The 127,198-nt window shown below is 44.3% G+C and overlaps 9 protein-coding genes and 1 pseudogene across 15 annotated transcripts; 4 read left to right on the top strand and 6 right to left on the bottom strand.

Moving 5' to 3' along the window:
• Nucleotides 1-2,389: 2,389 nt before the first annotated feature.
• Nucleotides 2,390-17,443, bottom strand: LOC104483995 (meprin A subunit alpha). 3 transcript variants are annotated; one of them, XM_010125941.2, is made up of 14 exons: nucleotides 17,360-17,443; nucleotides 17,250-17,274; nucleotides 17,103-17,150; nucleotides 16,205-16,245; nucleotides 16,016-16,094; nucleotides 15,597-15,714; nucleotides 13,952-14,131; nucleotides 10,776-10,993; nucleotides 9,645-9,794; nucleotides 6,445-6,660; nucleotides 5,088-5,546; nucleotides 3,760-3,933; nucleotides 3,012-3,219; nucleotides 2,390-2,655 (listed from the first exon to the last, which is right to left on the bottom strand). In XM_010125941.2, the coding sequence occupies exons 1-14, from the start codon at nucleotides 17,426-17,428 to the stop codon at nucleotides 2,508-2,510; spliced, it is 2,133 nt and encodes a 710-aa protein (XP_010124243.2). In that variant the 5' UTR covers nucleotides 17,429-17,443; the 3' UTR covers nucleotides 2,390-2,507. The 3 variants fall into 3 exon arrangements, with proteins under 3 accessions (XP_010124243.2, XP_086601213.1, XP_086601212.1); XM_086745087.1 differs by having other exon boundaries at nucleotides 17,103-17,153; nucleotides 17,360-17,428; XM_086745086.1 differs by having other exon boundaries at nucleotides 10,776-10,997; nucleotides 13,956-14,131; nucleotides 17,103-17,153; nucleotides 17,360-17,428.
• Nucleotides 17,444-20,153: 2,710 nt separating this feature from the next.
• Nucleotides 20,154-34,151, bottom strand: LOC104483996 (meprin A subunit alpha-like; annotated as a pseudogene).
• On the top strand, nucleotides 28,907-29,884 carry LOC147601177 (taste receptor type 2 member 9-like). The gene has a single exon (XM_086743324.1). The coding sequence runs from the start codon at nucleotides 28,907-28,909 to the stop codon at nucleotides 29,882-29,884; it is 978 nt and encodes a 325-aa protein (XP_086599450.1).
• Nucleotides 34,152-39,832: 5,681 nt separating the features above from the next.
• On the top strand, nucleotides 39,833-40,810 carry LOC147601176 (taste receptor type 2 member 9-like). Its single transcript, XM_086743323.1, has one exon. The coding sequence runs from the start codon at nucleotides 39,833-39,835 to the stop codon at nucleotides 40,808-40,810; it is 978 nt and encodes a 325-aa protein (XP_086599449.1).
• A 5,059-nt stretch (nucleotides 40,811-45,869) lies between these two features.
• ANKRD66 (ankyrin repeat domain 66) lies at nucleotides 45,870-55,655 on the bottom strand. Of its 2 annotated transcripts, XM_086745211.1 has the most exons (4): nucleotides 55,543-55,655; nucleotides 55,024-55,269; nucleotides 53,204-53,432; nucleotides 45,870-46,224 (listed from the first exon to the last, which is right to left on the bottom strand). In XM_086745211.1, exons 2-4 carry the CDS (start codon nucleotides 55,160-55,162, stop codon nucleotides 46,044-46,046), a joined length of 549 nt encoding a protein of 182 aa, XP_086601337.1. In that variant the 5' UTR covers nucleotides 55,163-55,269; nucleotides 55,543-55,655; the 3' UTR covers nucleotides 45,870-46,043. The 2 variants fall into 2 exon arrangements, with proteins under 2 accessions (XP_086601337.1, XP_086601336.1); XM_086745210.1 differs by lacking the exon at nucleotides 55,543-55,655 and having other exon boundaries at nucleotides 55,024-55,444.
• Nucleotides 55,656-62,967: 7,312 nt separating this feature from the next.
• IMP3 (IMP U3 small nucleolar ribonucleoprotein 3) lies at nucleotides 62,968-63,976 on the bottom strand. Its single transcript, XM_010124800.2, has one exon. It carries the CDS (start codon nucleotides 63,927-63,929, stop codon nucleotides 63,372-63,374), a length of 558 nt encoding a protein of 185 aa, XP_010123102.2. The 5' UTR covers nucleotides 63,930-63,976; the 3' UTR covers nucleotides 62,968-63,371.
• Nucleotides 63,977-64,091: 115 nt separating this feature from the next.
• PLA2G7 (phospholipase A2 group VII) lies at nucleotides 64,092-74,183 on the top strand. Its single transcript, XM_086745989.1, has 11 exons — nucleotides 64,092-64,266; nucleotides 64,897-65,021; nucleotides 67,261-67,411; nucleotides 68,053-68,146; nucleotides 68,455-68,523; nucleotides 68,985-69,132; nucleotides 70,581-70,694; nucleotides 70,969-71,060; nucleotides 71,500-71,673; nucleotides 72,311-72,459; nucleotides 72,836-74,183. Exons 1-11 carry the CDS (start codon nucleotides 64,206-64,208, stop codon nucleotides 72,937-72,939), a joined length of 1,281 nt encoding a protein of 426 aa, XP_086602115.1. The 5' UTR covers nucleotides 64,092-64,205; the 3' UTR covers nucleotides 72,940-74,183.
• A 111-nt stretch (nucleotides 74,184-74,294) lies between these two features.
• TDRD6 (tudor domain containing 6) lies at nucleotides 74,295-85,940 on the bottom strand. The gene is made up of 5 exons (XM_086745425.1): nucleotides 79,331-85,940; nucleotides 78,763-78,881; nucleotides 77,813-77,902; nucleotides 76,974-77,031; nucleotides 74,295-75,373 (listed from the first exon to the last, which is right to left on the bottom strand). Exons 1-5 carry the CDS (start codon nucleotides 85,938-85,940, stop codon nucleotides 75,312-75,314), a joined length of 6,939 nt encoding a protein of 2,312 aa, XP_086601551.1. The 3' UTR covers nucleotides 74,295-75,311.
• Nucleotides 85,941-87,397: 1,457 nt separating this feature from the next.
• On the bottom strand, nucleotides 87,398-98,143 carry SLC25A27 (solute carrier family 25 member 27). Its single transcript, XM_010129281.2, has 9 exons — nucleotides 97,941-98,143; nucleotides 95,817-96,008; nucleotides 94,976-95,060; nucleotides 93,314-93,436; nucleotides 92,487-92,599; nucleotides 90,886-90,970; nucleotides 90,175-90,267; nucleotides 89,728-89,830; nucleotides 87,398-88,361 (listed from the first exon to the last, which is right to left on the bottom strand). The coding sequence occupies exons 1-9, from the start codon at nucleotides 98,041-98,043 to the stop codon at nucleotides 88,290-88,292; spliced, it is 969 nt and encodes a 322-aa protein (XP_010127583.1). The 5' UTR covers nucleotides 98,044-98,143; the 3' UTR covers nucleotides 87,398-88,289.
• A 4,661-nt stretch (nucleotides 98,144-102,804) lies between these two features.
• CYP39A1 (cytochrome P450 family 39 subfamily A member 1) lies at nucleotides 102,805-126,849 on the top strand. Of its 4 annotated transcripts, XM_086745986.1 has the most exons (12): nucleotides 102,805-103,029; nucleotides 108,363-108,498; nucleotides 109,799-109,973; nucleotides 111,587-111,736; nucleotides 112,573-112,666; nucleotides 114,134-114,232; nucleotides 116,137-116,227; nucleotides 117,255-117,388; nucleotides 118,279-118,374; nucleotides 120,127-120,215; nucleotides 124,146-124,233; nucleotides 125,349-126,849. In XM_086745986.1, exons 1-12 carry the CDS (start codon nucleotides 102,853-102,855, stop codon nucleotides 125,418-125,420), a joined length of 1,401 nt encoding a protein of 466 aa, XP_086602112.1. In that variant the 5' UTR covers nucleotides 102,805-102,852; the 3' UTR covers nucleotides 125,421-126,849. The 4 variants fall into 4 exon arrangements, with proteins under 4 accessions (XP_086602112.1, XP_086602114.1, XP_086602111.1 ...); XM_086745988.1 differs by lacking the exon at nucleotides 120,127-120,215; XM_086745985.1 differs by lacking the exon at nucleotides 125,349-126,849 and having other exon boundaries at nucleotides 124,146-124,377.
• The last annotated feature ends 349 nt before the right edge of the window (nucleotides 126,850-127,198 follow it).

Genomic DNA, 127,198 nt, shown 5'->3' with positions numbered 1-127,198 from the left:
TGGCATTAAGGGCCAACTTTGATTGGATCTTCTAAGGCAAGGTCTTTGCCAATGTTGCAAAAGCCATGACAGTTCATGAAAGAGAAGAAGCTAAGAAATTAACTGGGCTGGTGTTAAAGATTTGGGGTCAAGGCTTCAGTTGTATTTATACATGGATCACGACAGATGGGGAGAGAAGAAAAGGTGTGAGTACTGAGTGGAGGAAGAGCGGCAAACACAAGGCAGCAACCACCCTCTACTCCTCCTACCCACTCTCAGCAGCAAGGACTAGGTCTTTGGCACAGGCAAGGTGGGCAGTGGGCTCACCAACAGCTTGCACCTGTCACAGGACTTGTTTCCTGATCATTGCTGTCACTCAGGTACCTCCTTCTGCTTAACTAAATTAAAGCATATTGCAAGAAAAACCTACCAGGCTCACCTAATCTCTGGAAAGGGTGGGATCTCACCTTTTATAGCATTGGATGGAGAATAGTCACTGCCTTGGCACCTTCCTCTGATTTATTCCAGCTCAGGAAAAGTAGTAAAGGAAGGGATTGTCACATACAGGTCTCTGAAGCACAGACCTGCCTTCTCTCACGCTCACTGTTTAGAGTTTTTGGATTGTGATAGTTGCAAGGTTTGTCCAGCTGTATGTTGCCTTGTAGCACCTGTGACCTCAGCCAGATTCCTTAATCCTATGAGCAGAAGAAATGAGGTTCATTTCTTACAGGCTTGTGCCCTGTACCCACCAACTCTCTTCCTTTTCTGATCATCTGAGTTTCCATGGTCTTCCTCACACACCCAGTCCTCACATATCTCTGCTCCAAACCCCTCCAAGATTAGGGCCTCCCTAAACCTCACCCCCATACCCGCAGTGCTTTCTGCCAATGTAACCTCCCTCACCCATACTCTTGCCAGCAGCTGGTCAGAAACTGGACATGCTGTGAGGAGGGCAGAGCCACAGAGGTGATGAAGGTCTGGTCGGGGCTCACCAAGGGCTGGGATGCTCATATTCTGCCCATCTCTCCCTCAGTGCCAGCTCTAACAAGCTCTACCAACTGTCAATACTTGTGAACTCATGACAAGAACTCCTCTGAGGCTTTTGGACCTCAACAGCTAGCAGGGTTCAATGCCATTGAGAAGACATGGGGCTGACAGGCAGACTCACACAAGAACTATGCCATTTCTTGAGTACTTTCCTGTTAGAAAACCAGAGTAAAGCATACAATAAAATCTACACAAAATCCTCTCTGCTAATTTACATTCTTTCCAAGTTCTTTTCAGCTTTTTCCTTGGGATAAGGAGTGCCAACTCTCCCATAACCTCATCTGAGGTCACTCCTCCCTTTCCCCCCCCTCTTTGCAGGATAACGAACAGTGCACATCTCAGCACATTAGGTTTTTTTTATTGAGCAGGAAGGAGGCTTTTCCCTGGACCCATGCCAATGCATCAGTGGTGCCGCTGAGCCCTGGGGCCAGGCTGCATGTCCGCTGTCTTGTTAACAATGAAGAAAATATGTGTCCATAAGAACAATCTGGTCCCAGTCCCAGCCTTGGGAATTTAATGGTAACTGCTATAGATCCAATCCTATGATAACTGACCACAGAATCATAGAATGGTCTGGGTTGGAGGGAACCTTTAAAGGCCATCAAGTCCACCCCCTCTGCAAGAAGCAGGGACATCTCCAACCAGATCAGATTGCTCAGAGCCCCATGCAATCTGGCCTTGAATGTTTCCAGGGATGGGACATCCACCACCTCTCTGGGAAACCTGTTCCAGTGTTCCACTACCGTCATTGGAAAAAAAATTCTTGATGATCTTCTCCAATTTCATCCACTGCCTGCTGAAATCAAGGGAGCTTTATAGATGTTTTAAAAGAACTTTGGATTTTGCCCAGAGAATAGATTTACACTTGAATATTTGAAAATCTTATGTAGTGAGGTCTCCTAGAAAGACAACTGGCTTTAATATGAAATTATTTCCCTGCTAGAGAATCTACAGTGGTAGTTTACCATGAATTCTATGTAATAGCTACTCAGCTTTTGTACACCAGCACAGCTCTACAGAAAATTAGTGCTGAAGTACTCATTTACATACCTATGGTTATGTAGCCTTTAGATTTCTTGAGTAATTTCTATAGGAACATTTCTAGAACCTTAATATATGTGCTTCTATGTTATTTTTTCCAGTGTTTTGAGAGGTTGTACCTGTTATTTAATCTAAGTTTGAACTGTGGTTGAGAGTAAATGCATGGACTCCCAGCACTACTGCTTGCTATTGGATGAAGAAACAAAAGGTTAAAAGAATACACAAGAGAGGTGGGGTATGAACTTTTCATTAGACAGCACTATGTTCTTTAACTGCCAAGTCCTAGAGAGTAAGCAGATTGCTGCCAAGATGTTGACAGAGCGTTTTTTGCATATGCTGACTGGTCTTCCCCAAATTGTGTTCATCACTTTTCACTGAAAACTGATGTTTTACGAACTATGGAAAAATTACCAGGCTGAGATTTATCATCCTGCAGCTCTTCATCTTTTAGCCATCATGGAAACAAGGACGATGGTTAAGACAACGGTTCCAGCAACTCCACCAATTGTCATTCCTAGGATGTCCCCATGGACCTGCCTTGACTGACATCTCTCACCTGTAAAGAAGAAGGCTTGTCCTGATGGGCACCTGGGAAAATAAATTACAGATTCACATGGAGTTTTGTCCTGCCCTACAGGCCCACCTCAAGGTCCTCACACTCACTACCCTGGACGGGCAGTTCCCATTAGAGGGGTTCACATAACAGCACCCCCACCTTGTTTGGAGGCTATTTACATCCCCTAGAAGCACCACAGAGTGGGGTTCCTTTGCCTCCGCCTATGGCTGCTAGTAGAAACCAGTCACTGCAGTGAAGTGTTTTGTTTCTACCGCTTCTTGAAGACCTAGTAGCTCAGACCTCTGAGGTCTGTAGCTCTGAATATTTATTAGCTGCATCATTTGGTTCAGAAGAAAGTCAAGACAAGCAAGAAAGAGGTCCGTGATACCTGCAGCTTGCTCTCCCTTTCACATTCACACAGACTCCGTCATTCTGGCAAGGGTTTGGGTCACACGGGTCTTGCAGATAATGCAGCCGACCTTGAGCAGGCTCCATCTCCTGGGCTGCTCTCTTCTGCCTTTCAAGAATGAGGCCTTCCATGAAGGCAGATTGTTCAGGTTCCACGGGGACTTCAGTGTTATTGAGGTGAATTAGATCTTTTAAAAAGAGAAAGACATCAGATAACAGTGTAGTATTCTTCCTAACAGGAGCTCACAGGGTGCTTTATGGACTGCTTGTCCAGTTGCCCTTTTCTGAGCTCTTGCCATACCACAGCAAGTTCTGCATATTTAAAGCACAAGACAGAAAATAATTCTGAAATCACAGTAACTAGTTAGGAAATTCAGTGGTATTCTGTACTTTGAAAAGTTATGCCAAGTGTTGCTGTTCTGTTTGAAAATGAACACAACGAGGAAGTTCAATGCTTAGAAATTGACGTAGCTACTGGTAGGGTGATTAAAGGTGTCTCAGAAGTTAACCTTCAGTAATCATTGCCATTTAGATTCCTCTGAACTCACAATCACTTTAATCAACATCATCCATCTGAAACTAAGACACAGAAATGCTTTTAACTTTGATGTCCATTAGAAGAGAAGATGACTCAGACGTAGGTGGCAATAGTTACTTGAATGTATGAAAAGAGATGAAAAGGATCACCCATTTGTTTTTGTAAGGAGGATCAGGAAGTGGGTCTTTACCATTAAATTCTGCAAAAATAATCAGGTCATCATTTTTCAGGAAGCTTCTCCGTCTCATCTGGCTGTGGGATATGAAGTTAGTCCACCCCCAGGATATACTTCTATAGCAATTGCATGAGGCATCATAATTTCCAGCAATTGAAGGTTTCTCCCATATTAAGGTTCCATTAGCATCTGCAAAGAGAGTATCAGTGCTGAATAAGAACCACAAAGTTCTGCAACTGGAAGTATGACATAAATTTTCTGTACATTACAGTGTTAAATGGGATTTATGCTGTAAAATCAAGTTCAGAGTTGAAATGCCCAAACAAATCACAGGGGACTGAAAAATTATGGGTGCCAGAAGATCCTTAGATAAGGGCTGCATGAGGACTCTTAGTGTATGTGAGGGCAATTCCACAACTCCCCTTTCATTGAGGGCTGACCAAACACAAGTTACCTCCTCGTTCTCACCAGCTAAGAGCTCCCTCCTGCGTAAGAACACTCCCTCATAGGTTTTTAAGTACTTATGGTTTAGAGTCTAGCAGATTTTGTTCATTTCTATGGCTCTGTTAAACATACTCAAACCTAAGCTTTAAAACCTCCTACTGAAAATGTGAGTACTAAACTTCCACTGGAAAAAGTGAAGAGAGATGGAGATTCATCTCTAGCATTTCATTCTGTACCGAACTCAGTATTGTCCCGTTGTTCTTATTTCTTTGAATTAACATGGGAAGTCCTAGAGGTGGATGTGGAAGTATGGTGCTACATGCTGTATAAACTTGGAATTAAAAGGTAGCCCCTGTGTGAAAGAGCTCATAACCTGCAGTCTATTCCCAGCCAAGCAAGACAGGCTTCAAATGCTGAAGTCTGATCTCACAGGTGTTTTCAGGTTATTTTTTTTCCTAAATAGAGCTATAATGTGAACCCTGCGCTTTCAGACCATGTATATTCAAGATAACCAAGCCTCCAAAATGCACTTTTAACTTAAATTATTGTTGATTTAGCAATGGAATACAGCATCCTGCTGGCACTGCACCATCCTGTGGTGATATGTTACCTGTCATAATGGGCAAGCCACAGGTAGAATGGGAATTGCCAGCTCTTAGGAGAACTCTGCATTTAGAGTCCAACTCAGATATCCCAGGGACTGCTCAAAACACCAACATTCTATGTGTCACTTTTCGCACTAAATGGTCTTTTGCAGACAGGAATTCTGAGTCATACATAGGAAAGTGTCTCAAATTGAGAAATGCAGCTGAAGTCGACCAACTTTGAGTCCTACACTCAATCCTCTGACTCATATTCCTTCACTTTCATTTTCACTTCTCCAGGCAGAAATCGCTTACCTGTGTTAACATGGTCTTTGCTTGTGGTGAAGCTTCTGCTTGAGGACATCCTTTTCAGGACATCAGGGTCCTGGTCCAGCACTGTGAGCGTGGCTTGGCGGTTTAGAGCTGGCCACTCCAGAACACCATCATTCTCTCCACTGCACAAGTGAAAGGCAATGCGAGTGTAGCCACTGATTCTGGAGTGAGGATACACACTTATGCCAAAACCATAACCCTCTGGGCTATAAAACCGGGGGCTCTGAATAACATTGCTTGATGCGTTTTCGAGGATTTGGCTGAAGTTCCGAATGACCCACACAGCTGAAGGACAGGGGGTCTCTGTCAGCGTGACATCATCAATAGCAATCCCACCAGATGAAGAGCTGGAGTTGCCCTTTAGTCCTTGGAAGAGGTAACGGAACTTCTTTTGAGCGTTGAGGGTTACGTGGGCAATTTTCCAGTTATAGTCATTATCCGCTTTGGTAAAAGAAAATGAAAACACTGCCATCAGCATGATTAGTGATATTATGAAGCAGCTTATTCCTAGACATCCATTCCAGCTTCATTTTTAGACAACTGGACCTCTCATAGAATCCTGAAGGCTGGAGATCTTAAGTTGATATTGTGATTATAATGTACTCACATTGCCTGATCAACTAAATGCTCTGGACTCATTGTATTAGGGAGTCCTCACACATGAGTGAATGGCAGTCTCCACTATAAAGGGCGACAGGCTAAAGGCCAGGACATTACAACTGGATGGAAGTCAGTGACTCAAAATGTTAGAATTAACTGTTGCTGCCACTTTTCCAGGGATTTATCCTTCCCTGTAAACAGCTGCAGCTTGACACAGCCAGGTTATCATAGGTCTTGGGTTTTGACAACATAAACACACGGTGCCACAGTGGGTGAATTTGTCCTATTTAGTGAAATCATACAAAGTGGGAGCTCAGTTCACATTTCCAAAATGACATATGTTTTTGTATTTGCAGCCATACAAAAATCAGGCTGGGGTTCTTATTGGCTGCACATGAGCACAGGTATTTACCTTTGAACAGCTCACTCTTAGATCATATAGCAGCCAGTGGAGGGCTACTCAACTGACCTCCAGCAGAGTTTGGGGTCCCTGTCAGTCACTGAGGGTAACATAACATTATTAGAAGCATCGCGACGTCATCTGTGGAGCACCTAAATTACATTACTACCACTCACAGCTTCACTGCTAAATGCCCTCACATATCACCAAAATTCTAAGACATATTGCAAGACATTCTGGTAGCTTCAGGAAAATCTTTTTATTTCTGAGTCAACCCACTCTGTAAGACAACTTTTCCTCCCCCAATATTCTGTATATTCCTTATATTTCCAGAATTACCTTGAAAGGTTTCAATTTTCCTCATCTTGCGAACATTTCCAGTGCCATCATCCTCTTTAAGCCAGATGATCAGCTTGTCAGAAAGGCTTCCCGTGATCCTGTAGAAGAACTGGAGGCACTGCTGAGTTCTCTTCGGATAAAGAATTCGAGACTCTAGGACTGCCACCTCCTCTGCCTTGCCAGAGCTGGTGTCAAAGTACATGAAGTAGCCAGCATCTGTGAAGAAAGTGTGGAGTGTCATTGTCTCTTTCCAGATTTTCTGCTAGCTTCATGGAAAACTCCACTCTTCTAGTAGGCTTAAGTGTAGTACTTAACATGAGTAGTAGACGAAATGGTATGTGATAACCAGCCAAGACAGACCAGGATAAGAGCAGGACCAGTAGTTCAGCATATGGTGGTGGATGCCCCATCCCTGGAAACATTCAAGGCCAGGTTGGATGAAGCTCTGAACAACCTGATCTGGTTGGGGATGTCCCTGCTCCTTGCAGGGGGGTTGGACTGGATGACCTTTGAAGGTCACTTCCAACCCAAACCATTCTATGATTCTCTATATATGGAACTTATTTCTCGCAGCAGTGAATTTTGCATTAGTTGGTCTACTTGGAAGTTGGATGCCTCAGGGATGTCAGAGAAATGAGACAGAAGATTCAGTGTTGACTGCAAGCTACTAGTAAACATATTTTTTACTTGATTTACAGTGAAGAAAATCTAAAGGTGCAATCTTAGAGATCACATGCTGTATTACCTTGTAAAGAGTAAGATAATTTCTTATCAGTGATGAAGACAATAAAAAAGAGTTGGACACAGAACTAGCACTCTCCTGACCTTGAACATAAAGAAGCTGGTTTTTTACAACTTGCCCAAAAACTTTTCAAAACTCAGCTTCTCAGTTTGGAGAAATTATTTAAGAATTCCTGCCCCTCTAGTTTAATTTCTCACTAACATTTTTTGAAGTCTTCTTTACTTTATATTTGAAATGTTGATTTTTATCCTTATATTTACAAGGGATTCACCATTTGCACATGTATCTTATCTTGATATTACATGGACTTGTCACATCTTATCTGCATTGCAATGCTCTTTTGTTATTCCTTGTAGTCTATGATTAAATTAACAAGTGAAATTCTTTTAGCTATTGTGTGAAAACTTCCCCTGTTGGGGGCTGGTTCTTCAGCTCTTGTCCAAGCTAACATCTAGGGCATCATCAGTTAAATCTGCAGCTGCATAAACAGAGTACATCCTCCCGCATGGTTAGTGGAGCTCTTCGAGCTGTTCTGAATACCATGTTCGCTCTGTGTCAGGGGAATATTCTCCATTACCTCCCACACTGTAGCAATGCTTTGAACCCATAGAACTTTTGCCATAGATACCTAACTGCTTCATGCACATGTATGACGTTTCACCATAAGTTAAATTAATGTTACATTTCAGTATGTTAAATACACGTATGATCACTGGTGCTCCAAGTGAGAAACAGGGCTGTGAGCCTTAGTCAGATGCCTAACTTTGTTGTTGAACTTATTATGGTATGAAACCCTTCAAATTATCTAGATTCTACCTCCTTTTTGATAAGAAAGTTAAATAAATGCAACATTAAGCATCTGTTACAATTAGAATATGGCCTTAGCAGACTTCAGCATAGGGATACAGGGATCAAATCCAGAGTCAGGCTGCCAGCTCCTCTCTAAGCGTTAGGCTGTACTTTCCCTCCTTCAGTTTAGCCAGTAATGAGTCAAAAACCCAAGAAATCAAAACTGTTTGGGCAAAATATGATCCATCTGTGTCAAAAAATCTAAAATTTTTCCCCACTTCAGATGACTGAAGAATCAGTTCTCAAAAAATGTCTGAATTTGAATGAACCAAGGGTCATTGAAGGCATCCAAAAGGGGAGGGGCTCCCTACTCATGCAATTCATTTTGACACTGGAGACCAAAGGCACCTACCCCTCTCTATTTACTCTTCCGATAACATCAATAAGTACCAAGTCACTCGATGCTAAAGCGTAAGTACAAGTTAAGGGTTTACTTTAGACAGATTGGATTTTACCTGATAACATCAAACAACTTAGCTGAATTACTTTTCAGTTACAATTATACTATATGGGACAAAAAAAAAAAGGAGAGGGATTAATTCTAAAAGTCAGATGAGGGTTAGGAGCATGGACTTCTAGAAGCTGTAAGATGGTTTTCTTGAGTTATATTGCATTCCTGGACGTGATCAACAAGTACCAGCATTATAAGAGGTTGAGGACCTGTTTTTCTTTCCAGTAGGTGGGTCATGTAAGGGGAATGGTCTACTCCTGAGTGCAGCAAGTCAAATTTTTCCTTTATCAAAAAGTAACAAAGCACAATTGAATGTGCTTTAGGGCAGAATTCTTTAACTCCGTACTTAGGCAAAAATTACCACAAAAGTAACTTTCTTTTTTAAAGTCTCTAATAATTTTCCCTGTCTAAATAATGATAAATCAGGCCCTTGCTTTTCAGAATTGTTTGTTGTGATTTAAACTTATTATCATTTGTAAGCTACCACCCTGCAACTGACTGAGGCTGACTCCACCCTTTCTGATATTGTCTTCCTTTGAAAAATGGCAAAATTACCATGTGAAAAAGAAAATTATCCCTAAATTCCTATCACAAAATACTTTGCAACTTTCTTCTACCTCCAGAACCAGCACACCTCAAGGTTAGCTTATCATTCACTTTGCAAACACAACATTTATGAGTGGCTACTAGTGCTGTTTCATTCTTATCATGGGGTAACATAACTCTTACTGAGACTTTGGAAGTTGCAGTAAATCCTTTTCCAGGTTATATGTAAAAGGTCTCTAGGTAAGATTGTTCTTTGTCCCCTTTTATCGTGCTGATGTGGAGAACATTCCACTATGTTGAAAAAGCTTAGTGAGAGCACAAGTGCAACCATAAACTTACACTCACAGGGTCAAGACACGTGAAAAGAAAAAGGGGTTTTTGCTTAACAAGAAACATTGCAATTTGGATGTTTACTGGGTAGTTTCCTAAATATGGCCATTTAATCCTATGTTTTCAGAGTAGACAATGCTGGGTTTTCTCAAGCGTTGGCTACCATGGGTTCAAAGAAGTTGTTAAAGACACTGTGTTAAAGTACACAGACCAGCACAGACATGCACCATTACCCCAGCAAACCCCTTTTCCATAGGAAAGTGCTCTGTTACTTCGTTTTACCTCTACAGCGCCCAGAAAGTGTGTGGTCTTCCTGCCCTGTAGCACTGCTCTGTTGACGGACCCAGTCTAGATCATCTCTGGCGCCCTGAATCATGCCGCAGATATTTTCTAACTCAAAAGAACACTGGTCCAGAAAAGTGTGAGTTGAAGCTGAAAAAAAAAATGCTCACATGGTTACCTCCAAAGTAGTATCTCATTAAAATTTCTGTTCTAACTTGGGAGGAGGTTGTTTACACTAGTACAAACATCATGTAGGGAACACAACCCACAGCAGATGTGAACCCAAAGACTCAAAAGAGGAAATATATTATTCCTGGAGGGATTTCCTACATAAAGATAACAATATTTTACCACTTTGCAGAAGGTTAACAAACTCCCATGGGTCAGCTGAAACACAGTGACTGGTGGTGGCTGTCTTCATGCCTGCTTGTAAGTCTTGGAGAGACAAGCCACTTCGTGAACAGTGGTGGTGGTGTGTTTAACCATTCCTCAACTGGAGGTTATTGTTCTTGTCAGACAGCTCACTTGTCTGCTTGATGAGGACAAGCATTGTTCTTCCACTTCAAGCAAAGTCCACCCAGCTACCTTAGGCCAGTTCAGCTGAGCTTGCCTACAAGTTGATGCTTCTGTTGACAGATCCATGGGGACAATAACTTCTCACTAACAATCACATGTGGTTGATCTTCAACCAGCTTAGCAACCAACTAGAGAGTGTCGGACTCTAGACTTAGCCAATCTTAGGTGCAAAATAACATAATTAAGACCAAATGACAGTAAAAGAGGACAAAGTACAGTTGCATTCACCTCACAAAAGCACAATGAAGCTGCCCACACACCAGCAGAACACAACTGCATGTCTGAACCCCGAGGAGCAACATGGAAGAGAACATGTGGATGGATTGACTTTCATTGACCAATCGAACTTTTACAAAAGTAACGGTAGTTAGCAGAGCCAAAGAGAGGGATGAGGAGGGAATAAACGGTTTGGGTTTCTACACCATAGGTCCTCTCTCATACCTCCTCAAGAGGACCTGAAAAGAGTTTTTGTGGTTCTAGAGACATAAGGGAGGTAAACCAGCCAGGCTCAAGTATAAAAAAGAAACAGTTTGCCATGGTTAAATTATGACTTACTGCAGTTATACATGCGATTCAGTCTTTCCAAGTCAATGGCACTGAGGTCTAGACGTTGTCCAATTATGTCATCAAATTCTGGTATGTTCGCTGTGATAGTAGGGATGCTTTCATTCTTGTTAAATGAAAATGGTTCATAGTGCATCAATGATTCGTAGTCATAGGGTGTGTTCAGATCAGTGATAAAGCTGTCATCATATTTCAGAAAATTGTGTTCTCTATCTGGCAAAAGAACAGAAAAGGGTTTTTTTAAGAGAATCTGTAAAGGAAATGGCTTTAGCATGGCCCCTTGCGTACAGTTTTCTGAGGCCGAATTAATATATTTGAAAGCAATTAATCTACAATAAATATTCAAATTTAGCAAGATTTGTTTATGAAGTAATTTGAACAACAAAGCAGTGTCTTTAGATTGTAGTTCTGCTCCCTCACTTCAGTAAGTTGAAGATCAAATATCAATGAGCTATAAAGAGTGGAATATATAGGAGGTCAGATTAGATGGTCTAATAGTAAGTATTATGAAGGATTAAGCTTAAGGAATAATGTACTCCATTCCAGAGTCTGTGAATATTGACGTAAATGTTTCCCAGGATATTGTATCATATACACACAAGGAGAGGCCCTGGAGCCCTCCACTTATTAAGGGGACAGATATGACACTAGAATCATAGAATCATAGAACGGTTATGGTTGGAAGGGACCTTCAAAGGTCATCTAGTCCAACCCCTCCTGAAAGGAGCAGGGACATCTCCAACCTGATCAGGTTGCTCAGAGCCTCATCCAACCTGACCTTCAACATATCCAGGGATGCAGCATCCACCACGTCTCTGGGCAACCTGTTCCAGAGTTCTACCACCCTCATTGTAAAAAAAGTACAAGACAGTACTAGAGTGCCTCCAGGTTCTGTTCATCTTTGAAGAAAATAATACATTAGGAAGCAGAAAAAAAAATATTATTTTACCCTACATTGACAATATTGCTATGATATTTCTATTGAAATGTCTTTAGGAAACATGTTTCTGATGGTTTGTTATAGAAAGTTCTTCATTCTGAAGGTGTCTGCTAGGGCAGAGAGAGGGAGCCATTTCACGTACTTTGGTATTGAAGTAAAGAGAGAGCACCAGTGTTTCCATATACTAATATTTTCAGAATATTTGGCACTTGCTCTCCAAGAAGAAATAGCATATGACTACACTTGGTGGATAATTACAGCTTCTCTCTGTAAAGGCTGCCCTTCCTTTCTGCAAGTTCATTCTGGGCACAAAGGTCTTCAGTTCAAGGCTTGAGATTGTATAAGAGCTCGGGATTTTTTTTCTTACAGATACTTGAATTGCACCTTTTATCAAAAAGGGGAAGAATCTTGCTAATTAAGTGCTATCACTTTTTATAGCTGGGGATGAAATCTTGGCAGGACACAGGCATGTATAATGATGTTGGTTTTTAAGATCATTACCAGGCAAAAGGTAACTTCTGTGTGATTTTAAAAGAAACAAACCATACAGCAGGGAGTTTATTTCAATAGGCTGTCTTGTGTCTTTTCTCTGAAATCTAATAGGGTTATGAGCTTTTCTGTCAACAGCAACATAAACAGGGGATCTCTTCTCTCATCAGCCATCTATCTGCAGTGCAGTTTATGGCAAAAACTGCTACCATGCTATTGAATTTGGGATTGCAGATCACTGATGTGGGAACCGTTGTGCATGCATGCACACACACACAGAGCACAATCATATCAACCTTAGAGGAGCAGACATCTTTCAAACAGCTTCAGCAGATGTTTTCTACTTAATAAATTTGTCTAACTGGAAAATGACATTTTATAGCATGGATAGAAACCTACAGAATATAGGAATTACTGTAATGATATCAGACCAGCCCCAGGACTCCATTCAGATTAGTGCTACATTAAAGTCCATAATCTGTATCGTTTTTCTGGAGTCTAGATGCTATCATCGTCATCCTCTTTATTACCATGATTCAAGATGAGACCAAGTTAGCAATAAAGTGAATTGTTTTTAGTGCTGTTCATAACAAAAAAAAATGATGGCCTGCAAAACCAATATCCACACCCTATCTACCACTTAGCCACCCCAAAAGAGACTACACTTACAGGGCAGAGGCAAGTAGGAATGCACATGGCCATTCAACTTGGAGCAGTTAAAAATATCAGATACTGCACTTAGATGTCAGCAGAAACCGCTTGTACCAGCAGTTCTTATCTACCCAAAAGAGAACACTGTGCTCCCTGAATCTTGTTCCTTTCTGCTGACTATTTTGCATGTATTTTTGTTATTTCCAACTTATGTGGAAAAGTGGTGAGCATGTAACCCTGGAAAGTGACCAGCTGGTCCACATAGAGCAGGGCAGCTTTGCTGCATTGGCACCATCACTGGCATCACAAAGTTCATCACTTGTTCACCTCTGGGAACAAGAGTTTGTCCTTGGTGTCTTTGCTAGCACTCCTTTCAGAACTTGTTACAGACTCCCATTCACTCTTTTTCAAATAAGCGGTCATTAAGTAGTCCAGAACCAGACCTCACAGGTGGTCTGGTGGGAGGAACTGCCCAGGGCCCAAGGGGGCTGTGGAGAGTTTGCTGAAACTCATGAAGCCACTGAATCTGATTATATTAAAGCTGAATGCAAGAACCTGCAGAGACAGGAGAGAGCAGGAGACAGCGCTATTTAGTTTCTCATCTTATCTAATCACTTTGAGGCTTCTCCACATACAAAGTAAATCTTTCCAGTTTCAAGGAAGCCTGAATCTCCGAGTATAAAAACCTTTCAGACTTTGAGAGGGACTTTGATTAAAGAAGAGCCACCTCAAAGCTCACCATCCCAGTAAGTTTACAATTTGCATTACACTGCAAGAGAAAACAGATTTATAGAGAGGGAAAACATTTTGTTCAAAATCAGAGAGCAGACTAGTCCTGGAACCAAGGGGAAATAAATTCCTCTGCATTCCTGTGACAGCCTCTCCCTTCTGGCTTTAGGCACTCTCTGTTTTTTGACCAGAGAAGTTGCATCAAAATCCTGCTTCACCTACAGATTGATTTACAGTGGTCTCAGGTGTGGCCCTAGTGTTTCTAAAATCCTATCTTTAAGAAGGTCTTAAAATCTAGGAGGGAAAATAAGATACTGACGAATCTGCACTTCACAAAGTTTGACTTGAAGGTCAAAACCCACCTGCAATAATTTGATCCCACCAGATTGTCACATAGTCATCCCGGTCCATCCTCGACTGCTCATGGTAAAATCCTAAAGCGTGCAGGACCTCGTGTTCCACAATTGCTCTGTAGTCACACCCTGTCCCGATAGAGAGGTTCTGTCCTGTCTGCAGGTCCCCCACCATAGACCAACACCTGAGAAAGAGAGAGCTCTTACTGCCTGTTAAGCAGAGTTTTCTTCTCTGTATTTAAGTTCTCAGTCTGCTCACTGGATTAAAAGTAATACCAAAAAATGGTTTAAATATTAAAGAGGTAAAATAAAACATTATTTAGATGCTGACCAGATGCCTTGATACTTTACAGATACTCTACTCTACAACCTTGATTTCTGAGATACACAGAACTTTAGTCCTATATCAGCTGCTATTTTGCCAAGAAAAGTGCCAAGGAACATGATACATTCATAGAAATAGTAATCTTGTCAAGACAAACTGAGCTTTTTTGCAATCACTTTAGCCAGAGAAAGAATCCTGGAGGATGTAGAATAGCAGCATTCGGTCCTTTTTAACAGCAACTGTGTAATGTATTGGCTGTAGGTGTGAAATTGTATTTTTCTGTGAGGGCCCAGCCCTTCATTCATGACTCAGCAGAAGATGATCGTGATGGAGGAAAGGAGCTCCTCAGCCAATTCATTGAACTTTTTGGGGTAGCCCGAGGGTGATGTGAGAGGCAACTGCTAGAGCATCTTCTTGGACTGCAGCTTCATTTGCACATCACAAAGCTGCATCTTTGTTGAAGGAGCTCTGAACACCCTAATGTGGGTACTGAAAACAAAGAGCTTGAGCCTATGGTCTCTTGAAGAGCTGTTATCAGGAGTTCCCAGTACCAACTTCAGCAATAATTTGTCAAAAATCATAACGCTTGCAGTCTTGTAAGAGAAATGTCATAGGACGTATTACCCAAGGAATAGCAAAGGGCAGAAATACCAGTGCCGATAGGCCTTTATGAAGTTCTGGGAGAACAAGAAATATTCACAGCTGATATAGAGAGAAGATTTTTGTACTTTTCTAGATGTTTTTCAAAACATCTTTAGGTGTAGGAAATAAAATCAATCTTTCTGGTTCCTGAAAAACTTGAATCTCTGACTAGAAAACATTTTCGAATTTTGAGAGGACTTTTCATTAAAGAAGAGCCACCTCAAAACCATAACTATATTACAATAAAACGGCTTCCCATATATATATATATTTTTAATCTTTCTTCCAAAGGTTTCAAAATCTAAATTCTGGCTGTTCACATCCTTGGTAAGTTAAGAGGATGTACATGGGGGTCATTACAGCCACCACTGAAATGGGAAAAAACCTCAGGGAGGAAACTGGAAGCAGCTGATGAAAATCCAGTGATGCTGGCATTCACTTCATCCAAGAGAAACTATTCAAACATCAGATGCCTATTCCATGATCATTACCCAAATATCCTCCGCAGTCAGCAGAGGAAGGCAGCTGTTTCCAAGCTCTGTATCTTAGAAGGTAAGATGGCCTCTTTTTCCCTGCTGACAACAGACTTCTTAGACTAAACTTTTAGACTCTAAAGTCTGATGGAAAGATTTCCCAGTTCACTCTACACAGCAAAACTAAACAGAAATTGATATAACCTTTACCCGCTTTCTTTTGTAAAGTATATGTAGGTTCTCTCTCCTTCATATGGCTTGAAATCAATGCAAGACTTAAGACGGAACATTTCAAATGCCTGGAGAATGACTCCTTTGGCATTCAGATCTGGAAAACATACATCAGGAAAGCACCTTTAACACACTGGAGAGGTAAGGTACGCACACAGATATACACATGGGACCAAAAGAAAAATGATTGAAGAGAAAAATTATTTAATTTGATTAAATTGTGGTTTGTTATGATAGCTGTAGAAGAAAAAAAAAGGTTTTGCTGTAAAGGAGCAACCTACATTTTAGTAAATTTTAAAGTGAGAGAATCAGTTCTGAAAAAGGCAATTTTTAAAATCACAGTAACTCCAGTGCAAATAAGGGGTACAGCTAAAGTCTGAATACAGTATCTGCATTACCTAGGTTATCACCCAGAATATATGGAACGGGGAACTTCCATCTGTAGGTCTCATTTCTTAGGGCATTTCGCTGATTTTGCTGAAAAGGGAATTAACAGCTGGTGATGCATCTGTTGTGGGGAAATGGGCTGATTTGTACCAAAATTCCAATTAGGGAAAGTGATAGGTACAGAGTTTTGAATTACTTACAGGGAGTAAGATATCACCTTGGAAGAGATCCAGTCCTGCAGCTGAAAAGTAATTTTATGAAAGATAATGTAAAAAAAAAATCAAATATCAAATGTACTTCACCTCATAAACTGTATTGAGCCTGCTTATACAAGGTTAACATCCTTAGACATTTACAGAAAAATAAAGAAAGGCCAACCTCTTCACACGGAAATATAGGGACAGGCTTAAATGTAACAGTAGCTTCTACTCAACATTTACTACTCAGCAATGTCTGCATTTTGGTGGCAGAAATCTGCTGGCCACCATTATCCATGTCTAGCTTGATAATCTCTTGCTTGCTGCCAGGCAGTGGCAACAGTCACACAATGAGATAATGCTCTGGAGAACACAGTAATGTTGAGTAATGCACCAGGAGGAATATTATATGGTGCACCATCAAAGGCAAATCTGGAAATTTGCACTACAGGAAATTGAAAAAACAAAGGAAGACAGTACACTGTCTTGTGTCTTTTCCATTTTACTTCCTTACCACCTATACAGAAGCTCAAGAAGACATCTAAGTTATTGTCCACTTAGTAAAACTTCATAAAAATCATATCTAGATGGAGAGGAAATGCTGGTGGGACTCCAGAGCCTTTCCAATTGATACAGTGTGTTACTGCCTTAACACTGGTGGTCTGTCCAAATTTCAGAAGTGAAAGACATCTGCATCCTCTGTTTACACAGGGTTACAGTCCTAGGACAGATTCAGGTGTCATAGCCAGAGGAAGGTAATTCAGAGCTCCCCTAACTACATTTCTGTTGTTACCATGAACTACCTGAGCATCAATCACTCATATCTTTTTTACAATACTGAAAATTCAGTGTATTGCTCACAATTTTTTCAGACCTTATGAGAAGTTAGACATGAACTCACCTAAGTTTATGTCTGGAATGTCTTTGATTATCTCACCAACATCAGCATCTGCTTCCACAAGACAGATAAAACATTGTGTTCAGATGTGGTGGTGCACAGCAAGAAAAAGAAAATGCTTCAAAACTCAAGACTTCACAGAGGACTTACCAGCTTCACTGGAGATGTGCCTGACCTGAAAGAGAATAAAATACAACCAATATAAGGTATGAGATGTCTCTGAACTGAGAGGAGCCTGTAGAAATCAGGTTTCTACTTACAGAGACTGGAGTACCATAAACATAACATAACAGAAGCGCTAGGCAGAGTGGGAAGATCCTGGAGCCCATTTTTGCAGTGGAAAAAGAAGCTGGTCCCTCTCATCTCCTGCAATATATAGGACATGCTCCTAAGCTTTCCACAGAACACCAGCCAACCAGCTTTGAACTTTCCATCTTCATAACACTATCATAACAGCGAGATTTACCTTCTAAATGGCCCATGATAGAATTGCTGTTATCAACTACCTAAGTCCACTTCAGAGCAATGTTACGGAGAGGAACGTGATAACTTCACATCTTCCATGCAGCTGGTGAAAGGCCCACCCAGGCTCCGTGTGAGAAGATCGCAATCTGGCCCGAAGTTGCTGACTCCTGCCACTGTGCTTGTTATCTGTCAGCATTACGGTCCCAGCTGCACGGGAGGAAAGCCACGTGCTTAAGCACAATTATTCTGGGTTTATAGCACTCCAGTGACATTAGAATTTGGCCTGGTGCTGTTTTCCATTAATAATTAACATCATATTGCAAAGATTAGAGATAAAAGAGATATGATTATGAATTCCCTGACAGTGTTTTCCCAAGCTGATCTCGCCCCAGTACACAACATGCCACCCCTTCCCTCCAGAGACAGTCACATATATCAGTAGGTCTTTTGCCTTCCAGCTCGATGCTCCTTTCTTTTCTGATGGGTTTCAGAGGACAAACTTTCGTCCTGCACTTTGGTATCTTCTTTCTAGAGGACTTGGGTCAGGGAGAGCACACAGGCTAACTCAGCCAAGGCTCCCGAAAGCTGTAGATCTCCCACAGGCCGTGCATCATACCTGTTGCAGATATTCCACCTGCCCTGGAACATCTCACTGCCTTAAGCTTAGGCAATTGAATCCTGTTCCCTCATTTCACATCTGCAATTACAAGTGATGAAGGTAAGGATGTCCACCTCTATCATCATCAGTTTGGTAGGAAAAGGCTTGTGACACCTTCCCACTGTACAATCACAGAGGGCTTGAGTAGGAAGAGAAGAAAAAGTGCTCTGGAGCTGCTTCATAACCAGCAGTGTCTGCAGGAGACACTGAACTCCAGTGTGAGAAGCCTCAAATGACAGTAGTTTTTGAGTAGGAAATGTATCTGTGTTGGGCGATCACTCTGTCCTAGAAAGCAGTCAATCCTCCAACCTAAGCAACATATTTTCCTCCAAATAGATCAAAGTAGGAAGCTATTTGTAGAAGATCATATTACAGAGCAATAAATACAGAGATCTTTTCTCTTTTTTTTTTTTTGAGAAGAGCCTCAGAGGACTGATTCTTCACCTAGCATACATGGGTCTTCTTCAGCACTTTCTTTCATGAACTGTTATTTTGAAGGAGACTGATATGTGAGCAGAACAGGACACGCTACCAGTAAAAGAGAAATGTGTCTCAAGATACAGCACGCAGCCTCTCTCTCACTGTCCCCACCCTCCGAGAGAATAGGGGGACATGATACAAGGAAAAACCCTCAAGATCTGAGGTAAGGACAAGGAGATATCATTCAAGTTACTGTTATGGGCAAAACAGACTCGACTTGGGGAAAGCTACTTATTTATTACTAAAAACAGCAGGATAATGAGACAGAGAACAAGATAACCTCCCCCCACCTCTCCCTCTTCCCAAGCTTAACATTAGCTCTACTACCTTCTCCCCGCCATGAGTGGCACAGGGGGAAAGACAGAAGGGGGGTTAGGGTCAGTTCATCACACGTTGTTTTACGCCGCTACTTCGTCGCTGGGGGAAGAACTCCTCACTTTCCTCCCCTGCTCCATCGTGGGGTCCCTCCCATGGGCCACAGTCCTTCGTGAAACTGCTCCAGCGTGGGTCATCTCTTCCACGGGGTGCAGTCCCTCCAGAACGGCTGTCCCGGCGGGCCCTCCACGGGCCACAGCCTCCTTCAGGCATCCGCCTGCCCCAGTGTGTACCTGGAGACTGAATGCAGTCTCCCAACAAGTCTTTCAACTTCTTTACTACACTTTCACTTAGCAACTGCAAAAGTTTTCAGGACCACTGGCACCCATATGACCCAGTGGGACTGAAATGCCCCCATGAATTACTCCCAAAGTGCTGTCAGGGAAAGCAGAAAGAGGCTTCAGTTGCCTTTTTATTTATTGCTAATGGGGACTTGGAAGCATTTCCAAAGAGAAGCTAGGCCATTCTGTGTGCCAGAAATGTAGACTACTTTTTGCATTTTTATTAGGCAGCACACGTTCCTGGTTTTGAAAAGGGACGAAAAGCATTCACAAGAAGCAGCTTTCACACCTTGCAAAAGTTCTTGCTATTTCAAAAGTTTCTCCATTCTCTGTTGAAATGAAAACAATGAAATTTGTATTTTTTTTTGTTTTTCCATGAAGTGCAAGGGAGAAATCCTCCTGCCAGGAGAGTTCACAGCCTGGTGTTCACAGCCCTCAGTCTTGCAGAGCGAGGCTGGATTATCACAGCATACTCTCACCTGCCCTCCCCTACCTGAGAGAAGTGCACTGACCCCTGTACTAGGGTCAGGTCTGGTTTAATGATTATTTACTCATACAAAGTGTTTTCACTTTCCAGGCACTGACATTTTCCAAAGGAAACTCACTTCAGAAAGGTGATAGGTTTCACCTCACCCACCACTCATTCATTAGTCATCAGTGCTGGCTTCCTTTGGAGCCAGTGGAGATCAGCACATCAGAAGAGCAGTTCATCACAACTGTCACAGAATGGCATCAGCTGCTCCCCATGCTCTCAAATGACCCATCAGGGAGTCTAGAAAGTTCATTTTTGGACTCCTAACATGAGGTAAGATGAACACAGTCATCTGACACATGGCTGTCACAGAGGATGGTCATGCACTGGTCCCCCTGCTCAGAGGGATACCTGCCTGCCAGGCCACCATCTGCACAAGGTAGCTCTTTTCCTCCTTCTTCCCCTTCCCTGCAGAGCAGAGCAGCTGCACACAGTTCTGACAAAAATTGCAACATCAAGAAAGAAGCTTTGGATCAAAAACTACTTCTGCCAGTTTTTCAAGGTCTGAAAATAACCCCTTCATTTTCAAACCACAATTTTCTTAAGTTGGAAGTGTTCTGAAAATCTGATTTTCAGGGCCCAGAGAATTAAGCTCATCCACAGGGTTTCATATTGGGTATTAAAAAATCCAGGCACTTCAAATCACTAGTCATTTATAAACCTTGTTCCTGAAATAGATGACTCTCCAGATGTTTTTTAATTACCCTCATATTTTGTGCTTTCCTAACAAACAGAAGAGTATGTACCTGCTATGTTCCAGGGGGGATTCTGTTAATATAGTACTCTACCTTCAAAATCAGCAAAGACAAAAAGACTCATTTTTAAGGAATTTTTTCCAGTGGGTCAGGAATGTATTCCAGTCAACATCTAGGCTCATGTAGTAGTTGCAGAAAGAAGAAACACTTCCAGTGATAGACGGTTTGTCCCACTGCAGGGTGTCATTTCTTCCTGTTGTGCAAAAATACAGAAGTAATTAAAGCTGATCTCCAGTCAGCCCAGTAGAGTTACGTGCAGAGAAAATCTTGCCCAGTCTCTTGACTTTCAAAACTTTTCTCCAACTTGAGCAAACTTCTGTATTTTGATATTTCTCCCTGGTCCACTCTGACTTACCATGTACTAGCTGGTTTCTGTCTGCAATAAAGCTAAGGCTCAGGGACATAGAATTATAGAATGGTTTGGGATGGAAGGGACCTTCAAAGGCCATCCAGTCCAACCCCCTTGCAAGGAGCAGGGACATCTCCAACCAGATCGGGTTGCTCAGAGCCTCATCCAACCTGACCTTGAACGTTTCCAGGGACGGGACATCCATCACCTCTCTGGGAAACCTGTGCCAGTGTTCCACCACCCTCAGGGTAAAAAATTTCTTTCTAATATCTAATCTAAATCTACCTCCCTCTATTTTAAAACCATCACCCCTCGTCCTATCACAAGAGGCCCTACTGAACAGTCTCTCCCCATCTTTCCTATAGGCCACCTTGAGGTACTGGAAGATCACTATAAGGTCTCCCCAGAGCCTCCTCTTCTCCAGGCTGAACAGCCCCAACTCACTCAGCCTGTGGATTACATCAGGGTCTTGATTCAAAACAGACAAACCCACTTGTCTGCGTCCGACCAACCATTCGAGAAGGCCATCATTCGGATTGCTGCAGAGATGGAAAGTAATCCCCATGTAATTCATGTAGGGTGATGAATTTCTTCCGTGAGGATTCAGTCATAAAGCAAAGGCATAGGCTTCTGAGCTGTAAAATACAGGGCTTATGATATAATTGCCTTTCGAAGTACTGTTAAAAAGGGATGTGAAGTTTCTGATGTGCCAGACATTGGTGGGGCAGTTTGTCTCAGTCAGGCTAGTGTCATCGATGGCAATTCCCCCCATAGACTTTGCTAGGTCTCCTCTGATGCCCAGAAATCCATATCAGAATTTGATTTGGGCACTGAAGGGAATGCTTGCCAATTTCCAGTGATGTTCTCCATCCACTGAAGGGGGAAATATGTATAAGTGAGTCCAGGACACAATCCCAAATCAAGCTTCTTCCTCAAGTGTCCTTTAACCTGCTTGTTTTGACGGTGATTGTCTGATGCCCTGCACCCTAGCTAATCTGGGAATAGTCTTAAGGAAACCGCCTCTGAGTCAAATTCTGTTCTCATGGGCACTAACTTTGGAGTTACTCAACTGAAGATTAGATTTACACTGGAAACTTGAGCAAAGTTTCATATGATAAATTATGCCAGTGTTCCCTCACATCAAAGTTTGCCAGCACTTCAGATAGGAAAACACATTTTCACTTACCTGTAATAGTGTGCAGCTTCTCCATCCATCTAACATTTCCAGCTCCATTATCTTTCTTAAACCAGATAAGCAGCTTATCCTGTGGACTTCCATTTAACCTGTAGAAAAACTGAAGGCATTTTTCTTTCCTCCTTGGATCAAGGATGTGAGATTCCAGAAGAGATGGCTGACCAGCATGTCCAGCTTTTGTATCTAAGTGCATGAAATATCCTCTATCTGGGAAACAAAAACCAGTAATGTAATAAAAGTTTTTGATCCATTCAGTAATGAAATGCCAGTGCTAAATAAGCTTTAGTGTAGTTTCCACTTGCCTGAGTTATAAAGTTATTTTCAAAGTAGCAAAAAAAATATTTCAATAGAAAAGTATTCTCCCTACATTGCAAAACTATATTAAAATGAAAATGCACTGAAATATGGCTTGCAAACTAGTGTTTCATTATTAGATAAGGCACACATTTGGTTCCATTTTTTTAAAAATAAAGTATGAACAGTACATGTGCCAGCCCTGTCAACATGTGCAAATGCAAGTGGATGCACTTGGGCAGGGATTTTTCTGAAGACAAACTAGGAAAGTATGGGAAGCGCCCTGTTAGGTCAAGGACTTCAGTCTGCTGCTTTGCCTAGAAACCGTGCCCTGTAAGTCTTTTATCAATAGATCAGACTGCCCTATAAAAGTAGCTTAAGACTTTTTGCCTTACTTCTGCTACAAGTGAAGAATTTATTGTCTTCCAGACACAATTACGTTGTACCAACTCACGCCCTCTCATGCTAATGTGTTTAAAATAACTATTTCCTTTCTTTCATAGTTAGCCTGCAATTCTGTCTGTGAGCTGGAGTGATACCTCCTCTGAGTCTCTGATCTTCTTGGTTACAAAGGCTGACTGCCTCCACCCTCATCCCCCATATTAGCCCTGCTCTGCGTGTTCCAATTTTAAACCAGCTTCTTGAAGAGGACTGAGCAAGTGCATCAACTTCATCCAACAGCCTCAATGCATCCCCTCTCTATAGGAATTGTCTCTCCTGACAGCAAGGACATTTTCAAGCTGCATCACATTGAAGGTTTCCAAATACCCTGCAGCTGCATCTAAAGTTTTCCAGTTTTCTGTCTGTCTAGGAGCCAACTGATGTCAATAGCAGAGACCGCGTAGAGAACTGTGACTGTGAATTGCCGCCTGATGCCGCTCTGAGCTCCACTGCTGTTTCCAGCTGCACGCCTGTGCTTGGATGTGTTCCCACAAGCATTGCTGGCCTTCTGCAGTAAGTTCCCCTACAAATACCCAACAAAGCTGCTTATTATCCAATAACTGCTGACTCATTTGCTCTCAGGAAACTTATAAAGGCTGTCTGCTTATGTTTTAAACATTTTTCTTCCCCCTCCTTGAAGTGGAGCAGTTAATTGTCTGTCATCAGCCACGAGAGGCAGGAAGCCACTGTCAGCTCCCCAGCCACATGCTCTGTCACACATCCATCCAGAGCCTTCATGGCGTCAGCAAACCACACACCCTGCAAACCACAAGCAGACAGCCCGTCAAACAAGACCCAAACAGGGTTGTTCCTCTCAAAATAAGAAATTGCCAATGATGGGATGTAAACAACCCTCCTGTTCATTTTGCTCCCTGCTTGGAGGGTGTCCCAGGTGCTAGTTTTTTGCATCGTGCCTCCCATCAGGTGCACATCTGCCCTCTCGAGTCCCTGTGAGTGATGAGAGCAGGAGCATTCCCTCGCCCTGCCTGCTACATGCCAGCTCTCCTCCTCACTGCCTGCAAATTTGGTAAAACCACAGGATCTCCAAATTGTAACCAAATGCAGAACTAGGCAGCAAACATGATCTGTTACTGCCAAAGCCATCTCTTGCTCTCTTCTCCCTGGGAACAAGTTCCACAAAAATGCCTTTCTTTTCTACTCAATATTTTTTCCTCTCCTGTACCATGAGACACTTTTGTGACTAACCACCACTGTGTTTTGGGAAGAAGATGTGCCTAACTGTGACCACTTGTACAAAGACCAGCTGCATTTCTTTGGACTTTCAAAAGAAACTTTTCTGCCAGAGGATTTTTGGACGGTCTATGTGATAATTCACTGCAGCGTTTAATTTTCTCAACACTACCCCTAAAAACAACAGACCCTACTCAATTCCTGTGCCCTGGCAGCAATTGAAATGCTGCAGAGCTCAATATAATCAAACAAATGTTATTTGTTCAAGATAAGTTTAAATCAGTGCAGCTGGAGCCAAAGCCTGGATCAAAAGGACCCCATGCAACACTCTCCTTGGAAGAGAGGAAATCGCTGTGGGTTTCATTCTCAGGTAATCCTGCAGCCTCCCTGTGTGGTGCAGCTCAAACAAACTTTGAATTACCAGCAGCTACATCCTGCTGATACGGCTCTGCATCACACAGCAACCCCTCCCTCGAATAAGTCTCCTGAGGGTGGTTTCCTCCTGCTCCATGACACATTGTTGAAGCTTCCTATTTTGATGATCCTGGATTGGTTTCAATGTTAGAATTTGTCTACAAACAAGATTTGTATATTGTGATATTTGCTTATGACTGTCCTTCTATGGAGATGCCTCAAGTGAACTCCTGTACAAAGGGAAAGTGTCTTTCAGCTTTAAACAAAAACTAGAAAATTGCTCTAAGTCCTGTAACACACATATAAAAAGAGGAGAGTCTCATCTGACTAAATTCTACAGAGTTTCACTAAAGTCAGCTGTGGCAATCTGGTGGAGCTCCCTTCATTTTAATGGAGCTACCCCCAACTGACAGCAGCTAAGTCTCAAACTGTAATTTCTTTATGAGATATTACAATGTAGGGAGAAGATTTAAAGAAGGGTTAAACATTTCAAATTAAAATTATTAGCCTTTCCATTTGAAAATTCAAGAGTCGTGTTTAGCATCAGGTACACAGTGATTAACATTAATAGTAGGATACTTCTAATGACTTATTTATCTCTGTATATCTGCATTCTCACATCTCGTAAAAGCATGGTAAAGTCTAACAACCATCTAAAACTATATGTGTTGCCTACACAGTTGCCCACCAAAGTACGGTCTTCATCTCCTGGTTTGCCCAACATGTGGTCGCAATTAGCACCATCTTGTTCAGTTTGCACCATCCCACAGATGTTGATGTTTTCAAAGGAGCACTGGTCTAAGAACATATGGCTCGAAGCTTCCAGGAATAGAGTGACATATTTTACCATGCCCATTAATATCAAATAAGGCTCTCACTGCTGGCCCCATTCCAGAGTGTTTACATACACCCATCATTTTCTCTAAGTCTGCTTCAGATAGGCTCTGTGGCCCGTTTTTCTCTTCGAGGTGTAAATCAGAAGTAGTTCTGCTGAAGCTAGTGGAAATATTCAGGTGTATGTTAACACAGCATGTCAGTACTGGACAGCATCTTGAGTATTTATCTTCATAGCTCTGCCAGTGGAGCTGGAAAGCACGATTATCCCCATTCACACTCCTGATCCCACCTGTCTCATCAAACATCACATAGGCAGAAAAAAGAACTTGAAATACTCTGATTTTGGAGACTTCAATTTCAGACTACTGTTACTTGAGGATTTTAGCAGCAGCAGCGGTATGATGATCATCATCCATGAAGGAAATGGTAACTATTACAAGTAATATTACAGGAAAGTCCACATGAATGAAAGATGTCAGACCCTTGATACACTTCAGTGGTACTCTACAAAGAAATGGGAGATCTGGCCACTGTGGAGCTTGCTGCTGCATAAGAACTACAGCTTCTCTTAGCATTGTGAGATGATCCCGAGGGTGAAGTGCTCCTCCTCCTCTCATGTGACTGGATCTATGTTCTCATGAAGCTTGGGTAAGGATTTCCAAAAACATGTGTGAGAAGCAGGACTTACTGCAGTTGCACATGCAATTCAGCCTCAGTAAGTCAATCCTACTGAAATCCAATCTTTGCTGAATGCTCTCATTAAATTCAGGAATTTCTGTGGTAATGGGAGGAACATTGCTATTGACATTGAAAGAATATGGTCCATAGTGCAGGACTGACTCACAATCATATGGGGTATTGAGGTCATCAAGGAAATTGTCATCATGTTTTCCAAAGGCATACGCAAAACCTAGACAAAAAAATACACCAGCGATTAGGCAAGACCAGAAATAAAATTTAGCACAAAACACCTTTTCAAAACTCTATACCTGTGTCTAAATAATGGTCCAGTTGTCAATCTGTAGGCAGCCATTCTTACCAGAGACATTTTAGCACTGTAAAAAAAGGGACATGCATCTAGAGAACATTCACAGTAAAACCTGCATCATACCTTCAATAATTTAATCCACCATATCTGAATATAGTCGTCATGATCTGTCCTGGATTGCTCATGGTAAAATCCCAGGGCATGCAGGAGCTCATGTTCCACTATGGCTTCATAGTCACATTTCTCTCCTATAGACACCGTCTGGCCACTCTGAAGGTCCTCCATGTAAGACCAGCACCCGTAAGGCAAAGACTCAGATAGATAATGTAGGATATTCATCTGGGATTCTCCATATGATCCAAGGAGAGGAAGATAAGGATTGTGGAGAGGGAAGAGGTTCAGTCCACCTTTTCAACCACCTGAGCCTGAACCAAACTCAGATCAAAGCAACTAAATCTGTGTGCTGTCTGTCTCGGATCCCATTACAGCCGTGTCTCCATCCAGTTGCCTAAACATAGGAGTCTGGTGCCATTTGAGATGCACAAGGGTATCCAAAATATTCACGTGGGCTAGTAAACATTTTGGAGGCTCCTTCCCCTTCCAGGGTAGTGCTGGAGGAGTTGTATTTGAACTGGCAACAAACACCTGTGTTTTAAGCAGCTGATCCATATCTTCCATGCTTTAAAAAAAAAAAAAGAGCATTTGAGACTCTAATTTTACATCCTTATTTTCTTAAGGTTCCAAATGCCCCATGCAGAGCTGAGTCCAAACCCCAGCCACTGTATGGCCCATTCTCATTTAGTGCCATCATGTAGGCACAACCCCAGCACAGAGAGTTCATCTTCAAGACCTTTTGTTAAGATATTACTCTCGGGAAAACTAATACGGATTTCAGGAGTCACGGGGGAACAAAATGAACTCCATTCTCCAGCATCTTGGTTGAATTTTGCAGCTCCTGGGCTCTGGAATTAAAGAGGACAGTGGCTCCCCTCACTGCGCTTTGCTGAGCACATCCCTCCGCACAAGCATTGTAGATGGTGAAGGGAAAAAAGAGCCCAGATGGTGAAACCTGGCAGCAATGAAACATGGAACAATCACTAAATCACAACATTGCTCACTGCAGAAAAGCACCTACGTTGTTTGTGTGTCGTGGTTTTGTTAGTGAGAGGGGGCCTAAAGTGGTAGCTTCTGTAGGAAACTGCTAGAAGTCGCTCCCCTTTGTTCAGTGGACTTGGCCAGGCCTAGGGCGGACCTGCTGCTGGCCAAGGCCGAGCCAATTGGTAGCAGAATGTCCCGTGATAACGCCTCTGCGATAACGTATTTAAGAAGTGGAAAACAGAAAAAAAAGAGAGAGAAGAGAAGATGTGAAGAAGCTGAGCGGGGGCAGAGGTGCAGAGGGGGAGGCGCAGGCCTCATGGGCCTTGCAGGCCTCACCCTCTGGCCTCTCGCCAGGCAGCCGACTGGGCCCGACTCGGTCCAGCCCGGCTGCAAGAAGTGGAGAGGAGATGACAAGTGAATAAGATGTAAAAAAAGATCCTGAGAGACATCTACCAGCCTGTTGTGAGGAAAGGCTGCAGACGCCAAGGTCACTGAAGAAGGAGGGGGAGGAGTAATGCGGCTCCTGGCCAAGATTCCCCTGCAGCCTGTGGTGACGACCGTGGTGGAGCAGGTTGTCCCCCTGCAGCCCATGGAGGTCCACAGAGGGGCAGAGATCCACCTGGAGCCCGTGAAGGACCCCGTACCGGGGGAGGTGGAGGCCTGAAGGAGGCTGTGGCCCGTGGAGGGCCTGCTGGGACAGCCATTCTGGAGGGACTGCACCCGTGGAAGAGATGACCCACGCTGGAGCAGTTCCACGAAGGACTGTGGCCCGTGGGAGGGACCCCACGATGGAGCACGGGAGGAATGTGAGGAGTTCTTCCCCTGACCATGAAGCAGCGGCGTGAAACAACGTATGATGAACTGACTGCAACCCCCATTCCCTCTTCCCCCCTGCGCCGCTTGGGAGGGCAAGGTAGTAGAGATAATGTTAAGCTTGGAAAGAGGGAGGGGTGGATGGAGGTTATCTTGTTCTCTGTCTCATTATCCTGCTATTTGTAGTAATAAATGAATAGTTTTCCCCAAGTCGAGTCTGTTTTGCCTGTGACGGTAACTTTAAGGATTTCTCCCTGTCCTTATCTCAAACCTCGAGCCGTTTTTCTTATATTTTCTCTCCCTGTTCTCTCGGAAGGTGGGGGGAGTGAGAGAGAGAGACTGCGTAGTCTGGTCCTGATCGGGGCTGAACTACGACATTGTGTCACCCAACACAGCTCTTCTGAACTGAAATTCAAATGCTGAAGACTGACACTGATACCAGGGAAGGGAAGAGCCAGCACATTTACATTCCTGCACCTGCCCTGCTCTGAATAGGAGCAGCACCAAAATCCCCACCACCACCAGCTCTATAAAGCTTCTCTTTCCATACGTGACACTCGGGGAACAGCAGCTGCCAACCTGCGCTAAGCATTGCTGCACCAACCTGCTTTCCAGCACAGCACCACTACTTGTTTTGGAGGATGGAAGCCTGTTACTCTCCAGATATATTTAATTTGACTTCGTATGATACCATGGCTGCCACCATCATCACACTTGAGGCATTTGCTGGCATGTGGATAAACGCTTTCATTGTTTCTGTACTTTGTATTGCTTGGGTGAAAAAGAGAAGCTTTAACTCCAATGAGAAGATCTTGCTGTTTCTGGGATGCTGCAGGTTTTGGTATTTGTGTGTCACATGGGTATATTCCTTTTTGTTAATAATTTATCCCCGGTGCTTTCGTATTCACCTCATACCCCAACTACTTGAAGTTCTTCAAAGCTTTTTAAATTCTTCCAACTTGTGGGTTTCTGCCTTTCTTTATGTTTTTTATTGTATAAAAATTGCAAATTTCAGGCACATCATCTTCACCTACCTGAAAGTAAAAATTGACAGGATGGTACCATGGCTGTTGTGGGGTTCACTGCTTTTATCCCTGGTCATCAGCATCCTTGTCTACAATATCATTGATGGAACGCACTACAACAACTCCAAACCCACCACCACAGGAAATTTCTGGAAACCGAGTATCAAAATGGATGGACATTTTTTCCCTGTTTTTTTTGTCACTGGTTTCGGATTCACCACTGCATTCACAGCGGTAATCCTGTCTGCCCTTCTCCTCCTCTTTTCTCTCTGGAGACACAAACGCAAGATGCAGACAAACTCTGTGAAGAACCTCAGCGTGGATGCTCACATCAAAGCCATGAAATATATTCTGTCCTTTTTCTTCCTTTACAGCGTTAACTTTATATGTTTGGTCTTGACACTGATCTATGCCACGAAGAAGCCAAATCGTGCGACATTTCTAATTTTAGTATTTCTTTATGCTTTTCCAATTGTTCATTCTCTTATTCTGATTTTCAGCAATCCCAAACTGGAAAAGGCACTGATAAGGACCCTGTGCTGTGTGAAGTGCAAGGTTTGCATGAAAAATGTAATAAAACCTGGAACTCATTAAAAATGTTGATATTTTATTATTAAAAAACCAATTAATTTAACCTCGAATGCAATTCTCCAGCCAGTGTAGATGATACAGATGTTCTATCTTCACCACCTGAGTTAACAAAACTTCTTAAATTCTTTGAACTAAATTATTATGAGTTAAATAAATTATTATTGTAATTTGATTTAGATACTTCTTTGAGTTAAATCATTGTCAATAACAAAGGAATTTAGACATGGTACATGGGCTAGCTGCCAAAGGGGAATAACAATACCGTAAACCTTCTAGAAATGCTTCAATGTTTGCTGGTTGCAACTACTTAACTGACCAACATGTTTCTAGCTATTTTGCTTTACATTTATTTCTGCTGTGGTTGTGTACTTTGTATTTTTATGACTTGTATCCCTATCTTGTATTGGCTTATAACTTATGCATGGATATGTTGGTTGCTATTATTCACCAGAGGTGGTTACTGACTTATAAACAGCAATGCAGAAACGGCCTTGGGGTGGACAGGTGGGGTGGAGAGCCCGCTTTCTACACCAGCCTTACGTGTCCTCTCTCTGCCACATTTCCCCTGCTCTGTGCAACTGCTCTCCTGGTCTGCTTTTACTTTTTTTTCACAAGATCTGCTTTTACCAAGGGACTCCGGCTCGGTAAATCACCCAGGAAGGTGGTTTCTGTGCAAAGTGTGGTGTGGAATACAGTCACGCTTTCAATGGGCAGATGTACGGGGTGATTGTGATAGGTGTTGGGCAGCTGAGGTGTCCAGGAGCATCTCTGTGAGGCAAGGTCACTATATGCTGTGCTGGGGAAAACCAGTTCCAGCTGGCTCCAGTGGACCCACCACAGGACACAAGTCAGCCCATAAACTGAAATCAAATCTCTGCCCAATCATCTCATTAAATTCAGGGATTTTTTTGGTAATGGAAGGAACGTGGCTACTGATGTTGAAAGAATATGGTCCATAGTGCAGTACTGACTCATCATTTCAGACTGACTCAGTCATTTCAGACCTGCCTCGTACCTTCAGTAATTGCATTCCACCATATCTGAACATAGTCTTTGGGATCCTGGATTGCTCATGGTAAAATCACAGGGCATGCAGGATTCCACTATGTCTTTATAGTCACACCTCTCTCCTATCGACACTGTCTGGCCACTCTGAAGGTCCCCCACATAAGACCAGCACCTGTAAGGCAAAGACTCAGATATTGCATCCCTTTTGCATAATACCTTCTACAATTTGCATCTACATATTAACTCAACCACAATCAATGTAAGTGTAAAAAAAATAATATTTTTTGAATGCTATTGCTCTACAACTCTGGGTAGCCCCAGCTCAACCAATATAGGAAGGGGAGTAGCAGAAAGGGAGCAGTGCAGGAAAGTACAGCAGGTGCCTTATAACCTCATACACTGCATTGGCTGCTGTTTATGTGTACGTTTACCAAAATACCTAAATAAGTGGCCCAGTTTTCAAAGGTACCGAGCAGCCTTCAGCTAGCTCAGGTTGCATTGGCTTCCTTGGTTTGGTTCCTAAATGCTGATTTAAATCCTACCTTTTTGTGTCCATTCAGAAATAATTAATCACTGTGTGTTTAAAAAAAAAAAATCTGCCCAAAAATGCTGTGCATCAGTCTCCTTGCACCCGAGGGTAGATCTACACCAGATTCCCAGACACAGACACTAGCTGGTGTCACCAGCTTCCTGATGGTCCTTCCCAGCAAGTGAGGAAATCCCCCGACCTAACTTTTGACACTCACGGTGTTGGCATCTGCCACTGAGTTAGCTTCCCTGGCACCTTTACAGTCCCCAGACGGTAACAGATATTTGGGATGTGAGTCACCAGACCCATTTTAGACTTCTATTTTAGGTGAGATGGTTCGTGGCCTGGAAGAGTCACCTCATCCCCACTGAACATAAAGCCAAGTCCCTGCAACCTGCACAGTGATAGAGGTTGTTGGCTTCAATGTTTGGTCGGGTAAACCCAACCCTGCATCTGAAAGCAAGGAGGAAGCGACATACCAATGCCAACAGACCAGTAACACACCCTGCCCCTAACAAACATCAGGAAGTTATTTGCTTGTTTTCCCTGAAAGAGTGCCAAGAAAGGGATTCACTTCAGTAGCTAGGATGCAAATGGAAATAAAATAGTCTTTTCGTGTCTTAAGGGAACATCAAATGCAGATAATGCCTTTGCTTACTCTGTTTGCATTGGGTTTGTCTCCAGTGCAATACGAATAAGCTCTGGGACAGAAACACGGCTCAGGTATTTATATCCTTTGTACAAGCAAGCATGAAAATTAATGTCTCCTCTGTTGGAAAAACTACCATATCAAACAAGGTGGTACAAACCAGACTTTTAACACAAAATTTCACTCAAATTCCAGGTAAGTCTGTTCCCCGTTGTAGGGCTTGAAATCAACACACGACTTTAGCCTGAACGTGTCAAACACCTTTGGCATTCAGATCTGAAACACACAGCAGAGGACAACACTGGCAGTTGTTCTGCCTTTATAATACTATAAATATCTATAATTCTAGATATAAAGTATGAACAAAAGTACATTAAAAATATGAACACGTACAAAAAAATATCTACTGGATAAAAGAGCAAGAGGATGGTAGCAGAATTCCCTGACTGGAGTAATTTTGGCAGAGGCCATAGGGAGACATAGTACCTTTTATTAGATAAACTGATAGTACTGAAACAAACAAGCAGGTTTTGGCCATCCAGGGCATTGCTCAGCTTTTGCTGGGTAATTGTATTGTGTGGTATTGTATAATTTAAGGTATTGGAAACTTGGAGCTCAGGGATAGTAAACACAGGAGAGATCCATAGGTTTTTAACACTGATTTACTATTATTTTTATTCCTAAATTGTTCAAAATTTAAATTAGTGCCTACAATTAGATGAAAACAAGAAGGGAGAATGCTCTGAACTTTTTTACTTACGAAATAACTGTGTTTCCTTTCTGCCTGTACTGAGCTGGGACTCTTAAGAAGAGATAAGGCATGAAGGGTGCAGCAGATCAACACGCGTGTTCTTGAGATTAGGATTTCCTGACTTCGCTGCCCAGTGATCTCAGCCAGACACACCGACACTAGTTAAACTGGTTGCACATCAGCATCTGGCTGGTCACTGGGGCTGTGACATCAAAGACACCATGTGCTGGGGCAGAGCCACGTCGCTCTGTCTGCCCAGCAGTAAGGAGGACATTAGTGCAGCGTAACTCAACAGCAAAGGAAATAAAAGCAGCTCAGAGAGCTGGACAAAACCAGAGTATATTTAAAGCAAGTAATACCATACTTCCACAATAAAAAGTCTTATAACCCAGACAGTCAGCTAGGATATAGGGGATGGGAAATTTCCATCTGCAGGAGCTGTTTCTCAGAGCCTTCCTCTCCAGCTGTTAATGAGATCAACGCGCTTGCGTTAACATTTTAAGCCCAATCTACATGCTTGCTGATGATATTGGTTTAGATTAGCAGCACATCCTGATAAGATAATATCACCTTCAAAAAGCTTCCTTCCTGTTTCTGAAAGGAGATAAACAACCATTTAGGTCAGAGTAACACATCAAGAACTACAATATGTGTTTTTTTCAAAGACTACAAAATCTGTCAGGCTGCCTCATCAACAAACCCATCTCGCTTTAAACAGGAACTGCCCAGAAATGAGCAAACAAATAACCATCACCACACTCTAACATGCAAGTCCTCCATCTGCAGCAAGGGAGGATTTGGGGTTGAATTAAGATTTCCATAACAATTCCACAACAGATGCCCAGAGGAGATTTTATTATCTTTCCCAGGCTTGTATCCTGAAACAACTGTGGAATTCTGAACACTGAAGTTGATATACAGGTAGAATGGATTTGTCCTGAAGTTAGGCATCTAATAGTTTAACTAGTCAGCTAACCTAGACTAATCATCTGGGATTCTCCATATGATCCAAGGAGAGGAAGATAAGGATTGTGGAGAGGGAAGAGGTTCAGTCCACCTTTTCAACCACCTGAGCCTAAACCAAACTCAGATCAAAGCAACTAAATCTGTGTGCTGTCTGTCTCGGATCCCATTACAGCCGTGTCTCCATCCAGTTGCCTAAACATAGGTGTCTGGTGCCATTTGAGATGCACAAGGGTATCCAAAATATTCACGTGGGCTAGTAAACTCAACGGTTTGGAGGCTCCTTCCCCTTCCAGGGTAGTGCTGGAGGAGTTGTATTTGAACTGGCAACAAACACCTGTGTTTTAAGCAGCTGATCCACATCTTCCATGCTTTAAAAAAAAAAAAAAAAAAAAGCATTTGAGACTCTAATTTTACATCCTTATTTTCTTAAGGTTCCAAATGCCCCATGCAGAGCTGCGTCCAAACCCCAGCCACTGTATGGTCCTGCTAGTGTAAAAAACCACAAAAACTAGCACCATGTTTTCTGTTCTGTCAGCAAAACCAGAAGAAATCTACACCAGAGCATAAAGTAGATAACATAAAATGCCAGGAAACAAAAATTCTCTCAAGGCAATGCTCTGAAACCTTGGGGCAGGGATGAAGATACTTAAGCTTCATATCTTGGTCAGTGGTCATGTCAAATCAACCAAATCACTTAAGACAACTGCACGTCAACAAAGCAGAAGTTGAATAAGAATCACTGCCAAGGTTTGTCCGGGAGACGTGTTGCAGAAGAGCACAGTGGGGACGGATGCAGGTTCAGTCCAGGGGTTGCTGAGCCTTCCCCAGGAGCAATTGAGTGTGGTTCCAAGTTCAAGATTAAGATCCTGGGCTTCCCATAAAATTATCCTTGTGGAAAATTCCTGGCCTTTCCATCTTCCTTTTCCAACAACAACCTTTTATGGACCTCTCTGTCCTCTGTCCCATGCCCTGCTCCTGCCCTGCTCTTGTCCTTCCATCTTCTCTGACTGGTACCAGACTCCAAAGTGGAAGTCTTCTCCCTTGTCTCCAGATGTGCTGGGGTTCACCCCACACATTTTTAACTACCCTGCAATACTCATTGTATCCACGATACATTTGGGATTTTTTTTCTCACATAGGAGGGAGCTTTAAGTCCTCTCTGTTGTCATCTGCCAGACTTGCGGTCCCCAAAGGCTAGCTCAGATGTCTGTAATAATTCAACACTTTGCTTACTTACTCTCCGGACTTACCTGAGTTTATTTCTGGAATGTCCTTTCTAAACTGCCGTCCATCAACACCATCAAATATCAAAAGAAATAATACACCTAAGTTAGTGACTAAGTGACATGAGTTTATATAATTCCCCACTTGGTGACCGATGGTCTTCCGCTAACATAAAAATATTGCATCATTTCCTCCGTCTTCAACAGCATTTTGGATCTGAAACATAGAAAGTACAGTTTCAAAATCACAGACAAATGAAATAAAATATCACCCTGATCCCAAGCCAGAAAGTGGAGGAGCAGATGGGAATACCGTAAAGGCATAGGACCAGGTAAGCAGTGCTGTCAAACAACATAACCTCCAGGAATCCATTTCAGAAGATCACCTGGTGCCACCTGCCAGTGGAGATAAAGAGTCCTGCAGGCAAATAGCCTTCAGAAGTGCCGATAAGCAAAAGCCATCAAAAAAGTTGAACTTTAAAACTAAGAAGAGATTTTAATCTTATTAGATAAAGCAATAAGCCAATCTGATAAGCAATCCGCCTCCCTATTTTATAACTATTCTTAGCATATTAACCTGTCCTGATTTTATTTACTGAGGAGGGGGCTATGGTGGCAGCTTCTGTAAGAAACTGCTAGAAGTTGCTCCCCTTTGTTCAGTGGACTCAGCTGGGCCTATGGTGGACCTGCTGCTGGCCAAGGCCGAGCCGATTGGTAGCAGAATGTTCCCTGATAACACCTCTGTGATAACGTATTTAAGAAGCGGAAAATTTAAAAAAACAAAAAAACAAAAACAAAAAAAAAAAACAAGAGAAGATGTGAAGCAACTGAGTGAGGGCAGAGAGGGGGAGGCGCGAGCCTTGTGGGCCTTGCAGGCCTCACCCTCTGGCCTCCCACTGGGCAGCCGACTGGGCCCAACTTGGCCCGGCCTGGCTGCAAGAAGTGGAGAGGAGATGAGATGTGGAGAGAACCTGAGAGGCATTTGCCAGCCTGTTGTGAAGAATTTCTTGTGAGAGGAACAGCTGCAGACACCAAAGAGGGGGAGCAGTAATGCAGCTCCTGGCCAAGATTCCCCTGCAGCCCCTGGTGACAACCATGGTGGAGCAGGCTGTCCCCCTGCAGCCCATGGAGGTCCACGGAGGAGCAGAGATCCCCCTGCAGCCCACAGAGGACCCCACACCGGGGCAGGCGGATGCCTGAAGGCGGCTGTGGCCCGTGGAGGGCCCGCTGGGACAGCTGTTCTGGAGGGACTGCACCCCATGAAAGAGATGACCCACGCCGGAGCAGTTTCACAAAAGACTGCAGCTGGTGAGAGGGACCCCACAACAGATCAGGGGAGGAATGTGAGGAGTTCTTCCCCCGACGATGAAGCAGCGGAGTAAAGCAACGTGTGATGAACCGACCGTAACCCCCATTCCCTCTTCCCCCTGTGCTGCTCAGGGGGGGGAAGGTGGTAGAGGTAATGTTAAGCACAGGAAGAGGGAGGGGTGGGGGGACGTTATCTTGTTCTCTTTCTCCTGCTTCGGTTTTAATACTAAACAAACAGTTTTCCCCAAGTCCAGTCTGTTTTGCCCGTAACAGATCTCTCCGTGTCCTTATCTCAAACCTGGAGCCTTTTTTTTCTTATATTATCTCCCTCTATTCTCTCAGAGGGTAGGATGAGTGACAGAGAGACTGCATAGTCTGGTCCTGATCAGGGATAAACTATGACATAACCCGTGTAGTAATCAGGAGATATTGAACTATTTAGTATTTCTGGGACTTCTTCAGAGAAAATCTCACTTTTTTTTTTCTGCTTTATGAACCATCCTGGCCCCATCCTGTTATAAGACCAACAAAGCTGATGAGTATGGAAACAACACCCTCTTCAAAAGAAGAGGCTTATGGTCTGCAACCTAAATAAATCACTTCAAAAGAAGATTGGTTTGTTTTTTTTTTATTCCTGGAAACATCTTGGTAGACTCAAACAAATTATTGTTTTCATCTAATTCCACGGGTAAAGCATCATCTTTTAAAAATAGAGTTATTTTTGTAATCAATAGAAGGCCAGCCATCAACTTCCAGCAAAATGTGTTGGATTGAGTTTTCTCAGGAGACCTCAAAGACTTTGTCTCTCAGAGTAGGCATACAGCAAGGGGTCATGGCTTGGTCCCGCTCACGTGCCTATGAAGCCATGTGTTCCCAGTGTTTTGTATGGGAATCCCACGCAGGGCTTTCCCTGTGGACACAAGTCAGGTGGGCCAGGGTGAAGCAGGGCAGGAGAAAGGCTCCTTTGTGAGACAGGAAGAGCAGAGCTGAGTTTTGCCTCTAACTGTTCAGAGCTTTTCTCCTCCTGGCAACCACATAAAGGGGTTTTGTACACTCCTGCATCTCTCTTGCTCCCACACACTTCCTGCACCTCCTCCTCCTCCCATCTTCACAGCTCTGCTGATACCTTTGCCTCACTTGCTGAGCATCACGCTGCAACCCTATCTTTTGGGAGAAGGACTGTCCTGAGCTGGCTGCGGAGGGGGGAAACAGGAGATATTCAACAGCGAGCTCCCTGGCCGTGCTTTGCAGGCTGCCGGCAGTCTTTTCTCCCAGCCTGCGAGTCCCCAGGTGTCAGGCACTGTAAGAAGCAGGAGGGTTGTTATGGGACAGGGAAAAGACAGTTGCACCAGACTGCAGTGGGTGATGGGATCTTGATAGGTTGCACGCTGAGTACTGCTACCTGCATGGGTCATCCACCTGGACGATTCCATTAGTCCAGTGGGGTCAGAGAGTGAGGTACCAGAAAGTGCAAAGCAGGCATTAATCCTTGTGCCTCATCAGCATCCTTCCCCCAGAGGCATGATCACCAATGTCCATGCTGTAAAACTAAGGCCACGAGAGACGAAACAAACTGAATTCACCAAAAGCACCCATCAGCTGGCACTTCCCAGACCAGGAGCAGCAGAATGAGGGCTTACAGGAGAGAAATTGCCACATCAGCCTCTGAAACACAACTTGCAGGGGGAGAAAATCTACTAATGGCCAGCTGGCACAAGCCATCCTTGACTCCTAGACTCAGGGGCATAGACCAAAAAAAAGGAACGGATCTGTCTCCTTGTCACTCAATCTGTAAGACTTCCACCCTCTTTAGACATGAAGGTGGTGGCAAATAAGATACAGAGAAGTGGGCTGTTCACTAAACACTGCTTCTTACTGATATTCCACTGCAAGACAGCAGCACTGTACCCAGCGCCCATAAGGTTGCTCTTCACACACAAGGTTGCTCTTCACACACACACAAGAAGAGTCTGATCATCATCACAGTTTGATGACTTCATTCCTGACTTTTTTGCAGGCCTAAAGGACCTGGAGATCATCTGACTTGACATTACTTCTTGCATTTTTAGCCTCAGAGAAGTGGGTTGTTTTCCTTAAGCACTTCTCCTTTGAGCTCCCACACAACATCCATCCATAGTGACTATCTCTACCATCATCTCAGTCAAGCATGTCTGATTTTAAATGATCCCTAATATTTTTTAATGACTGCATCCAAACCTATCTATGGCACTGATGTTTTCTAGGCAATATGAAAAATCAAGAGTGATGAAGATCTCGCTAGAAGTTTTATTAAAAGCCGCTGGACTATCTGAATGGATTTCATGGAAACACGTGGTTGGTACCATGTTTGGTTGTTGAGATGAACTCCAGGCCTTCTGTAAAAACATTTTAATGTGTTAATGCTGTAGCAAGGTCCTTAGGAAAAAAAAATGCAAATAGGAGCATGTGATAATAATATTTAAAGAGTAGTGCTTGCATTTATATCCCCCAGAAAACAAGTGCATCATTCTGAAGAGAGAAAATTCTGGTGGTTTCTTTCTTGCAGTTATATACCTTTTTGTAGTTATTTAATTTTTTCCTAATTACATCGCAGAACCAGCCAAGATCTAGTTGGTAACTGTGATCCCATTGTGCAAGGTCCAAGGTGCAAGGTCCTGTACAAACACAAAATCTTTAGGCAGTCCATGCCCTACAGAGCTTAACACACCTTGCCTGTTAAAAAACCCCACAGTTTTGCAGACTTAAATTCTTTTGGAAGCTTGAGGGTATTTCAGTGTGTCAGGAACCCAGCATGGTCTCATCCCTAAAATTCTTCACATTGCTAGCAGATGAGTTTTGAAACCTGGCACAGATATTTATGCTTATTCTTGTCCTTTTCCTCTATATGCTTAATCTTAAACTCGTAAAAGAAAGTCCTGCTTTTCCTTCAACACCCTCCACCTACAATGTGGCTCTTCACTTACAATTAAGATATTACTATTGGGAAAACTAATATGGATTTCAGGGGTCACAGAGGAAAAAAAAAAATGAACTCCATTCTCCAGCATCTTGGTTGAATTTTGCAGCTCCTGGGCTCTGGAAATAAAGAGGACAGTGGCTCCCCTCACTGCACTTTGCTGAGCACATCCCTCCGCACAAGCATTGTAGATGGCAAAGGAAAAAAAGAGCCCAGATGGTGAATCCTGGCAGCAATGAAACATGGCACAATCACTAAATCACAACATTGCTCACTGCAGAAAAGCACCTACGTTGTTTGTGTCACCCAACACAGCTCTTCTGAACTGAAATTCAAATGCTGAAGACTGACACTGATACCAGGGAAGGGAAGAGCCAGCACATTTACATTCCTGCACCTGCCCTGCTCTGAATAGGAGCAGCACCAAAATCCCCACCACCACCAGCTCTATAAAGCTTCTCTTTCCATACGTGACACTCGGGCAACAGCAGCTGCCAACCTGCGCTAAGCATTGCTGCACCAACCTGCTCTCCAGCACAGCACCACTACTTGTTTTGGAGGATGGAAGCCTGTTACTCTCCAGACATATTTAATTTGACTTCGTATGATACCATGACTGCCACCATCATCACACTTGAGGCATTTGCTGGCATGTGGATAAACGCTTTCATTGTTTCTGTACTTTGTATGGCTTGGGTGAAAAAGAGAAGCTTTAACTCTAATGAGAAGATCTTGCTGTTTCTGGGATGCTGCAGGTTTTGGTATTTGTGTGTCACATGGGTATATTCCTTTTTGTTAATAATTTATCCCCGGTGCTTTCGTGTTCACCCCGCATTCAAACTATGTGCAGTTCTTCAAAGCTTTTTAAATTCTTCCAACTTGTGGGTTTCTGCCTTTCTTTATGTTTTTTATTGTATAAAAATTGCAAATTTCAGGCACATCATCTTCACCTACCTGAAAGTAAAAATTGACAGGATGGTACCATGGCTGTTGTGGGGTTCACTGCTTTTATCCCTGGTCATCAACATCCTTGTCTACAATATCACTGATGGAACGCACTACAACAACTCCAAACCCACCACCACAGGAAATTTCTGGAAACGGAGAGTCAAAATGGATGGACATTTTTTCCCTGTTTTTTTTGTCACTGGTTTCGGATTCACCACTGCATTCACAGCGGTAATCCTGTCTGCCTTTCTCCTCCTCTTTTCTCTCTGGAGACACAAACGCAAGATGCAGACAAACTCTGTGAAGAACCTCAGTGTGGATGCTCACATCAAAGCCATGAAATATATTCTGTCCTTTTTCTTCCTTTACAGCGTTAACTTTATATGTTTGGTCTTGACACTGATCTATGCCACGAAGAAGCCAAATCGTGCGACATTTCTAATTTTAGTATTTATTTACGCTTTTCCAATTGTTCATTCTCTTATTCTGATTTTCAGCAATCCCAAACTGGAAAAGGCACTGATAAGGACCCTGTGCTGTGTGAAGTGCAAGGTTTGCATGAAAAATGTAATAAAACCTGGAACTCATTAAAAATGTTGATATTTTATTATTAAAAAACCAACTAATTTAACCCCGAATGCAATTCTCCAGCCAGTGTAGATGATACAGATGTTCTATCTTCACCATTTAAGTTAACAAAACTTCTTAAATTCTTTGAACTAAATTGCAAACGTTAAAGGCCAGGCTGGATGAGGCTCTGAGCAACCTGACCTAGTCAGGGATGTCCCTGCTCCTTGCAGGGGGGTTGAACTGGATGACCTTTGAAGGTCCCTTCCAACTCTAAACATTCTATGATTCTATGATTATGAGTTAAATACATTATTATTGTAATTTGATTTAGATACTTCTTTGAGTTAAATCATTGTCAATAACAACGGAATTTAGACATGGTACATGGGCTAGCTGCCAAAGGGGAATAACAATACCGTAAACCTTCTAGAAATGCTTCAATGTTTGCTGGTTGCAACTACTTAACTGACCAACATGTTTCTAGCTATTTTGCTTTACATTTATTTCTGCTGTGGTTGTGTACTTTGTATTTTTATGACTTGTATCCCTATCTTGTATTGGCTTATAACTTATGCATGGATATGTTGGTTGCTATTATTCACCAGAGGTGGTTACTGACTTATAAACAGCAATGCAGAAATGGCCTTGGGGTGGACAGGAGGGGTGGAGCCCCCAGTCTCCACACCAGCCTTACGTGTCCTCTCTCTGCCACATTTCCCCTGCTCTGTGCAACTGCTCTCCTGGTCTGCTTTTACCATCACGCTTTCATCGCAGTGACCCATGGGCAGATGTACGGGGTGTTTGTGATAGGTGTTGGGCAGCTGATGGGGTCCAGGAGCATCTCTGTGAGGCAAGGTCACTAAACACTGTGCCAGGGAAAACCAGTTCCAGCTGGCTCCAGTGGACCCACCGCAGGACACATCTCAGTCCCTCAGCGATACTGGTGGCTCCTCTGGGAAAATATGTTTAAGAAAGGGCAAAAAGACCACCCAGCAGTGAGGAGTGAGGGAAATTGTGCAAAACAGTCCTGCAACAAACAGAGTCAGAGAAGGAAGGTGGGGAGGTTCTGGAGGTGCTGGTGTAAAGATACCCCTGCAGCCTGGGATGAAGACCGTGGTGACACAGGTTGTCCCACTGCAGCCCATGGAGAACCATGGTGGGGCAGAGATCCATCTGCAGCTCGTGGAAGACCCCATGCCAGAGCAGGTAGACATGACCTGAAGGACTCTAGCCTATGGAGACCCCACAGTGGAGAAAGCTTAATCTGAAGGGTTGTCTCACGTGGGAGGGATCCCACACTGGAGCATGGGAAGGAGTGGCAGAAACAATGCATTATGGACTCACCATAAGCTCCACTCCACATCCCCCTGCACCGCTCAGGGGACGGATGTAGAGGAGCTGAGAATGAAGGAGTGAAGTTGAGCCTGGGAAGAAGGTGGGAGGGTGGAGGTAAGGTATCTTAGTTTTGTCTTGGTTTCTCACTGTCCTACTCTTTTTTCCGTTGGCAATAAATTAAATTTTTCCCAAGTCGAGTCTGTTTTGCCTGTGACAGTAACTGGTGAGTGATCGCCCTGTCTTTATCTCAACCCACGAACTTTTCCAACTTATTTTCCACCCCATCCTGTTGAGGAGCAAGAGTGAAGGAGTGGCTGGGTCGGGGTCTGGCAGTTGGCCAAGGCCAAGTCCCCACAGCAGATTATCTAAACATGGCATAGTTTCAGCATGAACAGAGCAGAACCTTCATTGATCATTTATTTCACCAGCTCAGGTCTAAAGGGTCTTACCTCATGTCAAGTGCCAAGTATGCATTTTTCATGCATCTTGGTGGGTTTTGTTTCAGCTTTTGTTTTAAAATACTCACCCAGAAGGAGTACAGTTGCCAAGTGTGGAGTCCAAACCTCAGAGGCTTCCTGAAGCTCTGCAGAATTCAGATATATCCAAAATGCTCTCCAGGGAATCATCTCAAGTGTAGCATCAGCCCTACTGGACACAGATTGACTGTATAAGAAGCTGTTGAGCCTTCTCTCTGCTGCATTTTTGAGAACAATCTTTAATGTATTTCTACTAGTAAAATGCTTTCCAGACCTTCTTTTCCCCTGATAAAGGAGATGCGGTCATCTTGCAGGACAATAGTGCGAAGCACTCACTAAAATCTATGTATTCTCTAGTAGAAATCAAACCAGAGGAAGAGTTTCTGCTCAGAGAACATGAGTCACCCCGGGATGCTAATTTGAAAAGCTGAAGTGAAAGCGAAAAATCTTAATTCGTAACCTTTTTGTTTTAAGCATTGCCTTTTCCATGAGCAGAAGAGCACTCTCTTCCCTCTTCCTCTCTATCCTCACAAAAAAAAAGAAAGGGGAAGAGGTTAATAAGAAAGTATAAGAAAGTATTTTTGAACCATCAGCTTTCACTCTTTTCTGGCTGTTCCTGCAGTAGTAAAGCAAAAAAAAAAATTACATTTATATTCCACTAAAAAGAAAGTGTTTGAGTCATCTGATCAAAATTAGACACTCAGAGCACATTGCCTTTAGCTGTTTGCCTTTACCTGCAATTCAGATCAGATGCCAATCTCCACTGAGTCTCACTTCTACAGTAGGAGACACTCTTCACCACCTACATTTCCCACGGGAGACAGATCTCAAACATCTCATCTGGACAGCGTCCACAGCTGAAAGGGCTTTGAAGGACAGGCACCACCACACCTCCTTTCTTTCCCTGTTGTTGCTCAATGCTGTTGATCCTTTAGCCTAACAGTCCCAATAGCTTTCACAAAATGACCATGGAAAACCCTCCTTACTCCCTACATCCTATGCAACATCATCCCTCAAAAGCTCATATACCACAATGTTACATGACATAAAATGCTTAATCAATATAATTTTAGAATAATATGATTTTTGAAAATTAAATATCGATATGAGGTGATTATTGCTAACTATAAAACCGTAGTCACATAGGCTAAATTTTATATGATATCTCTTTATCCTTAGAGTGAACAGGGAGTTTTTAGAATTGCTAAGAAAAAAACCAATATTTCGTTTGTTAGAAGTTAGCCCAGCATATCTGGGGTAATTAAGAAAGGTGGTAGAACAAAGGCAGGCTTTGAAAACCAGATGCGAAAACAGGCCCTGAGCCAACACTTTGGAGCCAGAAAATAAGGAGCAACGTGACCTGTTCTCAAGACTATATATGGAGATTTTAAGGAGGGGTTCAACCAGTGAATTCGAGGAAGGGGGTGCTCCGCCAACCCCCCAAGACCACCAGAAGACCCTCGACTCAAAAGACTGAGCATGCGCAAGTGGGTGGGGAATATTGTAATGATTTTTAGGAAAACTGATGATTATGTATTAGTATTCCAGGAATAATTAATGATTATGTATGAAATTACTACATATATTCTGTCCAGATTTTCAGACCAGCATGCATGGTACGTGGAAGGATCCCCCGTGCATCCGGCGCCGCAATAGAGAATGCCTGTTTCTTAATACTACATTGCTGTTAAGGAGTTTGATTCCCAATTTCAGTGACAACAATACTCATCAGGCAAAACCAACATCTTGAAGATGTTCTCACAAAAGAGAATGCAGCCCCAGCACACCATGCTGAAGATACCTTCTTCCATCTCCATAAAACCCTCATGAACATGATGCCCAACACAGCATCACCCCCCCATGCATCAGCCCCATCCAGCTGGCACTGGAGGAGACAGGTTATAAAACACGATGGCCACAGTGCAAAGCCCATGTGCTAAAGCTGCTCACTAGAGAGATGCAATGGTGTGCCCAGCCCTGGGAAAAATGTTCCTCAACTACAGGACACTCCACCAGCTGGCCTCAGGGCTAGAAACAGGCCTGTTAATTTATGAGTGTGGTAACAGACACTCTGTTCCACGAATGTCTCCACTTCCGCTGTCCCTAATCCAACAGCCAGGCCAGCTGTAAATGGAGCTGATATTTCATATGGCCTGGAAAGTGCAAATTACAAAAGATAAAGCTGGGAGCTTGACTTGTTTGCCCAAACACAAGCATCTCAACTCATCTGAGAAGTCCTAGGGTATCTGAGACATCTGCATGGGATTGGGAGCTACAGGATATTCTGGAGACCTGCAGGGTCAGCCTGGGTAGTCAAGAGCATCTCAAATGGCATTAGACACCTCTGCAGAGACAGCTGAATGAGCCCCTGGAAATCTAGAAGAGGGAGATGGATCTCAGAGTTGTCACTTGTGATTGCGATGCCTGAGTGTTCTGACTTTGTGAAGGACACCTGTAACCACGGCACCTAAGAAGCACCACGTTTGGGTAGAGGAGGGGAAGCAGAGGGGAAGGGAGGCAGACACATAAGGTGAGAGGAAGAAGACACATAAAAGACGTCAGACATCAATATGAATGGCTGCCCACTGCTGTCGTGGTCTGGAAGAGAGCTTTGGGTCAAACTCAAAACATTTTTAATGGTTGAGAAGCGAAAGAATTAAAAATACTTTTGCCATGGAAAGTGTTGATGAGCAGAGAGATAGCTCAGGACTGGTTCCACAACATTCCTACATGCACAGACTTAAAAATGGCTGGGGACACTGCTAAAAATAAGGCAGTGCTCTAACTGTCCTGGCAGTCACAGATGTCTGAAAGCAGCAATGAGGGAGAACGTTTTCCCGTTTGCTGGACCAGAAATGGTAGATGCAGGCCATGTGTCCAGGAAAAGGTCAGATGCAGACCCATGTGTCCAGGAAAAGGTCAACATCAACATGTCCCCTTCAGCCAGGAGAATTAACTACAGCTCACTCCCAAAGAAAAGAGAGAGGCACCACCAGAGGCTACAAGCCTCTACAGAGCCTCCTGGTTGACTCAGGACCAGAAGCAAATGAGCAAAAGCCACAGACATCACCTGAGTGAGCAGAACCACAGATGTTTTCATGAATCAATTAGGAGCAAAACCATTTCCCCCACAGGCAATATGGCTAAGTGCTGTCATTTCTGTAAATTTATACATTTCAGTGAATTAGAGTATTAGTACACTTAAACATCTTCTGTAGTTTTCTGATGTTTGAGATCTGATATGTGCAGACACACAGACAGACAGAAGCACTTCTACCTGCTCTTTATTAATGACACTATTTACAGTATATCACACGGATGCATCCTTGTGGCCATCTGCTTCTCCTGTTCATCCATATTTCACCCTGCAAATGCACCTGAGGCCTGCCAGTGTCTTTGCTCTGCATTGCAAGTTGTCAGCAGCACCAGGTAGGCAGGGCACACTACTGCTTCCCCCTTTTCTTTTGATTTTTCTTTTGAGCAAAGGATGCATAGTTCTCCTGAGAACATGGTGGGTTTCTCTTAAGCTCTTCTTTCTTGAGCTCCCAGTCTTCATCTCTCTGGTCTAAGGGGATTCCTTTCATTGCGGCTGTCCTGCGATAGTTTCTGCTCTCCACCTCTGCTCTGAGGAAGAAAGCAAGAGTGCATCTTCAGATACTGAGCACACCACAGGCACACCATCATTCATGAGCAGCCTATCTACAGGAACGGGGATCATTTGCCAGCAATACATGAGAAAACACCGAGGCTCCAAATCCAACAGCATTCATCACTCCGAGTGACCAGGTACTCACTGAGAGTTGGACTGAAGCAGGAAACCTTTGGTAAGGATCTACAGTGAGATCAGATTTTTACCGTTGGAATCATCATTTTAACCATGGGAAGCTCTCAAAGATTGATCTTGTGAATTCGTGTGCTTTTGAATAGACTTAAGCATATTTAATGCAATTGTACGTGGCACATTAATTCACTGCAACTGCAGCATTTCCATTTTCTTTTATTTTTTGTACTATTCATTCATAAGTATTAGAAATTCTTAACGCCAAAACATCAGATCTGAAGACAACTGGAATTTGGGAGTTACAGTTATTCTTTATAAATGACCTTTTAATCTCAGAAATTATCTAATCCTAATCCAATTCAGCCCTGAAGTTTTGCTAAACTTTGCATTCAAATCCAGAACTTAACTCAACAATTCATTCCCACTTCTGTTTTTTTAAATAATAATTTGAATTAAGCAAAGACTGTGCTGTGGAGATTCAATGGTTACTTGGGAAGACGAATGCCACAACTTCCAACATCTCCCCTTCTTTCTTCCTCCCCTGGCTCCATATGCTGAACCATATGCCATATGGTATGTAATGTCGCTTTGGTCAGTTGGGGTCAGCTGTCCCAGCTGTGTCGCCTCCCAGCTTCTTATGCACCCCCAGCCTACTCACTGGTGGGGTGGGGTGGGGTGAGAGGTGGAAAAGGCCTTGACTGTTTTAAGCGATGCTCAGCAGTGACTAAAACATCTGTGTGTTATCAGCATTGTTTTCAGCACAAATCCAAAACACAGCCCCATACCAGCTACTGTGAAGAAAATTAACTCTACCCCAGCCAAAACCAGCACACACGGGAAAACTTTTAGTTATGTAGATACCATTTCCCTCAGCCCAATATCTCCATGTGCAAATCTTTCACAACTCTCCTCTGATTGTTGGGATTTTTAGCTGTGTTTTTCAAGTTATCTCCATGATCTCAAGTGTGTGAAACCTGTGGATGTCAGACACTGAACCATCATCTATCCAGACCTTGGGATTTCCAAGTCAGCACTGAGTTTACTCTTGGCATCTGTGATTTACCAATTCATATTCATATATTTGCTACCAAACGTAGTCCCAGATCTTCACTGAAGGACACTGTACAAGCTAACCTGAAAAGAAACATGCCTGACTGTAGTTTTCCTTATAGTCTTGAAATATTAATGTTTTTTCAACACACTTCCTATTACAAACAACCAAAGCAAATTAAAAAACACCTCCATTAAGACCAAAATGCTCCTTTGAGCAGAATTTACTTCATAATCTCAGTTATGGTTTTGTTAATCACAGCTCTTAATTATTTTTCCTATTAGGTGTTGTTAACTTTCTCTTTACAATCTTTACACATGCCTAGCACTGACACAGTCAATTATTTTGGAAAAAAAAATGACCCCAAACTAAAAAACAGACAGCTACTTTCTGCATTGTGTAGGCACTGAGGAATTTTAAAAGAATAAGCATGTCTATCTTTCATGTCCAAGTCACACGACATAGAATCATGGCATGGTTTGCATTGGAAGGGACCTTTGGAGATGATCTAGTCCAAGCCCTAAGTTTCAAGTCACTGAAAATTTCTTTCAGGTCTCTTTCAAAAAGTAGCAAAAGCAAAAACTTGGGCCTTCTTTTCTTTCTCATGTCAGTGGTATGTAGGAGAAAGTACTGGAAAAACAGGAGCCACTCTGGTGGGTTGACCTTGGCCGTCTCCCAGATGCCCATCCAGCCACTCTCTCATTGCCCTTCCTCAACAGGACAGGAGAAGAAAGACAGAAAAGCTTTTGGGTCAAAATAAAGACACGGAGATCAGTTACCAATTACTGTCATAGGCAAAACAGACTTGGGGAAAATCAGTTTAATTTATTGCCAATTGGCAATAGAGTAGGATGATGAGAAACAAAGACAAAACTAAACCTACCAGGCTCAACTTCACTCCTTCATTCCCAAGACTTCTACCTCGTCCCCCCAAGAGGCACAGGGCGATGGAGATGGGCGTTGTGGTCAGTCCATAACACTTCATCTCTGCCACTCCCTCCTCATGCTCTTCCTCTGCTCCAGTGTGGATCCTTCCCATGGTCTGCAGTCCTTCAGAGTAAACCAGTTTCAGCATAGGCTCTCTGTGGACTGCAGCTCCCTCAGGGCATGTTCACCTCCTGCAGCGTGCAGTCCTCCATGGGCTGCAGTGTGGATATCTGCTCCACCATTGTCCTCCATGGGCTGTAGCGTGGGCATTTTTGGCCTTTCTTAAATATACTTTCCCAGAGGAGCCACCAGTATTGCTGATGGGCTGAGCTGTGCTCTGTGATGTGTCTGGAATGGTGTAGCCCCAATCTCTTTTCACAGAGACTCCTCCGTGCACTCTCCCACTGCCAGCACCCAGGCACAGACATCCCAGTTGTACAGAATCATAGAATAGTTTGGGTTGGAAGGGACCTTCAAAGGCCATCCAGTCCAATGCCCCTGCAAGGAGCAGGGACATCTCCAACCAGATCAAGGTGCTCAGAGCCCCGTCCAACCTGGCCTTGAATGTTTCCAGGGATGGGGCATCCACAGCTTCTCTGGGCAACCTGTGGTGTTCCACCACCCTCATTGTAAAAAACCTTTTTCTTAATGTCTAAGTCGAATCTGCTTCTTTCTATTTTAAAACCATTATCCCTCATCCTATCACAACAGACCCTGCTGAAGAGTTTCTCCCCATCTTTCCTATCAGCCCCCTTTAGGCACTGGAAGGCCACTATAAGGTCTCCCCGGAGCCTTCTCTTCTCCAGGCTGAACAGCCCCAGCTCTCTCAGCCTGGCCTCATAGGAGAGGTGCTCCAGCCCTCTGATCATCTTCATGTCCTCCTCTGGACTCACTCCAACAGGTCCATGTCCTTCTTATGTTGTACATCTCATCTAGGAGAAGATGAAGCCTTTTGTCCTGCTGCAGAGGTTTGATTTTGTAGGCGCTCAGTACAACAAAGATTGAGAAAAATCCCTTTTTTCTGTAACACAGCAGCACTGTGACATCAGGGCAATGCTGTCTTTGTTGGGAACACACACAAACATACGTATGTGGGGGTGTGTAGACATATATGTGTGTATATACATACCTGTGTGTATATATATGTATGCCCTCTGCTTAGAGAGCAGGAGCCTTGGGTGCAGTTTCAACGCTCGGCACTTTGCAGAGAGGCTGGCAGCAGCATGAGCCCCGGTCTCTGTGTTGCCTCGGTGCCACTGCCGGCAGCTCTCACAGCATCCAGGGTAAATCTCTTCTCATGCAAAAAAAAAAATCTGATGCAAATTATGTTTGTTAATCAGAGGCAGCTGTATTTTGAAGGCTGTTTCCTGCTCTTTGTATATCCATGCAAACCTCAGTGAGTGGTGCGGCTACTCTGTAGCAGAATATTCCTAACATTTACATGTTAATAACATTTACATGTCGATACATGTAATATTTCCATGTTGATGCAAACAATCCCCAGCAGAGAGCGGTGGCTCAGCCCAGGCAGGCAGGGGTGTGTTCACACAGCCAGCAGCACCTGCGGCCAGACACACAGCATGCAAGGATCACGGTGGTGCCAGAGGGGGCTGAACAGGGATTTAGGAAGGATTTGGATGCTTGTAGACCTATTTAGATATGCGTGTCAGCCCTGCTTTTGGCACAGGCTGTTATTTTTTAAATTGCCTTTTCTCTCTTTTTTGCATGACAGGCAAATATCCAAAACTGACGGCGATGCTCTGTAACAAAATATCCCTCATATTTACATAGCAATACCACCAACACCACGAGCACAGGGCAGATCTATTCCACTTCATTTTCCACCTGCCGCACACGTCGGTACTGCCCAGCTCACACCAGAGCCACGGAGCACTGCCTGACCACAGACATCACCTCTGGGACCTTCTGCACACCTGGAGGAGCAGAAGGTAACCGTGACTATACTACAAATGTCAGCAATTCCTCCTAGTTACCTCCAAGTTTGCTGGCGTGAGGAGGTGAAGCTGTTGCCTGAGGGTGAAGGCATCCACTCTGTAAATTATACTGGTCGGGTTTAAGAAAGGGGCTCCTGAGCCCCAGTGATAAACTCTTGGCTGCCCACAGGCTCTATTATGGCTGTGAAGTGATCATACAGGCTTCATGTGTCTTATAAAACATCCTAGGCAGGGGCGTTCAGAGCATCTTCCCAGTTATTAAGTTCTCCCAGCCACATTCCTGGCTGGGCTGTGCAGCCATAGGGCAAGCCAGGGCAGCACATGGCTCTGAAAAACAAGTTTTCCACCTTAAATTAGTCATTCACCTTAGAAAACCCTCCTTCAGCTGCATGAGTCACCCTAGGCTGCTGCCTAGGTGGCTCAGACCAGGATGTCAATCATCCTGTCAATCATTCTCCCAGCCGCCTCCACCAGCGCAGGTGCCTCTGCCCGCGGCGGGCATCGCTCATCAGCATCATCCAGGCAATTTCCCTGCCCACGCTGTCACCTCACCACCACAGCCTGGTGCGTGGCAAATGCTACAGACTTGGTAGGCCTCGATAAGCAGGATTTAATGCTGAGATCAGTGCAAAAATGACAGCACTGAATAGGTAAGCAATTGCTATAAATGATTAATCGAGAGGAACAAGCTTGCAGACCTTTCACTCTCTAGGACAGACAATATTTAGCTGTTCTGATACAGAAACTAAGCATGCCAAGAACTGAGAACAGTACAAAGAGACACTCTCCTCTGGAAGAAAATGTCCCATTCTCAAAGAACCAGCAAACCTGAGCTTATCCCAGCTGGGTCTAGGTAGTAAAAAAACTGATTAGCAAAGCTTAGGTATCAGCTGCTGGTTGTTTCAATTTCTTTAAACTGCAGGGCTAATGGTGATAGTGCACCCTCATAGTGCACCCTCAGCCAGTTCACCAACGACTCCAAGCTGTGTGTGCAGTCAGCACGCTGGAGGGGAGGGATGCCATCCAGAGGGACCCTGACAGGCTGGAGAGGTGGGCCCGTGCCAACCTCATGAAGTTCAAACAGGCCAAGTGCAAGGTCCTGCACCTGGGTCATGGCAATCCCAGGCACAAATACAGGCTGGGCAGGGAATGGATCAGGAGCAGCCCTGAGGAGAAGGACTTGGGAGTGCTGGTGGACGAGAAGCTCAACATGAGCCAGCAATGTGCCCTTGCAGCCCAGAAAGCCGACTGTATCCTGGGCTGCATCAAGAGGAGCGTGGCCAGCAGGTCGAGGGAGGGGATTCTGCCCCTCTACTCTGCTCTTATAAGACCCCACCTGGAGTACTGCATCCAGTTCTGGAGCCCCCAACATAAGAAGGATGTGGACCAGTTGGAGTGAGTCCAGAGGAGGCCACAAAGATGATCAGAGGGCTGGAGCACCTCTCCTATGAGGACAGGCTGAGAGAGTTGGGACTGTTCAGCCTGGAGAGGAGAAGGCTCCAGGGAGACCTTATAGTGGCCTTCCAGTGCCTAAAGGGGGCTGATAGGAAAGACGGGGAGAAACTCTTTAGCAGGGCCTGTTGCGATAGGACGAGGGGTAATGGTTTTAACATAGAGGGAGGTAGATTCAGATTAGACATCAAGAAATTTTTTTTTACAATGAGGGTGGTGGAACACCACAGGTTTCCCAGAGAGGTGGTGGATGCCCCATCCCTGGAAACATTCAAAGCCAGGTTGGATGGGGCTCTCAGCAACCTGATCTCTGCTTCTTGCAGGGGGGCTGGACCAGATGCCCTTTAAACGTCCGTTCCAATCCAAACTATTATATGATTTTATGATTCTATGCTAAGAGCTTGTCCTTCTCTGTGGAAGGAAGGTGGTGAATAGTGAGGGTTTGCAGCATGTCAGCTCCAAAACCAGCAAGGCTTTAGATGTGATGTGTCCTGGATGTCGCATGGGCAAGTGAAATGTAAAGGTCCAGAAGCAACCATAATAGCCAGAGCAGAGAAACAGGAACATATGGCTCCCCTAGAAAGTTTTTTGAGCTGTGTACAGGGGGATTTTGCACACTTTGGGTGTCTCTTCCTACACTGATGCTCTGTCAATATTAAGAGTGGGCATGGAGCATTTCAGCAGGAACCTGCAAGCTGTAGAAGCACAGCAAAAGGACAACAGTACCTACAGAGAGGTTTACATCAGTTAATGAAAGGTGGCATTTGGTAGGCACTGGCCATCTCAGATATTTGCACAGTCACTATGCCTGATTTTGAACTTGGCAGCTCTTGTGCTGAACTCCTCAATGAAAGCAAGCTGGAGACTTTGAGTTGGATATGTGTCTATACAAAAAAATCCACCATTTATATGGTGCCGAAGCAGTCTTGAGAATGCGGCAGCGGTAAAAAAGACGCCAGTTAAGGACTATGGCAGGACCGTAAAATCTGTTCTCTACTACAGGAAAAGCCGAATGATATACATGCACTAACACCACCTCCTAAAGCGCTGTTCTAAAACAACTCAACCTGTGTATTCAGTATTCACCACCCTGAGGTGTTAATACTTGTTAGTTCTTGCTTTCATTTCCATTGCTTAATAATCACTCTGTAATACCCTTATAAATCAATGATGTCATGAAGTGGTAACAATTTTGAAAACATACCAAGGCAAACTGTAGAAGGCAGTGGAACAAATAAATGTCTTCCCAATGGCTTCCTCGTGACAAGGACCCGTATACGCTTATCCACTACTCATGCTTGATGGCTTCAGTAGGCTTTAGTTGGACAGATAAGTGACATACTCATATTTGTTCTGGTCCTCTACATAGCAGTCAATTTATTTTTCATTGCTGAAGCCCCACCAGCTGGTGCACTGGGACCAGCCATCGCTACTCACGTTTCCAAGAACCTGGAGCAGTCTTGGTGACCGTAGATCTCCGCAAGCCTCTTGGGAGTGTCGCCGAAGAGGTCGACCGCATCCATGGCAGCGTGCAGGGAATGAAGGGTGCGAAGCACCCCCAGTCTCCCTGACTCGGCAGCAAAGTGAGCTGGAGTCCAGCCCACATCGCTCCGCAGGCAATGCCGGGCGCCGTGATCCACAAGGAGCTTGACCAGCTCCGATTGCCCTTGCGTCGGGTAGCAAAATAGGGAGAGAAGATGCACCTCCGTTAGTCTTTATACCTTCAGGATGCAGAAGACAGTTGAACACATTTGATCGCAATTCCCTCAGTCATGTAATGATGGATTTTACCCACAACCTGGCCATTTGATTTATCAAATAAATGATACTCATTAGAAAATGATGATTTTTTTTTTCAAACTAGACTGCTTCCAGAAGCATTTTACAACAAGAACAATAATAAAAACAAAAACTTTCTACTAATTTCTGAACAGTATATCTCAATTAGTAATTGACCAGATGGCTATTGAACATTTCATTGTTCCATTTTGGTTTTTAGTTCAATGCAAAATAAAATTTAAATATTAAAAAACTGGAAAACCTGTGAACCGCTTTAGTAAAACAAAGGTTTGTCTGATAGGAGATAGAGAAATTACTTGTTTTCATTCACCTTCACATTTTTCTAACTTGTGGAATTGCTTAAAGAAGCAAAAAATGTTATTTCTACCCCACTTCACACTGTCTTCACTGAGCCAGATAATTTCCAATGGCACCTAGGCCAGCCTCTCATCACCATTTCACAATAACCTATTGCTATGGAAATGTGGTTTTCTCACCAGCGGTGGTTTTCAGTAGATATTATTTTGTGCTTATCAGAGAGAGTCATAGCATTTATAAAGCCTCATTCTCTGATTTCATGCTTTGACAATTAACATTTTTAATCACATTAACTTTTTATAGATAATGTTGATCTATATCTATATATGCATGAAACAGCTTTTCTTAAAGAACTCAGTTCCCTTTTCTGCTGCCCAAAAGAGTAATCAGGGCAAAAGTGAGGCATAGTGTCAAGTGTAAACCAGCAAATCACACACATGATTTCCGAGCAAAGACAGAAATCTGACAGAAATCCCCCGTGACATGAGAGATCCCAATGTGTAACAAACACCCTGGCACGGAGGAGCGCAGGTCCTGTTTCCCATTTTACGTTGTGGGCAATTATACTTTATATATTTTTGCATTCATCTTTTTTCTGGGCTGCAAAGGGGTATTTGACTTTAACAGACATTTCTGATGGTGAAGGACAAAATGGGAGCTGCAAACAACTCTGGTCCTGTGTTGTTCATTTGACCAGGTGGGATAAAGGGAGGGCAATGTAAAACAACAGTGTAATTATTTTGTTCTATTGAGTTTGATAGATACCTGGTATAAATACAGTGGGTTTGACTTTCTGCTCATTCATGCAGTTTTACATTAGAAATAACTCCTCTGCACTGCACAAAGTCACCTCTGAGAATCTAAGTAATGCAAGGGACAAGCAGGTATGCTATATGTACATATCACGTAAATTGTAAATTTTCACTTGCAGCAGAAAAAAAAAAGCTAAAATATTACTTTGATGGTAATTCCATAAATAATTTTGATGGAAAAGTTCCCATTGAAATCGGTATTTTTCTCTTTCCTGCTCACTAAAAACGTTCAGACACAAGCTGTGACTATCACCAGCATCAAGTGCCATCGTAGCAAGACGTAATTACAACCAGCATCACCTTTCATGATGCCAGTTTGCAGAGGTAACAGAGCAGGGGTGTCCCTACCTTTTGCAGCAGCCCAGTGCAGCGGGGTCCTGTCGTGCCAGTCGACATCCTTGTGATTTGGGTCGCAGCGCCCTGCTCTCAAAATCTCCTCCACCAGGTCGTAGTCCCCCAAAGCCGCGGCTTCGTGGAGCTCTGTCATGCTGCACGCTTCAGAAGGGTGCCTGGTAAAAGGGCAACGGTCGTTTAGTGGGTGTTCACTGTTGGGTCAGGTCCTCTCAAGAGCAATTTTAACAAATCAAGCAGCATCTGCACTAAAAACAAGACATGCACTGTAAGAAACCAGGATTTTTTTTTTTTTTTAAAAAAGGAAAAAGTAATGATAGAAAGGAAAAAAATAATTTATCTTCAAACCAGTGTTCACAGAGTGATGGTGATGTTTAATTTACAGTCATGAAAATCTGGAGCAAAGCACAGCCCTTTATAGAAAGGACAAAACCACATTGCATTTCTCCAGGATGTTGCTAACGAACAGCCAGCTCAGGCCAAACATTTGCCACAGATCTGTTGGTACTCACGCACCATGGAAACTGGCTCCTCCCTTGCCAATGCTGCAGATCCATTATTAGTAGTATTTTATTGCAATGAAATAAATGTCTGTGCAAGTATCTTCTGGTCTTCTTTGGTGCAAATAATCAAGCTATGCCACGTTGCTTAAAAATCTCATCTCATCCAACAGACCCCCATCAAGAAATGCAAGATCTTCAGCCCCTGCAAAGCTGTGGATTTCAACAATTATACCGGTGCTAGGGGATATTTCCAGCTGCTTTGCTGGCAGGGAATTTAAACAGCTTGCAAGGATCACTATGGTACCCCTGAGGATGGAAACCCTGCAATATTTTCTCCAGTCTGGCCAAACCAATGAGGAGAAAACTTTTATATTCCCATATCAACAGTTGATCTTGAGCTAATTAGTCCAGTTTCCTTCAAAAACTGGAAGTTTTAGGATTTGCTCCAGTTTTAGCATTGCATTTACTTAATGAAGGAATATTCACAGATTGAAAAGTGTGCAATTTCCATGTTCAGCATCTTGGAAAGGACCAACACCGGAGCTTAAAGAGGCCGATGCAAGGAAGATTTGCAACCCTAGGAGCTACGTCCTGGGAGCCAGAGGTGGATGGGGCCATTTCCCTGCTCCCAGATCCCATATGTAATCCAACCGCATCCAAAATCCAGGCTGGTAGGACACCACCGTCTTCGCTCTGCTTTCTTCTAAGAAAAATATGAGATACAAAGGTCAGAGGGAATCACAGCCTGCTTCAGCAGGTCCCCTGGCCTAGGAGGTTGGACTGTACAGATCAGATCCAAGAGAAAGACCCATGCATGACTTCTACTGAGTTTGACTCCTACACATCTGGGAAAAACTGAACATATTAAAAAATATAATAAATTTTGGAGATCTTCAGTGGGCCACAAAAGTATCATTGGCTTTGGTGTGTCCCTCCAGAATAGCTGCCCCAGCAGGCCCTCCACGGGCCACAGCCTCCTTCAGGCATCCACCTGTCCCAGCATGGGGTCCTCCACGGGCTGCAGGTGGATTTCTGCTCCTCCGTGGACCTCCATGGGCTGCAGGGGAACAACCTGCTCCACCATGGGCCGGGGCAAGTCAGGCCCAGTCAGCTGCCCAGTGGGAGGCCAGAGGGTGATGGCCGCAAGGCCCACAAGGCTCGCGCCTCCCCCTCTCTGCCCCTGCTTCAGCTTCTTCACATCTTCTCTTCTTTTTTTTTTTTCTGTTTTCCCCTTCTTAAATACATTATCGCAGAGGCGTTATCACAGAACATTCTGTTACCAATTGGCTCGGCCTTGGCCAGCAGCACGTCCGCCCTAGGCCCGGCCGAGTCCACTGAACAAAGGGGAAACTACTTCTGTAGTTTCTGCCACTATAGCCCCCCCCCCCCCAAAATAAAACCAGGGCAAGCACAAAATCTATCCCGAAAATGTTACACTTTAATGCACTCAGTTGTCACTGAAATGAGCACTGGACAAAAATACAGAAAAAAAAATCTTGGACCTTTCCACACAACTTTCTTATTCTTTTCCAAGGAAATGCCAAAAAAAAACCTCAGAGTTTAAAAATGTAACTTAAATTTCAAGAACCTTTGTGCTCCGCTAGCTTCAGATCCTACGCACACGCATACACACAAAGGGGGAGGAAGCGAAACCCGTGATCCCACCCCAGGAGCTCCCCAGCTCTCCACAGACAGTCCACAGCACAGCTTCGTAAGAAATTTGGGCCAAGCCAAATTTTACTTCCCTCCAGCCCCTGGTGCCTCCCTTTGCTAGTCTGGAAGCTCGTGTGGCTGTTTCATCAGCTGGATCAACCTGTTGCTCTCTCAGAAAACCAATCTTTTACTAGCAGTGCTGGTTTTAGGGTTAATTCCCCAATTTCAGCGCATTTGAGGGGGCAAACGCTGGGGCTGTGCAAAGGAGGGGGTGGGTGTGGATCCGTGCTGTAAGTAGGGACCTGCGCTTGATCCACCTTAACCCTCTCCTAAGGCTGCACCCAAAAGTGGGACCAGCTTCCTCAGGGGGGTGTTATTCCCTTCTCACAAGGCCAGTGGAAAATATTTGGATTTTTATGGAAGGACCTTGAGCCAAAGGTCTCCCCTCCTCGCCCAGCCATCAGCACGGCAGCTCTTCCTCGGGGTGTTGCAACCCAGGCGGGGGGGAAATTTTCTGGCAGGGATCCCGGTGCGTGATCCAGCCTTACGCCATCAGGCTCAGCAGCGCCGCGAGGAAAGCCAGAAATTCACAGCCACACGCAAACAACCCCGTATCTAAACCTGTCCCTGCCCTGCAAAGGCACAGCCTGGCACCTAAGCAGCCGCGGAGTCCTCTGGGACTTGCAGCATTTTTTTGGGGATGGCTCCATGCCGGAAACTTTTTTTCCAGGCCCCGGGGAAGATCTGTCCTGGAAAGATCGTCTCATCTGAAAACTAAGGCAAAGTTTGGTCCCTCCCCCTCGGGGAGAGCCCGGCAGTCGCTCTGCCCTCAAGAGAGACGTCCTCCTGCGGGAACAGTCGCCTCTCGCCTGGCTCCGGAGGGTCGTGGGCGGCCAAAGAGTCCATCTTGCTCCTCTGGCCAGCGGGACAGCAGTGGAGGGCGGCTGGGACGCTGCACACCAGGTACGTGGATCGCCGGGGGCTGCTAAAAGGGGGTAGAAAGGTCTGGGGAGGTGCGACGGTGGCTCGAGGAGGATTTGAAGGAGTTGGGTTGCTTCAACGTAGACCCTCGGCGGTGCACCTGCTCCTCGGCTTTGGCCCAAAGCCTGTCCCCATCAGGGTCTTGATCCCTGCTCGAAGGCTTGTGCCCCTCATTTGCCCAAAAATCCCTGCATGTCCCTGCAGAGGGGTGGGATTCACTCCGGGTCAGCTGCAAGGGGAGGATACGATGGACTCATCCCTTCCCTGCTGCGTGTACAGCCAGCGCTTGGGGAAAAGGTGAATCAAGTTTTCCGTGGGGAAAAGTAACCCCCCCTCCCAAATCCTGACACAAATGTGCACAGCGTGCGGACAGGAGGCAGCTGTCCCAGGCTGCAGCAGAGGGAACTCAGACTAGATGGAAGGGGAAAAAAAAATTCACAGTGAGGGTGATTAATCCCTGCTTCAGGCATCTAGCATGGAGACACGCAAAGCTGAGGCAGCCCCATGTGTGCCCTGCTTTGAGCAGGGGTTTGGACCAGGTGACCTCCAGTGGTCCTTCCTGGCCTAAATTCTTCTGAGAGGCTGAGAGGAAAACAGAGCATGTTTTGGCTGCTCTGCCCACACAGCATTCACTCCCCCAAACCCAGGTGGGTGCCTGCATGGGACCCCATGTCCCAGCTGCTGTCAGAACCAGTGGTGAGAGAGTTGGCGGGTTTAGGATGTGGTTCTCCCCCAGTGTGTTTTAAGTCTGATGAGCTCAGATAGAGGCAACAAGGTGGTGGCTGTAACAGATGAACTCGCTGGGAGAGCCTGCCTGTACTTTACCCCGTGACAAAACCATCTGAGCCTCTCCAGGAGCAGCAGGTGATGGCTCTTCGAGGTAGGAACCAAGGGCAGCAGTGCCATCCACACTTGCACGTATCAGCCCCGCTGATACGGTTTACAGCAGGCGAGAAGCTGTCGTGACATGCTGGGGACACGCGGAGACCTCTAACGGGCAGCTCCAGGAGGAAACCGCAGATGCTCAAGTCTCCATCTCTGGCTGTCGTTAGTGGTTGGCCTCCCCTTTTTCTCTGCCTGCTGCAAGTGAAACACTTTTATCTCTTTGGAATTAGCTAATATTAGTGGTGGTGGGACCTTTCTACAGTGGAGTCGTGCTTGCAGGGAAGTGAGAGGAGGTGCTTGCTGGAGGAGGTACACTTGGATTTAGCCCTTGGATCCAGAAGCTCTGTGGTTTATGGGAAGACCAAACCCAAGTGCCTCCTTCTGCTGACTCCAAAGCTGCTGCCTGCTGCTTCCCCGCGTCCCGACCACACACCAGAGAGGTTTTCCACTCTGGTTCTGCTTCAGGCCCAAAGCAGCAATAAAAGGGTGAGAAGAATTGCTTCACTGCCTAAAACTGAGCATTTAAGAGCAGGGACCAGAACTGGGCCTCTCAGGTAAACGGTGGCATAACACTTAGGGGCGCTTTTTCCCCCAGACCCAGTGAATGTTGAAATGATTTGGTATCGGGGGTAGGGACTAAGGTGATCCCATACCCCAGTGATGAGAAACGGCTCTTTGGTTCAATCTCTAGTGCCAAATCAGGCAGGGGATGTACTTAAAACAGAGTACTCGGAGCTCAAGAAGGGGACAGTGACACCTCCCTCTGCTGGGGAACGTCTCACTGGGGAGAGCTACTGAGATGAGCGCGTGGAAGTGCCCTGAGATGTGGCTGGGAAGCCCTGGCCCAGGAGGCAGGAGCATCACCCAAAAGGCTGGGAATCACCCAGCTCCACCATCGCTTCTCTCAAGTCTCTGCACCCTATCTTGGCAAGGGAATGTACGTCCTTCCCCAGCCCTATGTGCCGTCTGTGCTCGCCGTGATGTGCTATCACCGAATTACCGAGGTCAGCATCACCTCTGCACTAAGCCACGCCAAGATGTCGGATGGAAGCAGCCTTTAAAATATGTAGCATTCTTGTTTACTGGAAAAAAAAAAAAGACACATTTGCATTTCAGCGACAGCCTCAGCCACTTACACCCTGCAACACAAAAGGCGTCAGTGTGAAGGACTTTCCTTCAGCTCCTCCGCATTCCCAAGGCTGAGCTCCCCCACTCTGGCAGCTTTCAAATAAAGAACAAGCCAAGGTCAGGGGAAAAAGAAGAGAGGGAAAATAAAAAAAAAAAAACAGAAAAAAAAAAAATCAAGGGAAAAAAAACCCCTAAAACCATAGGCCCTGGTAAAATCTCCTGACTACGGCCCACTTTCAAGAGAGAGCTCCTGCATGGGAAATGCTCGCTGCTTGCTCTGAAGGCTCTTGCACTGCCCAGACCCCTACGCAGCCCCTTCTGCTCTTGCCGGAGACACTGGCACCCCGCCAGCCCCCAGCCGCGGGGATGGACGCTCCTGGAAGTGGCAGAGATCAATCAGGTTTTTGTCAGGCGTGGGGACAGCTCTCCCCAACACCAGCACCACCATCCCCTGTTCTCCTCCACCAGTGACTTTCCACAAGCTTCACGGAGATGCTGAACAGCCTGAGGAACAGCAAACCCGCTTCAGGTGCTGGGAAGAAGGACAGTGACACCCACAACCCCATTCTGCTGCTCTCATCAGTGTAAACTCTCCTGCTGCAAATCCCTGGAGTGCTGGAGCGGAGAGTTTGCAGGATCTGGCCTAAAAAAGCACAATGCCGTTCACGTTCTTGGGCCAGCTTGCACTGACCCATGGCGGCCAGCGCTGATTTATACCCATGTTAGATCCAGCTTTGAGATTTAAAAAAAAGCCTCCATGTTTATCCAAGTGCCAGGGAAAGCTGTCGGAGCTGCTTCCTGCACCCCTGCAATCCCTGGCTCCAGAGCTGCTGCGGGAACCGCCCGGCCGCAGCTACAGCACGTCAGCTCCGGTAAACAAACTCAAACTCACAAACTAAAGGCAAAAACATCATTAAACACAAGGAAGCCAGCATTCGTCGGATTACATTCATGAGTAAGAACATGAGCATGCTGCTGTCCGATGTAACTTCCATTTTCAGATCGAGAAAACGCTCCGTTTATCACACCTGAAGCGGGCCCAGCTCTCTTCCGAGGAGTGCGTGCACTCTGGCTATTAAAAACTTAGGAGCAGGGCATGCACCTCAGGTCTCAGCTACCGTAAAACCAGCAGGGCCACAGACTTCCAGACGTAGGACACACGCAGACATGTAAAAGACACAACCTGATGCATTTCTTTAAAAGCACGAAAGATCAGATTTCCAATAGGGCAGGAGGGAAGCAGGGGTGAAGGAGGTCAGGTAGCTACCACTGCTGTCACGTAATTTAACAGCCTGCAGGTTTTGGGGCTGCTTCTCTTCTGCTACAGAAGATGCTGAAGGTGCGCAGACGAATGATGAAAAGTTGGTTTAAGAAAAAAGAGCAGGCTGGTGATGTAAACTATGGAGGCTAACAGGCTGGAGGTTCAAGGTTTCCTCTTCTGCTGCTCCTTTGAGGGCTGGACAAATGGTGCAGAGCAGTATTTTAGTATCTGAGTAGTAAAATGCCCTACACAGGGCGTGTCGCTGTGCTGTTAGTAAGAGTAAGGCAGAGCAAATACAGCATTTTTACCTGGACCTGAATTTCCCAAGAAATAATGACGTTGTTACAGATGAAAGCTGGAAAGGTGTTTAAAAAAAAGTCATGCTTCAGGCATGAAACGTCTTTTCAATTTGTATTTCTTATCATAAGCAATGTGCATGCCCAAAAAGGTTTTTAAGCTGTTACATATGATGATTTACTGAAATAAACTCAAGTATAAATAAACAGGAATAGTTTATAGGATAAGCAAAGGGGTTTCCCCACCTCTTTGGTGTCCTTTTCTTAATATCTATTATTGCTTTTAAAGTTAATGCTCTGCTTAATACATCTGGCTTACGAGACTAGTAGGAATTTTAACATTTAGTTTGCATTTAAAAAAAAAAAAGCCATAATATTTGATGATAGTTTCTGGTCCTGATTCAATAACACCAAAACACCTTTCCCATTCAGAAAAGCCACACTAAAGTGTCCAGACCAAGAGCAGCGGCCACAGCTGAACTCCAGCCCTTTGGACTTGGGATAAGCAGTCTCAGCTCCCGAAGCTCTGCGCCTAAACCTACTGCCAAACCCTTCCGTAGTCCCAGATAAAGGAAAGAAAGTATTTCTAGCAAACTCAGTAATAGCCTTGTAGCTATAAAAAAAAATTAAAGTTACATTTAAAAGTTAGATTAAAAAAAAAAAATCTGCAAGATGACAAACATGGCTTACTGGAATATTTAAAAATCAGAAGAAACCCTCAGAGAAGCTACATCCTAAAATAGCACACACATTTCTTCAGCAACTTAAAACAACAGTTTAATTTTTGCCTTTCTGCTTTTTATTTCAAAAAGGAATAAAGTTCCCAACAGCCCCAGAAGGCCCGAGCCTGCCCTCAGGTATTGGTTTTTGTTTGGCTTACATAGTAAACAAAAAAGTTTCCCCCAGATTTGCAGTTACGGTCGGAACGGCTTTCGCTCCAACGTCTCCCCAGTTTGATCCTGCTCTGTAAATTATGCCCGACAGTCAGCTGGAGCCCCACACAGCAAAGATATTGAACTGAAAGTGTCAAACTTGCCTTTACAACTTCACATTAAAATAAAGTTGCCTTTTTTTTTTTTTAATTCCATTTTTGGCTAAAACTTTGACAGTTCCAGAAATGCAGTACTTGGCATCCTTGTTTAGTTCCAACCCCAAACAATCTCCACACTTCCCCCATATACATGTTCCTCAGAATTACAAGAAAACTCTTCCAGTAGCAGCTCCTCTGGTTTTTTGGAGCAACCGCTCAGAAAAGCAGCAGCAAAGCTGCCAAACTCAGTCCTAAAACAGCCGTTTGTCCAGGCTTAAAACCCCTTCCAGCAGCTCTTGGTAGCAGCCAGGCACCCGAACCTGACCGCGTCCTCTCCTGCGATCAGGCGGAGATCTTTCCATGTGCTTTCTCTTTGCAGGACGTAAGTATGATGGAGCTGGGCTAGTGGATGTTTTCTTGGAGCGATGGATGTGGAAGTTCCTTGGTAGGGACGAACAGAGCTGTCAGCCATGAAGGGGAGTTAGGAGCAGAGTCGTATGTCACTAGAAGCGAGTACGTTTCCCCGTTTCGGGTGTGTCTGGGGGCCAGTGTGGTTTTACTGGCGGATGTTCCAAGGGGCAGCAGAGTCTGGGCAGGCAGCACATCCCTCAGGCGGCCAGGTCAAAGTCGTCACGCTCCTGGTTGTAGTCCAGCACCTTCTGCCGCAGGCGAGAGGCGTCCACCCAGGTGATGAAATCCTCGACGGCTCGAGGGACGAGGAGAGCCGGGTCGGTCACCACCTCGGGCCCCACGCGAATGTGGCCCTGCTCCACGAAGGTGACGGCGTGGCGCAGGTTCTGGGCCATCCGCAGCTTCACCAGCAGGCAGGGCAGGCGGCGGCGGCAGAACGCGGAGGCCGAGAGGCTCTCGCAGGCGGCCAGCGATCGCTGGCAGCTCACCAGCCCCAGGCCGTAGAGCTTCTCCAGCAGCGCGGAGGCGCAGCGGGCGCGGAAGGCGGCGCTGTCCGGCCCCAGGTCGCGGAGGCGGCGGGCCAAGGCGCGGACGGTGCGGGCCAGCGCCTTGTACTGCACGTAATCCTCCCGCCGGCCCAGCCGGTACCGCCGCAGGGCCTTCACCTCGGCCAGGTTCCCCCCCGCCGCCTCCCAGCTCACCAGGTCCAGCCGCCGCAGCAGCTTCTGCTCGTGGTACTTCAGCTTCCGAACCATCTTGGCGGAATTCACCCAGCACCCGCAAACCACCGCCCTTTCCGGGGAGGAACGGCCGCGCTCCGCCCCGCCGCTTCCCGCCTCGCCTCCCCCCCCATCCCGGGCCCCGGAGGCTGCCGGGCCTTGCGGGGCGGGAGCGGTGCTAGCATGGCCCCGGGTGTCTTCCACGCCGTGCCGGGGCCGCTGCCGGGAGAGGAAGAGGTGGCCGATAAAACCCAGCCCGGCTGCCGGAGCGAGGGGCGGGGGATGCGGCCCAGGCCCGCCGCCTAGTCCGGGATGCGGCCGCTTCGCCCCTGCTCATCCCCGAGGCCAGCCCGGCTCGGAGGGGTCAGCCCAGGTATGGGCCCGGGGACGGTCAGAGCTTTCCAAAAAACCTCCCCTGCACGGGTAGCCCTTCCTTTTATTTCCAGGCTTACGCCATTCCTCTTGGAAAAACGGCCACAGCTTTAGTTTTTGCGGTGACACCTTTCTCCCCCAGATGCGTAGGCTGGTTTTGTTTACTGAGGAGCTGCAAAAAACTTCCCTCTCTGCCCTTCGAACGAGGAGGAGCAGCTCTGGGTCGAGGGCTGGCAGGGAGGGAACTGCCTTCACCTCCGAAACTCGCCGCTCTTGGCCTTGCGCTTCCCTCTTCGTGCCTGAGAAGCAGGACAGCTGGCTGCTCTGCTTGGCGGGATCTCGGCCTCCTGAGTGCCATGGCCAAACGTTTCCTTCATGCCTTTCTGTTTCGTGCATGGTGTTGTCTGATCCTTGGGATTCAGAACACTGCTCCAAGGAAATTCCTGAACAGAGCAGGTCACATTGATGACTCAGGATTTCAAACTTCTTCACTCAGCTTCAGATTCCTGTATCAGCTCAACCTTGAATTTCCTACTCCTGGACTTTCAATGTGCTGAATTTTTTTTCAGGGTAGGTGCACTGACCACACAGGCCATGGCAGTCTCTTGATTTGCTTTGTGTTTCTCCTCAGGTTTGACGGTGAAGGCACCGATGGAAATGGGGAGCAACAGCACTGAGAAGTTTTACAGGATCCCCGAAGGAAAGGGACCACACTCGGTTGGATGTACAGACCTGATGACAGAAAATGCAGTTGAGGTAAAGCTTTCCGTTCTTCCTCCTTTGGATTTGAGCCACAATGTTAGTGAAACAACTAGCTGTAGTTTTACAGCTGAATCGAAAAGAAGGTCTGCTTGCAGGGATGTTTCGTAGCTGACACCAACAGCTGAGCTTTCTATCCTCTCCATCCCAACGTGGGATGTGTGCTGGGCATTTACCAGATGGATGTAACCTGCAAACCTTCCCCATGGCTATTTTCTTCCTTCTAATATCCTTGCCTTCCTGACTCCCTTGTGCAAGATACTGCAGAGTAACTGTGATCTCCTGGGACCCATGGGGTTCTTCCCATCCACCCCACCAGTCTCTTCTGCTTTGGGCTCCTGGCGGGGAGCCTTCACGTGCCATCTCTGTGACTGTAGCTGTTCTTATCGCAAAGATCCCAACAGAATTTGGCAGGGTCGGGGGATGAGGGTTTGTGATGTTTCAGCTGCAGGGTAGGGTATGAGATGCCTTCTTGAAATGTTACCTGTCTGAAAAAGAACAGGATGTCGATTCTGCAAGTGGTTAGTACAGAGAGAAGCCACGATAAGAAGATGGGGACAGTAAATAGCCAGCTAATGAGCTTGCTTATGGATTTCCATTTCAAATCCTCTTACTTTTTAATTTTCCTATGAGAATACACCTGCATTTACACTGTGGCTTTACTCCTCAGACTAGCCAGGTATAGTGGAACTTGTGATCAGTTTGTAGTGGTTATTCATATGTTTTCTTTTACTCTACTAAGCTTACTCTGTATTAGCACAAAGAAGCAATTAGTTTCTCGTTGCCATCAGCCTGTGTGTTTTTCTTAGATAAGCAATCCATATAACTACAGTTCCTTCAGGCAGAGATAATGAACCTTTTTCTGCTTCTAGGAAGCAGTTAGTCACCTGGGGAAATTCACTGGGATTGTTCTGGGACCAAATTAATATAATTACCAGTATGGATGAAGATTTGATAATTTCTTCCTTAATGGCCTTTGTGTCAAAGGTTGATTTAAGTTTGATGAGTAAATAGAAACAAAATTAATTAAACACATTTTTTGTACATGTTAGGTATGAAACTCATAAATTAGTGTTCAAGAAACCAGACTTTATTCCAAAGCTCATGTTCTTTTTGGCCCTAGACTTAACTTGTTAAAACAAAAGTACAGTTGGAGCAAGACAGTGGATTTGAATAGCGTGTTGCAAATGCCCTTGCAAACCAGGAAGTAAGAATGCAAAGTGTACACAGTTCTTCTGCAAGGAGGTCTGCTTAAAGGTGTGCCATTGGTAACATTGCTGCTGTCTGTGTAGGAAAAGTACTGGCAATTATAAATTAATTATAAAATTAAAAAATACTGGAGGGTCCACATGAATGTGGAAAGCTTAGGTGGTTTCCTGGAAGACCTGGAGTACAGACAGTAAAAGAAGATGCAGCCTGGTGGTAAGAAACAGGCAGATAAACCAAAACTGTGTTTAGAAAGATGGACCACTGCAGACTTCTAAACCTCTTGATGAAGAGGAAGAATAATACATTGCGCTGCTTTGCTGTGCAGCTGCCCAAGAGCTTTACTGACAGCCTTGTGCTCAGGTCAGCCAGCCACACTATTGCCACGTTGAGAGCATGCCTCTGACTCTACCTGCATCTCCGTTGCTGGACCACACTTCCAGAAACTAGTCTCAGGGTAAAATTTGTTTTGCTAACCCAGCGGAAAAATAAACTTCTAGGAGGGTCCTTTTTTCCTCCCAGTTTAGCAAGCTGAGTTGAGTCAGTAACAGATCCACGAGAGTCACTGGTGCAGAGAAAGCAGTGACAGCTCAGGTGAAGGGGACACCATTACCCCTGTTAAACTGATCAAGCTGCGTCATCGTAGCGCTCCCCGAAGGGAGGCACAGTGAGGAAGACAGAAGAAAAAATCCATCAAGATGCAGAAATGGAGCAAATAGGTAGTGAGTGTTTGTAATGATTAACTTAATTAAATGGAGCATTTTGAATCAGCCGTAGGCTAACCTAAAAAAGGTGACATATTTCTCTACTTGGATGCCAACAGTCATGCTACTTTAAATTCATTGCAAGGACAAAAAGACAGCAGTATGGGATTGGCATCTAAACCTGTGTAGGAAAATACTTTTCTTGTGAGATTCTCTTGAGCTGTCATTCTTGCATCTGAAGCCCTTGACAGAAATGATCTTCCTTTTTCTCTGCCATATACAAATAAATATCAATCTTCCTTTTTTCTTTTTTCCCCTAACACCAGGGAAGCTTCTTGCGCTTGTATTATCCATCATGCGATGCCACAGATAACGAAGAGGCACCCTGGATTCCAGATAAAGAGTACTATCAGGGACTCTCTGACTTCCTTAATATGTACCGAGTTGTAGGAGAAAGGCTTTTCCAGTACTATGTTGGTAAGACTGGTTTTGGTTTTATTCCTTGAGTAGTGCAAGGGCATGAGCCCTGTACATAGGTCGGTGCCTCGCTGCTCTGGGAGCAGTGTGTTATTGCTGCAGGACTGAAAAATAGTTTCTTCTGAGGAAGTGTGTGTGTTTGGGAAGGGTTTGTGTAGCGATGTTCGATGCTGAGTGTGAGCCAGGCAGACCCACAGTCCCTGGCTCCTCTGAATACGAGTGTCTGGGCGATTTGCTGTTGGAAGAGCCTGGGTAAGCTGCGCCTATGTGTTGGGATTTAAATCCCACAGGGGAATTTCCAAATATACAAAGGTGAGATAGGTACTAAGCTGTGAATACCAACAAGACTTGGATGCCTGACTGTTCTTGAAAATCTGTTCTGGTAGGGTTTAAGAGATACATAGGCCTTTTGCTAGGCTGTGGTTGGGAGGAGGGAGAAGCAAAGCATCTTCTGCCAAGTAGGAAGTATTTTCAGAATCGACCCTTATTTCTTTTCTGTATTTTAAGGATGATATTTGGTACCTTATCTTCAGATGACTGCTCTGAAATCAGTGGTCTCCAGACTCTTGGGATCTCTCCCACAGGAACAAACGCTTTGTTTCATTTCAGTAATAATGACATACGCTTTGATTTTTATCTAGGTTCAGTGACCTGTCCTGCAAAGTCAAACGCTGCTTTTAAGCTGGGAGAAAAATATCCACTCCTCATTTTTTCCCATGGACTTGGAGCTTTTCGGTAATTCTGCAGTTTGTTGACAAACTGTTTTTGTTGTCTATGGAGACAGAAGTCTCCAAGGATGGTTCTGAACAGATTTTCAGTAGGAGGGTGAGATCCCCGTGGAGCTGAAACAGATTTGAAGAGCAGGCTGCTGTGTGTCAGTATGCCTCCACTAAAATCAACGGCTCTACTGGCTAGCAAATTCAAACAGAATAAATACTGAATGGGGGCTAGCACATACCTGGTGTGGTCAGTGTTTAAAGAGCAGTGTCATTTGAAATAATTATGTATGCACAAGTCTCACTAGAGTGTGATTTTGATTGCAGGACGATCTACTCTGCTATTTGCATTGAGATGGCTTCCCAGGGCTTTATAGTGGCTGCTGTGGAGCACAGGTGTGTATACTGCATGTTTTTGAGTTCTGATGGAAAGGAACATTCTCACATTGAATAGAATGTTATTTATTGTAAGGAAGAACTTAAGATTTTTTTAAAAAAGAAAAACAAACATATTCTTCAGCCCTGCCCACATCCCCTGTTTATCTAGCTCAACTCTTATCTAAGCAAAGGGAATTTGCTTAGAATAGCCCTTGAATGAAAAGTTCACAGTAGATATCATTCTTCAAGCATACTGTTTTTCTCTCTCTCGTTTTTAGAACCTGGAGAATATAAAGGAGGTGGGAACTTTGGTGGGGTTACTGCATTATTTAGAATATCTGTCTACACTCAGTTGTGATTGCAGCAGCACTGGTTGGTAGCTAGGTCTCTTGAGATAAGTGAAATCTAAAACTTCCACTGACTTAATCTCAAACCAAACAGAATACCTCTCCAGAAATAACCTTTTGTTGATATTACAGAGATGAGTCTGCTTCAGCAACGTATTACTGTAAAAAAAAGTCAGTTTCTGAACCACAGGAAGAGTCTACATCAAACATGGAGAAGGAGTGGATCTACTACAGGAAACTAAAAACTGGAGAGGAGGAGCGTTGTTTGCGCCATAAGCAGGTACTCGTCCTAGGTCTGTGCTCTAGGAAGGGAGGCAGGAGTGGTGTGTTCAGGACTGACGAGCAGGCTCTTTGCCTTTGGCCATGTCTGCAGTCTTCTGCCGTGACTCAGGGGATATATAAAAATGCATCAAGTCCTATGTTCCTGGAGATGGGAAACCAACAACAGCTTTCTTCAGAGCATAAACTACTTCCTTAATAAAGCTTTATGATGAAGTTGCACTGTTGAGCTTAGTCAGCTGTTTCTCCTCTAGTTCCACTCAACTTTCTGTTTCTTCTCTGTGTCTTCACACTTTTGCTGCCCAGCCCAGTCTTTAAGTGACACAGAGTTGAATTCAAATGTTTGTGTGGCCTTAGGTTTGCTTTAGCTTTTTCCTGTTGGATAGCAAGGTGAATCATGGCTGCTCTAAGGGGGATGTTTGCTTCATCATCTTCAGCAGGCTTTAACGTGGTTTATAGCAATGTAAACAATGCAGACTTTCTGATTTTAAGCAGCATCCGTGCTGAATGTGATATGGCCATACTCACGAGCATAGAATTGACCTTTAAAATGTGGGAGTGTTTTGTTCCAGCTAGTGCAGAGTCAGACAGGGAGGTGTTTCCCTTCATCTCCGTGGGCCATACAGACAGCAGTACAAGTGTCATTTCCTGTGTGAGCAAACATCCTAGTTATGAGCCTAAATACATAATGTCTGAGAGTGGAAATAACCTCCAGAAGCAAATTTCACTAGAAGAGAAGTCAGGAGATGGAGACTTATTTGAAATTCAGTGATGCATAGACATCTTGCTGGCTGCCTACGTACCGTGGTTTCCAAGGATGCTACTGTTCTTTAGTTCTTTTTGAAGCTTTTCTTTTACTAAAATACCAAAATCAAACCCACTTCTTATACCAAACAATTAAACTTTTATTTGCAACAGCTTTACCAGAGTTTTCAATAGTGTGTATGTATATAAAACAGGAAGGGTTTCTTGGCTGTTTCTTTCAGGGTTTATCCAGTGCAAAGACAGTTTCAAAGCTATCATGCAGATGGGGCAAGGGATGTAATGACATTGCTCATCAAAGGGAGCATGAGGAGCCGCAAGTCAGCCTTTCTTGTAGCTTCGTAACTTAAGCCTTTGCACATCCCAACAACTCCTTCTCCGAGTAGTGACAAGATGAAGGAGCTGAAGGTCTTTGGCACATGTTATAGAGATAAATTCCTCTGCGTGCAGAGGATCTACGCAAGAGCTTCAACTCTTTGGACCTTCAAAGATTAGTTCTGTTGTTGGTCAGACCTTGTCATTGTTCTGTTTTACAGTTCCATCCTGCAGTTCAGCATAGTCATTGCTGTATCAGACGTTTAGGGGAAAAAAAAATCAGACTCAGTCTTGTGTCCAAAGGGCTGGTAAGCCTAGCAGTTGTGTGATAATTCCTTGCAGTACTCTGCCCCAATTTCTCTTTCTCCCCAGGTGCAGCAAAGAGCGCAGGAGTGTATCAAAGCTCTCAATCTCATTCTTAAAATCAATTCAGGAGAGGAAGTAATGAATGTACTAAATTCAAACTTTGACTGGAATAGCCTAAAGGTGAGTGAAAGGCAGTGACTGCATTTTGTTAAAAGCCTAATAACGCTTCTGGTTTCCCAGTTCCATTTCTAAACTGCTTCCTGTAAACTATTCTGAAGATCACACCGTACATCTATGAACATATTCTCAGGTCATCCCAAGCTGGATAGATAGTAATTGAGCTGAAAAGATGCTCTTCCGACTTCAGTAGGATATATTCCCTAAATAATTATTCCATTTAAAAAAAAAAGTTTGTGAAAGAAAGTCTCTTACAGCCCCTAATTTTTTTTTACAGGATTCTGTTGATACTAGCAGAATAGCTGTCATGGGACACTCTTTTGGTGGTGCTACAGTTATTGAGAGTCTGAGCAAAGAAATAAGATTCAGGTAAGTACACAAAACAAGGCAAGAGACATTTGGCACTTGAGAGTTCTGGAGCAGGAGACCCTACCTGAGATCCCCCAACTACTAATTAGCTCTTCAAGAAAAGTTTTGTTTGGCATGTCTTGTTTTCTCAAGTCATGCTTCTTTCAAGTGTGGGGCTGTGGTGGAACATAACAGCTGTGCCGTATTATATCATGATACTGTAGGACCCTGCAGAAGCTCCTGTGTCCAGCTGCACCTGGCAGTGGGGACTAACAAATACAATAATGGATTAGATATCTTCCCCTAGAGTAGAAATCATTTGGAAACAAAATAATTAATTAACCTGTTTACCTGTTCAGTATCGTAGAGAGTATCTCATCTCTCCTGCAAATCAAAGCACGCTGAGAACTTCTATACAAAGCTTTCTGCTTCTGTGACAATATGCACATGTGTTTAACAGGTGTGGCATTGCCCTGGATGCATGGATGCTTCCAATAGGTGATGATATTTACCAAAACAGTGTCCAGCAGCCTCTGCTTTTTATCAACTCTGAAAAATTCCAGTGGGCTGATAATATCTTGAAGATGAAGAAGCTTGGCTCCAATGACACAAACAAGAAAATGATCACTATCAAGTAAGTGTCCAGGATCCATCATTTCTGTGGTTGAAAATGAATCTTTACTGTCTTGTTGGAGCTGTTCAGCTCCATGTAACTGCAGACAGACAGACAGTCACTACTTCCTGATGGCCCAGGTTTTCACTGCATGTTTACATTAAACAGCAGTAGGTCCCCTGCAGTGGAGACGGAGACCCCAAGTTTAAGATACTCCAAGGTGTATGTTCCTTTCCTGGGGCACAGGTTTTGCTCTGGGTCCCATGCATCATCTGAGTTTGAACACCTTAAATAGCCTTCTGGGTGCAGTTACGCACTCACCTAGTGAAAGCACTGCGTACAGGGGAGTGGATGGCTCTAATCCACCTTAGAGCAGAGAGACAACTTCATCTTGAAGTTTGGCCAAGCCTACTCTTTATTGCTGTTGCAATTATAGTGACTTACATTAAGCACGTACAAAACTTCCTGCCTTCTGTGTTTAGAACAGAATATACTGCTCACCTTGCATGCTCATGAGGTTAACCTGGTTTATCTTCTTCTCCCTAAGAAGACAGCATAAGATGTGTGGCTGTCTTTGAAGAAGTCTGTGCAACCCATGGCATCTTTTAATCAGACGACTGCATTCTTACCAGCCTGTTGATCGTTATTGTATTTACAGGGGGTCAGTACATCAGAGCTTTCCTGACTTTACCTTTGTGAGCGGAGGAATCATTGGAAGATTTTTCAAATTAAAAGGAGAAATAGATCCCAATGAAGCTATAGATATAAGCAATCATGCTTCATTAGCCTTCCTGCAGAAACATTTGAGTAAGTATCTGTTTACATCAAAGTATGAAGTTAAAGTAATACTTAATTCCCACAAAAGTTTTTTATATAGCACTTCTGTTTAGAACAAGATCAAAAGTAAATGCATCAGAGAAGTTTTAAGTAGAAAAAAACAGACTCTTTTTCTAGAGGTTTGTTAATTAATTTTGTAATCTCAGCAATTCAGAGGAGGAACATCGCAGTTTTGTTCCAATGCATAAAAACCTGGAGTGTCATTTTTCCCTCCTTAAAACATCATGCCTCCCCTACTTTGCCAGGTTGATTCACCTGTCCTTTAATTTAATTTTTCATTGTAGCATCACAAAAAGCTGACTACTTAATTCATTACCACTTGGGTTTTCTTTCCCCCATTCTATAGGTCTTAAGAAGGATTTTGATAAGTGGGATTCTCTTGTGGATGGCATAGGACCCAATGTTATTCCTGGTACCAATATTGACTTATCTCCAGCCAAACCTGAGTAAGGAATTCACAGAAGGGCTGAAAATACTACGGATATCAGGACACTAATGTTGGCCAGACATTGCTCGGACATGTGACCGTGTTGGCCACCTACACAGCTCTTGGAGTATGGAACAAAAGAAAAAAAAAATATAAGGCATTAGGTAACATTACCATTAAAATATAGAGAGGCTTTTGTTCAAATGAGTCAGCAGGATGCTCTGAAACATTGCAACAGGGTAACTTCTGCTTTATAGGCAGCTGGGGCAAAAAAATCACTTGATGGTAATTTAAACACTTGTTCTGGTTTTGACGTAGAATCAAGTTTGCAGAGAGAGAGATTAAGCTCTGAGGAATACAACTGAAGTTCTGCTTACCAAGCTTTAGGTCAGTTTGCATCCAGCAAGCCTTTTTTGCAGTGTAAGAAAAACAAGTATCTTCAATTTGTTATTAAATTACTTAGTATTTCATCTGAGTTCTGACAACAAGTTGAGAGTTAGAGCAGGTTTTTGCTCCTTCTCAGTCAGAGAGGTGCCAGTCTTCAAAACAGTCTTATTTTAATAAGACTCACAGGAAAAGCTACAGGAAATAGTTTAAGCTACCAACAGCGAAAGGTGTTTGTTCAGATACAGGACTTCTCGTATGAATTTAATCCACTTACATTCAAGATCTCTGTTTACTGCCATACTCAGAGCATGTTTCCATTCCAAAAGCTGCTGAAATGGTCACTCTTGTTGTAGCAACTGTAATTCCCCTTAGGCAAATCTCCAACCAGTGCCTCTCTTGTTAGTCTCTGTATTATCACAATCCCTTAGTCATACTGTTGTAGGTGATATTACAGAAGAGATGTGTCACTTCTACCACTCCTAAAAAAAAAAAGTTGATCATTTTTATGTGTCTCACAGTTGTAATGCTCTCCAGGCCCTCGCCTTTGTCCAGGTACTAGCATTGCTGTCTGTGTCTGTCAGTAGAAGCAGTTGACTATGTGCTTGGCTATAGGCAGCTCTGATCTTTAGAGCACAACTCTTGAAGCCACCACGTGGAAGGGTGACTTCTGCATGAACAAGCCTTGCACAAGGGGCATTACTCCTAACTGTAGCCTTTTTGTTTCAAAATTGGGTTACAAACAAAACAACTGAAGCAAGTGGAACAAGCAAAGCAGTTAACAGTGTAATTAAATATTTATATAATCTGAGATCTTAACATGAGATTGCAATATTGTCTAAGACTTGTTTTTCAGAATGTAATTAAATTCTCTCCAGCCTACCATCATGTATTGTCTCTATTAAGGGAAGAAATGTGCAAGTGTTTCTCCTACTGAGTGAGCACTGACATTTGAGATCAGCCAGACTGTTACACTGTCAGAGATCTTGGGTGCCTAAAACAGTATGGAAACACAAAAAAATCCATAGCCTTGGAAGAGGAGGACGAACCTGTGCCATAACGAGTATGGAACAGGACTGCAAAATAGAAACCCCTTTTCAACACACGAGGTGGAGAATAAAAGGTGAGATAAGCTGCAGTTAGTTTAAGGAGAAGTCCTTACCCCACTGTAGACACAGAGCAGCAAAACTACTCTACTAGGTCTGCTTCATATTTATAGAAAAAGTTTCATCTTTCGTGAGTGCAATTAAGGCCATGTCATAAGTACAAGTTGTTTTGTACATGACTGAGTGATGTTTCAAAGCGCTCACCATAGCTCACACTGCTCTAGAGAGCTGTTTAGAGTCAAAACAGAACCAGTAATTGCAGAACATGCATAGCTACATCTAACTGCAGTAGTACAGTTGAAGATACTCGCTGTGCACACAGCATTTGGGAAGGAACACAAGTCATTAACAAAACACTGATCAGTATATGCCAGTCAAAGCTTTATTCCAGCTTCTTCCATTGCTTTATAACAGCACTGAATGCAAGACTAACCCAAAACAACTATGTTCCCCTACAAAGAAAAAATTCCTCCCCTCCACCCCCCAAAAAAAAATACCCTCAACTTCTTAGAGAAAAACAAAACCAAAAAAAACCGACTTAACAATGCAACTTTTCAAAAAGCAATCAGAAAGCAGTAGCCTACACAGCAACTCACAAGAAACCTTTGTTGAAGAACCACCCACCAACAGCTAGATACAAGTGTACACACACATTCAGTAAGGAATGCCCGTGATGAGGCAAATTCTTATTCAAGTAAAGAAAGCGCGGCTCTAAGAACCCAAGCTGACAATAACAGTCTACCATCAAGCGCTACTCCTTGAGAGGGAAGCATGGTCACGACAGGAATTTGCTGAGTTAGGCAGAAGAAAAACACTCCGTGCTTTGCTTGTATTCTTGTTGGCATGCAAACACATTTTCATGGCAATATTTGTGTACACAGGTACTTGCTCAGCTTCATGTGGTTTCAGGAATGCTGGAGGACATGACGATCCTCAGCTAAATCTGAACTGCAGCCAGTTTGCTTTTCTACAGGGAATAAAAAGCAGATTAGACCCACTGAGATGTTTCTATAAGCACATATAAATGCATTAATATCTCAAGTTATAGCTCTACAAGGCTTCAGATTAAATCTCAATATATTCTACCACATTAAAAGACGAGGGTTATGCAAAGTTATCATATAAGGATAAGGATAAAACAGTTGTAACAGTGGAACTGCCCAAGAAGATGAAGCAAGGAGTGCTCCCAGATTTCAGTTACGAGTTCAAGCCACTCCATCCCTCAGTGGGCTTCGCATAACCCACTACAGGAGTTTTTGCATCCTTTGGATCAGGTACCTTCTACTCAAACTGCCTTTCCAGGCAGTGGCCGACATGTGCAGCAAGATCCAGTTCTATGCCACATAGTTGCAGGACCTTAGCTCACGTTTTCTATGCTGTTGCTGAGAGGGTGCATACACTAATACCATGTAAAGTATTCAAGAACACAGCAAACTTGGACAATAACAATTAGCAACCAAAGAGGAGGGGAAAAAAAAAAAAACAACACACTAAAATGAAGTGGTAAAAACTATAATAGTATTATAAAAACCAGAAACAGCAAAATCAAGAATTTTGATCTTCAATCAAAAATTGTTTGAGTGATGCAATTGAGGGAGGATTTGTAGGTTCACCAGTTTACCATTTTAATCAAGTTCTTTTAACTACTGTTTTGCCCAAGAGATAACTACATCTCTGTTGCAGGCTTCACTATTTTTTACCCATAAACCAATTAGCTTTCAGTGCAACTGTACTGAAATACAATCAGCATTTGTGTTTTCAGTGATTGAATTGTTATCTCTACTTAAGCTTAGTTCAGTCTCTATCAGGTAACCACTGGTCAAACATAGGAACAAGTTGCCCAGAGAGGTTCTGGATAGGTTCTAGACCTGACAGGAAGGTCCTAAACCACCTGATCTAGTTGACCCTGCTTTGAGCACGTCCAAAGCTCCCTTTCAACCAGAGCTGCTCTACAATTCTGTAGATTATATAATCAGAAAGAACCTGTACTATTTCTATGCTATTTTCTTTGGTACACAGGTGTTTTCCAGTAACACTTCAAAATTTTTAACTGAAAATAAAGATGTACACGCACTATTCACAAACCATCCTTACAACAACCAAGATGGTATTGGTATGGGTTTAGATTCATAGGCCAAGATCTGTTAAGGGACTGGGGCATTCAAATCCCAAACTACAATGCTTAGTAGGCTCTGCCTGGCAGTCACTCACTTTGCCTCAGAAACGTGAAAAAGAGTAGCATGCTGGTGGCCAATGCTCAAAACCCAACCGAAATCTGTAACTTACGTTACTCCAGCTTATCCAAGAGGCTCAATCCACTAGGTTGAATAATTAAATACTAAATTGATTTCTAATCAAGACAGAGTAACACCTTTCATGGCATGTATTCACCATTAAACTGACAGTAGGTAAGCTAATGCTACTAAGAAAATTACAACAGTATTGCAGCAAATACATAAGCTCACGTGTTTCAGCTTTATTTTCTAAAATAAAGCATTTTCTAGAAAATTAGAAAGCATCCAGACACCGAGCACACAACCTCTATGGAAGGTTTTAGGTAGTCTTACCTTCAAGTAAGGACTCCTCTGGTAAGGACTGCAAGTTTTCTGTTGCAGGGGTTATTGCCTAAACAAAAGAGGATTCTCTTAGGAAGCCTGCACTATTGCCAAGACAGTTTTCCATTGAGGTGCTTCCTTTAATACTGGACTAACTTTTTACATCAGCACTGCTGGACTCTTATTTACCACTGGTTTCCCCCCTTTTATAACTCACTACAGAAGTCTTCTGCCCACTTTTTGCTTTTCTGCCTGTGAAGAATGAATTGGAAATCCATTCTGTCATTGGCAGCATGGCTGACAACCTGAGTTTTGGGTTCCAGACAGGAGTTTTTCATTTGTTGGTACTTCATGAATAACACTGGTGAAAACTTTACTATCATTTCCTAATTACTTCATACTAGAAGTATTTTTCATGATTTACCAGTTAGTTACATGCTCTGCTAGCATGATCTGTCAAAAGCCACACATCATCAGCGTTGTTTAACCAGTTCTTGAGTAATAGTAGTCTTCCAGTAACATTTCTTCCTTCAAGCTGTTTTTTTTAATCTATTCCCAGACTGAATTCATAGTCCTCAGGCCAAATGGCTGACAGTTTATATAAATAGTTTACATAAATTTACCAGTTATACAATATATTTATACAAATTTCTATAGTCTCCAGAGAGATCTATTAGAGAAGGAAGGACAATATGATGTCAAAGAAAAATACTGTGCTTCCAGCAGCTGGCATGAATGCTGCTTTGCCTTTTTATTCTCATGGTAACACGGGAAGAATCACAACTAAACTCAGAGCACCCTTTCTAAGAAAATCAGTAGTGCCTTCCCCAGTCCACACCACACCACCATACCTCAGATGACCTGCAAGCCCAGTCAGGAATACCGTTCCAGACATTCTCAGGATCCACAATCTCCTCACTGCCACTGGAGAGGTTCAAGACCTGTACAGATAGAGCCAATTTACATCTAGCACCGCAGTGGATCCTGAGAATACACTCAGCAAATAAGATACAGTAGTACACAGCTGATGTTAGCTTTAGATACCTAAGGAATCTACTAGCAAAAGAGCTGGCTTCCATGATCTCAGGCATTCAATTTTCAAAAATGTTACTTTTATGAAATAATCTTTTTGATTTGCAACCTTAAATTACAACTTTAAGGTCCTTTTATATAGATATAATGTCTGGGCATATGTGTAGATACAGACACACTCCTCCTGAACTGGAGGAAGACTTTTGATTTATCTCATAGTTTAAACAGCAGCAGAACAAGGCAGCCCATTAGATTATAAACTACTGTTACAGTAAACCCCTGCCAACCACTAATTCAATATATATTTCACTGAAGTAGGAATAGTTGTGTATTCTTTATTAATTACAGTATCATTTAGGTTTCATCACAAGTTTCTACTGTTCTAACAAATTCCTCAAGACTATTTCTCAGTAAAATAATGCAAATTTCATGAGCATTTAATGGTAACACAGCTCCAGAGCAGAACAATAACTTGCAGGCCAGGCACACACTTATATGTATGTAGTTCTGTCTCAAATTGGAGCCAGATCCTTCAGTCCCCTCAGCCAGCATAGGGGAATAAGATATGAAGGGCCTATCAAGTGTTGACATACAGCATGCACTCTGTTGAGACACTTGCTTGTATGTAGTCTATAAATCCAGAATCAGCCTTTGCAATACTAAGTTTTAAATTCTTTAATAGACTTCTATAAAATATTCAAAGTTTGGAGGAAGACCAAAGAAGGACCAGATCTTAAGAATGCAGAAAAGGTATTCAAACCATACTTACTCTGGTACCTTTTTCAGATACCTCCAAAATGCGAGCCTCGCACCATTTGGGAGAGGTCCACACCACACATTTGGAACCAACAGCAAAGCCCTTCAGATTACAAGTATACTCATTGTGTTCTACAAAAATTATGACATATCAATGAAGGAGGAAGAAAACAAAACAAAACAAAACCACAACACAAAAACAATTCCTCCAAAAAATAAAAATGCCTCACAGCCTGCCTCCCCTACTCCCCACCCCTGTTCAAAGTACTTAAGTATTTGAAAGTTAAAAATTTGTTATCGTGAACTGCCTTCAAAATGCATTTCATGTTCAAAAATAGATTTCCAATCATAAAAGAAATCATTAACTTCTCCAAGTAAGATTAGCTACTGTTAGACTGTCACATTATCCATGAGATACTACACTTAGTCTGATGTCCATAACCCATCAAAGCACACTGACATTAACACTAATATATAACTTATTAGGGAATAAAAGTTAGGTTTCAAACATAAGAATAGCTTTCTTGTTTGAATGCGCAAAACATTTTGATGCTTTAACTCCTTAAAATCAGATACTTTACCTGCACTGCAGTCAGCAAAGTTCTCATTTTGCTTTTTATCTACTTCTTCATCCCCAGGCTTACAGCTGAAAGACTGCACACATGTATTTCCACATTCTTTAAATGAGTCAGTGAAGTCTTGTTTCATCCATTCTTTCACATAACAGTCATCCTTCTTCTGCCACTCCTTACGTTTCTCAACTTTGCAGTCACGTGATTTTACACTGCAAACAGGCCTCTGATTCTTTACGTCTTCTGTAAGAAATGAAAATTGACTTCTGTTATTTCCAGAACTTTGCAGTGCAGCATGTTCCAACCATAAAAAGTCCTCCTCCCCATCTTCCTGAGATGGCTGCACATCAGGCAGCACCAGTTCCAGAAGCTGCTTAATTTCAGTACCTAGCATTGACAGTATGTCATGGGTCTTCAGGTCCAGTTGTTCTGCAGGTTTACCATCAGATGAAGACTGCTTTAGGGGAGGAGGCTCTAATTCCATCCAGTCTTCTTGTACAGCTTCTGCTTTAGGAACACCAGGCAAACTCCATTCCAGTTTCTTTGCCTTCTCTCCCAAAGAAAGCCAAACGTCAGATGCAATCCACTCTGTCTTCTGTCCGTTGGTAACTGAAGGCACCAAGTTCTCTCTGTCATTAAGTGATGGTAAGATTCCAAGAAATTTCAGAGCTGCCAGCTCCCCCATCTCCTTACTCTCAACTGGCAGCTCAAACAATTCCTGCTCTAACACTTTCTCTCTTGCTTCACTGCCTGAAGCTGTCTGCGTTTCAAGTGACTCTGTTTCCAGAGCTTCCTTTGTTCCTTCACCAGAGGAGGACTGCACTGAACATGCCTCTAGCTCCAGTATGAACTCTTTTAGATCATCAAACGAAGAGTGCATTTGTAATTGATCCAGTTCCAGTAACAGCCGTGTTTCATCACTCAGAGACGACTGTACCTGGAGCACTGGCAACCTTTGCAGTCCTTCTTGTTTGTTTCCTACAGAAAGACTATCTGCCAAAGCACCGCCTGTCAGTTCTGCATTCAGTCCAGCATCCTCTTGAAATGGTACTTCAGGTAACTCTTGTTCTGCAGCTTTCATTTCACTCCCCAAAATATGAAGACTGCAGCTTCTCATTGATTCATTCTTATCAGTCTCTCCTTCAGAGAGAGGTATCCGTTTATCAGAGTTACTGTGATGCTCAGCTGTTTCATACCCATCGTCAGTCTTCCCAGACATATTCTCAACAGCTCCCACCGATACATTTGTGTCTACAGTATTTAAACACCCCAAAGTTACACCTAGGAAAGGTTCAGAAGAAAGCAAAGCACTTTCACTTTCTTCCTGAGCTAATCCACAAACAGCAGGAGTTTCTCTCTGGAGACCAGTGTCGTCGTGACCAGTGTCGTCGTCTGAACATCTGTTTTCCTTCAAGGAGTTCTCAAGGTTTGAGAAAGTGGTGTCACCAGTTCCTTTATTAGCTTTCCAAAAAGGCTTCATCTCATCATTAATACTCTTACCAGAAGCTTCCAACTTGACAAGAGACAGAGGGACTTGAGAAGCTTTATCCTTCCGAGTTTCAACTACGTTAGCTTCTAATAAGAGGTCTTTGGTCATATCATAAAACTTATCTTTTGCTTCACTAAGCCATGAGCCCTCTGAGGAACTGAAACCTGACAGACAGCAAGGAAATGCTTGATTAGGTACTTGGAGCAATTCATGTGGAATTTGTCTGACCATCTCCAAGCTAACAGCTTCCTCACTTCCATAATCCACATGTCTAACAACTACGTTGTCACCTTTTATGCTGCTGACTTCAGCTCTGTAGAACTTTCCATCTTGACTATATTTTGCTAGACAAATGCTGCCACTTTTAAAACAAGATCTGCAGTCGTTCAAAGAGCTCAGGCCAAGGTTTTCAGCTTCCTCTATTTTTTCCTCTATGTAGTTCATGTCTTTCATAGCCGCACTGTGACTCCAAAAATATTCTGGACCATTTACCACTGTGATATAGATTTTTACAGTCTGACCTGCCTCTGGAAACTTCCAGATAAATGATTTACAGTCATTTACACTGGAAATTTCATTTTGTGCCTGAGGAGGCAAAGGCTCACATGCAGTTACCATGTCACTGTTGTCTCCCTGAAGTATTTCCGTTGAACAAGATCTTTCGCTACTTGCAAGATCTTCATCACCTAAATCCACTGTTATTACACCTTGATGGTCACTGAGAATAACTTCCCATTTATCCTCAACCTTGTCTACAAATTCACACGTTAGCAGAACTTCACTTGTTCTCTTGATGAAGTAAAGCACTGCTTTCTCTGCCCAGACTGTATTTTTTCTGCACTTAAGTCCACTTAGGAAGCAGTGAATGCTTATTGCTGGAATAGATAACAAGTCTTCAGGGAGTCCATGTGCTTGATCAACATTAATTACTGAAGTATTACCATAATCAATATACTGTACACTTATCAAATTGTCAGAAGTCTTCTCTTTCACTACAGCTCGATACCACAGGCTGTCTTCTGAATAAACAGCGCTGATTAAGTCTCCTGCTTGGAAAAGTTGTCCACAGGGGTTCTTTGCTTGTGTCCTATTGTTTAAGCTTTCCGAAATACTATTAAGCTGAGCCTCGTCACTTTCTAGTTGAACATAAAAATCCAATGGATCATTGACATGAGACACATACGCTAAGACTTTAAGAGCTGGCACTATCTTCTGTTGCAGTAGGTCAGATACACTTTTAAGCGTTACACAGCCACCTCCAGCATCAGATTTAATATCTGACTGTGTATCCATCTGGATGGAGAGCAGAGAGTCCTCCCCCGCTTTATTTAACAAAAATGCATCCTTCTTACTGCTAAACTTTTCATCAGACTCCAGTAATCCAGCTGTCAGATCTCCCTTTGTGGCAGGCTGGAAAACATTGTCTTCTTCTTTGAAGTGCCTTTTGCTACTCCTCCCTCCTCCCTGAGCTTCAGATCTGCATTTTTTTCTTCCAAAATGCCTACCTGCCTTTAAAGGGGACCCTGCAGTCTCATCCACATCTGTATCTCTAGAGGACAAAGTTGCATTTTCTACATGCCTACATAGTCCTGTACTGTTTATTAAGCTAAACTCCTCCTTCAGTTTTGCATTAATTTGCGTATTACCATCAAACAACTCGATCAACAGTTTACCATCAGATTCCCTTGCTACTACTATTGCTTTTAACTGCCTTTCTAGGACAGCTTGCTTAAACCATGTTGTAGCTTCTTTGGGAACATTAGATATATCAGATAAGGAACACTTTATGGCCTGCATTGGCAAAAGCAAGATATCACGAGCATCACTGGGTAAAGGAAGCAGATCGTCTTTCTCTACTGTCTCTGTGTTCCCAAAATCCACAAAGAAGACTTCCATATTAGGTTTTGTTTTGATAATTACTCCCCTGTACCAGTGATTATCAGTATACTTTGCTAGACACAAGCTTTCAGACTTTTGCAAGGTTTCTAAGCTGGTCACCCTTTCGCTTAGGCGACCGATGTTATCGCTAAGCTGTGCTAAGACACCTGCACATCTTTCAAGTTGGCAGTAAAATGTCTGTGGATCCTCAACGTGGGTAATATAAACATCTTCCTCACTCCCAATTTTGATATTGTGCATAGAATAATAGTAAGAATGAAGCTGAACTGAGGATACCAGAGAGTTTTGAGGTGATAAAGGCCTGGCCACACCTCTCTCAGTCAGAAACTGGCATGCACTCTGAAAAGGTGTCATTAAATCCACAATATTAAATAGCTCCTTATTGTTTACTGAAGCCAAGGCAAATATTGTACACTTCAGTTCAAAATGAGATGACAAAGTGTCAATAAACTCCTGAAAAGCCTGAATCGCTTTGTGATCCCAAGCAAAAGGATCCTGACCATTTGGCTGGATTAAGTTGTAAAGGCTGCACCGGAAAGCCTGAGCTTCCAGCCTAAGAAAGCGTTCGTTAGTTGAGCGGAGGTTTGTTAGAGAGACCATATCTCTGTTGCCATAATCAACATATATGACTTCTACTTCTCCTGCAGAAGGAACTTTACTAACAATTAAAGCCCTGTACCATTTTTCATCCTCTGAGTACTGGGCTAAACATACTGAATTTGGCCAAGTGTATGGGCAGGGTGAATTTTTACAATACTCCTGAATTTCCGCCATTAGTACCTTAAGGTCATGGCAATTTTTACTTAGCTGACACCAAAAGTAACTAGGATTTTCAACATATGACACAACTACATTAACTGTACTTCCTACTTTTAACTGGCCTCCATAAGAGCTTGGCTTCATTTCCACGTAATTCTGTCTCCAAGAGACGGGCGAGTTTTTCTTGCCCTCATACTTCTGAGCAGGAAGAGATTCACTACTTTTAGAAGTGTGAATGGCTGCAACAGGGCTCTCTCTGACCATCACAGCTGCATAAGGATTAAGTGCTCTCTCACATCTCTTTAGATCAGATTCTTCTCCGAGTCTCTCCTCTGCATTTATTTGCTTCTCCTCCCCAGCACACGCTGGGGAAGAGGCCCGGCTCACAGCCGCCTTAGATGATTTCTGGAGAGCCTCAGGTATTGCACACGTCTGGTATTCAGCATATCCTGCCTGGGCCATGAGTTTACTTACACTTTTCTCTCCTAACTGGGACTGGTCAAAAATTTCAACCATATATTTGTCACCCTGTGCACTCAGAAAATGAACCTTTAGTCCCTTGTTCATTACAATCTCTCTGAAAGCAGACACAGATGCTTCACTCCAACTCCCTCTCAGAGGGGAGACACCTGCCAAACAACACTTCAGAGCTAAAGGAGGTAGTTCCCCAAAGCGAGGGAGCAGCTCCTTTACCACACACCGATCTACAGTTTCCTTATTGCCTCTGTCCACCAGGTGTATTTCTACTCCACTGTCCAGTACCCTGGTGATCACCGCCCGGTAAAAGACACCCTCTTTCCCACTGGCACAACAAAGGGATCCAGGCTGTAGGTCCCACCCAGCACCATCCAGCTTTGTGTCATGGGAGTAAAAATGCCACATGCTTTGCCTCAGCTGCCTGAAGAGCTGGCGGTGCTCATGGAGCTGCAGCCAGAACTCAGATGGGTCTCGGAGGTGGGAGACCTGCGCATCGTGGAACGCGCCCAACTTCAGACGCACACTAGTTACAGGAGCGGAGACCAAATCTCTGTGCATTAAAGCAACAGGAGGTGCTCCTGCTGGCAATTCCAGTTCTTCAGCTGTGGATTCTTCTACTTCCAGCTGCTCCCAAGCCTCAGTTTGGCTGACCTGCATATGGCTGCTCACCAGGCAGCAAGCCTGCACCCCAAAAAGATGGTTCAAGTTGACACCATTTTCCCCATATAGGCTCACAGAATAGAGATGCTCAAAGGAGTTAAAGGCTTTGATGTGAGCTCTCACTGTTTTACCTAGCACCAGTGCTTTCAGCTTATCGATCTGAGACGGGGACCAGCCACGGCCCCCATCTGAGATACCCTGAAGAGCACACAAGTAAGTCACCACAGGCATGCGAAAACACTCAACAGGCAAATGGCACAAGTTAGCTCTGGTCACAGTCTCCTTCCTGCCATAGTCCACAAAGATCACCACAGCCACTTGCTGGTCCTGCTCCCCAGCAATAAGCTCCAGCAGGAGTGCACGGTACCACTGGCCATCTATGCCACGGGCAGCACAGGGTGAGCCCACTTTGGGTAATAAATCCTGCTCCCACTGGTCGTAAGTGTGGCGCATGGTATCAGAAAGGCAATGGATCTCCTGGGACAGGCTCTGCAACTGGCAGTAGATGTGGTGCGGGTCAGAGACATGGGTCACTAGGACAGGCTCTGTCACACCCAACTGAAGCTGCGGGTAGAAGTAATCCAAGGCAGGTGACACAGGCTGATAGGAGAGCAAAACACTAAGAAGCTGTGGCACTGCAGAAGTTACAGGGGAACATGCTGGAGGCTGTAGCTTCACCTGGTTCCTTAAGTGTCCGTAAGTCACGCAGCAACTGAGCACCTGGTAAAACCAACTGGGAGCAACTTGCCTGGCCAGGCCCAAGTGACACATCTGGGCCACAAGCTGGGGCAGCTCAAGCACTATGAGCTGCGGCGTTATCACCTCCTGCACCAGGCCAGACACTTCCTTGCCATGCAGGTAGCTGAGGAACTCCATAGCCTCCACTGTCCAGGTGGAGACTGGTGCATCCCCACAGGCTGCCGCCCTGGGGCCTCCAGACGGCATGATACCAGCCACAACACAGCCCAGGACCTCCGGGGACAGATGGAAAAGCTCCTTGCTGCCTCGTGCCAGGTAACGAGCAGACGTGACCATGGTGCAACCCTCATCAAGCAGGAACACACGGTAATCCTGGCCACGGCGACTCACCACGCAGCAGCGGTACCAAAGCCCAACCACCTCCACTAGGCCCAGGTCTCCGGTGCTCAGCTCAGCCCCACCGGGACCGGGGGCAGCAGCCAGTCGTGGCCCCATGGCTGCCTGGATCTCATGGTGGAGGCGGACATAGTCAGCACTGCGCTCACCCAGCAGCCCCCACAGCCGCACGACAGGCACCTCGGGGCGCAGGCCCACCGTGCAGACCCGCAGGGCCACGGTAACGCCGGGGCTGAGCATCCTGGGCCGAGCGCTCTCCCCTTCCCCTCTGCCTTCGCCCGCATGAGACCAAATGGCCGCCGCCTCCCCGCCTTCATAGGGCACGCGCCGCCCACGTGACCCGCGGCGAAGCGGTGCCCGGCTGCCCGGGTGGTCGAGTCCATTTTGAACCCCGCCGGGGGGGGAAGGGGGAAGAGGAGGGGCGGAGGGGAGCAGAGCAGCGAATACATCGGGCCGCTCCTGCTAAAGTGGGACTGTTCGGTAGGCGTCATAAAGAAGAGGGTTATCGCCGGGGCACGCTGGAGCCGCGGGGCTCAGCGCAGAGCCCGCGGGAGCTGCCGTCGCCCGGGGTGGAGCGCTCCACGCCGGCTGTGCGGTAGCGGAGTGAGGCGGGAGCCCGCTCAGCCTCGCGCTGCTCGGTGTCGTCCGCTCAGCCCTGCGGTCGCGGGATTTCTCCCCGATTTCGGCCCCCCCTTCCCTTTTTGTCCCAAGCAGATTTTTGGGATCTTTCCTTGCAGCCTTTAGGACAGTGGTCGGAAGTGGAGGTGTGAGGAGGAGGAAGGCCCAGGACTCCAGCCAGCCTTAGGGCACGGGGGAGCCCGGCCAGGGAGCCCAGTGCCATCCGCGGGCTGGTTCTTGGCCTCTGAAACTGAAGCTGGTGAGTAAATAAATACCGCCAAGGGCTTCACAGGGTAGAAACTTCTGCTTGAAAAATCTGGAATTACAAAGCACTAAGAAGTAATGCAGAAAGTGGCAAGTTTTCCTATTCAAATTGTTTATTTAATTTTTAATACAAAAAACTAGGGGTCAGCACTGTTGTGAATCTCTTTAGGGTTTCACATTCAAAGAAAAGAGCTTTATTAAAACAGTCTTTCACTACAGGACTTTTAAAATTACATTTCTTAACTCAATAGATCAGGTACTTCTGCGTATCCAGCATCAGGTTTATTTGAGTAACAGGGTTGCAGGCAGGAGCATGCAGGATGTAACTGAAGGAGCAGCTTTGACTGCTGGTTTGTAATCGCTGGTGATGGTGTGCAAGAAGGAAAGAACTCAGATTAGTTTCTCAGGCTGACAACTACAAAAATAACAGTTATTTTTGAACAAAAACTTCTGACTCGCTAATAATGGCGAGATCATTTTTTTCCACACTCAAACAGCCACAATAGATCTACAATACAATCAAAAAGTTCAACTGCAAGCTAAGAAGATGCCCAAACTGTATTTAATCAGAAACTGGTGCATTGAAGATTGCAAAGTTGCAAAGACTAGTTCAGAAGAAATCCTGAGTATTTACTCAGAGAACTCCTGTGCAGTCATTTCCTTACTAGGTATTGCTAAATCAAAGACAGCTTTGTTCTGTTTACATTATGATTGCTTTTATACTGCATTTTTACCTCCTGATTGCCAAAGATAAGCCGTGTGACAAACAGCAGTAGTCCCCTTTCCTATGAAAGCTGGAAAGCTTTAGGTTTAAAAAAAAAAAATTGCTCATATTCAAACATCTCGTGGTTTTGAAGAGAACATGGTATTTTCACTTAGATTCAAAATGGGCAGAGTGTGTATTTCCATGGAAAAATGGTACCTTAATGACCCAGCCTGCCACGTCAGCACTGGGACTCTCAAAGGACAAGTAGTTCAACTCAGTTGTGTGGACAGCATGCGAATTATGAGTTCTTCAAGAGCAGCAGAGCGAGCTAGGCTTTTGATTTCCTGGGTACAAGACTGCATTTCACTCATGGATACTACTCCAGTGAGTGAGTGAAGAGGTCAGGCGATCTCTGGGAAATAAGAGGAACTCAACCCCTTCCACCTTTTGTGCAAAGCAAATTTGAAATCAGGGCTTTTTTCTTTTTTCAGTTCCTAGCGCTACGGGCTGAGACATCAAACTAACAAGAGGTAGTTCTTTTTATGTGTGTGCATATGTAATAATAGCAAAAATTCCCAAATAATTTTATAGGTTGCTTGGCCACAGAAGATTTTCAGTGCTGTGTTGTTCAACCCACTCTTGTCCTTAACAATAGGTTCACTTCTATTGTCAAACAAGCAAACGCTATTATATTCTACTTGCTTGGTAGATTTTTTTTTTTTACCTCTGTTTACTGTTTCAGAAAGCTGATGCTGGCTGCCAGTTGAAGTATTATTGTGGCAGTTTTACCCTGTGGATAGCTTAAAGTTCATACAGTATGCTTAAGTCACGGCTACGCCTAACCAGTAAGAACTGGATTTGGGGCAGCAACCTATATGTGTGATCCTACCACCAATCTCCTAAATGAATTAGTTCCCTGTGGGGTCAGGATGCCTTCTGGAATGAGAAGTCAGCTTTACGATTCTTCTTTCTTTTGTGACTATTGAAGTGGTTTCACGATTTTAAAAAGAGCTGACTCCGCAGATCCTTCTGATTTGTTCATACGTAAGCCAGAACACCAGCGACCATGGAGCCTGTGAAAGCAAACACTGAAGTTAGAGGCTTAAAACAGAAGTGACCCAATAAACACACAAATTAAGCTATCTCCTCTTAAAAATGATGTTCTTAAGCTCAAGCCTTTGTTTTCATACAAATATTGTAGTGTTGCATATGGTTAGGGCTACCCAGTCCTTCACGAGATATCTAAAACTTTTTTTTCAGCTTGCCAACTCCTAAGTGCTTGACTTGAAATATTTCATACTTAAGGGCTACTTCAGGCTGAATGCTTTTTATTTTTTTTTAAAGGGTTTACTTGTTCTAAAACCTTAATCAGAAAATTACACGGTTCTCCTTGCATAAAATTTATATCCTGCACCCATATAGTTGAGATGCTTTATTTTTTTTTTCTTCTTTTTAGTAATAGATTAGTGTTTGGCAGAAGGCTGCCTTGTACCTAGGAAATACCTTTTCCTGCTCCTTGGAAACACTCGCTAAACATTCCCAAAATTACGAGCCTTTGGGAAATCTAAGTTGGTGTGTGCTCCATGGAAGTGTCTACCTTAGACACTCACAAAGACCCCATCAGTAGTGAATGGGCCCCAGCTTACGGGCATGGGGACTGAGCAACTGAGCAGAACCTTTCTGTCATTGCTCTTACCAGAGGCTGCAGCCACTGTTGTACTCAGTTAAATTACAGAAGGGAAGCTTTTGCCTGCGATCATAGCGCTCAGTCTGGTAATTTAAACAGTATCAAGACCTTGAAGCCAGCTGGTAGAGTGTAGACATAGTTATAGTGTTAAATTCTTACAGACTTTAAAAAAAAATGTAGTCACATCTAAATGTGGTATTGGGAATTGTCCCTTGCCCAAACTAGCAGCTGAGTTTGCATTCCCAGGCTCCAACTGCTGCTTGGCTTAATTGTACAGATTTAATTGTACAGATGTAGCTTGAACGGCCCAGCAGTATGCAGGAGAAAGCTGCCAGCCTAAATGCAAGAGGGGCGAAAGTGAGAGCTGGGATGGAGCGGTAATAAAGCAATTCTGGGATCCAGAGAGCAGGAATGAAAGTACGAGGCATGCAAAGGGAGTCCAGGGCTGGGAGTAAGAAGGGAATAACAGAAAGTTTGGGGAAGGGAGGAAGGAAGGAGCCTGAAATTATAAAAAAAAAGCAAGGAAAATCTCTCACAATTAAGCAGGACAGCACTTTCCAAATTTAAAAGGTGCAAGAGGTAATGTGGGGGAAGTGACACTGCATGCAGTTGTGTCATCCACTATATTCAGCTATGCTAATTGCAATTAAATAAATTGAGGGACAGAAATAGTTTTGAAAAAGCGTTGACACAGAAAGAACTCCTTACATTTTAATGCCATATTGGTAAAATGTCTTGTAAAAGGTACTTACCATTCGCATCCAGGTTGGTATAAAGCCTTTGTATAGAGACATAAACCCTTCTCCCTGTACGGTTTGAATCAGGCAGTCCATGGAAGACTTATACAGCAGACCTCTAGCAATGTGCAAGGAGAACAAATAGTGTTAGGATTACAAATACACCAATTTAAGAAATCCCACCCCCCCCCCCGAAAAATAATCTGTTTCTGATAAATTTGTACAAGCTAGGGCTCTTTCATAAACTCACTGCAGTCTAATCAGAACTGAAATCCGCTGGAGTAACTGGGTATGCTTAGGTGGCCATCGCAACAACACCCCCCAGACATTTACTGAATCAGTAAAATGATCATAAAAAAGATGAAGAGCAAATTAGAAACTTAGCACCTCACTCCCAGTGAAATTAGTGAGACTCAGGGTTCCAGTTTTCTACTGAAAAGTCGTTTTCCGAAGTGTCCGTACCTTCCCTGTTTGTCTCTCGGCTGGTTCATTATCCGGGTTTTGACCACATCAGCAGGAGTTCCCAGAACAGCAGCTACCAGGCCAGAACAGCCACTGTCAACAGCAACAGATGCTTAAAGAAGAAACTAAGATTTATCATGACAATTTAAGCATCAGGATTCCAGATACATTAAATCAGCTATCATAAAATCAACTTGATTTGGGAGAAGCCTTGCTAGTATTGCTCTTGCTCAGATGTCCTCTCAGCACCAGCTGCCCTCAGCTCTGTGTGCAGTTCTGAGCCAGGGATAAAGGACCCACAATAGGCAATTTATGCTGTTGCTTCTATAAAGCAGATTTCTTCATGATTTAAGGGAGTAAAAGAGGTTGTTCTGCAGGGGTTATATTGCTCATTCTTACTGTTTGCTAAAATTAAAACTAGATTAGATAAAACAGCAGCAATTCTAGAAAAGTGAAAATTCCTGCACTCTCGTGGATGTCAGCTACGGTGTTTAAATGCATCAGCAAGGCACTTCTGTGAGGGCAGCTTTGTAGCAGTGGTTGCATCCTTTCTTTTGTGTCTTGTACAATGACATCTTCTCAGTAAAAAGTATAAGAGTGCATTTTGTCAGGAGTATCAGGCTTCTGCTGGCACAGAGAGGTCGCGGAGATCAAGACAGCAAGGCTGGAAATGCTCCATAGTGGAAAAGGAGTAAATGGGGAATACAGCACCTGGCAACACTGTGAGTCACGCTGTTGTCCACCAGCGGTGTGTTCAGAAGCAAAAAGTGTTTCACTGAGTCGTAAGTGGTCAGGTCTGTAAAGCGGATAATGAGAAAAATCAGCACTGTCAGAAGTAAATGGTGTCTGTGGTGTTCATTATATAGGATGGAGGCTTGGCAAGACCTAAATTTCCAGTGCAGCTCTTCCCATTGGCATAGCTAGCTCTCTGCACCCGGTTTCTGATGATGGTTGTGGCACCTAGATCCTGCCATTAGACGTGCGAGTACATGCTCCCTTCCACTACCGTCTTCTCTGATTTATCCTACAAATGATAAAATGTATCCCAAGTGGGAAATTCTGAAAAGTAACTCTAACCCAACCCAGAAACATCACAATAAAGACAGTTCTACTTCTCCCACCACTGTGCAAGTGTTATAAAAATGTTAGAAACATTAGAAATAAAAAGTAGATGATGTCATAGAAGCTATATCATGTTCTTCTGAAAGCAGACGTGAGTTATGGCATCTAGGGGGTGAATGAAAGACAATGATCTGAAAGTTAACAGCAGATCTGAGTTATATTTCCAATGTCCTGGCCTTAAAACTTAAGAGCTCAGCCTACTAATGAGGATCACCCTCCCAGTTCTTTGTAGTGATTTACAGCCCAAATGTACCCGGTGGAGATTGGTCTCCACTTGTAAAAGAGTTTGCTTGTTTAAGTTCACCTGCCGAGACTGCACGTTAATGTTGTGTATGGAGAGACATACCTTGGTAATTCTATAGCCCTCATTCAACAGCTCCTGCTGCAAACATTATCTGTCCAGTGATTCCTTTACTGCTGCTTACAAGGTGTAAGCTTAGCCGTCTCTCATTTTCTACCTTCAAAGACATTTTTTTCTCCTGCTGCTAAGCTAACCCTGTACTGAATGACCTAGAAATTGGTAGCCATCATGCCAAAGAAAATTAAACATGCAAAAGAAAAAAAAATGCCAAGGTATCTATTGCCAAACTCTATATATGGAAAAAGTGAGTGCTTCTTGGGTCAGCTGAGCACTCAGGCAGCCACTCTGCAGCTCCATCACAGCCTGTTGATCTGGACACTGAACCATGGACCATCTGCCTAGCTCAACCTTGGACCTGTCTTATCACCACAGACCTGCTGGTGATCACTGAGCTGTGTCTGACCCTGGTGACCTTCACCAGATGTGATGCTGGCTCAGCTTCCTGGCTTGGCCTCAGACCTGCCTCATCACCAGACACTTTCCTGAGGATCTGGATCTCGGTGGAACCTGGCTGCCTTCGCTGGCTCTGTCCTGCTCACCTTGCTTGGGCACCAAGGGGCTGCGTTGTGGCTGGTGAGGTCCCTGCCCTGCTGGCTGTGGGCCCCACTCAGCTCCCAGCTCACCATCCCTCAGGCTCAGACACAAACAGTGGTTTTTAAGCAACTTGATTTCCACAGGAACAAGACGTTCAAAGCAGAAGTCACGGGCAGTGTGCTTCAAACAGGTCCCCAGTGTAGATAACCAAGGAATGAAAACCAGGCGAGCAGCTGACCTCTCCATAAAGCTTAGATGAGGCCTTAAGCACTGCAGACCAAGTTATGAAATTTACCTCCCATGTTCACCAGGGCAGCTCTCTGGACATTTGGCACACATCCAGCCCAAAGTCCCCGTACTCCTCCTTCGGACAGAATCTTCACAAATGCGTGGTGTACTCCTCGGAACCTGAAATCAATATGCAACTAGTAGGTAGAGAGCCCAGCTACGGAGAAATCTTTGCATATTCCAGCACTTTACTGTGCCAGGTTCTCGTATAGAAATGGCAATTTCTACCTGCGAGGATCTGGCCCTCCGTATCTATTTTTTGATTTGTCTTTGGATCCATCTTTGACTTTTATGCCACAATATCTTGCCAGACATACCAGTTGCCCTGGTAAAGTAGTAATCTGGCCGCTAATGACAGATGACCCATTGATCCCACAGCTGCGTTGCAGTACTAAGTGTATGAGACACCAAAGGATGCCAGCAGTTTTGGATGGAAAGAGCAGCGTGTCCTGGTATCTGCAGGCGACCCAGCCCCTCCCTGCACCTGTGCATCCTGCATGAGCCTTTTTCCCCATCCTTTCTTCCAGCTTCCCTTCTTCAGAAAGCATCCCTCCCCTCAGCAGAGAGCTGGCATGGATGTGCTGCACGTGTAGGATGGGTAAGAGTTTGGGGTCTCTGGGACCAATCCATTAGAGTAAGGAAGGCAAGTACAAATGGAATATGGAAGAAGTCTCAGATCTCCCATCCTATCTGCAGCCCAGAGCCATTGTGTGCATCCAACCACTGGCACAGAGCAGCTGGGCAGAGGGGGTGGCAAAAAGCAGAGACAACCACACCCTGGGCCACAGAGTAGGCATTAACAGGAAAAAACACCACACTTTGAGAGGAACTGACCGTAACGGCTTTCCTTCCAGCTTCCTTTTTCCTTCCATCTGCATCTGCACCTTCACCAGATCAGTCGGGCTGGCAAAAAACTGTCCGATGGCACCCGCTGACATGCCTCCAACTACAGCTTTCCTGCCAAACGGGGAAAAATGTGGTCCAGAATACATTGGAAATCTTTACAAATTGCAGTGGTACGGAGTGAAACTTCTCTTTATCTCCCTTTGCTACTAAATGAGTTGTGTTCATTTTCTGATTCTACTTATTTTAGTAGAACCAGACATTTCGGTATTAGCTCTAGTTCCCCCTTCCCACAGCATCAGGCATGACAAGTATTTTGTATTAGATTTTATAAATCCCATCCTAAAACCCGTTACATTTTGGAGTCAGTAATTGATTCTGGAGTAAAATACTTGACTGGATAGAATACTATATGTTATTATAAAAGTACATGACCAACATTGTAACAACAAGGATTTGACAATTAGAAATGATCAATTTTTTCAAAACTTCTATAAGTCTGTTCATTCCTCACAAGCAAAGAGTTCATTCTGTGGCTATATATTGCTTGCATTGTCAATAAAAGGACTGAGTGAGATTTAACTGTTACTGAATTAAACTTACAAAACACTGTAGGGATCACTTGTCTTCTCTGGAAGGATGCGTAGATTTAACTTAGGCTGACATCTGTCATACACATGTGAACAAAATAGCCTTTTCTCCTTCATGATCTGCCTCTTCAGTAGCTAGGAACTTTCAGTCTCTCAGGCTAAGATACGACACCAGAACTGGCAAATCTCCTGTCCCCCTTGCTTATAATCCAATGGCATCATAATTTCTTACCCAGGCAGTATGGCAAGCAGCAAACCAGCAAAGCATTGCCGTACCACTCCTGCACTACACCTAGTGGGACCCATCCCTCCAGCAGCTGGAAATCTGAGATGTGCCACCCCTCACTTCTTTTCTGCAGAGCTCCAGGGGATATTTGAGATGTCCGTCATGCTGTTGGAAATGCATCCTCACCCCGTGTGGAGCTAATCAAGCTCTCCGGTGACCTCGGAGCTGAGCAGGACAGGAACTGCAAGTCCAGCTTGGCTCAGCTGAATCTCTGGTTTGTGTTACCCAGGCAGCTGTAGGGTTAGTCACAGTTACTCGCGCTGGTGTCACGTTTGTGCAATAGCTCACGGCTCCTCCAACAGCTGTCACACACAGCTGTACAGTCAGCCACCACTCCCCTGCACTTCCCAACATCCTCTGTCTCACATGGAAATAAAGGAGCTGCCACTACATCACAGACCTCGAGTCATGGTAAAGCTGCCCTGACTCCACTCGCATCCAGGCTAATTCCTGCCAGCCCAGGACAGCTGCTTCTGTTGAAGCAGTTGATCATGTTTCTCCACCTTTTTAACAGAGTATCCTTATTAGAGTAATCATGGTCCTAGTTAAGCCTTTGAGAAACTTACTTCAACATTTCTTAGTCCTGTTCCCAGCTGAATGAGAAGATATTGCCCTGGAACTAAAATTAGAAACTCCGTATCAGTGCTTAAACCCCTACTTTATATTTACCCTCTTTAGGGCGGGCAAGCCATGAGGAAAAGACAGCTTTTAGGGCTGCTGAACTCCTACAGTAAGGACAATCCCCAAAGAGGCAAAAGCATAAATATACAACATTACCACAACGGAAAGCTTTCATCCTCAGACCTGCCAAGCACGGAGTCACGGAGATGTTCGTACGCAACCATCCGAACGCCAGAGTACACTGTGAAAAACAAAAGCAGGAGACGATTCTTGGGTCTGCCATTTCTGGAGGTCACGCTGTGATAGAGAGGTCAAGAGATTGGTTGCAAAACACTCTGGAGCTTGCCTGGGTCAGCTGGTCACTGCTCTCGCGTTTGTGATCAAGACAGGGAAAGCAAGGGGGCTGCCTGTTAGCAATGCTAGAGCCAGAACTTTTTAGAATCTCTGTCTGAGCCATAGGTCTGCCAGGTGGCAATGTGGTTTATGCCCACATGCTAAGGAGACACAACCACATTGCTTCCTTCTCAGCTGATGCCAAGCACAAAACCTCCCACAAGTGCTCTTGAGGTTTGTTGCTGTCACCATATTTCCAAATAAAACACAGAAAGCTGTTACCTGTGGCCAAACTGCTAATGCAATGCGGTTGCAACCTTATCTTTTTTTCCCAGCCCATCCCCACTTCCCTCAAATAAAATATATTTATTGTTTGAAGGACTCTTGAGTGCTTGCTTGTGCTGAAGACCTTCCTGCAAAGACCACGGGGAAATGATATTTTGTTTTCCCAGAAGCCAGAATAAGGCTGTGAAGAAATGGGCAGGAGAGGAAAGAGAAGGGGTTGAACCTGAATCCTGTATATTTCAAAGTGTGATTGCAGGAAAGCTGAAGAAGTCCTCACAGATATATTTAAAGTACAAGAAGATACAGCAAGCTCACTCCAAAAGGCTGTTGGCCACAGAAGGCAGGACCCAAATTTGTCCCGTCATGAGCAGATAATCACCTATGTGGCGGTAGACGGCTGGTGTGGCTCCTTGCCAGAGTTTCTGTAAGCCCTCCTCTTGCACGATGCCAGCTGCGGTGCGCAGCATGCCACGGTAAGGGACCGCCTGGCCAGCAGCAGCTCCATTGCGATGAACGGCAGCTTCACCTTGGACCTGCAGTCGAGTTTTCGTGAGATCCAGGGGAAATGTCACTGAAGAGAAAGAGCAAGGAACAAACATGACTACGGATACAGCTACAGGGAGACCTACCACACTGGTAACATAGAATCACAGAATAGTTTGGGTTGGAAGGGACCTTTAAAGGTCATCCAGTCCAACACCCGTGCAAGGAGCAGGGACATCTCCAACCAGATCAGGTTGCTCAGAGCCCTGTCCAACTTGTTCTTGAATGTTTCCAGGGATGGGGCACCCACCACCTCTGTGGGAAACCTGTCCCAGTGTTCCACTGCCCTCATTGGAAAAAATTTCTTCCTAATATCTAGTCTACATCTACCTCCTTCTAGTTTAAAACCATTACCCCTCGTCCTATCACAACAGACCCTGCTAAATGTTTCTCCCCATCTTTCTTATAGTATTGTACTCCCCTTTAAGTATTGTAAGGTCTCCCCAGAGCCTTTTCTTTTCCAGGCTGAACAGCCCCAACTCTCTCAGCCTGTCCTTACAGGAGAGGTGCTCTAGCCCTCTGACCACCTGCGTCTGCACCACAACCTCCCCTGTCTCCCCTGTCTCCCTTGTCAGGCAGACAAGGGGGCTGTGCAAGCACCAGCAGGCAGCAGGGACCGTACCCATCGGGGGTGCAGGTGATTCATGTCCAGATCTGTTAAAAGTGGCTGTGGGCATGAGTAACCAAAAAACATTCCCGTCAAACACCAAGTCTTTCTCCCTTACGTCTTTTTGCAGATTTGTTATGCGATACACATACTTTCCAACAGACTCTGGACTTAAAATCCTGTTCCATTTACTCCCCCTGAATAAAGGTCAGACAAATCTTTTACTGAGTGCGTAGCCTCTCCAATTCTGCCCAGCGTGATGGCAGCACAGAGTACAGAGTCAGGAGCAAGCCCGCAGAGGCTATCATGTAATACAGACACCCATGTCTTACAAACCACCTGAGCTTCTTTGCCAACGCAGACACCAAAAGCAAGTTTAGCCTGTTATTTCTCTCACTGGAGTAACTGGTGGCCGGGGAAGGCGGTCCACCTCCATCTCAGCTTTCCAGGATTGCTGCTGAAACAGTATGAGTACGTATTTGCTCCCTCTAATTTCAATTCCGGGCCAGGAGTGTCTTGCAGGGTGATGAACCATCCCAGCCTGTCTCAGGCGTTGAGTACCCAGGAGCAGGGACTGTCTTTGGTTCGGTACCTCTGTGACAGCCCATGCTACAGGGTCCTTCCAGAGCAGGGCTTGGAGGTACTAGGGGAACGCCGTCAAAGCCTCAGCAGATTTACAGGCTCTTTGTGCATTAAGGTTGGTATTCATGTTTAAAAAGTTGCAAAGATTGAAAAATTACAAATCATTAGAGCAATACAACAGATATGCCTGTAAGAGCTTGTAGAAATTACATAGAATATGCTGAGAAATAGTCCAGATAAGTTACTGATCAGAAAGCGGTGCTGTGCAGATGCCAGGGTGCTGCTTTCCTGTGTTTCCGCAAGCAGTTTACTGCATTGTTACAGATGTTTCCACTGTAACTAGAAACATAAGATTTCTTTTTTTTTATATAACTTGCATCAACTTGAAAAGTAAATTCCTGAAGAAGTCAGCCCCTCGCTACTAACTTAGGCAACATAGAGTCCTGCTTCTTTAACTTCTGGAAACCCAGCAAGCACAAAGCTTAAAATAGTCACAACTGCTCTGTTGTGACTGCATCACTTCGGTCTTGGAGGCAAAGATTTCGACCTGAAAAATCCCTCCCTCCAGCCACAGTCAGGAGGCGTAAAACACTTGCAGGGCTTAAATTATTGGAAAGTCACGATGAGCAGAGTGGAACAAACAGATTTGCTGGAGCGGGAAAGCTGGAGCAAACACTGAGGAATGAGGTGTTTGGGGACTGAAGTTCTCCCAGCCCCCCGTTAAGTAAATTTTCACCCCCTTCCCTCTCGGAAAATGATAGTGAGTTGTACCTAGTTCTGCCACAGCCGCTGCACAGGCTGACAGCACGAATTTGCTGGCTCGGGGCCATCTCTCTGGAAGAGGTAAGCTCTTCTCTTCTTCTGCAGGTGACATCTAGCGTCTAACATCAAACCAGGCGAACCAGCCAGCCTGCGAGTGTCTGGAGCAAAAGCAGACCCTAGCTCAGCGCTGTTCTGGGTCATTTAGGAGACAAATTGCTGAAGGTCATGTTTCTCCAGCGCCAGCACCGGGAGCGGCAGCAAGTGCCTTCTGCAGAGCTGCAAGGTCCTTGTGCAGTGACACAAGAGACTCCTGCGCCACAGGCTCCTGGGAAATGTAGTCCGTCAGCAGTGCGACACTGCCAGGAAACCAGCAGTGTAAGTACAGCCACAAGCACAATTTTGCCTGTTATTTCCATTTTCAAAAAAAATACAATTGAAGAGGCCTCAGGATTATGAGAACACATGTAGGTTCTGTTTGCTTTACGGGGTATTGCCATTGACAGCAGCGCCTCGGGAGCCCCAAACTGCGTCCCCGTGCCAAACGGCTGCACAGGCACCCGAGACGGATGAATTGATCCGGGTCTGGTTTAACAGAAGCTGCAGTAGCTACGTGCCAACCTGGAGAATTAACTTCCCTAGTGCTTGTAGCAGTTCCTGTCTCCTGGGGACTCGGCACAGAGCGGTGCAGTTTGAGCAAGGGGCTCGCAAACCTGGGAAGACAGAAGCTGACCCCTGCCCAAAGCCCTGTGTGTGAAAAGTTTAAAGCTTTTCCTAGCTGAATGCTGAAGCCCCATTATTTGTGTGCTGGTCTTAATTTCTCTTAAATTAATAGGTTTAATATTTAGGTTTTCCTTATAAAAAAAAAAAGAGTAAGGCATGTGCTGTTCAAAAGGAGATTTTCATTTATCTTTAAGACTCAGCGGGATCACTGAGTTAATCATTAGCCATTAATCACTAATCCTCATGCCGAGGATTTGAGGATTTTTTAGGTCACAGAAACTTATCCCAGAACACCCCCCCCCCCCCACCCCTGTCTGACTGATTAACATTTTGGTGTGCAGTCCAGGTCACAACCGTTCAGACAAACGGAGGGTTCACTGCAGGTGAAATATTCAGCTAAAGTGAGGTTAATTTATCTCATCAGTCACCAGTAACCAGTTTTAAATTGGATCCTTCTTTGGTTTACAATTTGTTAGAATTCATGCAGAAATGGGACAAACCACTGACAAAACCCTAATTGGAATGGGAAGAAGGCATACTGCAATTTCATGCAAACATGCCTGGCTGCACTGAGGGTATGAGCAGTTCAGAGCCTTACTCCAGGCAGTTTCTGCAATCTGCTGGTGGTGTTTTTGTGCCTCTCTCCATAGCTATTTTCTGGGCTTGGATCAGTTTGTGCTGCTATATATCAGCCTGTACATCATCGATTCGTAGAGTAATTTAGGATGGAGAGGGCCTCTGCTCTGAGTTACATCAGGTTGCCCAGGGCCTGGTTTGGTTGCCTTCTGAAAACCTCCAAGCTTAACCACTTTGTGAACATTTTTTCCTTCTGTTCAGTCAAAATTTCCCATGTTGCAGCTGATGTGCATTGCTTCTCATCCCTGAGATGCACACTTCTAGGGACAGTCTCACTCTGTCTTCTCTATAATCACACTTTAGGGGACGGGAGACAACAACCAGATCCTTCCTTAAAATAAACCCCATAGCATCGTGGCATCCTGGGGAGAGAGCAGCTCTCCATGGTCATTTGCAGTCTGGGGAAAAAAGTTCTTTTTTAAACAAGACTGATTTGGCATGGCAGTAAGGAAGAATTTTCTCTTCCCACAGGATATTTTAGATGATCCTGACCTGGAGGTGGACACTTCCATGGACAGCGCTGTGATTTGTGGAGCAGAGAAGGACCAGTGCTCACAGAGGTCCATCAAACAGCTGGAGTTTATTTATCCCCAAATCCTGAGGGAGACAGCTCCAACAGAGAGGACCCTTCCTATTTATTTATTTCTGTTTCCAGTGAGACAGCATTTTCTGGTTTCTGCCCAAAGCCAGTTTGATCAAAGGCTGCATATGCAGGGAGGGAGCGAGGACTTCAGATATGATGGAAACACAGCGGCAGGGTCTGAGAGGGCTGCGTGCTGCCGGAGAAAGGCAGCCAGACTGCCCTGGTCCTCTTGTCTGCTTCCATCAGTGATGACTGCACCAGTTTACACTGGAAAAACCAGTAACTGTTACCTGCCCAGGACTAGGACCTGGTGTGAGGAAAGCTTGGTAGTGACTATCGCACCATCGTACTGGTTGTGTCCTCCTCACAATAGTACCTTTCAGTAGCGTGTTGTGTCCTTCACCAGATCGTGCCCCAGGACCAGAAGCTGACCAAAAAACTAAATATGCAAAACAAACACAAAAGCTTTTAATGGATGTGTTCACAGAGGGTTGCGGGCTTGTCTTAACCTGAATACATAAATCACTTTAAACTCGCTACTCAGGTTGTGCGTATAATAAAAATATACTCCGGTATTACAAGGCCTTTAGCTCTCATCACTATTACCTCTTTGTAGGAAAATAAAAATTTAATGGATAAAATAAAATGAGGAAATAAACATACAAAGAGCTGTGATAGCTAAACACAGAAGTGTAGTGATACCACAGTGAAAAGTGATTTATCTGTTTCTTCCAGACAGTTTGTGAAATGGAGATCCACATCCTACTTGTCACAGTTGAAATATTTGGGCTTGTTCTTCTGCACCTATGACCAAAAGGTAACATCTCCGTGTATTTCAGCGTGAATGTTTAATGAAGGCCACAGATCTGGTTTTCACAACTCTTAAGCTCCTACTATCAGGTGTATTTCTGCTGCGCTGCTGTTGCCATACTGCCTGGCTGCACAGGTACAAATGTTCCTGTCTGTGCACCTATTCCTATTTAGGAAGGGAATTAAACTTTTATTGAAATATTATAAAAATATACATGAGGACAAGTTCAAGCACAGTCCAGGTCCCCTCTTACTCAGACACCAGTGTGGTTTATTCTGATGAGATTTGGGAGCGTAGATGTGAAGAGAATGGGGCAGAACTAGCTGGCATCTGAAGTTCAGAAGTAAGGACACGGGGAAACAGTTTTGGGGGCAAAACCAGAAAGGCTGAGACTGGTTAAAAAGGAAATGCATGTGTGACAGTAATATTTGAGTAAAGGGAGAAGTGTAAGATGTGACGTACAGCTGGAAGCTTGTCTGTGGAACGAACAGATGAAGAGCTGGAAAGGCTGAGCAGGGCTTGTTCAACCAAGAAGTCTGGACCTGAGGATCAGAGTAGAAGAGATTTGGACAAAGAGCCAGAACAAAAGAAGACAAGATCACACAAAAAAACCCACTAGTTGAGGTGGAAGGGACCTGGGGACTGGCTAGTCCAGGGTCCTAGAGCAGGTTCTCAGTGTCCAGCTGGGTTTTGAATGTCTCCCAGGACTCCCCAGCCTCTCTGGGCAACCTGTTCCATTGTCTGACCACCATCATGATCAAAAAAAAAAAAAAAAGGCATTTTCTGTATTTGTTTGTGCCCACCATCTCTTGCTCTCTCACTAGGCACCACTGAAAAGAGCCTGGCTTCACCCTCTTTGCAGCCCGCCTTCAGGTGTTCATACACACTGATGAGATCCCCCAGAGCCTTCTCTTCTCCAGGCTGAACTAGCCTAGTTCTCTCAGCATCTCCTCAAATGATAGGTGCTCTGGCCCCTTTATGAACTCCTTGGCTCTTCACTGGGCTCACTCCAGTCTGTCCATGTCTGTCTTGCACTGGGGAGCACAGAGCTGGACCCAGCACTCCGGGTGGATCTTTCCAGAGATGGAGCAGAGGGGAAGGATCACCTTGTCCTGCTGCCAACGTTCTTCCTGATGCAGCCCAGGGTGCTGATGAAGGCAAAGGCACATTTCTGACTCACGTTCAGCTTGGTGTCCACCAGGACTCCAGATCTGCATAGCTGCTTGCCACCCAAGTGGCCCCTGGCCTATAGTGGTACATGAGGTTGTTCCTCCCCAGAGGCAGGCATTGCCCTTTTATGAACTTCATGAAGTCCCTGTTGGCCCATTTCTCCAGTCTGTTGAGATTCCTCTGAATGGCAGCACACTCATCTGGTCTGTTAGCTGCTCCTCCTGGTTTTGTTTTGTCTTCAGACTTGCTGCAGATGCGTGGGGGTAGGCTGTGAGAACACTTCCTAGGTTTTTTAATTCTTAATGAATTCTTTATGTCATTTTAGTGTGCCACATCCACACACTCAAAGAAACCAATCTGACCTCTCTGAAATGTTGTCTTCTGACAATACAGTGATATTATAGGGGCCACCAGCAGGTTTTGAATTGTCAGGTCAACCTCTGAAGGCTTTCTCTGCTCCTCAGACACTAGACACACATGTAGCCTTTAATGACATGATCCCAGACAGGTGAGAGATACCTTCCAAAAGGCTTACTGCTTCAGGTGATGCCTGCACAACCTTCTTGCCATCTGTCTTGCTGAAAGCTAAATGTCTGCAAATCACAGCCTCTCTGCTTTGTAGTCCTGATATTGCCACAAAATATTTTTTTTTAACTGAAGAAGGCGATGTACTGCTTTGCCATAGTGTCCCTGGGTGCTTGGGTAGCCCTCCAGCAGCTGGTGCAAAGTTCAAGGATTTGCCACAGCAACATCCAAGTTTTGCAAGCGGTGGAGCTGGTCCTCGTCCCAGAGCGGAGGAGAATTGGCTCTGCCTTTTCCAAAACAAGGGGTTGTCCCCTGGGCTGCTTGGTGCTTTGACATCTTGTCTCCATGGCAGTGATCAGCTGGCAAGACTGATAAAAGAGGCCCTATTCATCGACTCGGATAATCCCGGCCAGCGCGGCCGTGCCGGGTGCCGCGGCGGGCAGAGCGGTTGCTGCGGCAGGCAGCAAAAAGGCAAAATGGCTCTTGCTCTCCTCTTGGCAGCAATCCTGGGACTTCTTATTGTCAAGGTTGTTTTGTTTCAGCTGAGAAACCTGAGCTCCCCTCCGTGCATCGGGAGCTGGATCCCTTGGTTTGGAGCTGCGTTTCAGTTTGGGAGAGCTCCTCTGGAGTTCATAGAGCAAGCCAGAAGCAAGGTAACGGCTGTGGCGGCGTGCCTGCTCGTGGGTGCATGCTCAGGGTGGCTGCCTGCAAGGGGAAAGGCGAGGAGAAACTCCCGCATTAAGTTTGCTGCTTTCCTGTCACGTTTTGTAACGTCAGGGGCGTTCAGCTGGTGAGGGGTCAGCTTTGTACCAGTAGCGTTGCGAAGCCATGGATCCAATCCAGGCATGATCTCTGTGCTGTGGTCATCCTGTCTGGACCCAGCACTGCTGCTGTTGTGCTTTTGCAGTCTGGCTACCTGTTAACCTTGGTTTCAGATAATGTGCCCTATGCTAGGCACTGGGACAGGGAAACTAATTATTTGCATGCCTAAAGTTAGGTGAGATTTCTGACTACCAGCTAATGTCCCTCAATATTTGAGAGAGGCACAGGCATGCTTGGCAGGCAACTTTCTCCATCCTAAAAAACTTACCAAAGATGGGTGTGAATATTTACCCCTGAACATGCCTTTCTTTTTCTGTCTGTCTGATAGAGAGAGCCTAAATGATTAATTTAGATTAGATGCTTAATTTCTAGGCAGCTAATACTGACTGACATAACACCCATCTTCCACCTCGCACCATAGAGCAAGCTCACATGTATGATCTGGAGTTCCTTGGCTTCTTTGAGCTTACAGGCTGAGTTTAACCTTACATTGCTATGTCTTTCCTGTATCTTTCACCTATGTGTACAATGATCGTTTATTTGTGTATTCATCTTAGGGCAGAAATGTAGGACTGGAAGAAAACTCGTTCCAGTCCATTCCCCTGCTATTTCAGATACCATGCCATATAATCCTTTAAATAAGCTGAACAATCTTTGCTCAGAAAACCAATCATAATATTTCTTTGACTCTTCCGATATGAGGCTCTTAGAGAAGCTCTTTGTTCTACTGAAAATATATCCTGGTGACAACCAGATTAAAGCAGCCTGCCAAACCGTCCTTTCCAGAGCAATCCCTTTTGTGGACTGATGTTTCACTATGGCTTAAGCTTGCTTTAGTTGCCTTTTTTCCCCAAGAAGCTTTTAGCAAAATCTTAGACAAAATTTTAAAACAAACCTGTCAGAAGAGTCCTTCCTAGGGGTTCATTCACAAACTGAATGAGCACAACTTTTACATACCGAAAAAAAGTATTGAAGTACAAGTGCAAACTTAGTGTCTCTGGGTCCGTTACTTTTGGTGTTCATTCACCTGGAGACCCTTTAGGCCACTCTTGGTGCTATGGCAGCTGCTGCCACATCTGGACACACCAGGAACACTTGAAGGGCTTTATAAAACCCAGGTTTTGTTGGGACAGAAACTAGAACAAGACACATTTTCAATGACAGAAAACTGGGAATAAGCAGAAGGAGAAGGGTTTCTTACATATCTCCCCTTTAGTGTGTTTGCAGATAGGACCTTTCCTGTGACTTTCTTATTAGTCCAGCAAGTCAGCGTCCTTAGGAGCTGTGACCTCTCCCTGTGGTCGTCCTGGGCAAGGAGGGACCTTTCTATCCATCACCCCCAGGCTGGCTGCCTGCCTGCAGCACGATCACAGACTCATAGAATGGTTTGGGTTGGAAGGGACCTTCAAAGGTCATCCAGTCCAACCTCCCTGCAAGGAGCAGGGACATCTCCAACCAGATCAGGTTGCTGAAAGCCTCATCCAACCTGGCCTTGAACGTTTCCGGGTATAAGGCATCTACCACCTCTCTGGGCAACCTGTTCCAGTGTTCCACCACCCTCACTGGAAAAAAATTTTTTTTTTGTTATATCCAGTCTGAGTTTGCTTCCTTCTATTTTAAAACCATTACCCCTCATCCTATCACAACAGGCCCTGCTGAAGAGTTTCTCCCCATAGAATCATAGAATGGTTAGGGTTGGAAGGGACCTTCAAAGGTCATCCAGTCCAACCCCCCTGCAAGGAGCAGGGACATCCCCGACCAGATCAGGTTGCTCAGAGCCTCATCCAGCCTGGCCTTGAACGTTTCCAGGGATGGGGCTTCCACCACCTTTCTGGGCAACCTGTTCCAGTGTTCTATAACTCGCATTGTAAAAAATGTCTTCCTAATATCTAATCTAAATCTACCCGCCACTATTTTAAAACCATTGCCCCTTGTCCTATTGCAACAGGCCCTACTAAACAGCCTTTCCCCATCTTTCTTGTAGGCCCCCTTGAGGTACTGGAAGACTGCTATCAGGTCTCCCCGGAGCCTCCTCTTCTCCAGGCTGAACAGCCCCAACTCTCTCAGCCTGTCCTCATAAGAGAGGTGCTCCAGCCCTTTTATCATCTTTGTGGCCCTCCTCTGGACCTTCTCCAACTGGTCCATGTCCTTCTTGTGCTGGGGGCTCCAGAACTGGACACAGTACTCCAGGTGGGGTCTCACCAGGGCAGAGTAGAGGGGGAGAATCACCTCCCTCGACCTGCTGGCCACGCTCCTCTTGATGCAGCCCAGGATGTGGTTGGCTTTCTGGGCTGCAAGGGCACATTGCCTGCTCATGTTAAGCTTCTCGTCCACCATCACTTGCAAGTCCTTCTCCTCAGGGCTGCTCTCAATCCATTCTCCGCCCAGCCTGTATTTGTGCCTGGGATTGCCACGACCCAGGTGCAGGACCTTGCACTTGGCCTGGTTGAACTTCATGAGGTTGGCACGGGCCCACCTCTCCAGCCTGTCAAGGTCCCTCTGGATGGCATCCCTCCCTTCCAGCATGTCGATGGCACCACACAACTTGGTGTCATCGGCAAACTTGCTGAGGGTGCACTCTATCCCACTGTCCATGTCGCCGACAAAGATGTTGAACAGGGCCGGGCCCAGCACGGACCCCTGAGGGACGCCACTCGTGACCGGTCTCCACATGGACATTGAGCCATTGACCACCACTCTCTGAGTGCGGCCATCCAGCCAACTCCTTATCCACCGAGTGGTCCATCCATCAAACCCATGCCTCTCTAGTTTAGGGAGAAGGATGTCATGCGGGACAGTGTCAAAAGCTTTGCACAAGTCCAGGTAGATGATGTCTGTTGCTCGTCCCTTGTCCACCGACCCCATCACCCCATATTTCATACAAACCCCCTTGAGGTGGGGTTCCTCTCTTGCTCTCCCTTTCCTCTCCTCAAACACCCCCAGCATGTCTCCGTCCCACCTCCCACACTGGCAGGATGTGCCCAGACCAGGAAAGATGAGCCTTTCCCTGCCTGCTCCCTTCCAAAGGAGTAGGCACTGTAGCGCAGTACAGCCAGATAAAACAGGTGCTGCTGCCAGAGGGGTCATTAACAGCCATCACAAGGGTTGCAAAATACATCTGCAATAATTCCAGGCTCTTTAATATTGCCAGAAGAGGGTTAAGCATTACTAGGACAAGCAAGCTGCCCTCGTAAATGTGCAGAACTGGGCTCTGCCAGGGTGAGACCTCTTCAGCTCTGTAGGGTCGTTACCTTCAGGGGAGACTTTTGCAATGAGAAAATTCCTCCCCTGATTAATACTTCAGCCCGTCAAAGTGACACTCATTTATTTTTATTTCTTAAAGAGTTAGTTTTCTTACTGTTGTCCCTTTTGTTTATACCCCTCACTGCCTTTTCTGTCAGGCCCTGGCGTAACACACCAGACTTCACTGCTTGCAGCATGCACTTTGCTTGAAATTCACTGCTTCTGTTTTCCTCCTACAGAAGAAGACGTGGGCTGGAAGAATTCTCTGTTTTTCCCCTTGTGTCATCAGTGGGTCTAAGAAAAGAAAGATCCCCTGCTGTAATATAATATTTAATCTCTGGTCTAATAAAAGATACCACCTCTTCCTCCTAAAGCTGCCTGGCTAGCTAAAGCACTTTCGCAGGCGGTCTGGGATGGGCAGGGTGGGTGACCAGAGCCACCACACAACATAGAACACATGTAGAGCTGCTTGATGAGGGGTTCAAAGGATGTGGTTCCCCATTTTGCCTGGAAAACATGATAAGAGTTAATATGGAATTTAAAATACTTCTCATCATCTTGCTAATTAAGCTAACCAGAAGAGGTCAGTTAAACCTGTGAGGTTGTTCTGCACTGTATGGACCTGTGGATCCATACCTCACTCTCAATATGTTGACTGCATTTGGGACATGGTGCCGTGTCTCAGGGCTCAGGTAGATGCCTCTCAGCCCAATTTTCTGCGTGTGGTTGCATCAGGGATGGCTCGCTGGGTTACACGGCAAGGGACATCCATCCTGCATGAGGTTTGGTGGAGGAGAAACAGGCTGGGGAAGAGGACAGGGCTTCTGGTGGAGCATTTCTGAAGGCAATGTCCACAGCTGGGTCACTAATGGTCTGTGACCCTGCTGCCATGCACGGAAGACCAAAATGTTAAAGTCCCTGAGATAGAGAGGGGACGTGGCATTGAACTCGTGTGTGTGTGTGTGTGTGTGTGTGCATTGCCACGGGAGAGAAACCAGCCCACTGCACCTAGCTCCCAACCTGTGACGTGACACAACTGCAGCGCTCTCAGCCGAGAGTGGTCGCCCCCTGCCTAGTAGCACCCCTGGGAAAAAAGGGCTGTTTCCTTTATTTCTCTTCTTGGAGATTTTGGAGAACATTCTTCTCAAGTTTTTATTTCTCTGGAGTGTTACTTTTGTGTGAGCTCAGATCTGGCTCTCATCACGGCCCTGCTGTTCTGTGTGGTGTTTCCCAGCCTTTGGGAAAGAAAGAGCTTTTGTAAGTGAGAGCAGCTTCATAGGCTTTAAATCGTAACAGGACTTTTCTTTTGCTTTCCCTATCTCTGTATGCCATCAAGTCTTCTTAAACGCTGTTTCGGACAGAGCAGTAAACTGGTGCACAGTGTTGGCAGGCAATGCCCACGCTTCCTTGGTACCCACCCATAACGCAAGGGTGGTAAACGCAGAACTGCTCGGCAGCTTCTTCCAGCAGCTGCTTTCATGACATTAAGACATCAGCATAATTATACCAGGACAGATGAAAAGTCTGTTTATTCAGGTGTCTGTCTTGAACAGCAGCTGTTGTCAGACGCCCAGTGAGTGGGGAGTTTTTGTTAAAAAATGTACATTGAAATAGGTAGGATTATGGATTTCTACAGTGCGAGTACTTTGCTATGACAACCGAGGGATGCAGTAGAAAATTCATCTCTTGGGTTCTTTAAATCCAGGTAGGTTGTATTGTTTGAACTGTAATCTGATTTAAATATAAACTGTTAATCTCAGAGAAGGAATCTCTTCTTCTCTGTGAGAGGTCAGGCAGGCGCCTGGGATGCTTCCGTCAAATTTTGGTCTGATTCATGTTCATCTTTGTGCGCTGAGGTCCTGCTGGGGCTCCCATCAAATGTGTTAACAAGGCAATAATACCAAATCTTTGTCTGTTCCAGCACGGGCCTGTGTTCACAATATTCGCTCTGGGAAAACGGTTTACTTTTGTGACTGAGGAAGAAGGAACTGAAGCATTTTTTAAATCGAAAGACTTAAATTTTGAGCAAGCAGTACAACAAGCTGTTGAGAATGCAGGTAAATGAGACCGAGCTCTTTTTTTCAATGGAAATAAAATCCAGTTACCCAGGAACATTAAAGCCCAATCCAAAGCCCGTTGGCTTTTTGATCGTGCCTTAAATGCTTATCTTAACCTATGACCATGCTACAAAATGAAGGGGAAATTAAATTCCCTCATGTGGATCCAGCATTGTGAGCCTGCGAAGTGTTTTGGATTCAGTCTCAAGGGATAAAAGTTTCTGATCCAGGGTCTGTTATTACTTTTACCATCAAACAACCCCAGTTTGAGATCAGGTCCTTTTCTGTGGCTAGACACTCCACCTACATCTCCCAGGTTTGGAGCAATAGTGTGTTGTCCTATCACTGAACTTGAAAATTAGCTTGTAGCAATTATTAGTTGTTACCCTGCAGCACAGCAGTCATTAGAATGGATGAGGTATATGTCCCATCGCAGTGGCATGCTCCATCAGCTCATGTGCTTGTATCCCTGTGGAATCCCACAGGCAGGAATTCTTGGAGTAGTCTGGTAGTTTTGGACTGTGAAATGAGGGAGAAGCAAGCTGGCAGAGAGATTAAATCACAGAATCCCTGTGGCTGGAAGGCACTGCTGGAGATTACCTAGTCCAAGCCCCTGCTCAGAGCAATGTCAGCAGCAGGAGGTCACTCAGAGCTGCATCCAGTTGGGTTTTGAGTATTTCCCAGGATGGAGACTCCACAACCTCTCTGCACACCATGTTCCTGTGTTTGACCATCCTCACAATAAAAACTTTCCTATGGCTCAGTGGAACCTCCCGTGTTCTCGTTTGTGCCCATTGCCTCCTGCCCTGAGAAGAACCTGGCCCCATCTTCTTTACTCCCACCACCAGATATTTATCCACACTCGACCTTCTCTTGTCCAGCCTGAACAGTCCCAGCTCTCTCAGCCTCTCCTGCTGTGACCGAAATAATGACTATAGCATGAAGAGCCAAACTGTTTTTTTTTCTCAGATTAATATATTTTTCATTTCAGTCAGTTTTGTGCTCCGCATGCACATCTCTCTACATCCACACAGGAGCTGGGTGGAAATCTCTGGATTGTTGGTTGTGGCACTGAAGCTTCATGAGGCAGGAAGATGTTACACAGACTGGTAGAAGCAGAGGGCTCACCAAAATCCTTACAGGGTTAGAAGGAAGCTTTCTGGGAAGTTCACTATAGGCAAATGAGAGTTAAGGCATTTAAATTAGAGTCACAAGTTATGTGTAAAATTTTTCACTCATCTTTCAGTGCAAATCTACTTCATCTACTTTCCAAAACATTTCTGTTTCGTTTTGTATTTAGTTTCTGTCCCTGCAGAAGCATTTTATCAGAACCACGGTAACCTCTACAGCATGATGAAGGGAAAAATGGGTCCTTCCAATCTGCACGTGTTCACGGGCCCTTTGTGTAAGGAACTACATGAGCACATGGCACACCTGGGCATGGAGGGCTCGGGCGACCTCAATGACCTGGTAAGGTAAGGGAGTTTTGCAGCACATCTGTAATGCGTGGGTGTCCTACATGGCAGCAGATATGTTACTGCAAAGCAGGTGGAGCTCAGGCCCTCAAGTCTTAGAAAAGTTGGGTCAAGATGTTCATCACGGCTTCACGGTTTCAGGTGGCTCACAGAGTGGACAGGGTTTCTCCCTGCTAGGAGGAACATCTGAATTACTTATTTGGAAGAAAAAAGAAAACACAGCATCTTCCAACAAACCCTGTTTCCCAAAACAGGGGTAAAAGCTTCACGTGTTTGTAAAGAACTTGCGATCAGAAAAAATGCTTGATCTTCAGCAGAATGAAAATTTTCTCTGCATATTTTGGGCCAAGCCTAGCCCAAAAGTTAAATAAGACTTCTGCAACTGACTTTGCTGCCAGAACTTAATCCTTCATGTGAGAAAAAAAAAAAAATCCCTTAATCTACTAAACAAAACCAACACACAGTTTCACGTGACAGTAACAGAGCTTTTAACTCCTTCTTCCTGATCGTCTGGGGCAGCACCTCTATCTTGCCTGCCCATCAGGACTACAAGTTGGATATTGCCTTTGGCTTGGACCTATTTCTAAGACCTCACGTCCAGATTGTCTTTTGCTGACTTTTTCTACATAACACATCTAATATACAGCTTTTTACTGCAGCTGAAACACTGAGCACCTGACACTTAAATTACTGCAATTTGGATTAACCAGGGGAAAGCCTGGTGGAAAGGGGCTTTGAAACCTGCCAGCCCTCAGTCTCACTGCTCTCAATAACGGGGTGCAAACCCCCACATCCCGTGGCTTTCCCCAACCTGTCTTGTGACGTCGAAGTCACATCGGCCTCTAGTCGTAGGCTAGATGATAAACTACTGAATCTCTAAGAGACACCCACAGTAAATCTCTGCTGAGTGTGATCTGTTGTTATGGTTTTGCCAAACAAGGCAGCGTAAAAGAATTGGAATGCAATGCCCTGGATAATTGTTATTTAGCTGCCTCAAAATTAAATCCATAGAGCCAGCAGGTGGCTCCATCTTCCTTACGATCTGTAGAAAAGCAAGAAAGTGAAAGAGCTGTCGCTCGAAATAGATATTTAGCCGTAGCTGGAACCCAGCAGAGACGGCGTAAGAGTTTCTCAGAGGTAGAACGTGAAGTGGTCTGGGAAAGGAGCTCAGTTTGCAGGATAATGGAGGAGCAAATGGTAGTGAGACAAAAAAGAAAACAAAAAAGCAAAGATTTCTCAGGGTCTTTGGTTGCAGGAGGGGTTGTACGATGTCTGGAAGTTCCACACGGGCTAACCTGAAATACGAGGAGAGGTTAGTGGGGAGAAGGGGACCTCAGTGCCCAGAGCCTTTCTGCCACTGCTCAAGGGACTAACAGCTCAGTGATGAAGTTCAGCCGTGTGCAGAGGACTGGCCTGAGGTCCATCCTAGCCTCTGCTTAAAATTTCTGATAAGGGTGTGAGTGAGGTATGAGCCTTGTGCCAGCCTTTCCATACTGGCTAACGCTTGAGCCCCGCACTTCTAGTGTTGTTAATTCAGCACGCCGCGTCCCGGCCCAGAACTGCTGCAACAGCTTCCCTATGGCCTGCAAGTCACCAGGATCTCATCCTTGCAGGCACGTCATGTATCCAGCTGTGGTGAACACTTTGTTTGGGAAAGGCATCTGCCCAACAAGTCAGAGTGAAATCAAGGAGTTTGAAGAACATTTTCAGAAGTACGATGAGGACTTTGAATACGCTTCTCAGATGCCCGAGTGCTTCCTGAGGTAACGAGGTGGAGATGATGCAGGTGGTGTGCCCATTACAGGCATTTTGCTTGCTGGAATATCCACCACGGGAGACTTTTCCCCCAGAGGATGATGCAGTGTCTTTGTCAATGGTGCACCCTCAGGTCAGGCAGGCTTTCATCTAGGTGCTTCAAAAAAGTTCTGACCTTGTCTCATGCATTTTTCTGGAATAAAGCAGAAACAACCTTGCTTAGGTGGGCAGGGTCCAGCTTGGACCTGTCAGAGAGGAGCAGAACTGGGCAAAGGGCAAAGGCCTGATCCTAAGTGTGAGTCCCAAGCTGAAGGGGTCCCCAATGAGGCATCTCTCTGCTCTTTCCCACACCTTAGCTGTTTTCCCAGCAGACTGATCCCAGGTTACGTTACTGCACTGTCACAGAGATGACCTTGGGTAGAGGCAACCAAACTCCAAGGAAGGGAGCCTGTCAGTGCTCTCAGGACCATGACAGCACCTTGAGCACCTCAAAATAGCTTTCAGAAAAACTAAGGATGCTGTAAAAATGTGGCCTGTATTTTCTCAGGGGAGGTCACTCTTGAAAAGATTGACCTAAGCAACTGTCCAAAGCCACAGTGAAAAGCTGTAGTGGAATAGATATTAAAATCTAGGAGTCTTGCAGTCACAAGTCCTGGCTACAAGATGAGGTCTGGCCAAGGAGAATTCAACACTACTGTCAGTCAGATTGACGCTTGGCTGTTCATCAACTGACTGCAGCCCAGGGGCTTTTGGGAAGAAATGAAGGAGTCCTCCTCATGGAAAAGGAAATGTTGGTTTGTGCTGCTTCAGTTAAGTGGTTCCTGTTTGTTGCTTTTCTTTACAGGAACTGGTCTAAATCCAAAAAATGGCTTCTAAAATTATTTGAGAAAGTAGTGTCAGATGCTGAAAGGACCAACCCTTCAGAGACCACATCCAAGGTAAACATCCGAGGCTGTGAAATAAGATGACTTTGTTGTATATTCCAACTGAAGGAGCGGAGGGCAGGAATTATTTCAGTACTGGAAGAAATACGTCAGCTTTTAGCTGTACCTTAATTGTCAAGTATTGCTGTCACCTACATTAGGACAGATCCATCATTTTTAATCCTACTCCTCAATTTTGTTTATTTCTTACAATCCTGAGAATTGACATCTTCCTCTGGGGAATTTTAAGCCAAGGGTTCAGAGATAAGACCCATCGCCAGCCTCTGGCATCACAGCTGCAGTGAGCAGTTGAAGGAGGTGAGAGAAAGAACTCTTCAGTTGTTTCTCTGAGGGCACCACGCTGTGAAATTTCAAAACCTTACATGTACTATTTTTAAGCCCTGGTGTAGAGTGAGTAGATCCTCCAGCAGCCAGACTAGTAGAAAATAGCAGATTACTGGATTGGAAGCCAAGTACCCTAAATATTGATTGTGTCAAAGCTGTGATAAGTTGTGCTCCTGGTTATTCTCCTCAGCTATGGCAGGAATTTTGTCTACATGGCGGACAAACACGAGGGCAGACTGGCCTGGGAATTTTGATCTACCAAATGATTATAGAACAGATCATTAAACAAACCAGGTTTTATTTAGACTTTAGAAGTTTTACATACCACAGTTTCTTTCATAAATCAAACCAGAGTAATGGAAAGAAGAAGAGGGCTGGAGAGGGGATGGTGGAAGGTTAGAAGGTGGAGGAAGGAGGAGGCACAAACTCAGTGTCTTATATTAGGTGGGAATTTGGCAAAAAAAAAAAAAAAAGCAGTCATTTTTAATTCAGCCTTTTCCCCTCTGAAAAGTAGACAGGAAGTTCTGCCTTGAACACGTGGTTGCATTGTATTTAAGGAAATACTATAAACAAAAGCTGCTCCTAGAACATTGGACAGTTGCTATAGTTTCAAGGAATATCAAGCCATTGAAGTCACTGGTTAGGTCACTTACAAAGCACTTGGAACTAGAGGGTTTGCTGATATATCAGACCGTCTGTTCATAACAAGCACCTTTTTGGCAGGAACAGAGAGAACATTTTCTTCATTTCCATTGATTCAACTTGTTCAGTCCCATTTTCAGGTTCTTTAAAGTAGAGAAGTAGAGCAAGAATTAGAGTAGAGATTTCTTTTTTCTTTCTTCCACATACAAGCAACCATGGGGAGTGAGGGAACCTAATTCCCTAAAAACTTTAAGAAAATGGAGGGCAGTGCAAGTATTTGGTAGGGATTCACGTGGTGCATTGATGACTTCTGGCCCTCTGCCTGTGAGGGAGTCTCACTTTTCTCTCAACAGCTGCAAAACCCCCATAACTAACATTACTTCTCTTGGATAAACTAGTCTTACGTTATATCCTTGAATTCTAGTAAGCCCTACCCTAAACTAGATTTTAATATAGATTTTTGAAATACATATTATTATATTTTATTTATAACAGACACTACTGCAACATCTCCTGGACAACTTGCAAGGAAAACATCTAGCTCCCAATTATGGTCTCCTGATGCTCTGGGCTTCCCAAGCGAACGCTGTCCCTGTAAGTACAAGGCTAGGGAAACACTTTCTCTCTATCCTGTTCAAAAGCCTGTATTTGGGAAGCCAAGCCTTTGAACCAGAGGTCACACACACTGCGTGTATTCCAAAGACGGGATTATCACGCCCACGTGCATCACTACAAATACACCCAGGCTGTAATGTCACAGAAGCAATGACAAGACCAACTCGTCTTGTATTTTTCCTAAATTATGACGTCCTCTATCGTAACATTTTGGGAACATATCTCTCGTAGCTGTTAAGATCACAGTCTTAAGCTGTGAAGAGCACTTAACTCTGTTTCAAAGCCCTGTGGCTGCATTATAGTAGAGACTCTAATTCAAACAGCCTGGTGTTACCAATCGTAAAGAACATCAAAAGCACCATGTAAAGTAACTTCATCTGTGTGTCAATCCTTGAGTGAATTTGGCCCTTTCGCTTTGGGGGATCTGCTGTACAAATGCCAGTGTTGCTTCAGGGGGAGAAAAGCAATGGTTTGATTCTACTGCCACTTAAGTTTTGTCTATGTTAGAAATGGATTTGACAGATTAATGATACAGATATACCTATCCTAACAGGCCCAATATATCTAACACAGTTTAGGCTGACCAAAGACATTTATAGGAATTTCTCAGATGAAAAACCCATAGCAGCAAAAACATCCTTTATTTACCATGGCTACTAAGCTCTTTCCAGCACAGTTACGTCCGTTACAGATGTGATTTAGAAAAAAAAATGATAGTGAGTTATTTTTATATGTGCTTCTAATGGATGTATCTATGTTTTTTGTAGATTTGATATTACTACGGTTTACCCTAAAGGAATTTAATGAATTTCAGTGAGATTTCTGTGGATTCACATGTTGGCATAAGTGAGAGGCATAGCCTGCTGTCTGCTGTCAGGATAACTGACATTCCTTCCACAACACTATCATTACTTACTTCTGTGATATCCAGCTGTAAATAGACACACAGATATTTCGCTGTTTCTCAGAATAGTCACAACCACTGTTCTGGTGACTGGAATGATGAAAAAAAGGCCTTTCACCTTCCAAGGGGATTTTTCACAAGCACGTTACACCCTTTTATCTGAAACAACTCAGTTCTCCCTCCTCAGCCCATGGAGTGAAGCCACAGTGTCCAAGTGCTGTACAAGAAAACTAAGCTACCAGATTGGTTTTGCAGAAGGGGGGCTGCATCCACACGGGGCTATTTGGGAAATAACAGTAAGAGTTCTCATCCCTCACCAGCACAGCTGGCCCGCGACCAGATCTGCGTGCAGGCTGCGTCTCCCGCTAGCCCAGCAAGAGGAGAGAGGCTCCTGGCAGTGCTGCGAGTCCTTCTGGTTTCATCCCCCATAAGAGGATTTTCTCCTTTCCTAAATTTCTTGATTTTCAACCTCATTGCATAATCAGCTAGTAAATTGTTTCTAAAAGGGATATACTACTGCTTGTTTTGCTGTTAATTAAAACTTTCCCTGCCCATTTTAGTGGACTCACTGTGACAATGCCCTGCAAGTAAACTTCACTTCATTTCTGCTAACATTAGTAGAAATTTACTATTTCGTTTTTTTCTTCCATTCTAATCTAATCGCACAAAATGATTTAGTAATTCATTTTAACATCTAGATATTTGAAATTAAAGAAAGGATTCTGTGTTTCAAAGCTGAAAGCCAAAGCTATGTAATGTTCACTGAAGATAAGTACACAGCAGATGACTAGACCTAATCTCCTGGGATCTGAGCCCGTAGACGTGGATTGACCCTGGAAGCACAGCTCCCTGTGCATCCCAGATACAACAGGCACATCCAAAAAAGTGCAAATGTTTTCACTTGCCTCTGTGATTTGCTACAAAGATACTGTAATTCTGTTCCATATTCCTGAGTTAAAGTACTTTCATCTCTGTTTAGATTGCATTCTGGACCCTTGTTTTCATACTCTCTTATCCTTCCATTTACAAGAAAGTCATGGAAGACTTGGTTTCTGTTTTTGGCAAAGCAGGTAATAAATCAATCCTGTCCTTCTGGAATCTAGAAATTATTTATTCTGTGTTGGCCCAGCACATGGCTAGTGGTCAATGGCTGGAAATAATAAATGATGCTGCTGAGGGTACTACTGATAACACAGGGTCCAGCTCTGAGTTCTCAGCATATGCTCAAGACATATTTTTCAAGAAAAAACACCTTTGACGTTAGCAAAAAATGGTAGAAAAAGAACCGTATGTATTTCTCTCTTCATTCCACATCTATAATTTAGACCTAGATTTGTATTAACCAGTCTTGTGCTTTTTTCATGCATCTATGATAAGGTCAGATGAGGTCTTTCAATTCAGCTGCTTTTCATGGTGTGATGTGCACCAGAGTTACAGCTATTCTGTGGAAAAACAGGCCAGGAACTGTTCTCTTTTCTCTCATCTGAGGCCAATTTGTCCAGCATGATTCACCCTCGCGTGACTAATCTCTTTCCCTCAAAAAACAGTCACCTACTGGGAGCAGTCATTCACATATGCAGTCCCTTGAGTGATGCTTAGACTTTCATGGAAGAGTCTTAGTTGACATGGGTCAAAACCACGTCAAGGAACATGTCAATAATTAACCAATAAGGATGATCAAGAGCCAGTGCTTAAGCCTCTCTCCTGGCCCTATTTGCCAGCCCAGGAGCTCAGTCTCGACTACTTACCTTAGTGCCTACAGTCCTTGAGATTCCCATGCAGTGTCCTACCAAAGTACTGGAAAAGTCCAGGGACTCTTAACTTCCAGAATGACCTTTGTTTGGCCTCTTCAGGTGAATGCCATATCTACAGCTACCTTAGGGTTATGAAATCATCTTCAGTAGCTTTTCTTAAATTGTACTGATTTTGGACCATTTGTTTACTTTGAAATATAAAGAAAATTTCTGGGTGTAAACAAGGCCTAAAAGTCTTGAGCTATTCTGTCAGAAGGGCTAAAGCAAGATTTGTCAGCATGTACCAAAATAAGTACAAAATCTAATTTTTTTACACAGAGTCTTCTTTCTCATGCCACAACAGGTAAAGATAAAATAGAAGTCTCTGAAGAGGACCTCAAGAAGCTCCCTTTTATTAAATGGTGCACTTTGGAAGCCATACGGCTGAGGTCTCCAGGTGCAATCACCAAGAAAGTAGTAAACCCAATAAAAATTCAAGTGAGTTTATTTTTTTTTTCCTTTTTTTCTTTTTTTTTTTCCCTCCAAAAGGATGCGGTATGATTTATCTGGAAAGTGGCCTCCCAATACATCTAGAGAAAATTAAAATAGTAGAGATTCTACAATCTCACATGTAACTTCTGCTTAGTTTAACAGATTTATTCATCATCATTATTTTAATGGTCATTTATTTAAGAGTGGTTTTGCTTCCTTTGCTCCTAGTCTTACCTTCAGTTTTGAATTGAATTTAAATTCAATTGAATTGAGCTGGAGCTACTGTGCTGATAGGATATGAATTTGTAATGAGACACAACAAATGCAGGAAAAGGCACCACGATTTAGTAACTTGTAAAATTCCTTCTTTTCTGTTTGTTCTCTTCAGTGCTGTTTAGAGGGGAAGTGCTAGCATTCAGGAGACTAACAAATAATCCTTTGGGACAAAATACTCTCTCTTAAGAGATCAGCGCTCATGCCCATTTAAGAAATTACTAAAGTCCCATAAAGGTCTATTGTCATATAAGTCTTACTATGAATTTCTTTGTGTTCTGAAGGAAGTGCTTAACAAAAGATTTAGGAAAAAATACCAGTTGACATGGTAGATCAAGAAGTGAGAAAGACAGAAATAATGTTTCTGTTTCTATATCTGGAAAACCAAATAAGAAAAAAAAAACCAGTCTTTCCGCATTCTCCACTGTTTAGGTTTTTCTTAGGGAAAAAAAAGGGCAACAGCAAGAAGAAGCTTCAAACGTGATATGCCCCCTATGGCTTTACTAGTTTCGCTTGTCCTCTGTTAGGACCTTCTGCTGATGAAACAGAGGTACTAAGGAGGAATTGTTTTGTGAGTTGAACCCATGATTTTCTCTTTTCTTAGAGTTTTTTCTCCTTTTCAGAATTTCACCGTCCCTGCAGGTGACATGCTGATGTTGTCGCCCTATTGGTTACACAGGAATCCAAAATATTTTCCTGACCCAGAAATGTTCAAACCCGTAAGTTGTCACTCTTAGCGTGGGCATTTTGCTGTTTTCTTCTCCTCTTCACTTATTTCACAACAAAAGCGTATGGACAAATTGGGTATTCCCCATCATCTGGAGGATGGCTCGGTGTACAGAGAAGATGTGCACAAAAAGGAGGAGTCTGTAGGAATAACTAAGACTTGAAAGTTCAGTTACACGTTCCAGATAATACGGTACTACTTTATATCACTTTGATCTTGATTCAAAGCCCAGCATGGAAAGACCGCACTGATTTCACTGCTGAACACAACTCCAAGTACTCCTCTCTGCCTGGCATCTGTCTGGGTAGCTCATCTCCACGTATTTGCCCAGGCTCATTGGCCTTTCCAGTCAGATGATTTCTGGTAGGTATTAGCTCTGCTAATTCAGTAGCTGATCTAGAGTTTCTCGATTATTATTCCACTCCAGGTGGCTGCGTGGGCAGGCGTGTAACTGCTCCTTTTAGCACCATCCGCTGTAGAATGGTTTGTCTTTTTTTTATATCCTATAGAATATCCTATATAAATATATAAATATAGAATATCCTATATAAATATATAAATATATTTATATCCTATATAGAAATATATCAAGGAGTATTTTAAACAAAACTTCCTTTCTAGCAAACTCTTCACCAATTTGAAATCCCTCCTAACAATTCCTGCCTGTTTGAAACTCTAAGCAGACACCTTGATGCAGCAGATTATCTCTTTAGTAACTTTATTCCTAAAAAGCAAGCTAGCTTGTTTTTTAGAAACTCACCCGTTTTTTTCGTGAGGAACAGGTGAGTACCCCTTGAACATTGCCATTCCAACTGGTATCACCTTCCCTCATCACCGCTGAGATTTTTTTCTTGCTTTTATTGGATTTTGATGCTAACAGGTTTCCTCTTCAAAAAGCTCTAAACAGCCCAAGCTGAAAAAAAATCCAAAATAAACAAACATAAAATTACATCTTCTCTAGGACAGCTTCATCAGACGAGTTAGCCACCACAAACCTGACAGGCCTTGGTAGAGTTGCACTGAGTTTCTGGAGGCTGGTATAGCTTATCACCCAGCACTCGAGAGATTTACTTCTGTCAGTGTCACCCAACCAAAGTTTAGCCGATATTCCTTTGCTCCTCGTGTTGTTCCTTTTCTATTAAAGCAACTCAGGATGGAGCAAGGAGCCCTCTGGATACCAGCAGGCTGTTTTTGTTTTTGAAGAGTTTATTTTCTCACACACTGGCTTGCACCTGAGAACGGGGCTGGGCAATCCTTGCCTTTCTCTTGTGTGACCGCTCATACACCCTGCATTTTTCTGCCCGCAGCATCTTAGAAATGGTTTGTGTGCAAGACGTGCGTGAGCCCTTTGCGTGCCGTGATACAATTTTGTGGCTGAGGGAAGGTACTGGTTGAACATTTGCTGTATATTTAAAAGGAGAAAATTGCATTTTTATAGGCATCACAACAGTTCAAGATGCAGGAAACAGAAAAATGAGGCGGTAAAGGAAAGATGCTTTAGGGGTGATTTTGAAAACCTTTCCATCACTAAGTATTTTTCAAATGGGACCCTCATTTCTTTCCCTGAGTTGGTGCTGACTTTTGAATCCAGACTCTAACGCTAACAGGTTGAATGCAAAAAAATGGCATTAGTGCAACTTTGTATTGAGGATTAGCTGTCCAAGGTCATTTTTAGCCTGGAGAAATAAAGTTAAGCTTTATTTATATAAGGCTGATTTGGAAAAAAAAAAGTTTCTTCCCACAGGATCGTTGGAAAGAGGCAAATTTAGAGAAGAATGCTTTCTTGGACAGCTTTGTGGCATTCGGAGGAGGGAAGCATCAGTGTCCAGGAAGGTCAGTGAAACAGCTGGGGTTTATTTATTCCCAAACCCTGCAGAGAACAACTCTCTTGAACTGGGCTCCTCTTACACTTGGAGATAAAGTGTTTTCATTGCTTTGCTCTCTGTCAGTCCCCTAATGCTCAGTATTATCTGGACCTTGTTTAAACCGGTTTGAAAGTAGTTTTGCTCCTGGAAAAGACAGGTTAACTCACGGTGTAAAAAGAGAATCTGAGACTATTGTATCAGGGGATATCCCCCAGGGAGGAAAGTCAGCCTAGCTCTGCTGCTGCTGAGGCATCTTTTCATCAAGGGAGAGTTGTTCCACTTACAAACCTGCCAATTACAGACACAGGCATTTAGGTTGCCATAAACCGGTTCTCATCTAACCTAAAGAACATTCCTCTGGTCTGAGACTCTCTGTCCATCCTCTGTGATGCCACTGACATCTTTGCTGATCTTCAAATGTCTTAACTGGCTCCTCTCTGTTTAAGTCTTGTTTTCGCATTAAGGCCCACGCAATTGTATGATGGCTTAAATTGCAGATCCTGTCTCTCTTCACTCCTCCAGCAATGCCAGCCTCGATGCTTCCTGCATTCCTTCTGCTGTTTTCTCTGCTGTCCCTCTTCCTGGAATAAGTCCCAGGGAGCCAGCTGCTCCTCGTTTCTGTGTTCAAACATCTCTATGCTCAATTCTCAGCCTTCAAAACCTGGTCTCCTCTAAGAAGCAAGTAGCCAAGAATCCTTAAAACTAGTCCGTTTAACTCAGAGGTCCCACGTGGAGCAAGGAATCCAGAGGGTGTTGCAGAGGATCGGCATTCTTGAATCTGCACCCTGCAGCAGGCTGGGCATGAGTGTCAGGTCAGCTTTGTGAAGGCTTTAAAGACATGAACAAAATGGATAAATCTGCATTTAGGCTTGCCAGACAAAAGTGCTCACTCCCTGCGGTACCTCCGTGACTCGTACCATATTCCTGAGCTAAATATGAGCACAGCCTTATTCCCAGCAAGGGCGACAGCAGAATTCACGAGAGGCATCCGCAGGTAGAGGACAAGCTGCCAAACAACGTTTCTGAAAGATGCTTGTTTACATACACTGACCTATTTCTTTGCTCAGGCTGTTCTCTGGACTCCGGTAAGACCTTTAAAATAAGTTTGTAGTTAGAAAGAAAATGATAACTTTTCTGCATAGACAACGGATGGAGAATCTTTTTCTTGCTGACAGACAAAAAGTCCTTTCAAAGCCTTTGGCAGTCCACATGGTATCACACACCTTCACACTTTTCAGCAATAATTCTAAAAGGACAATGTGGTGGTCTTGGAAGAAAAGAAATTAAATCAAGGGATGTATCTAGATCCCAGGCTGCAGATTTCCTTGGTATGACTGAAAGAAATAATGATATTTCAGGTTTAAGATGCATTTTCATTTAATTCAGTACTAGGATTTATACATTTAAATGTATTGAACATTTAATTTCTCCATTGCAAAAGTTCATAATGAAATTAAAAGCTAATTTAATCAAACTGAAAGCTAGAAAATAACTTACTTCTCAAATATTCTAGCAAACTGGCATGGGAAGAGCTCCCACAAAGCCATTTCTGTGCCATCTTTTTTGCCTAAAGGAAAAATTTTACGGCAGTGAAGCTACTTTTGTCTAACCAAGGGCCTATTGCCCGTGTGAGTGTGCTTACCCTGCATGGCTCCGTCTGGTGTCTCCTATCTTATGCTGACGCTGTAAACCCTTCAGCATGACAACTGTGATTTCATTCTCAGACTCCATTTACTGCAGGACCTCAATCCACAGCTGAGCTCCTGGCTTCCAGCATGACACCAATACGTCCCAGTGCACTGGGGGCAAGGTTTCAGAAAGCGCATCTTTGTCAAACCCCCCTGTCGCTAAATAAAACGGGAGGGCCTCCGTGGCTCAGAGTTCTAGGGGAGGCTCTAGTCATGAATACAAAAGACAGGTGGGAAAGAAGGAGCATTTAGCTGCAAGAAGGCTCATAGTTTCTGCTTGGTACAGTGGAAAGAGGGATGCACTGGGACTCTGCAGTCCTGCCTTTCACTCCTGGGCTGTCCCTCCGGCCACTCTCGGACATATGTGTGCCAACCACATCCTGGGCTGCATCAAAATCAGCGTGGCCAGCAGGTTGGAGGAGGGAATTCTCCCCCTCTACTCTGCTCTGGTGAGACCCCATCTGCAGTACTGTGTCGAGCTCTGGAGGCCCCAACATAAGAAAGACATGGACCTGTTGGAGATAGTCCAGAGGAGGCCATCAAGATGATCAGAGGGCTGGAGCACCTCTCCTGTGAGGACAGGCTGAGAGAGTTGGGGCTGTTCAGCCTGGAGAAGAGAAGGCTCTGGGGAGACCTTACAGCTGCCTTCCAGTACCTCAAGGCCTACAGGAAAGACAGGGGAAACTCTTCAGCTGGGCCTGTTGCAACAGGACGAGGGATAATGGTTTTAAAATAGAGGGAGGTAGATTCAGATTGGATGTCAGGAAAAAATTTTCTACACTGAGGGTGGTGGAACAGTGGCCCAGGTTGCCCAGAGAGGTGGTGGATGCCCCATCCCTGGAAACATTCAAGAGCAGGTTGGACGGGGGTCTGAGCAACCTGATCTGGTTGGAGATGTCCCTGCTTCTTGCAGGGGGGTTGGACTGGATGACCTTTAAAGGTCCCTTCCAACCCAAACTGTTCTATGATTCTCTGGTACATCTGTCCCATACTAGTGAGGATGGCTTAGAGGCAGGACCTCAAGCACCAGGAGCCCAGGACCACACTGTGCAACCAGTGCAGTGACCGTAAGGAGCCCACCTTCGTTCGGTGCTGCCAGCATGGAGTTTGGGCTATTAAATGCAGCCTGACCTGGGCTAATTTCCATTGAAATATTTCTGCACTGCATTCCCCCGAGCTCAAGGTCACCAAAAGCTCCCTCTCTCAAGGCAATTCCAATGTGAAATCACAGAGATAATTTGAGTCTGAAGCTACATCAACACAAGCAAGCGTCCTCCCACTCCGGAGCACAGGGCGGCTCAGTGCGTGGATCTGGATGGCTCTGCAGGAGTTATCTGGGGTCTCGTGGGGCTTATTAGCTTCCTCTTCACACCTGCCAGGCCAAATCCAGGCTGACGCCATGTGCAGTCATCTGGCCTTCTCCCCAGTGAATTCTCCAATAGCTGTTTTATGCAAGTTTTCCAGCATCTCTCAGACAATGGAAAGTAAACTGTGTGGAAGAGCAAGGTAGCATTACTATTTTAACCAGGTATTTAAGACTTATGTCTAAATTCTGCAACTGAGTAATCCCTTGACCTGGCATAGGTGCATGCTAGTGACTGAATGCAGAAAGCTCCTGTAGATGTCAACGTTAAAAAATAATAGCCTAGAAGAGTTCACCTGCAGTTATCTGAAATCTTCTCTGGACTGACTAAAAAAGACCTTTCTTGAGAGCGTTACAGAAAAAAAAAATCATGCCCTTGGGTCTTACACTGCTAATGCTGACGCGTTAAATAATAACTGCTACTCTGATGTCATCAGGCTCCCAGCTGCATTATATAACTTTATATAGCGCAATTAGTCATATAGCCTTTTCTATATTTGACTGCCTTCTCACTCCTAGGAAGTTATTTCAAGGCAGCAAGCGTTAGAAGAACATAAATGTTTACACAGTGGAAAAAGCCATAATGATAAGGGGCTGTTTTAAAATAGGGCGTTAGAGGGATACTGTCGGTCTAAAGTTTCACCGGAAAGAACAGGCAGCCGCTACATTTGTGTTCTTCGCCGAGTAATGAAGCTGAACAAAGATATTTTCCTCCTGAAGATAAACTTTCAGGCAGAACTAAAGCATGGAGTGTCAAATGTGTGAAAGACACTCTGTTTCTTCTCGGATGACGAGACGCTGTGATGGTCAGGCTGGATGGCCAACGTTTTCCTCCCTTTTCTTGCAGGTGGTTTGCAATCATGGAAATCCAGTTGTTCGTCGCGCTGTTGCTGTACAAATACAAATTTGTGCTTTTGGATGCGGTACCAAAGGAGGTAAAAGATCCATGCCTTTATACAGCATTCCGCATCCTTATATCCTTCACTTATCACACCCCGCTGAACAACCGTGCTCAACGGTGGTTATGTGTAATGAAGCAGCAGTTTGAGAGGAGTGTTAATAAAAGATGTAATGAGTAACTCAGTCTTTGTTTTAACTCAGCAGTCACTCCAGCAGTGTTACTGGAGCTGCAGTGTCTGCACAAGGAAGCCTACAGGAGCGTTTTGTCTCATCATTGCCTAAACATTACAAAACATTTTATAATTGCTTTCTGCCACTCACAAGAACAATGAATATGGAACTGCATTATTAATGCTTTAAAGATATGAAATCAGGTGCAGCACTCACAGTGCTCTTCCACTACATATTCAGTGATGGAAGAGAAATGGTTTGGGTCAGACTGAAGGAGCAGCTGTGACACAGAAAGGTTTTACCATTAAGGGAGAGTGGCGCAGTCTCCACTCTCAGCAGTAATTTCCTTCCCCATTTGCAGTGTCCTTTCCACTCTCCAAAAATCATTGTTCCTCATAAACACAGACTGCTGCGAAATCATCAGGTCTGCCTGTCACAACCTAAACGTGACACACATGCCCTATAGATAAACTGCCAAGGAGAAGAGGGAGAAGTTGAGAATGGCATGGGCTTCGTATGGTTGCCCTTTAGGCTGGAAGTTGGAAGCCGGGAGAACTTAATTCCTCGGCTCTCCTTGAAGAACGTGAGATGTTGCTGTCAAGTAGTGGTAGAAAGTCCACCCAGAAGAGGAAGGAAGGTTGCCTCTTCTGGACTGATGGTGTGTTGCCATGCCAGCTCTCACTGCAGTTGATTGTAGCTTGGTTCTGCACCCACAGGCAATTATGCTGGTGAAGATATTCAAAACCATCAGAGTTTCTTAAGATCTCATCTGTCATCCTCTGTCAGAGTGAGTGAAATAAAAAGTAATCATGAAGGCTCTGCTTCAGTAAAGCCAAAAAATACTCTCAGTATTCTGTGAGTTCTCATTCTCTAAGACTAAAGCTCCAAGAATATGTTTATATCTTAACATTAAAGCACAATGATAATTCCATTAACTGAACTAACTGAAATGTTTCTACGGATTTTCTTCTTTTTGCAGAGCCCTTTACATTTGGTGGGGACACAGCAACCCATCGCACCATTCCGGGTCCAGTATAAATGCCGGGAATGAAAGCTGCCCAGAACTAACTTACATTCCTTTGCCAGCCACCTCTGGACGGATGGACCACTGAGCTGCTTCCCTATCCTACATCTTCAGATAGGTTCTCTGCCTTAACAATTCATAATTTCAACTTTAAGTGCTGTACATACTCTGTGTTGTGGTTTGCCATACCGGTATAGTCCTATCTGTGCTCCTCACCTGATTATCTACCTCCTTGTTTTTAAAAATTCATAATTTGTGGCCAATTATTCACAGGCATTGCAAATCTGAGATAATAAAATCATCAACCAGACATTCAGGACAATAAATTGCTGTATTTGGAAATCCTGCATGGAGGTTGTGCCAGAGCCAGCGGAGAAGCAGGTGCCTTGGGCCAGGTCACGGCTTCCTGCAGGTCTCTGAACCAAGGCCAAAGTTGGTAAGAAATCAGACCGGTGACTCCATCCGGCTCCCTGGTGCTGAGGTGCACAAAATACAGGACAGCGCTGAGCAGAGACCTCCAGATCAGATCCGCAGCCACGATAAACTAGGATGACTTATGTATCACTGCCTGCGTAGGTAGATGAAGATCTGGCCTCCTCTGCCTACAATCGGTGATAACTTTTAGCAAATAAAATGCATGTGTAATGGAAAGACTGCAAGCATGGGAAACACTGGGGTCTTGTTCCACTGGAGCACCTAAAATTTCTACTGAGCTTTATTTGCTCCACAGGAATCAGAATCGGTCCTTGCATGAATACGCAATGAAAGTTTGATCGTGATGTTTGGCTTTTAATGAGAAATGGTAGCAAGAAAAGCCGTTGCTATTCCTTAGGCTGGTTGTCTAATATCTGGAACATTTTTGCTTTCCCTTTAACATGACTTACTGATAGAACAAATTGCACAAATCTAAAAATATTTAATCCTACAGAGAATACCTAGTAAAAGTTGTTCAAAGAAGCTGTCAAATAAGTTCAGATACCAACACTTTAACTGCTGTCAGATTTCATATCTGATAATAGCTGGCAAGTATTTTTAGTCTTTTAAGTAAAGATTATTCATTATTTTGGAAGTATTTGCAAAAAAAAATGCAAATGCACATTCAACAACAGTAAAAACTATGGGAATAACATCCATAGGAAAATAACATAAAAATAATAATTAATTAAATGGTTGGCTTACCTCAGTCATGGATACAACAATTTAACAAACTTTAATGATTTATGTGGCTGAAGAATGATTTGTTCAATTTCTAATTTAGCTCATAATGGTTAACTCTGCAAGAGCTGCACTCTTAACTGCTGTTTCAGAATCGCTTCCGTAACTAAAAACTATTACCTTGGTTTCCACATGTGGTCATTACCCAAAAGTGTACATTTTAATGTAAAAATTTGGAAATGTCTACAATATTTGTTCAAGTATCTTGTGGTTTTGTGAATGTATTTTTTTTCACAGTGTGCATTTCTTTTTATTTTTCTGTTTAATTAATTTTGGAGTTTCTTTTTTTTTGTGTGTGTGTGTGTGCAGTTTTCGTTTGGTTATTTTTTATCCCAAGAGAGGTAACTCAAAAAAAGCAAAATTCTGTAATGGCAAACTTGACTTTAGAGTACAAGGTCCCTAAAGGAAAGTGTAACGGGAAGGTCAGCATCAATTTGGTTAGAATGAATGAAAGGCCTCTGAGCCCTTGGATTCTGATGTATCCCAAAGAGGAGCACAATTCTGGTGTAGCTTCTGCATATTGCTGAGTTTTTCAGACTTGGTGTGATCTTGTGTCTGCTGAGAACTCAATTATTCTTCCTTCCACCTCC

The sequence above is a fragment of the Chlamydotis macqueenii genome, chromosome 3 (assembly GCF_036417535.1).
Source record: "Chlamydotis macqueenii isolate bChlMac1 chromosome 3, bChlMac1.mat, whole genome shotgun sequence".
In the NCBI taxonomy this organism is placed as follows: domain Eukaryota; kingdom Metazoa; phylum Chordata; class Aves; order Otidiformes; family Otididae; genus Chlamydotis; species Chlamydotis macqueenii.
This window is presented reverse-complemented; position numbering and strand designations above follow the sequence as displayed.

What these genes read in the sequence shown, in the direction of transcription:
- LOC147601177 (XM_086743324.1), top strand. Translation starts at nt 28,907, where the DNA reads ATGGAAGCCTGTTACTCTCCAGATATATTTAATTTGACTTCGTATGAT.
- PLA2G7 (XM_086745989.1), top strand. Translation starts at nt 64,206, where the DNA reads ATGCGGCCGCTTCGCCCCTGCTCATCCCCGAGGCCAGCCCGGCTCGGA. An exon ending in AGCAAAGAAATAAGATTCAG is followed by an intron (nt 71,061 to 71,499) that starts GTAAGTACACAA and finishes TGTGTTTAACAG; the next exon opens with GTGTGGCATTGCCCTGGATG. An exon ending in AAGAAAATGATCACTATCAA is followed by an intron (nt 71,674 to 72,310) that starts GTAAGTGTCCAG and finishes TTGTATTTACAG; the next exon opens with GGGGTCAGTACATCAGAGCT.
- CYP39A1 (XM_086745985.1), top strand. Translation starts at nt 102,853, where the DNA reads ATGGCTCTTGCTCTCCTCTTGGCAGCAATCCTGGGACTTCTTATTGTC. An exon ending in TAGAGCAAGCCAGAAGCAAG is followed by an intron (nt 103,030 to 108,362) that starts GTAACGGCTGTG and finishes TGTCTGTTCCAG; the next exon opens with CACGGGCCTGTGTTCACAAT. An exon ending in AAGCATCAGTGTCCAGGAAG is followed by an intron (nt 120,216 to 124,145) that starts GTCAGTGAAACA and finishes CTTTTCTTGCAG; the next exon opens with GTGGTTTGCAATCATGGAAA.
- ANKRD66 (XM_086745211.1), bottom strand. Translation starts at nt 55,162, where the DNA reads ATGACAGAGCTCCACGAAGCCGCGGCTTTGGGGGACTACGACCTGGTG. An exon ending in GCACTGGGCTGCTGCAAAAG is followed by an intron (nt 53,433 to 55,023) that starts GTAGGGACACCC and finishes ACCCGACGCAAG; the next exon opens with GGCAATCGGAGCTGGTCAAG. An exon ending in TGCTCCAGGTTCTTGGAAAC is followed by an intron (nt 46,225 to 53,203) that starts GTGAGTAGCGAT and finishes TTTCTTCCTCAG; the next exon opens with AGCAGAGGTGGAGAGCAGAA.
- LOC147601176 (XM_086743323.1), top strand. Translation starts at nt 39,833, where the DNA reads ATGGAAGCCTGTTACTCTCCAGACATATTTAATTTGACTTCGTATGAT.
- SLC25A27 (XM_010129281.2), bottom strand. Translation starts at nt 98,043, where the DNA reads ATGTCACCTGCAGAAGAAGAGAAGAGCTTACCTCTTCCAGAGAGATGG. An exon ending in AGCGGCTGTGGCAGAACTAG is followed by an intron (nt 96,009 to 97,940) that starts GTACAACTCACT and finishes CTTTCTCTTCAG; the next exon opens with TGACATTTCCCCTGGATCTC. An exon ending in TACCAACCTGGATGCGAATG is followed by an intron (nt 88,362 to 89,727) that starts GTAAGTACCTTT and finishes TTGCTTTCACAG; the next exon opens with GCTCCATGGTCGCTGGTGTT.
- TDRD6 (XM_086745425.1), bottom strand. Translation starts at nt 85,940, where the DNA reads ATGCTCAGCCCCGGCGTTACCGTGGCCCTGCGGGTCTGCACGGTGGGC. An exon ending in TATCTGAAAAAGGTACCAGA is followed by an intron (nt 77,903 to 78,762) that starts GTAAGTATGGTT and finishes CTATCTGTACAG; the next exon opens with GTCTTGAACCTCTCCAGTGG. An exon ending in AGAGGAGTCCTTACTTGAAG is followed by an intron (nt 75,374 to 76,973) that starts GTAAGACTACCT and finishes TATTCCCTGTAG; the next exon opens with AAAAGCAAACTGGCTGCAGT.
- LOC104483995 (XM_086745087.1), bottom strand. Translation starts at nt 17,428, where the DNA reads ATGGGCTCCAGGATCTTCCCACTCTGCCTAGCGCTTCTGTTATGTTAT. An exon ending in TTTATGGTACTCCAGTCTCT is followed by an intron (nt 17,275 to 17,359) that starts GTAAGTAGAAAC and finishes ATTCTCTTTCAG; the next exon opens with GTCAGGCACATCTCCAGTGA. An exon ending in GAATCGCATGTATAACTGCA is followed by an intron (nt 9,795 to 10,775) that starts GTAAGTCATAAT and finishes TTTTTTTTTCAG; the next exon opens with CTTCAACTCACACTTTTCTG.
- IMP3 (XM_010124800.2), bottom strand. Translation starts at nt 63,929, where the DNA reads ATGGTTCGGAAGCTGAAGTACCACGAGCAGAAGCTGCTGCGGCGGCTG.